The 144,179-nt window shown below is 36.9% G+C and overlaps 1 protein-coding gene across 1 annotated transcript; it reads right to left on the minus strand.

Moving 5' to 3' along the window:
- Positions 1 to 23,682: 23,682 nt before the first annotated feature.
- On the minus strand, positions 23,683 to 116,514 carry ENPP1 (ectonucleotide pyrophosphatase/phosphodiesterase 1). Its single transcript, XM_049785016.1, has 26 exons — positions 116,447 to 116,514; positions 115,405 to 116,146; positions 80,076 to 80,148; positions 78,554 to 78,670; positions 76,482 to 76,607; positions 75,605 to 75,665; positions 65,664 to 65,761; positions 64,502 to 64,581; positions 63,249 to 63,368; positions 62,026 to 62,135; positions 60,558 to 60,623; positions 60,190 to 60,262; positions 56,788 to 56,896; positions 55,294 to 55,425; positions 52,942 to 52,973; positions 52,458 to 52,585; positions 50,548 to 50,617; positions 46,487 to 46,574; positions 45,041 to 45,210; positions 43,856 to 43,907; positions 41,714 to 41,868; positions 34,025 to 34,154; positions 32,201 to 32,281; positions 31,297 to 31,429; positions 27,871 to 28,033; positions 23,683 to 24,232 (listed from the first exon to the last, which is right to left on the minus strand). Exons 1-26 carry the CDS (start codon positions 116,512 to 116,514, stop codon positions 24,062 to 24,064), a joined length of 3,348 nt encoding a protein of 1,115 aa, XP_049640973.1. The 3' UTR covers positions 23,683 to 24,061.
- Between the last annotated feature and the right edge of the window lie 27,665 nt (positions 116,515 to 144,179).

The following is a 144,179-nucleotide window of genomic DNA, read 5'->3' on the forward strand; positions in this document are numbered from 1 at the left end:
GTCATTGTGACTAGGATGTGTCTTGGGGTGGTTTTTCTGGGGTCTCTTTTGGTTGGTTCTCTTCGAGCATGCAGGATTTGATCACATATATTCTTTAGCTCTGGAAGTTTCTCTTTAATGATGTTCTTGACCATTGATTCTTCCTGGAAATTTTCTTCCTGGGTCTCTGGGACTCCAATGATTCTTAAGTTGTTTCTATTGATCTTATCATATACTTCTATTTTCATCTGTTCCCTTTCTTTGACTAATTTTTCCATTGTCTGTTCATTTTCTTTAAGTTTTTTTTCCAATCTCTCCTGCTGTATGGAGCACTATTTACAATAGTCAGACTCTGGAAACAACCAATATGCCCTTCAACAAATGAATGGCTAAAGAAACTGTGGAACATATACACAATGGAATATTATGCAGCCATCAGGAGAGATGAAGTCATGAAATTTTCCTATACATAGATATACGTGGAATCTATTATGCTGAGTAAAATAAGTCAGAAGGAGAGAGATAGATGCAGAATAGCCTCACTCTTTTATGAGTTTTAAAAAAATGAAAGACTTTTTTGCAATAATTCTCTGAGACAAAAGAGAGGAGGGCTGGAAGGTCCACTTCACAATATGAAGCTCACGACAAAGAGTGATGAGGGCTGTTAGAGAAATAACTACATTGAGAACTATCCTAACAATGTGAATGAATGAGGAAAGTAGAAAGCCTACCTCAAGTACAGGTGGGGGTGGGGTGGGGAGGAGGGAGATTTGGGACATTGGTGGTGGAAATGTTGCACTGGTGAAGGGGGGGTGCTCTTTACATGACTGAAACCCAACTACAATCATATTTTTAATCACGGTGTTTAAATAAAGATATTAAAAAGCAAATAATAATAATACTAATAATAATTTGGTTATATAAGGAGCCAGTAAAGGTTTAATGGAAGTCTACACAGTAAATTCAATTTCTATATTTGGGTACTTTTTTATTATCAAAAGTCAAATATATACATCGCCAAAGAATATTTTGCAATTCTTCTATTTTATACTTTTTAATTTACTTTATATAAAGAGTATGTATCACATAATTAACATAATTTATCTTAACATAATAATTTCCAGAACGGTGAGAGCAAATTATTATAAAATAATATCAAGAACCAAAAATAATATAACAAAATAAATAAGGAAAAAAAGAGAATACAAATGAAGTACAGTGGCAAACAAATTTGTGAGAATTATTGCATCTCCAATTAGGTCATTAAGTATTGTCAGGAGGTTCATTTAGTAAGCTCTTGTTGCTAGCTGACCATTCTGTTTTTTCATTTGTTTCTGAAAATTAAGTGACTTCAGCAACACATTCACATTTAATTGGTGTGTTTCTATGAGGATGAAAATAGTAAACAAAAATGAAGTTGTTGCAGCCATGTGGTGCTGTTATTGCAATTTTTGTGAGATATGATTTTTGGCTGCCAACTCATCCACAAGTAAAAGAAGATGGAAAAGGGTGCCTTACCTACTCCAAAAAAAGTTCTGGTAATATCAGCCCAAATACCAGCATATTTGAAGTTTGGTCAGATTAATGTCTTTGCAAAGAGTATAGAGAAGTAGTGAAATAGGGCTATAGGCAAAGCAGTAATTATAGGTGATGGGTGCAGCATCACCTTCAGCAGAGCAACCTCTTGGCTCACTTTCTGCCCTCTCCTCCTGAGTGCCAGCTTTCAGCTGCATGGCAAGTGTATGTAGATACAAAGCAAGGTCTATAAAATTCACAGTAGGTCTCCACTGTTTGACCTGAAGTACAGCAGCTGTTTTGGGTCTTCTCTTGGCTGTCATGTGGCAGAAATTTGATCCTCTTCTCCCATTGTTCCCTGAGGGCTCTTCTTCAGAAGTGAGCAGTCCCGCACACAAAGAGTGGAGCCAGAGGAGCATGGCAGCACCTCTTTGTGGCCATGCATATCTTCTAGTCTATAAACACCACCATAACATGTAGAAAAATCACACTATATACGTGTCTATGGGAAACAATTGGCACCAGGCCAACACCAGACATACAGCAAAAGAGATTGGAAAAGAGCATTAAAGCAAATGATCACACAATGGAAAAATTACTCAAATAATGTAAAAAGATAAAAATAGAAGTCTTTCAAAATCAGAAAACATGTCACCCTATGACCTGAGCAAAAGCCAAGATCGCTATATACAGATGACTTGTTGTTACAACCAGGAGTCAACAGTACACATCTCGGGACTACCACCACCAACAACAACAACACCAACAACAGCAACAAAAATCTGTAGCCTAGCTTTTAGTCTATGATATGTTCAACAAACAAGATCTCCAACTCCCGAGGTCTGACTGAGACAACCACAACTGAATGGGTCTTCCAGAAACATAACGAAAGACTTTATCCCAGGCTCCATCCTAGGAGCAACACAATGACCAAGACCACCAATTACAGAAGATGGATTAAAACGACACTGAAGAAGAACTCCTAGAACCACAAAGAAAGACTCCATCATAAGCTCCATTCCTTGAGCTGCACAGTCACCAGATCTCTAGATACAGAGGTCTAATTTTACCATCAAACAAAGCAGAAGTCTTCCATACACCACAAAAGCACCAAGGGGAGAGTAAATGATCATGCAAGGAGTCTACAGTTAATCCCATGACAGTATACTTCAGGGCTGGGAAAACCCTGTAACTCCTAGGCCAAAGGAACTCCCTCAATAATATCCCCAATACTTAATGTGCCTATGCAGGGGGGAAAAGATAAAACACACAAAATCATCATCTTTCCACACATTTATTTATTGATTGATCAATTTTTGACATCTTTATTTTGGTGTAGATATTGAAGTTGATATCTCCAATTTTATTTTATTTCATTTTATTTTATTTTATCTTTTCTTTCTCTTTCTTCTTGCACTCCAGCATGATTTGATTTCAGAACCGAGACTATTGTGTGGTGCTTGTCTTTATTACTGTAGTGCTCACTGGATATTTAATTTGATACTTCTTTCTGTATTGTTGTGGTGTTTCAGTTACCTTTTTTATGTCCTCTCTCAAACTGAGGATGAAAGCCTCTAGAAGGTCTCGCCCATTTTCAAAGTATTCAACTTCTTTTTTTATTTTTTACTTTTTCTTACTTTGTACCCCATTCTATTGCTTTTCTTTCCTTCAAACAAAACCACATAACTCGATTTATCTAGCTCTGCCTCTTAAATAGAGGGAGGGTACCAGGACCAAACAGATATATGACCACTAATAGTAAGCTAGACAAAGAGGGGTCCACCTACTCTAGCAGCCTGGGGGTTAATGGTGGGGTATATGGGTTGCAGAAAGGAAACTGGAATGGGGGAGGACAAACTTGGTGATGGGTATTCCCCTGATTCAATGTTAATATGTACCTAAAATACTACTGTGAAAGATATGTAAGCCATTATGATCACAATAAAAATTAAAAAAAAAAAAGAAAAGAAAATAGAAGTCTTTGATAAACTCGACAGAAACAACATAAGAATCATTGGAGTCCCAGAGACCCAGAAATAAAATCCCCAGAAAAAATCAACAGTCAAGGAAATCATTGCAGAGAAACTCCCAGAGCTAAAGACTGCAGGCAACCAAATCGGGCATGCCTGAAGAGTACCAGCTAAAAGAGACCCAAAGGAAAGCACCCCAAGAAACATCCTAGTCACAATGACGAGTCCCACAGATAGAGATAAAATACTGAAAGCAGCAAGATCAAAAGAGAAATTACATTCAAAGGAGCATTCTTTTTTTTTATAATTATTTTTATTTAAACACCGTGATTACAAACATGATTATAGTTGTATGGTTACAGTCATGTAAAGAACACCCCCCTTCACCAGTGCAACATTCCCACCACCAATTTCCCAGATCTCCCTTCTCCCCACCTCCCCACACCTGTACTCGAGACAGGCTTTCTACTTCCCTCATTCATTCACATTGTTATAATAGTTTTCAGTGTAGTCATCTCTCCAACTGCACTCATCACTCTATGTGATGAGCTTCATGTCATGAGCTGCACCTACCAGCCCTCATCTCTCTTGTCTCTGAGATGTCTTTCATTTTTCTTAAAGCCCATAGATGAGTGAAACCATTCTCCGTCTTTCTCTCTCCCCCCAAAGGAGCATTCTTGAGATTTAAAGCAGACCTGTCATAAGAAATTCTCAAGGTCGGAAGGCACAGTTGGGACATAGTGACAAAATTCAACAAAATGAATGTTTTGCCTAGAATATTGCATCCAGCAGTATTAACTTTCAGGTTTGAAGGAAGTATACATAGCTTTATGAATAAAGAACAGCTCAGAAATTTTACAGACTTAAAACCAGCCTTAAAAGAAAGACTAGAAGGTCTACTTTAAGAAAGACTGAGCAACAGAGACACCAAAATTCTACACAAAGATGGCACTAAATCCCATGACAATCATCTCTCTCGATGTCAATGGACTAAATGCACCAGTTAGAGACACAGAATGGCTAAATGGATCAAAAAGCTGAATCTGCTGGGGGCTGAACCATGCTTGTCTGACAGGTAGAGGGGAGGGGCAGTAGGCCCAGGCCGGCCCTCTGCAGCTCAGTCATTCCAAGTGAAACCACCAAATGCAAAGAAATATGGGAAAACTAAAGAAGACACTAACAACTGGAGATATGGAGAGAAATTCTACTAAGTTTCCAAGTCCACTAAAATGCATGGGCCCAATAGATGAACCTAAAAGCAGTAATGCAAGCCATGGCTAAAGAAATAAAGGAATCACTAGCCAGCGAGTTCAAGAAATCCACAGATAAACAAATCAACCAGCTCAAAGAAGAACTTTTACAAAAGATGAGAGAATCCATACAAATGGAATTCAAGGAAGTAAAATATGTCTGAGCAAGCCATAGTAGCAGAATTACACAGTTAGAGAATCATATAGAAGAACTTAGAAAAACTACAAATCAAAAATGACAAAGCCAATAAGGAAATAAAAGGTAAAGCATAGGTAGAACCAGTTAGATATTTAATGAACAAAGATGAAAGAAATAGTCTACGGATTGTAGGAATACCAGAAGAGAGAAAATAGGGAAATGGGGAGAACAAGTGGTCAGGGAAATAATAGAAAACTTTCCTACCCTCTGGAAAGAGGCTCCAATGCAAACCCACGAGGTGAAGAGTCCCTAATAAAATAGACACTAATAAACCAACACCAAGACATATAGCAATCCAAATGGTAAAACATTAAAGAGAAAAATGAACTCCTTAAAGCGATAAGGGAGAAAAAAATTTTCAAGTACAAAGGAAGGAACATAAGAATCAAACTAGATCTCCCATTTGAAACAATTCAAGCAAGAAGACAGAATAAAAGGATGGAAATCAATTATTCAAGCCAATGAAAAACAAAATAAAAAGCTGAGACAGCCATTCTTGTATCAGATCAAATAGCATTCAAACTCAAGAAAGTGATAAGAGACAAAGAGGGTCACTACTTACTGATCAGGGGAACATTAGACCAAGATACTAACTCTAGTCAATATTTATGCACCAAATGCAGAGCCAGCAAAATATTTAAGGCATTTGCTAGCAAATCTGGAGAAATATATGGAAGGTAATGTGATGGTAGTAGAAGATTTCAATACTCCACTATCACCACAGGACAGATCCACCAGACAGAAAACTAGCAAAGAAATAAGAGCCCTAAATGAGAAATTAGAAGAACTAGGGCTAATGGACTTATACAGGGCCTTCCACCCCCAGAAAGCAGAATATATATTCTTCTCAAGTGCACATAGAACCTTCTCCAGAATAGACCATGCCTTAGGATATAAATCTAACTTGCATAAAATCACAAATATAAAGATTATTATAAGTTCCCTATCAGATCACGATGCAACAGAGATCAAGATTGACTGTAAAAAGAAGCTATGGAGAAAATCCAACAACTGGAGATTAATTTCCCCAATATTTACTGTGCCTATGCAAAACAAAAGAAGCACAAATAAATTTTTTTTGTTTTGTTACTGTTGTTGTTTGTTCCCTCCCCACATTCTATTTTGTGTGTGTGCTTTGTTTTGTTTTTATTTCAGGACTGTGGTTACTGTGTGGTTGTTGTCTTTATTTAGTGGTGCTTTTGAGTTTTTGTTTGATTTTTTTTTTATTATTTTTCGTATTGTTGTTAGGTTTTTCTTCTCTTTTCCTTTCCTTTTCTTTTCTTAAATTGATATTTATAGACTCTAGAAGGACTCCTCCCATTTTTGCTTGCTTGATTTTTGTCGCATTTTCTTTTTCTCTTCTTTCTTTCAAACAGAACCATATAAATTGAAATATCTTGTTCCACCTAACAAATAGAGGGGGAAATAATGGAGGGTACCAAGACCAAGTAGTTGTATAGACATTAAGTAGAAATAAAAATAATGAACAGTCTTAAACACCAAATCCAAAACAAATAACACCAGAATTGATACCCAATCTACAACAAGCTAGACAGCCAGGACCACTTATACTAGCAGCCCAGTGAGTAAACAAGGGGCATATGAGAGGCATGCAGGGACAGAGGTGGAGTAAGGACAACATTGGTGGTGAGAATGCCCTGATTCAAAGCCACTTTATACCTAAAATATTACTGTGAAAGATTTGTAATCCACTTTGGTCAAAATAAAAATTTTTAAAAAGCTGAATCTAACCTTCTGCTGCCTACAAGAAACACACGTGATTAGTTTAGTCAGAGCAAACATAAACTAAAAATCAATGGCAGCAGGAATATCATCCAAGCAAACACCCCCCCCCCCCCAAGAGGTTCATAGATTGGAAAATTTACTCAGTGTGATGGGACTGAGGCCGGATTAGCCAAATTACTCTGAATAGGGCTTTGAGGCCTGAAATGTGGAGTAGGTGCTGGAATACAAGCATGTGATTCATTGTCTGAGTCAGCACTATTATGTGATCCAATTCTGTGAATAGAATCAGGATGCACTTGTGGATTTAGCATTGGAGGTTGGTCATTAGTGTTAAGATTTGGATTTGGATTGTGAGTTTCTAAATTATTTTCCCCAGTTGTAGTGGTTGTGGGAAAAACGCCTATATTTTTGAGATTGGGGCTGGATTCGTCAGCCTGCACCTTGGTCTGGATTTTCATCGGAAAGCTTTCCTTATTATCCATACAGGTTTTAGCCTCACTATTTCTACACTTTTGAATTTCCTAAACACCAGCCAATACCTATGCTCACCATAACAATATTAGCCAACACAAAAATTCCACAAACTATGACGGATGGAGACAATACAGGAGAGGCAAGTACTGGAGTATAAATTTTTGTTTGAAATATAGACCACAACCATCCAACGGCAATGATTTTCCCTAGCGTCAAACCAATTGGTTTAAAACAAGACGGAATAATCCACTTGACAAATGCAGAACCAATGTGTTTGAAACAAGGTGGCAAATCAATGTGACTAACCACAGAAGCCATCCAATGGTCTCCGGAGGAAATTTCCAATAATGCATTTCACTTACAGTTATTGAGGGCCCAGGTTCAGCTTGTTCGTGCGCTATTTGTGGGATCTGATTTACTCCTTTATATGTTATTTGTGCATCCTCAAAGAGCTCCCAGAATGAGTAATTGATTCCCGTCTCCTCCCCTTTTGTGGGGAGATGGTGGTAATATTTATCTGAAGCAAATAATGCATTCAGACAGGAGGTTTAAAGAGTAAAAGGTTGGGTGCAGAGAGTCCTTTGTCAGCTTGCTTCTAGATCCAAAAAACACCTGGAGCCACCCAGCAAACACTCCCAATAGACCCGGAACACCTCACTTCCAAACTATGTATTCCTCTTTCCACAGCGACCCCACCTGGAAGGTCCAGGTGAGACAACAGAGAATATTCTTATGGAAATGTTTTTGTATACAACACATATGATCATATCAATAGATGCAGAGAAAACATTCAATAAGGTTCAGCACCCATTCTTGATAAAAAAAAAAAAAACTCCCATCAAGATAGGAATGAAAGGAACTTTTCTCAATATAGTCAAGGCCATCTACAACAAGCCAATGGCAAATATTATTCTCAACAGAAAGAAACTAAAAGCCTTTCCTCTAAAATCTGGTACAAGAAAAGGTTGCCCTCTCTCAACACTAATATTCAACATAGTACTGGAAGTACTTGCCATAGTGATGAGAAAGAAAAAATATCAAGTGCAGATAGGCAAAGAAGAAGTTAATCTCTCACTGTTTGCAGATGACATGAGACCATATTTAGAAAACTAAAGACTCTACCAAAAAGCTTCTATAAACAATAGGTTCATACAGCAAAGTGGCAGGTTACAAAATTAACATGTAAAAATCACTAGCCTTTTTATAAACCAACAATGATAGATAAGAAATGGACATTAAAAAAAAAATCCCAGGGGCCGGAGCGGTTGTGCAAATGATAAGACATCTGCCTTGAGTGTGCTAGCCTAGGAAAGACTGCAGTTTGATCCCCGGCATCATATGGTCCCCCAAGCCAGAAGCGATTTCTGAGTGCATAGCCAGGAGTAACCCTGGAGTGTCATTAGATGTGGCCGAAGAAACAAACCAAAAACAAACCAAAACAAACAAAAAAAAACCCAATCCCATTCACTTTAGTGTCACACAAACTCAAATATCTTGGAGTCAACTAAAGAGGTGAAGGACCTATATAAAGAAAACTACTTATATAAAGAAAAGCCTTCATCAAGAAATAAGAGAGGACACAAGGAAATGGAGACACATACCCTGCTCATGGATTGGCAGGATTAATATAATTAAAATGACAATATTCCCCAAAGCATCATACAGATTTAATGCAATCTCTCTAAAGATACCCATGACATTCTTCAAAGAAGTAGATGAAACATGCCTGAAATTCATTTGGAACAATAAACACTCAGAAATAGCTAAAGCAAATTTTGGGAAAAGGAATATACTAAGCATTATTTTCCTTTCCCCAATTTTAAACTGTATTACAAAACATTGGTTATTAAAACAGCCTGTTATTGAAATAAAGACAGATTCTTAGATCAATAGAATAGACTTGAGAATTTAGAGAATGTTCCCCAGACATAGAATCAATTAATTTTTGATAAAGTGGCAACAAATCCAACATGGATCAAGGAAAGCCTCTTCAACAAGTGGTATTGGCACAATTGGTTAGCCACTTGCAAAAAAGCAAACTCAGACCCCATCTAACACCATGCACAAAAGTCAAATCCAAATGTATTAAAGACCTTGATATCAGACCTAAAACCATAAGGTATATAGAACAAAATTTAGGTAAATCACTCCATGACATTGAGACTAAAGGCATATTCGAGGAGGAAATAGTACTCTCCAAACAAGTGTAAACAGAGATAAAAAGATAGGATTATATTAAGCTGAAAAGTTCTACACCTCAAAGGAAATAGTGCCTAGGATACAAAAGCCACCCACAGAATGGAAGAAACTTTTCACCCAATACCCATCAGATAAGGGGCTAATATAAATATATATTATATATATTATATATATAAGGTACTGACAGAACTTAACAAGAAAAAAAATCTAACCCAATAAAAATGGGATGAAGAAATGAACAGACACTTCCTCAAAGAAGAAATACAAATGGCCAAAAGAGATGTGAAAAAGTGCTCCACATCACTAATCATCAGGGAGTTGCAAATCAAAACAACGGAAAGGTACCATCTCATGCCACAGAGACTGGTACACATCACAAGGAGCATGAACAACCAGTGCTGGTGGAGATGAAGAGAGAAAGAAACTTATTCCTTGCTGGTGGGAATGCCTTCCAGTCCAACTTTATGGAAAACGATATGGAGATTCCTCCAAAATCTGGAAATTGAGCTCTTATGTGATCTAGCTATACCACTCCTAGGGATATATCCTAGGAACACAAAAATACAATTCAATAATCCCATTCTTACATCTATATTCATTGCAGTGCTATTTACAAAAGCCAGACTCTGGAAACAACCAAGATGCCCTTCAACAAATGAATGGCTAAAGAAACTATGGTACATGTACCCAAATGGAATATTATGCAGTCGTCTGGAGAGATGAAGTCATGACCTTTTCCTATACATGGATGTACATGGAATCTATTATGCTGAGTGAAATAAGTCAAAGGGAGAGAGACAGACACAGAATAGTCTCACTCATGTATGGGTTTAAGAAAAATTAAGATATTATTGCAATATTTCCCAGAGATGATAGAGATCAGAGCCGAAAGGACTGGCTCATGAAGCTCACCACAAAGAGTGGTGAGTGCAGTTAAGGAAATAACTACACTACCAACTATCATGACAATGATAAGAGAATTAGAATGCCTGTCTTGAATATAGGCAAGGGTGGGGAAAAGGGAGGGGAGGCATTGGTGGTGGGAATTTTGCACTGGTAAAGGGGAGTTTTCTGCTTATATCTGAAACATGAGTACAATTATGCTTGTAATCATAGTGCTTAAATAAAGATTTTATAAAATAATAAATAATGAAAAGCAGGTAAAAAAAAAGATTCACAGCGGATCTATCAAATGAGACTCTGTAAGCAAGAAGAGAATGGTGGGGTGGGATACAGTAAAAATAACCCCAATGAAATGAACACCTCATCAAGAATTCAATTTTCCACTAGATTACCTGCCATATTTGAAGGAAAAATACAGAGCTTCATGAAAATCAGTTTCGCAAGAAGCATTAAAGGAGCTTCTTTAAAAGACAAGACAATCTTCTCAGTACTTTATCTTTGAGTATAGCAATCACTCTTGGCATGCACATAAGGTTGTCCTCTACTAGATTAGAAAGATTTGTTTATTCCTAGACTGCTAAGTGCTTTTTTTTGGGGGGGTGTTTACACACCTGGCTATGCTCAGAGCTTACTTTTGGCTCTGCACTTGGGAATTTTCCTGGGGGTTCTTAGGGAAATTCATTAGTTAATTAGGGCATTTCGGTATTTCCAGTTATTTACATTTTTCTATAGAATAGCTATAGAAATCCACATGTAAATTTTTGTTTGGAAATAAGTTTTGATTTTCTGAATTAAATGCTCAGAGGATAATTTTAAGTTGCATAGTATGTAGTATTTCTCTCTTTTTTCCCCAGAAATATTTTCCAAAATAATTTCCAGAATTGCAGTAAGATGTAAAAAAATATGAAAGATCCCTTTTTTCTTCATACTTTCTAGTATTTTAGGTTGTTACTCTGTGCAAATTTTTCTGTTTGGATAGATATGCTTTCTTCCCTTCAGACTACACTTAGACCTTCTCAGGGCTTATTCCTGTCTCTGCACTACTGACAGTATTCAAAGGACAATATGAGATACTGGGAATTGAACCCCACTAAGCCACCCCAGGTCACCCAAGTGCAAAGTAAACACCATACTTGCTGTATGAAAGCTTGGGACCCGGAAGGAAGAAATTAAATTTAGAAGAAATTAAGAGGAAAAGAAAAAATTGAGAGAGAAGAAAAAAATTTTTTTTTCTTTTCACATAACATATATCAAATTATATTAAAAATATCTATTAATTGCTGTTATTTTTAATTCTATATGATTTCCCACTTTAGTAAATTTAGATAAACCTCATATTTTACCAATCTTTTATACAAATATATTGCTGCCATTTCTATTCTGAGTTAACCATTTAGGTAAATATTACTTTGTGGGGCTTTTTTCCTGGGGCTGATTCTGGGACTTTTTGGCTTCAGCCTCTTCCTCGGAATAAAAGCTGTTTTCTTCTTTAAAAATTCAGAGAGGCATTCCTGTAATGTACATTTATCTGTAGATGTGACAGCCAGAGACAAACAAATGTCTCATAAAACTCAGACTCTTTTTATTTCTTTCTTTCTTTATTTTTTTATCTTTATTTAAACACCGTGATTACAAACATGATTATAGTTGTATGATTACAGTCATGTAAAGAGCACCCCCCTTCACCGGTGCAACATTCCCACCACCAATTTCCCAGATCTCCCTCCTCCCTTGGTGGCATGTGAAACACTGTAGTATAGATTTGAATTGTCCTTGAAAGAGATAATAAATAATAGATTTGTGAGCCTTTTGGGGTTCTGGACTAAATTGTCCATAATTTTCATTTTCCATAAGATGTATAGTTTTATCTGTCATTAGATTTACAGTAAGCAAATCCTGATGTAGTTCGTCTATTAGAAACATCAGTAGTTCGCGTGGATCCTGCTGATTGTGTCCAGCAAATTGGTCATTCAGTAAACCAGTCATTACTTTGAAGCTTTCAGGGTTAATATATCTATAATATACACTTCCCATGGTTTTGATGAGCCAACCAAATTCTTCAGCTAATTTACCTTCATACCCCATTGGATTTTTCCAGTTAATATTCATTTTATTATTGACTAGTTTTTCCTTTAATAACTGTAGACAATATTACTTACTTTTGTATATTATTAATGTTTGTTTACTAAAAACAAATGAGGGAATTTTTGTGTATGTAAACATAAAAAAGAATAAATATTACTTTGTATCTTCTGGTAACTAAAAATGGTTTCTTCAAAAAATATGTAGAACTAAAATATGTATCATTTATAAAAATTGTACTTTTGAAATACAATTATCAAACTCTCTTCATAAATATATAATTACTTTGTGCTGTATTTTCAACATATGATTGACCTTTCAATTGAATTTAAATTTTAATTAGCACTGCAGATTTTTTCCTTACCCCTATGTTATGCACAGAAATGTCCTTACACCTTTGATTTTATTAAAGATCTAAATAATTTTGTTATTGTTGTTTGGGGCCAGAACAGAAGCACTCAAATGTTTCTCTTGGATCTGCATTCAGAAATTACTCCTCACAGACTCAGGGGACCATTGGGGATCCCAGAGATCAATCAAGGGTTAGCCAAGTGCAAGGCAAATGATCTACCCCAAGTTAAGATATTTTTATGTCTGTGTTTGCTCCTTGTATTTCTTTCCAATGAATATATAAATCTAAACTTTCCGTACTTTCAATTAACCATTAGCATTTGGGGTTTTGTTTATGAATCGTTTTCTTGATGATACTTCATAATCTTTATACATCAGAATAACTATATTTCAGAACTGACTTGAATTCAAATACAAACAGAGCTGATAATTTGGTCATTTCAATAAGACACACACAGTGAAAACTGAATTTTGCCAAGACCTGCAATCAAATCCTTTCTTGGAAACTAAACTAGTCAGCTTAAGAGTTGTGTTTTTACATTACAGAATTATAAAGAAAAGTGTGTCAATCAGTTAACAATATTTGAAATAAAATAAGTACCCATTCAAAGGTAGCTATAATATTTGACATAGTTTCAGATTCAAGGATCTTTGCTATCACAAGAAGTCACTTTTATTGGCTATACATAAAACTGGAGTGTATTCATTGTCAACCTTCTACCAAGTATTTGATGGAGGGAATGGCTTCATTCACCTGCAATATGTCTATAGTTTACTACTATTTTAAGCAATGCTAGATTTTATTTTCTTCAGTTCCAAAGGGATGGGAAAGTCTCTTTGGATAAAACAAAGCAGCAGACAGAAACATATCTCTTCCAAATGTCCAGTGTGGTTGCTACCAAATACCTAAATATTCCTCCCAGGTTAATAATGTATTTTTCTGTTATCTGCAGTTAATGGATGTGAGAATTGAGAGATTGAGCATTGTTAGTAAGGATTTACAAACAGCTGATTGTTGCTAGAGAAACTTTTTGTGCACTATATAGGTTTTCATATGAGATGTAAAAACTAAACCAAGTTCATTCTTTCGTCTTCCATTCACTAGTTATGAATATACTGCAGGGTGCATGCAGCCAATAAAACAATAATGAATGGTCCTTCAAAGGCATTATTATTATTATTATTATTATTATTATGTTCGTTTTGGGGGCTATACCTGGTGATGCTTAGGGAGTACTCTTGGCTATGCGCTCAGAAATCTCTCCTGGCTTGGGGGACCATATGGGATGACGGGGACTCAAACTGCAGTCCTTCCTAGGTCAGTACATGCAAGGCAAATGCTCTACCACTTGTGTCACAGCTCCAGCCAAAAGGCATTATTTTTAACCTTTCTAAAAAAAATTCTACTCGTGTGCCTTGGGAAATTATCTATTAATTAATTATCTATTAATTATCATTTAAAATACTATTTGCTACTTAGATGAAACCAGAGATGCACAGAATAATTCTAGTGTTAATGGCCTCATTACATTTAAGTGACTGCTAGCTAAAATGATGCTTTGGAGATGGTGATAGTACGTGGGCAAGTGAACAGAGGGGCAAGAAGGTATGGTGGTAGGAAATAACGTCTAGAAAGTAATAATACCAAGATCGTCTCTGAAAAGGAGTTACTCTTTAATTAGTTCATTAAGAATGGAGGCTGGCCCCTCTTTGGAGATGTGTCAGGAGGAACAAAGGACCTGATATGACTGAATAAAAACCAACTCAAGTTCTTCCTTGACAAAGCCCTAGCAAGGAAGCCAGATGCACAGAATGTACCAAGCCAGGATAGCTTGGAAATAAAACATAAAAGCAGCTTTTTAAAGAAAACATGCATTCTCCATCTGTGAATCACCCATGCCTATACTCAGGGTATAAAACAGTTTTTCTTTAATGATCCACACTCTATCTGGAGATTACCCACACCCTGATATGTTGTGTATAATCCCATCCTTTTACTCTATAGAGTTCTCTTTTTGTTCAGTTTCCTCTTGCCTAATTAAAAAAATTTTTTGCTTCCCTAAAATTCTTTTCTGCAAGAACAGACAATGAACCTGGGAAATCTGGATGGAGTTCAGGATTTTAATGTCCACAGCTGCTAGGAAGTCATGCAGACTTATTAAATCCAGACTTCCTCAGGCACTTCACTTCCCTAGAGAGGTCAATGGTGGACAAACAAGAGAATAAGTAGCACATGGGTTGCCTATGCTCCCTACCATCAACTGTAGAATCATATTTTAGTTTTGGTACATTTGGATCTTTTAAGCTACTAAGCTTTAACAAATATAAATATGTGTATGTTCTCAATGGAAAATGTCTTTGGAGAAAGTAACTGGTGAAAAAGAAAATCTGTTTAAATAATATAAAATATATACTAAATAGAGCATGAGAACTGTAGTTTCAGGAGGGGTCACAATCACAATACCTTGTAATCCTTATGAAGTCATGATGCATACATTTTCATCAAAGCTAGTTTTCGGGGAATAGCGCAAAAAAAGTAAACAGAGTTTTTGTTTCTACTTGGAAATACAAATTTAAAAGTTTGGGAAAGGTTTAGATAGCTTAGCTTCTTCAGCTTTTGCGATTTTCTTATGAGGTTTATGGTAATGAGTTCTCTTAAGGATACATGTTGCCAGGATCCTGGAAGCTCCAAGTAGAAGGTAACAATCCAGAATGGGACCTAGAGCCACACTGACCTGACTTTCTTTTCTTGTAGTCTGCCTTGAGCAAGCCATGTTTTTGGAATGAGCACAGATTGTCTATTAGATAAGCACAGTGCCATCTAACAACACTGGTTCTGAAACAATGAGTTGCTTTATGCAGTTAATTGCAGCTACCTAACATTAAGGAATAGGTGAATAATACCACCTTGTCTAGCTTCAGGAAGGTGCTGATCGGTATCTTCAATGTATTTAAGGAAAGTATGACTATGACCAACGCCTTCAAAAAACAGAGGTCAGCAACTAGGTCTTAAAATGCTAATAATTTGGAACTGGAGTAATAGTGAGTTCTATTCCTGATAGTTCATATGGTCCCCCAAAACTTACAGTAATGACTGACTCCCTGAGTGCAGAACCTTCAATAGTCAGGTGTGACTCCAAAATAAAATAAAACAAAATAATTAGTAAGTAAACCTTCAAAGAAGGGCCAAGAATTTCATCTAGCATACCTCCCAAATCACCCCTAGAACCTAAAAATTATTTGATATGAGAAATAATTTAAAACCTTCCTCAAAGAAGAAATAAAAATGGTCAAAAGGCACATGAAAAAGTGCTCCACATCACTAATCATCAAGGAGATACAAATCAAAACAATGAGGTATCATCTCATGCCATAAAGAACAAGAACAATCAGTGCTGGCAGGAATGTGGGGAGAAAGGAACTCTCATTCACTGCTGGTGGGAATGCCATCTAGTCCAGCCTATATGGAAAACAATATGGAGATTCCTCCAAAAACTGGAAATTAAGCTCCCATATGATCCAGCTATACCACTGCTAGTATTATACCATAGGAACACAAAAACAACACAAAAAGGCCTTCTGCACACCTATATTCATTGCAGCACTATTCACAATAGTCAGAGTCAGAAAACAACCCAGATGCCTGACAACAGATGAGTGGCTAAAGAAACTGTGGTACATATACACAATGGAGCTGTATGCAGCTGTCAGGAAAAATGAAGTCATAAAATTTTCCTATACATGGATGGACATAGAAAATATGCTGAGTGAAATAAGTCAGAGGGAGAGAGATAGACACAGAATAGTGTCACTCATCTATGGCATTTAAGAAAAATAACAGCATTGTTATTGTTATAGAGATGAGGGCTGGAAGGACTGGACCACAATATAAAGCTTACCACAAAGAGTGGTGACTTCAATTAGAGAAATAACTACACTAACAATTATCATGATAATGGTAATGAGTGAGAAAAATAGAATGCCTGTCTTGAATACTGGCAGGGGTAGGGGAGGAGGGAGATGGGGCATTGGTAGTAGGAAGGTTGCACTGGTGAAGGCAGGTATGTGTTCTTTTCTATACCTGAAATCCAACTACAAATATGTTTCTAATCATGGTGCTTAAATAAAGATATTATTATGAAAAAATAAAAGATATAGCATGGAAAACAAAGAAATAATTTGAACAGTTTTCAACCTTGATCTGATGCCAATCTAATCCCTTTGTACTTGTTTCATTGTAATCAATAGTGATATCAAAGTCCTACCTGTTTAGCACCCACTTCTTATTTGAACATCAATACAAAAAACTTTTTCAAAGATAGTGAACTGTGTCAAAGTAAAAAACAGTTCATGAATTGGCATTAAGATTTTTTTCAGGGGTCAGAGCGGTGGCGCAATGGTAGGGCATTTGCTTTGCATGCAGCTGACCTGAGATGGACCGCAGTTCGATCCCCCGGTGTCCTATATGGTCCCCCAAGCCAGGAGCAATTTCTGAGCACAGAGCCAGGAGTAACCCCTGAGAGTCACCGGGTGTGGCCCAAAAACAACCCCCCCCCCAATATTTTTTTCAGGGCAAGCAGTATCAGCACAATGGGTAGGGCAGTTGCCTTGCATGTGGCCAACCTGATTTTGATCCCAGCAGCTAGGAGTGATTCCTAAGTGCAGACACTGTGTGGACCCAAAACTAACAAGCAAAATTTGAATTGTGAATATTTGAGCAATAAGATAAGAAGTTTGATATCATTTATTTAAAACATTTCAAAGAAATGGAGAAGGATGGGAAGATGATAAAGAAAAATATCAAGAGAATAGGAGCTGAATGTGTGTGTGCGTTTGTGTGTCTCAGCTAAAGCAAGGTCAACAAAACTGAAAACATGAGAACCAAGCAACAACCACCGAAGGTTAAAATGTAGATATCAAGGTAGAAAGCTGGCGGGGGGGGGGGGGGGGGGGCAAGCAGGTGGAAGAGAGGAATGATGGTTGGGAGGAAGGAACTTGAGAACACTGGTGGAGAAAAGTCAACATTGGTGGTGAAATTGGTGCTAGAATATAATAGCACCTAAACTCAACTATCAATAACCTCATAAGTCATGATTCTTTAAATTTTTAGAAATTAAAAAAATTAAGAAAAAAATTCAAGATTGTATTAACTTGAAAATTTTTAGTTTGAAGATACCTGTTTTGCATTACAATGCCACTTGAGTAAACACACACTTTTTCACAGAAAAAATATATTTGGATGTCATATTCTTACAGGAAAATATGAAAACTGATTTCATGGATATTTATTAAACTTTTTATCCATAAAATGTGAAGCTATTTTGAGTCAAATTCTTGATATATAATTGGATTGGAATTTTACTTTTAATTAAAATATTCAATTCATCTCTAAATTTGTGCAACAGTAAGTTAAATTTTATTATCAATGTTGTTTGTGGGACACACCTGGTGTTGCTTAGAGTTTACTTCTGGCTCTGTGCTCAGGAATCATTCCTATTGGGGCCAGAGGGACCATACTGTATACCAAAGACCTGGGTTGACCATATGCAAAACAAGAGCCATATTCACTTTATTATCTGACTGGCCCCTAAGTCAGATTTAAAGAATAGCTTATCAGATGGGTGGAATAAAAGAAACTTTTACACTGATTCCATTAAGTATAAGGGCATAATATATTTCAGAGATTCTATCATTTCCAGGTAGCTAAGAAGTGGATATAATTTCTAGTAAACATCTTTGTTTGTACTCCAGTCGCTAAATATACTTGAGAGAATACAAAAAAAATTCACATTGGAAAAAAAATCTATAAAAGTTACATGTTGGAGAATTTAGATCATTCTAAATACTGGCAGGATATTTATATATGCCTGTCACTTGCTTTTACCTGGAAGTATGATTAAATGTAGTTAAAATACCAAAACAAGAATAAAGGTCACTCATCAGAAATGGTTGTTTACTCTGTGAACCTGAAATGAACTTTGGATTCTTTTTCCTCTTTTTCCCACAATACAGTTGTCATTAATTGTCCACAACCCTTGCACTCAGTCTCTGAAGAAACAGCACGCCTGGCCAAACCCTTGCTCCCAGCCAGAGAGAAAAACAGCCAAATATCTGAATATGCGACTTTTATTTTTAAATTCACACCTCTAAACTTACAGACACTTACATGCTATAGATGCTTTTTTCCCCATATAATATTTAGATTGGCCCAAATCAAGAAGGTCCTTAGATGGTGGTAGTCATGAACACATTTCACTTTATGCTTACAAAACACCCACGCTGCTCTAGGCTTCAGCATGAAGTGTAATCAGCACATTTAGTTTCAAAGTTCAAGTACTAGTTCTATCACAGATGAGCACTGATCCAAAAGAGCAGGGTCAGACAGTCAATAATATAGCTAATGAGAGTGCAAAGTCAAGGACAAGGAACGGATTAGAGCTTTCCTTGGGGTAATGGGTATTCTCAACTCTATTTCTGAACTCCTTCACCAGATTTTGGGAATCAACACACTCTGCTGGAACTCAAATCTTCTTCCCTTAATGTCTGCTGTGTTTTATTGGGAGAACAGTGTTGGTTCCATCTGGTTCTTTTCTCCAAGATGAGTGAAATGATTAGGTATAAACTTTTGTAAGGAAGTGAAGCACCTCATTTAAGAGGTAGTGATCAGAGGCCTGAAATTATTGCTAAAAATAAAATCAATTAAAGTGTTTGCTTTGCATTTGAAAGGGGGGGGCCTTTAAGAATAAAAATAGGCTGGGGCCAGCACAGTGGCGCTAGAGGTAAGGTGTCTGCCTTGCCAGTGCTAGCCTAGGACCGCAGTTCTGTCCCCCAGGCGTCCCATATGGTCCCCAAGCCAGGAGCAATTTCTGAGCGCATAGCCAGAAGTAACCCCTGAGCGTCACCGGGTGTGGCCCAAAAACCAAAAAAAGAAAAGAAAAGAAAAGAAAAACAGGGGGCCTGATAGCACAGCGGTAGGGCATTTGCCTTGCAAGCAGCTGATTCAGGATGGACGGTGGTTCAAATCCCGGCATACCATTAGGTCCCCTGTGCCTGCAAGGAGCAATTTCTGAGCACAAAGCCAGGAGTAAACCCTGAGCGCTGCTGCCGAGTGTGACCCAAAAAACAAACAAACAAAAAGAATAAAAATAGGTTAAGGCAATCCCATATATGATTATATAAATGAACCATTCAAATTGGGGAATTAAAAAATTAGTCACATATTTTAACTTAATGCAATTGTACAAGAAAGTTTCTCTGTCGAGACAAAAACAAAAACCAGAATATTATAAGACAGCAAGGAGAAAAATTTTTAGTAGGAATAAATGTTGATGCCTTTTCCTTAAAGGGCCAGCGAAAGTTTAAATCATGACATTTCCCATAAGAATAGATTATTACATGGGGCCAGAGCAGTGGTGAAAGCAGTAGGGCATTTGCCTTATGAGCACTAGCCTAGGATAGATGTGGTTCGATTCCCGCTGTCCCATATAGTCCCCCAAGCCAGGAGCAATTTCTGAGCGCATAGCCAGGAGTAACCTCTGAGTGTCACTGGGTGTGGCCCCCTAAAAATACTAAAAACAAACAAAAAGGAACAGGTTGCTACACTAAGAAAATGTAAGTTTCAAATTATAAATTGTCACAGTAACACACAGAAAATATCAGAAGTGTAGTAAGTAAATGGGAAATTGCCAAAAACTGTATCTAAAGGATGTTTGACTGCCCTCTCTTTACCTATTCACCCAAAACTCCAATTCTTCCTTCAGAGTTCAAACATCTTTCTTGAGAAGTCCGTAGTGTCACTGTCTAGCACCATCCAGCTTCCTTTGTGCTTTCTGGCACCTCTCGATATTTCCAATGTCGTATCTGTTACCCTGTGGTATTCCTTTCCACTTCTGTTGCTGCTCTCCTTTACCACACTCTAAGGACTAGACCTATTTTCCTTTGTATTTCATGTGCCTGACAATAGAGAAGGGTACCTATTTATTTGCTTCAGGTCTGTCAACATGCTTTCTGTTGGGACAATCATGTGTGTGCATATGTTTTGAAGAACATAGAAAAATCAATGAAACACTTCTACATAGAAGTAGATATCCTTCTGCTAAATGCAGATTGAAAGCTGGAATATTATATATAAAAAATACAAAAAGATTGTGAAAGGTAGAGAAGAAAAAAAAAAAATACTAAAAAAAAAAAAAAAAAAAACAAAAAAAAACCCACAGGCTAGGGGCATGACAGTCCAGGAGCAACACTGGTAAATCTCTCAAATAATTTTTCTTAGCACATAAAAATTATTCCAGACTTGATGCTAACAAAGTCAGCAACCTGGGAAGTATTAGATTCAGACCAAAAGAAGTCTCAAGGAAAAATTGTGTTCTGTCAAGACAGACCAGAGGAAAAATACACAGCAAGAAAGAAAATATTCTGCTCTCACCAATGGCTACAGAAAGGACCAAACCCCATGACCTTGGCAAAGGCTGAGTGGGAGGAGTCTAGGTTTCTCCCCAACCAGGCTGTAAGAAAGTACTCCTGCTAGGGGTGTCAGAAGCACATCAGTAGGCGGATGCTCCTTTCAACATTTCAATCCCAGCTGGTGATGATAAAGTTTTTACTGTCACTTCAGACCACAAAGTGAACAGTGAAAATCACAGGGGAGCAATAATTAACAAGGTGACCATGTTCTTTACACTTGGAAATTATGCAGGTAACAGCAAAAACAGAGTGAGAGCTGAATTTCCACCACACTCAAGTCAACATGAGTCCCTAATCCAAGTGTGAATAGTCGGCTCTGGGGGAGTCTTAATTCTTCACCATTCCTAGCAATAACAAAGGTAGCACCCTCAGTTGCCTGGATAGGGTTTTGTCGAAAAAATCAGTTAAAGCATGTTTACATCTAATAATCTAAAATACATGGTTTTTATATAATTGATGACTTCAAGAACCAAGAAAATATTTTTGAATTATAAGGCAAAAATGACATCAAACTAGCATAGATGTTATAACAGTCAGCATAAAAATGCTTCAGTAATTATGAGTATGCTCAATACAAGTAAAAAAATAGAAATAGAAAGCCTATAAAAAAGAGATGCATATTCTCAGGAAAAAATACAAGGGATAAAAATGAAATTTTAGAAAAAATATCATTAACTGAAATATAAAAGCCACTAGATGTTCTCAATATAAAAGATGTATTTAAACAGAGGTCAAAATCAGTAAATACAGAAAAATGAAATCACTAGGTATGAATTTAAAATAGTATAAACTACCTAATTTAACTATAGAAGAATATAGGGGAAATAAAAACAAAAACTATGTGCAGTTTTAGGGGCCCATGGAAGTAAAATAAAAATAATGTTACTTCCGGGCCCGGAGAGATAGCATAGCGGTGTTTGCCTTGCAAGCAGCCGATCCAGGACCAAAGGTGGTTGGTTCGAATCCCGGTGTCCCATATGGTCCCCCGTGCCTGCCAGGAGCTATTTCTGAGCAGACAGCCAGGAGTAACCCCTGAGCACTGCCGGGGGTGACCCAAAAACTAAAAAAAAAAAAATAATGTTACTTCCTACATTATTAAATATTAAATAATTTCATATGCAAATTGTGTTACCAATAAGTCTTTTTGGCCCTTAGGCTATTACAACATGATTATAATATGAAAGAAAAATACAAATCTTTATTATCCCCATATATCTCTGAAATCGGACCCAGGCATTCTGAAATTGAAGGCAGCCTATAAATTGAAAGTTCCTAGACTGAGATTAAACAGAATAGTCTGAGTTATTCAACAAAGGAAAATAGACTGATTTAGGACCACAAAGAATATGTGAAGTGGTGATAACATTCCTTTCAAAATAAAAAATGCATCACAGTACAGCTCTGCTGATGTGACCATTTTTTTGTGTAGAGAAGAAAACATAACTTAAAACCATCTTAAACTGGGGCTGGAGAGATAGCACAGTGGTGGGGAGTTTGTCTGCATGCAGCAGACCAAGGATGAACCTGGGTTTGATTCCTGGCATCCCATATGGTCCCTTGAGCTTGCCAGGAGCAACTTCTGAGTACAGAGCCAGGAGTGCCTCCTAAGCAACACCAGGTGTGGCCCAAAAACCAAACAACAACAAGAACAAAATCTTAAACTGATTTCAGAGGCTTATAACAGCAAGCTACCCAAAAAGGATATTATTTTTTAAAAAAAATATAGTTTAAATTCTATAGCAGAAATACTCAATACATAAGCTTTCCCTCAAAACTTAAATCTTGTTAGAGTTATAAAATCTGAATACATTCAATCATAATTAAAGGTGCACAGTAATATACATTGTATCTTTTGAAAGAACATACAGAAAAAAAGGGACAAATATTTTTGCCTAAAACTCAAATAAAATTGCATGTTAAAAATAATACAGAATCACAAATTATTGTAAAGAAACAAATGTAACACAAGACATAATCCTATTCATTTAAATTTTATAATAGATTCACTCAGTACATAAATCCTCCCTCAAAGGTTAGCATGTAGAGTCATTAAATTTGGATACATTCTATTATAATTACAAGATGCATGAAATTATACATTTTGTTTATTTTGTCTTTTGAGGAAGTAGAACGTCAAAGAAAAAAATTTTTTTTGCTTAAAATTGGTCTTTTTCTTAAAAATGGCCCAAAGCAGTGGTGCAAGCAGTAGGGCATTTGCCTTACACATGCTGACCTAGGACAGACCACGGTTCAATCCCTGGCTTCCCATATGGTCCCCTAAGCCAGGAGCGATTTCTGAGCACATAGCCAAGAGTAACCCCTAAGCACCACTAGGTATGACCCAAAAACAAAACAAAAAAATTAAAAAATAAAATTTGCCTTTTTTTCCCTTATAATTAAAACAAAAATTAAATTGTATGTTAAAAGGAATCCAGAATCTCAAATTCTTTTAAAGAAACTACTATAACGTGGGGTCTTCTAATTCAATTCATTAGCCTAGTATTTACTAGGTTTATACCAATTAATTACATAATTTAAAATTTTTTAAATATCTGGTTTCCAGACAATATTCACAGCTACTTCTGCCCTTAAGAGAAGTAGAAGAGCAGTTTTAATTACAGTTTGTCTTTATTTCCTAAACGTGAATAATCCATGTATTATTAAAGCATATATATATACATATATATATACTATATGCTTGAATAAGCATTCAGTATTCATACATACAAACATGTGTAAGACTCACTAGAAACATTCTCCTACTCATATGTGGAGGCCACAAGTTTCCCTGAGATGGTAGTGATCACAGAAGATTCCCAACTCTGGTCGATGGTTTCCAAACAATGCAAGAGTATGAATAGAGGATTGTATAAAACAGAAAGTTTTTTCAAAAAGATTTATGGTATGTTGCTCTAATTCAAAAAGTATCAGTCTTCCTGGTTAAAGGTTGGCAAGTACGTTTTCAATTTTAAAATTTCTGAAGTTGTCTCTTCTCTTTCTTGATAGAAGCTGAGTCCAGTGATGAGCTCAATATCTGTGATCCGAGCTCTGTGTAACCTCAATAATTCTTCAACCCAGGAAGATTCATGCTTTCCATGCTATGGGAGGATGGGGATGGGGATGGGGATGGGGAAAGGGAATAAAGAAGAAAGGAAATAATTGGAACTAGTCAGTTCATTTCCCCTACAAGGGTCTATCTGTCCTACTTCATACTGTTTTGACATTTTGTTCTAAACGACATATGTCATAGGTTTATTAATTCCTTATCTTGTTTATTTCATTGTATCACACACACCATAGGTATTTAATTAGATATATAATTTTTAGAAAAAGGCTTGTGAAAGAAACTCATGTTTTGCACTGACACATGAATTTCAATAAAGACTAGAGCAATAGCACAGGGGAGTAGGGCATCTGCCTCACATGTTGTCAACCCAGGTTCAATCCTTAGCATCTCATATGGTCTCTGAGCACTGCCAGGAATAATTCCTGAATACAAAGCCAGGGATAACATATGAACACTGCAAGATATGAGGAAAAATAAATAAATAAATAAATAAATAAATAATTAAAAAGGAACTTCAATGGTGTTGGAATAAAAAGTGCGGTCAAACAGTACCAGATGCCATGGGAACTGTGAACAGAATATAGGGACTACTATGAAGAAACAAATTCATATTATGCAGAATCAGGACATGGGTTTACCTTACCCAGTAAACTAGGGCACATTATTAACATAGGATTCCTTTACCTGCAACTCCTTATTGATTTGTTAAGTTAGGAGAATCATATGTTATGATACATGCAGATGTACTGTATAAAAACTGGCTCTTATCAGAATTAATTCTCTTCAAAGTTGTACTGAAGAAAGAGTTAGGAAAAGTAGTAAAAACTAACTTTATTTTAGGTGATGTAGTAAAATATTGACTAACCTGAATTCTAAGTTATGAATATTTTTAAATGTATAGTATCTTTAAAGTTTCTATCACCATAAAAACATTATAGCCAAATGGCATTCAGATGTTAGATTTATTGTGACAATTTTATAATGAGTACAAATATAAAATTATCATGCTATGCATGTAATTAATGTTCTAGTATAAAGTAAATGTTCAAGTATAAAGTGAAAAAGAATGTGAAAAAAAGGTAAGAATTAAGTGCAGAAAACAGCAAATGGAGGCAGAAATGGTAGTTAAGACAGGCATAAAAATTGAAGCTATATCCTTCAATATCCCATAAGGTCCTCCAAGCTGGCCAGGAACGATTTCTAACTGCAAAGCCAGGAGTAGCCCCTGAGTGCAACTGGGTGTGGCTCAAAAACCAAAAGAAAGAAAAGAAAGGAAAGTATTCACTAGTTGGTGGGTCACAATTGTACTTTTGTACTTTTAAGACTATTTTAGACTTATTTCATACACACACAAAACAAAAAACAAAAACAAAAACAACAAAAAACGGACTACGAAAAGGGTTGTAAAGGAAGTGAGGAAAAGGAGCTGTGAATGAAAAACAAGTGTAAAAGAACACTGAAAGGAATTGAAGAATGCTTAACTAGTTCTAAAGGAAGTGAGAAAAGAAAATCAGTTCTAAAAAACAGTCAATCCATTTGACTCAGTGATCTAGTTACTCGACTAGAAAGAAAATTTCCACCTGTTCCAAAAGTTGCAAGAACAGATAAAAAATATATTTAAAGTGATTTTAAGCCCACATTCTTTTAGTTTTTAGATTCTACTTGAGATAAAACAAGACATCAGTAAGACTACCCAGTATGATTTCAAGCAATCTTCTTTCTGGTGATAACTTTACACTAAGTCTTCTAGATACACTGGTACTAAGAATTTGATAGCATGTTTACCTTTAAGTTATGGGTACACTAGCTTCAGGAATGGTACAGATGGAAAAGGAAATCAGCACTCAGTTCACGGAAATCAACACTATTTTTTGTCAATGTCATATGAACCCATGGCTAACTTTACGTGGGAGAAGAATAAACAAACTATCTAGATAAATAGCTTGCATGAGTTTAGCCTGCAAAGGCATGTACTAAGAACAGTGGTGCCAAATAACAGGATAAGACTAGTCCCTAGTGTTCTTGCTGACCAATGTACCATCATAACACTTGACCTTTGGATTTCTTTATACAAGAGGAATTTCTTACTTGCTTAAAGTCATTTGCTTCAGAGCATAATGCTAACTGATATGTTTAGGGTCAATGCAATCTTTAAAGGAGAAAAAAATAAAGGGTATTCATGGAATCTGTCCAACAGGAACCAGTTGGTAAAGTTCATACAAAACAGTCAACGAAAGAGTAAAAATCTTACTACTCTGTAAAAATACAGAAAACTTAGTTGAGATATATTCTATGAGAACTAGTCATTTAATTCTGACAGCTTATTGTAGAAACAATTAAGCAATTAAACAAAACACATCTTCATTAAGTTTAATGAGATATATTGGAAAACCTCTAGAAACAGGGGTGGCAAACAGGTCACTGTATTCTTGGCACCTAGCAAGACCACACTGCCTGCTTTGTTCAGTGATATGACCGTAGTATCAGACTATCTGTATTAAAGAAGTGAATTGAAAACAAGTACAGAGCAGAGTGACTAATCATAGCATTCTCTCCTGTCTAGTTCAGATTGGGATAAAGATCTTTTCTGCCTTAGGATTTTATATATCTACTATCTCTCCAATATCTTTTCACTGAGGCTGATAAAAAATGAAAGAAAGGAACTACTTGTTATAGCCATTAGGTAAGAAAAAGATATCAAGGGAATCCAGACAGGAAAGGAAGAAGTCAAGCTCTCACTGTTTGCAGAGGACATGATACTCTACTTAAAAATCCCTAAAGATTCTACCAAAAAGCTTCTAGAAAAATAGATTCATATAGCAAGGTGGCAGGCTACAAAATTAACACACAAAAAACAATGGTCTTTTATACACCATTAATGATAGGGAAGAAATGGACATTAAGAAAACAACTGCATTCACATTAGTGTCACACAAACTCAAATATCTTGGAGTCAACTTGACCAAAGATGTGAAGGACCTATACAAGGAAAACTATAAAACCTTGCTCCAAGAAATAAGAGGACACACGGAAAAGGAAACACATACCCTGCTCATGGATTGGCAGGATTAACATTATTAAAATGCTAATATTCCTCAAAGCATTGTACAGATTCAATGCAATCCCTCTAAAGATACCCATGACATTCTTCAAATAAGTGGATCAAACACTTGTGAAATTTATTTGGAACAATAAACACCCTCGAATAGCTAAAGCAATCCCTCAGAAAAGGAATATGGGAGGCATTACTCTCCCCAACTTTAAACAGTATTACAAAGCAATAGTTCTCAAAACAGCATGGTATTGGAATAAAGACAGGCCCTCATCAGTGGAATAGGCTTGAGTACTCAGAGACTGTTCCCCAGACATACAATCACCTAATCTTTGATAAAGGAGCAAGATATCCTAAATGGAGGAGGGAAAGCCTCTTCAACAAGTGGTGAGCAAATGCCTTATATGGTAGGAGTACTGGGTTCAATCCTCAACCACAAAGTACCTTGAGCTCTGCCAGAAGTGGTCTCCCAGGCAGTTAACTAGGCATAGACTCTGAACATCACTGGGTCAATCAATTGATTATCTCTCTCTCTGTAACACACACACTAACACATACACACATAAATGTACTTATATTCATATTTTTAATATTTTAGGTAAAACAAGTCTACCTACCACACAGCTCTCAATGTTATCAGTCCTGTGAGGCAAAATGAAAGATAAGGTATCCAAATTCCTACACTCTGAGGGAATCTGGGTTGTATTTTTACAACTTGTGAGCACAATGAAGAAGTGAGTTGGAATCAGAATTTCTTGACTACGGATAAGTCTTCTGTTTCTGTAAAATAAGACAATAGGCATGTTGGGGAAGAATAAACTATCTTGGAATGAAGTATTTCATAAGAGCATTTGTTTAATGCAATATAGCTAAACACAAAAGTAAAATAATGAAATGTATTGTAAAAGTTAGCAATCATCGTATGTCAACACAGTCTGCTAGATTGAAACATTTAGAAGACAACAATTGAGAACAGAGTCACAGTACAATGGGTAGGGCATTTGCCTGCCATGCAGCTGACAGGGGTACAATCCATTATACTCCATATAATCCCCCCCGAATGAACCAGGAGTGACCTCTGAGTGAGTGCAGATCCCTGAATACAAAGTCAGGAAGAAGTAAGCCCTGAATAGTGCTGGGTGCAGCCCTTTGTTTTACAAACAACATAAATAAGATGCTAAAATTAAGATGGCATTTTATGATCTATAGTAATAAACTGAATATAGGATTTCCTAAATTTATCTTCACACATTGGAATGGAGACACTAAATAGAAGTAAAAATCTCTTGTGAATGCCTACAACAAATATTGTAGCCAATTGTTATTAAAAGTCTTATGAACTGTGCATTTATGGGAACAAATGGACAACAAAACTGGTTGGGGGCTTTTTGTTTGTGGGTCCTTACCCCACTGTGCTCGGAGATGACTTCTGGCTTTATACACAGGGATAACTCTAGGCAGTACTTGTGGCACTGGAGTCAGTAGACTGTAAAGCAAGTGCTCTGATCTTTTTCTCCAGCCACTGGTTCAAGGTTTTATAAACCAGTTCCTACAGAGAAACTATGCTGCTATCATTTTTTGTTTTCATGAAATTTTCTTTCCTCTCCCAGTTAACTTTATCCTTTCCAGTTGCACTATATTCTTAAGATGGCCCAAGTGGTATTTTGCGGAATATATTGGGAAGTAAAAAACAGATGATAAGGACTTATGAGCATCAAAGAGAGGAAAAAGGGTGGTGAAGATTTGTAGACACTAGAAGTGAAAACAGGTAGAAAAGACTTACCAGTATGGAAATAACCAAATCACCAGAGCATAGAAATGGAATCAAAACAGCTAATTGGCTTAGTACAAAATCTTTTATTCTTCAAGGATTCAAATCAAGGATTCAAGCCTTATCTGCAGTTCTGCTTTGTAAACTCTTACTTGCTTCCACTTTTGAAGACACAGAAAAGGAGTGGACCAAGAGTTTTAAGACCAAGAGTTTCCAGGGCTACTTGAACTCTCTGTCTGTACTCTCTTCCACCCACTTTGGCTGCAAGCTTTATTTTTTGACTTTCTCTAACAGTCATCCTAATTTCTTTATTTTTTTGGTCTCAAAAACTAGACTTATTTTTAGAACTTTCAATTTTTAAATAGTGGAATCACCGTTTTCAAATGATTCTGTCATATTCTGTAACATATAAGCTGATGGAAACAGAAGGATCTGATTGAATATGTATATGGGAAAGTTATAAAGTTGTTGGAAGGGAAGGAGTGGAGGGAGAAAAGAGTTGTATCTGGAATCGAACCCAGGGTCATTCATACATGCAAGACAAGCACTCTACCACCGAGCCCTAAAATTGTCTTTCTGTTCTAATGTGTGATTTATCCAGAGTTGTGTGGGATCTTATGTTTTAAGACATAAACAAAATAAAATGACTGATGACGTGGGGAGGGGCATTGGCAGAGTTAAATGGACACTAGTGAAGGGATTGGTTTTGAAACATTCTATGCTTCAACTTCAATCAAAAATAACTTTCGATTGTAATATCATGGTTACTAAGTAATTTTTAATAAAAAAGAAACATGTTATATTGACAAATTAATTTGGTTGTAAGTACACATGTATACTTATACATGTAAGTTGTAAGTATACATGTATACGAAGGAATACCCAAATCAGTCCATAAGAGAATTCTCAGAAAAGGACTAAATCTCAGCAGAAACTTTGGTCTCCTTTTTCTTGCTGACATAATAATAAAAGCTGCTTCCAAAACTTTTAATCACCATTTTAATAAAGAGTAACCAGTTTGTGGGGGGTAGCACAGCACACTTGGAGCACATGCTTTGCATGAGACAGTCCTAGATTCAACTCCCGGCACCACTTAGTCCCTCCAAACTTTGAGCCAAATGGACTTGTGCACTGTCAATTGTAACCACAAAAAAAAAAAAAAAAAAGAACCAACAGTTTATATACAGTGTTCTCTATCTTTCCTTTATAAAAACAGTCCGAGTCTATCATTCTCCTCTAGCTAGAGCTGGTCAAAACCGTAAAATGTGCCCAGTATCAATACTTGGGCATTACTGCTTTACAACCAGGTTAAAACTTAACCCCAGGTGCTTCTAGTCATACCATATACCAATCTTTTAACTAAAAATATAATAAGAAAATATTTTAACTAATGACACAGAGAAATTTTAAACACTGATGTTACTTTCTTAACATCTGTCTTGTCCTGGCCTGCAAGACTCAGTTATTCATGGGTGCAGAGAGGATCCAGCCTGAAAGAGAATGGGGGGAAAGGGAACCAAGCAAATGGAGGCTTGTCAAGGTTCCTTTATTTGAACTGCACAGGCTCCTTTTAAGCACGATTTTACAGGGGTGGAGAGAAGGCAGGATGGAACAGCCTGCATTACAGAGGTCATCTCGTGGGTAACCTTTACATGCTATGTTTACATCAGAAACACAGGAACAGTTTTACTCTAAACTAGTGAAGCTTCAAAGATGTCACAAGCTTCCTGGAATGTTTGACTGATAGGACACTGTGGCATTTCTTTGGGCTCTGGGGCTAGCCAATGCCTTAGGTTAAGTACTCAGGCCACACAAGACTGGTTTGTCCTACTGGATTTCCTATTAGGGTCTGGTCTCTGGCACTGGCAGAGTTCAGCATTGAAATTGGGGCATAGAATTACTCACTGAAGGGGATAAGAAATACCAATTTTATTTCTGATTTTGTTTTCATTTATAATTTTTTATTGAGGTAGTGTTACTTACTCTTGATTGAGTTTCAGGCATACAATGAATGTTCCAACACCAATCCCTTCAACTAGTGTTCACTTCCTTCCACTAATGTCCCCCTGGAAACTATTTTCATCTAAAAAATTTACTGAACACAAAGCAAAACTTAAACATTAATCAGTTATATCAAGGTGCTCTCAGAGTAAAAAGAAATGTTATGTACATAAAAATGACTCGTGCGAGATAGAGAAGATTTTGTCAAATCAACTTGACAAGTAATCACATTTGACAACTATGTTTAAAAGCCAATGAAATATGTTCTTACTGTTTCAGGGTCTCTGCAGCATCATAACGTCCATCAAAATCAAAATCAAACACAGGACCACTAACAACATTGATGCCATTTCTTTCCTGAGCGTACCTTTGCAGTAGGGTGCCATGGAAGTATTGCCATATTACTGAAACAAAAAGACAGTGAGGTCTTAAAAGGACAAGATTTCAAGAGGCAAGCGAAATATGAGTACCATGATAAAACTTCTGTAAAAATTAGTCATTTTCTCTACTTAGTGTGAGGCCAAAGATCTATTATCCAGCTTTGTCTTTTGGAAGGACTGGTAGGCAAATATTGATTTCAATTGTTTCAGGGATCATCTTCATGAATTTGTCATCATATGTAATTATAAATGGTAACTGTCACAAAAACCAGAAAAGGTATGTGAATCAGTTTTACTGCTAAAATCAGAGTATTCCCACTAAAATTATTCCAGATATTCCAGATATCATGATCTCTTACATGTTCTCCTTACATGTTCCACATTTTGAAGTTCTATGTCACAATAATATAAAATTCATAATTATTCCTATAAGTAAAAGGCTCAGAATTAATAAAGAAGTAGAATTTATTTAGTCTAAACACGTAAAAATATGATCAAGAACTTCCATATGGTAAAATCAGTAAAACAGACAGCAGTCAACAGAGGTTTAAGTAGAGTGCATTAGCTTGATAACCTAGGAAATAGCATTGATCCTTTTTTATACTTCTAAACTTTATAAACATTTAAATTGAAGGTAGAGTAGCAGATATTGGTATATATACATATATATTTCACAATTTTATCACATAAAATTTCTCAAAGTAAAACAAATATTTAAAGTATTTGAAATTCTGTCACAAACTTCAGAAAAATTATATAAATATTATTACAAACATAATATTAATCTTTGTTTACCTTGAAAATTCTGGTACATTGGTACTATATTAGTAGTAAGCAATGCTTCATAATGTATTTGATGTGATACTTTATTTAGTTCTACAAAGGAAAAAAGAGAAAAAAATGTTTTTCTCTCCATAAGTAACTCAGAAATTATAGTTTCTCTATACTTTCCTTAGGAGCAAATTAAAACTAGCCAAGGGGCATCAGAGTGATAGCACAGCAGATATGGCATTTGCTTTGCACCTGGCTGAACCAGGTTCAATCCCTGGCATCCCATACGGTTCCCTGAGCCTGCCAGGAGTGATTTCTGAGTGCAGAGGCAAGAATAGCCCCTGAGCACTGCAGGTGTGGCCCACCAAACAAACAAACAAAAATAGCCAAGGGCCAAAGTGATAATAGAGGAATAGAATGTCTGCCTTGCATATGGCTGACCTGGGTTTGATACCTGGAACCACATGTTTCCCTAAACCCCACCAGGAATAATTATTGAGTGCAAAGCTAGAAAACTTGAACACCAATGGGTATGGGTTAAACTAAAAAAAAAAACGTTTGAATGTTTTGTTATTTATGGTAAATTAAAAATGTTTATATAATTTCTTCTTTAAGATATTTTTCTGTTAGTTTTGGGGCCACATCCAGCAGGTTTCTGGGCTTTGTTCTGAGGGGTCACTTTGTTGGTGCTCAGGGGAGCATATGGGATTGAAACAGAGTTGGCCATGTGCAGGGCAAGTGGTATACCCACTCTACTATCTCTACAGAACCTCAAATAATAAAACCTCCAAATAATAAAATCTTATGGATCTGGTGCTATAGGAATAGAAGTTGCCTAGCATGAGACTGACCCTAGTTCTATTGCCAGTAATGCATATTGTTCCACAAGTATCACCCCTAAGCACAGAGCCAATAGTTTAATCCCTGAGCATAGCCAGATGTGACTCAAATACCTAAATAAATAAATAAATAAATAAATAAATAAATAAATAAATAAAAGACTTTAATAAGACCCTCAAATGAAATTCATTCAAACTACTTCATTTGCCATTTCAACTGAAGTGTATTGTGTTGCCAATCTTCTTTCCTTAAACTCACAGTAAAACAAGGAAAAAAAATAATGTCTGGTTTCAAAACGATGCCTGATAGCCAGAAAAAACATCACAGAATGTCTGCCGTGAAATACTGCACAAGGCTTCTTTGTATGAGTTCTTGGTTTGGATCTGATTTATTTTTATAATGCAGGCCAACCTCTGACTTCACACACTTACTCTGGGGATTGGATTGGATCTAGATGATATATCAACACCTAAAATCTCCTGATTTTTTTCCCCATTTTTAAGGCTGGCCTCAAAGTTTCTACATTTTAATACTCTACATTTTATCACTTTAACAAATAGAATCTTAACTCCCCCAAAAAGACACTCATGGAATCAGTGAAATAACAAATCCTGTAAAACTCTACCCTTAATACTTTTTTGATTTATTGTATTTTAATTTTAATTCAATAACAAAATTTACTTAAATAATAAATATTTTGATTATTTTAATTTTAAATCAAGGAATATATCTTCCTAACCTCACTGATTTTCCTCAAATTCTGCTCCCAAAAATGCAGAAATAATGCTGAATACCCTATTCTACAGGGGCTACATTGAAAACTATCCCTCCAGATAGCAGAAGTTTTCTAATATGAAAGATTTACGGGCTTTAAATATGTCCCCAATTACTTCTCATCCTGGATTTTCACCAATAAATACACAAGGTGGTTTTACATGGCCCCCATATATATGTCAGAAAAAAAGAGAAAGGGAGAGGGAAATAGATAAGAGAATGGAAGAAACTTACGTGGTGGAGTGAGGAACCCATAACTCAGCTTAGTGTTGCTTTTATAAAATGAACACTTATGGACAGGAATAAGAGAAATACGAGGGTCATGGTAAAAACAGTTGGAAAAATGTTCTGTAGAGAAACTGTCCTGAAGAATAAAATGAAAAAAAAAATCAGGCATATAAAAGAAAAGCAGATTGTTTTATAAATAATTAAAGGTAAACTACTACACAAAGTTATGGTGTCTTTGTAACTTATTGATGTTCTTTATGTCTCCATTTTTCTACTGGCACTTTTAACTACTTTTCTAATTAACATGCAGCTGACCAAGGACGGTCTGTGGTTTGATCCCCCAGCATCCCATATGGTCCCTCAAGCCAGGAGTGATTTTGGAGCGCATAGCTAGGAGTAACCCCCAAGCATCACCGAGTGTGACCAAAATTACAACAAAGGAGTACAAAAATATATTATTAAAGATGTTAATTATTAATCACAATGTACAATATATTTTTACTATACAATGCTAATTTTGTTAATGTTTTTATTTACTCAATTTTAAACTCCTATAAAGTAAAATGTTGATCCTCATTTTTGGGGGGCCACAACTGGTGATGTTCAGGGGTTATTCCTGATTCTGAGCTTAGAAATTATTCCTGGCAATTTTCAGGAGGACCATTTCAGATGACAGGGATTAATTTCAAGTTAGCCACATGCAAAGCAAGCACCCCACCCAAGATACTATCTCTCCAACCCCTTAAATGCTCATATTAAGTGTTCTGAATTTTATTACAAGTACAACTACACAAACTACATTTGGAAAGGTAAAAATAGAAAATGTCCCCTAAATAGAAAATGGGGACACTGGTGGTGGGAAAAGCACACTGGTGAAGGTTGTTGTACATTGTATGACTGTAACTTAATCATGAACTACTTTATCTGTGGAGGGGTTGGGGGAACTATATTATGAAAAACGTTGTAACCATGGTATTTAAATAAAAAAAATTAAAATGCAAAAAGCCAAAAAAGTACCCTAAATAGCAATATTAATAAATAGAAAATACAAACTTCAGAAGTGATATAGCCCACAATTTGTATAGCTCTGCTTTATAAGGAAACTTAAAATTCAAACATAATTATATAATAAAATCATACAATAACATAAGATACAAAGTAATGTTTAAAAATATAACACTAGGGGCCAGAGCAGTAGTGCAGCAGTAAGGTGTCTGCCTTGCCTGCAATAGCCGAGGATGGACCGTGGTTCAATCCCTTGGCGTTCCATATGGTCCCCCAAGCCAGGAGTGATTTCTGAGTGCAGAGCCAGGAGTGGCCCTTGGGCGTCACCGGTGTGGCCCAAAAAAACAAACAAAAAATATAACACTAAAAAGATAGATAAACTATAAAAACAAATACAAAATTTTAAACTGAAATAGTCTTCATAAATTTTTAAGTAAAACTTGTAAATGTACACATGTAAATGTGGTAAATAATTCCCCCTTTTACCATTTTCTGACTCTATTTCTGTTTTTCCTCCTGAACACCATTCTAATCTCATAAAAAGTTTTTTTTTCTTCCTAAGGTTTGTCTAACCTTCGATTGTCCAACTCTGTATGGACCTGCATATATTATCATCACTCTGAGAGTCTATATATATCCATCACCAATCAAAAATTTTAGTTTTGGAATCCAGTGACTGAACTCAAACAAGCCCTTTCAATTCTCCTTTCCATCCCTTGCAGTGATGGCTAGCCTTTTTGAGCTGAATGCCCAAATTGCTGCACAAAACCAAAGAATGCCCGGTCCTTCCAATGGCCAGTCCGGCCCTGTTGCCAGGTGAACTGAAAAGCAGACATCGGCACACTTGCCTCCCACCTCACTGCATATCTTAACTGCAGACCTTCCCACGTGCCAGCTGCAAGGCCTTCGCATGCCACAGCTGGCACGCATGCCATAGGTTTGGCATCGCTGCCTTAGGGCATTCTCCAACTTGTCAGATGCTTTGTTTCTGAAAAATCTGGTCAGTTTAGTTTAAGCATCCATTCAGTTCCATGTCTAATCTTAATTGTGTCTCTAACTACCTTTCTTTTTGAAATGCCTATCTATTTTATCTTTTTTTTTCCTCAGAGCATCCGGGGGTGGGCTTAAGGAAGGTGCGCTTCATTCTGTGATATTTGGACCCACATCTGTGCAGATCCAAAGATCCAAACTTTTCTTGGCTTGGTCTTGGGAGTGGGTCATTAAGCTTGAAAGTGAATGCAGTGATATTACTAAGCTTAATGACCTTCTTTGTCAGTAAGACCCTCGAGAATTTGAGAACTGAAGGAAAACAACCACATATTTAGATTGGAATATTTAGGCCTGGTTTAAATTTCTTTCAAGAAATTATAAATTAGAGTCAGAAGGGCGCAGAAGCCATCTTGGGCCATGCGGTTTCCAGCTGCCTGAGACTAGATTCCATCAGCATTCCTGTCAGTGATCCTGCCTGCTTCAGAGGTGGGTCGGGACATACACACACTGATTCCTGCTGGTTTCTGCTGGGTGGCAGAAGGGCGCAGAAGCCATCTTGGGCCATAGTGCTTCCAGTCACCTGAGACTGGATTTCATCAGCATTCCTGGGGGTGATCCTGCCTACTACAGAGAGTTCTTAGCTGGCTCCGTCCTCCTGCTGTGCCTTGGATGACCATAGGGACTTAAAGGGAACTTTTTGCTTTGCTTATCTCTCTTCCCTGAATACTTGCTCTACTCATAGGCCTAGGAAGTGCACCCCCCAAAAAAACTGTCATCTAGAGGCCACAGAAGAGCGCGACCACTCTGCTTTGCAGTCACGCACTCTTTCTAACCCATAAACCCCACCACAACACGCAGGAAAAATCACACTACAAGCGTGACAATGGGGAAACCACACAGGCAACCACCATGCACAGGGAATGAAGATGATAGCTCGGACGACCTAAAAAATTCCAACCATCTCATTAACCTCTCGAATAAGGAACTTAAAATAGCAATATGGAAGATGTTTGTAGAACTCAAAGAAAGCATAGATCGATCTGAACAGAACACAAAGACAGAAATCAGAAAACTCCAAACTGAAATAACAGATCTGAAAAACATGGTAGCTCAACTGAAAACCTCAACGGATGGCCTCGCCAGCAGGGTAACAGCAGCTGAGGAGAGAATCAAAGTACTGGAAGATGAGATGCAGAAAAACTCAACACAGCAGAAGAAATTAGAAAAGAACGTTAAGACAAACGATCAGGCAATGGAAAAAGTACTCAAGGCATGTGAAGAGATGAAAATAGAAGTCTCAACAGAAACAACAAAAGAATCGCTGGAGTCCCAGAGACCCAGGTAGGAGATCTCCAGGAAGAATCAACTGTCAAAGACATCATCAATCAAATCCTACATGCCCAAAGAGTACCAGCTAAAAGAGACCCAAAGTAAAACACCTCAAGACACATCCTCGTTACAATGACAAATCCCACAGATAGAGATAGAATACTGAAAGCAGCAAGATCAAAAAGGGAAATTACATTCAAAGGAGCATCCCTAAGACTTACAGCAGACATGTAACAAGAAACTCTCAAGGCCAGAGGACAGTGGTGGGATATTGTGACTAGACTGAATGAAATGAATGCCTCACCAAGAATACTATACACAGCCCGACTCACGTTCAGGTTTGAAGGAAGAATTCATAGCTTTATAGATAAACAACAGCTCAGAAACATCATAGATAAAAACCAGCCTTAAAAGAAAAACTGACAGATCTACTTTAAGACAAGAGAGACCAACAAACACAGCAAACTTATCTACAATCTGAAAGATCAACGAAAGCAGAAGTTGGTTCTTTGAAAAAATAAACAAAATTGATAGACCACTGGCAAAACTCACAAAGAAAGAAAGAGAGAGAGAGAAATCTGATAACCCGTATAAGAAATGAAAAGGGGGAGATCACGACAGATATTGCAGAGATCCAAAGGGTAATCAGAGACTACTTTGAGAAACCTTATGCTACTAAACATGAGAACCTAGAAGAAATGGAAAAATTCTTGGACACTTATAACCTTCCACAGTTAAGTAAGGAGGATGTAGCATATCTAAACACTCACATCACTACTGAGGAAATTGAAACTGTAATCAAACATCTGCCCAAAAAGAAAAGCCCAGGCCCAGATGGATTTCCTAATGAATTATTTCAAATATTTCAAGAGAAGCTACTACCAATCCTAGCCAGGCTCTTCCATGAAATTGAAAAAATGGGAACACTCCCAAACAGCTTGTATGAATCCAAAATCACCTTGATACCAAAACCAGACAGAGATACTGCCAAAAAAGAAAATTACAAACCAATATCCCTGATGAATGCTGATGCAAAGATCTTTAACAAAATCCTGGCAAATAGGATCCAATGTGTCATCAAGAAGATCATACACTACGACCAAGTAGGTTTCATCCCAGGAATGCAAGGACGGTTTAACATCTGTAAATCTATCAACATCATATACAACATCAACAACAAGAAAAATAAAAATCACATGATCATATCAACAGATGCAGAGAAAGCATTTGATAAGGTCCAACACCCATTCTTGATCAAAACTCTCAGCAAGATGGGAATGAAAAGAACCTTTCTTAATCTACTTGAAGCCATCTACCACAAGACAGTTGCAAATATTATCCTCAATGGATAAAAACTAAAATTCTTCCCTCTAAATTCTGGTACAATACAAGACTGTCCTTTCTCACCACTCCTCTTCAACATAATACTGGAAGTGCTTGCTATAGTGATCAGGCAAGAAAAAAGATATCAAGGGAATCCAGATAGGAAAGGAAGAAGTCAAGCTCTCACTGTTTGCAGATGACATGATTTTCTACTTAGAAAACCCTAAAGAATCTACCAAAGAAACTTCTAGAAACAATAAACTCATATAGCAAGGTGGCAGGCTACAAAATTAACACACAGAAATCAATGGCCTTTTTATATACCAATAATGATAGGGAAGAGAAGGACATCAAGAAGGCAATCCCATTCACATTAGTGCCACACAAAATCAAATACATTGGAATCAACTTGACCAAAGACATGAAGAACCTACACAAAGAAAACTATAAAGCTCTGCTTCAAGAAATAAGAGAGGACACATGGGAATGGAAACACATATTCTGCTCATGGATTGGCATAATTAACATCATTAAAATGGAAATACTCCCCAAAGCTTTATATAGATTTAATGCAATCCCCTTAAAAATACCCATGATATTCTTCAAAGAAGTGGATCAAACACTTATGAAGTTCATCTGGAACAATAAGCAACCTAGAATAGCTAAAGCACTCCTAGGGAAAAGGAAAATGGGAGGCATTACTTTCCCCAACTTTAAACTGTACTAAAAAACAATAGTTATCAAAACAGCATGGTATTGGAATAAAGACAGACACTCAGATCAGTGGAATAGGCTTGAGTTCTCAGACAATGTTCCACAGACATACAATCACCTAATTTTTGACAAAGGAGCAAGAAATCCTAAGTGGAGCAGGGAAAACCTCTTCAACAAGTGGTGCTGGTAGAACTGGTTAGCCACTTGCAAAAGAGCGAACATAGACCCCCAGTTAACATCATGTACAAAGCTAAAATCCAAATGGATTAAAGACCTTGATATCAGACCTGATACCATATGGTATATAGAACAACACGTCAGTAAAACACTCCATGACAAAGAGTCTAAAGGCAAAGGCATCTTCAAGGAGGAAACTGCACTTTCCAAACAAGTGGAAGCAAAGATCAAGAGATGGGAATACATTAAGCTGAGAAGCTTCTGCACCTCAAAAGAAATAGTGCCCAGGATACCAGAGCCACCCACTGAGTGGGAGAAACTATTCACCCAACACCCATCAGATAAGGGGCTAATATCCAAAATATACAGGGCACTGACAGAACTTTATAAGAAAAAAAAAAACATCTAATCCCATCAAAAAATGTGGAGAAGAAATGAAGACACTTCGATAAAAAAGAAATACAAATGGCCAAAAAGCACATGAAAAAAATGCTCCTCATCACTAATCATCAGGGAGATGCAAATCAAAACAATGATGAGATGCCATCTCACACCACAGAGATTGGCGCACATCACAAAGAATGAGAATAATCAGTGCTGGCGGGGATGCGGAGAGAAAGGAACTCTTATCCACTGCTAGTGGGAATGCCATCTAGTCCAACCTCTGTGGAAAGCGATATGGAGATTCCTCCAAAATCTGGAAATTGAGCTCCCATTTGACCCAGCTATTCCACTCCTAGAGATATACCCTAAGAACACAAAAACACAATACAAAAATCCCTTCCTCACACCTATATTTATTGCAGCTCTATTCACATTAGCCAGGCTCTGGAAACAACCAAGATGCCCTTCACCAGACGAATGGCTAAAGAAACTGGTAGAATTACACAATGGAATATTATACAGCCGTCAGGAGAGATGAAGTCATGACATTTTCCTATACACGGATGTACATGGAGTCTATTATGCTGAGTGAAATAAGTCATAGGGAGAGAGAGATGCAGAGTAGTCTCACTCATCTATGGGTTTTAAGAAAAGTAAAAGTCATTTTTGCAACAATCTTCAGATACAATGAGAGGAGGACTGGAACTTCCAGCTCAATTCAAGAAGCTTACCACAAAGAGTGGTGAGTACAGTTATAGAAATAACTACACAGAGAACTACCATAATCATGTGAATGAATGAGGGAACTGGAAAGCCTGTCTGGAGTACAGGGGGGGGGGGATGGAAGGAGATTTGGGACATTGGTGGTTGGAATGTTGCACTGGTGAAGGGGGTTCTTTACATGACTGAAACCTAATCATGGGGCCGGGCGGTGGCGCTGGAGGTAAGGTGCCTGCCTTGCCTGTGCTAACCTAGGACGGACCGCGGTTCGATCCCCCGGCGTCCCATATGGTCCCCCAAGAAGCCAGGAGCAACTTCTGAGCGCATAGCCAGGAGTAACCCCTGAGCCTCACAGGGTGTGGCCCAAAAACCAAAAAAAAAAAAAAAAAAACCTAATCATAATCATATTTGTTATTAAAATGTTAAAATAAAGAAAAAATTTTAAAAAAAGAAATTGAGGGCTAGAACTAAAGGTTGTAATCCTCTAGGGCTCCCACAAGAACATGCTTTCTGAGAGAATTTGGCTCTCATCTTTCTGTTCTGAGGCAGTTTCCGGCACTGGTAATCCATTATAACCCAAAGACTCCCATAGCTTGGATAAGTCAAGAAATAATATGGGCTCTGAAACACATGATCTCTGAAATGCATCTGCTACAGTAGCAAAGATAATATGTGGCTCCTCAGGAGAGAAGCTATGGAGCAAGAGCGAGGCAGAGAGCATTGCTGGAACCATAGCACAGTATGGAGGACATTTGCTTGCATGCAGCCAACAAGGGTTTAATCCCTATATCAATTAGGGTCCCTTGTGCAACTCCAGGTAAAAAAAAATTATAAATTAGAACTGATTTGCAGCAAACCCTCACTACACAGAAGAATAAATCTGCCCAGAGTACAGAGAAACACTAAATTTTTTTTTAACACTTGCACTCAGCCATCTTTTATTTAGGGAATTGATTTCAGAGCCAAGATGAACAGTGAGAAACTATACTTCAATGGTTTTCATAATGACAACATGAAACACTACATATAGCTAAAGAGATGACAAATACTTGCATTTCTGTCAACAGTGTAGGATGTCCAAAGTGGCATTAAGATGTCATGGCTGTAGGCACTCACAAATTGGTGCTGGTATAGAAGACAGATGTTGATATTCTTCTGGAGAACTCTAGGCCTTCCATAGGGTAAAACATCATGCTTGAGGGTCTTCTCTTAGGTTATATGGGGAAAAGTAAACAATCATTTACATATACTGAATATTTATTAAATGATGATACATATGATAAAATCAAAACTCTTTAACATAATACTGCTGAAGAATCATTAAGATATTTTGGAATGGCATTCCTAACTGTACTCAGAGGCCTGAAGCCACTCCTGGCAATTCTCAACCTGACATTGCATGCCAAATGGTTCACTGTTAGGGACAAATATGCAGTGTTGCTTGGAGCCAGCAGTTCTGGGAGCCCTAGGGCCATACCAGATTGTGCTGTGGGCCAATGGATTATACCCAGTAATGCTTGAGAACCAGTTGGTATCAAAGATCAAAATCAGGCCCTTTGAATGTAAAGTAGATGCTTTTGTACTTTATATATTTTCAGATTCTGAAAAATTATTTTAACTGTGAAAAATACTAATTACATATCATAGATCCATACGTAATTAAAAACAAAAAGGCACACTGTAGGTTTTTTTAAAACATTCTGAAATACTAATGTACTACAAATATACCACAAGAGAATGTATTTTTAACATAAAATAGTTAAAAATGTCAGCAACTAGGACAAAAAAGAGCATAATCAAAATTCAATAACAGCTGAGGTCAGGCACATTTGCAATCATGGTATGGTATATTGTATACTCCAATTTCTGTAACACTATTTTAATTACTCATCTTCAAGACACTGACTAAATTTTTTTCTTTATATATAATTGGAAGAAACAAATTTCCAAACTAAAATTATAAAATTTGTCTGAATGAAAATAGTATGTACCACTTACTGTTTTTACAAATGTCATGTGTTTTATAGAATTCCTTGCTTATAGTGCCTTATTTTATATCATTTAACTTTATATGATTTAAGATTATCTACCAATTTGTAGATTAGAAAACAGAAGTTTATAGGAACTAAACATTCTTTTTCAAGAGCTGATGGTCCCTAAGCTCATTTTTTACCAAGATCTACTCAATTATTTTTTTTCCTTTTATTCAAACACTGTGATTACAAAGTTGTTCTTCCTTGAGTTTCATTTTTATAGTTTCAGTTCAATGGCAACATTCTTCACCCACAAACATTTTCCGCCACCAATGACTCCAGTTTCCCTGCTAACCTTCTCACTGCCTGCAGGCATTCTCTCTCTCTCTCTCTCTCTCTCTCTCTCTCTCTCTCTCTCTCTCTCTTCTCTCTCTCTCTCTCTCCCCTCTCTCTCTCTCTCCCTTCCTTACTCCCTTCCTTTGTTTTCTTTTAGATATTGTAGTCTGCACTATTAATGAAGGGGTACCATGTATATCACTTTATCTCCAGGAAATTGTCCAGAGTAATTAGTTCTAATTATCAATGGTTTTTATAATATCCAGAGACAATAAAGATCTACTCCATTTTAAATTTTCTGTTCACCACAAGATTGCTAATTTTGGACCATCAAAGATATCTCTAATCCAAATATTTATAGAAAATTTTATGTACAAATTGGTAATGGTGACAAATTGACCTTTTTATTCAAGCAAAAATGCTAATGAACTTAAGTATTGGAGACTGTGTCAATGTGATAGTAAACACTAAAGTTACAACTAAAAAATTCCATGAGGTTTTTATCACATATATTTTGTTCAACAGTTTGTAAGAAATATCCTTGATATATTTATTCTTTCTTAAATTTAAAAACCAACCAAGAAAGATGTTTGTAACAGATAATTAAATGAAACCTATAATAGGACTTGCCTATTAAGAAAAGTTTCAGATAGTCTTAAATTTCCAAAAGACCTCTATAATTTTCATAAGTAATGATTCAGCTTCTATTAACTATATCATATGCAGTTTCCACAATACATCCACTTTCTTCTCTTTGACTTTTCTTATGTGTATACTAGTAAGCAAAGAAGTGTACTGGCTATTCTTAAATAATACAATAACCAAGTCTGTGTTTTACACTACTGAGAAAAACCTACTTCTACATTCTAAGCTTGAAAAACCTTACCTTCTGTCACAGACAGATTCAACTGGTTCTGAAAATCCATACTCGGCAGAATCTAAAAAGTTAATCATATTAATTTTAAGCATGGAAAGACTTGTTTTAATTCTGTAACATAAAACATCTATAGCTTAATTATTCTACTATATAAAAGGAGACCATCTAAATATCTAATGTGAGTTCTTAAAACTATAAAAAGTTGGAGGCCGGAGTGATAGTACAGTAGTAGGGCATTTGCCTTGCATACTGCCAACTGGGGATGGACTCAGATTTGATTCCCAGATTCCCATATGGTCCCCTCAACCTGCCAGGAGCAATTTCTGAATTACAGAGCCAGGAGTAACTCCTGAGTGCCACCAGGTGTGGCCCCAAAACCAATATTTATATTTATATAAAGTATAGGATGACAAAGTTGCTAATAGATGCACACTACTAATAAAAACTTAAGAATATAAATGTTTTTGTTTTGGTTTTGGTTTTGTTTTTTGGGTCATACCCAGCAGTGCTCAGGGGCTACTCCTGGCTCTATATTCAGAAATTGCCCAGCAGGTTCGGGAGACCATATGGGATGCCGGGATTCGAACCACCGTCCTTCTGCATGCAAGGCAAATGCCTTACTGCTGTGCTATCTCTCCGGGCCCAAGAATATAAATGTTCTTCTGTAACTTGTTTACAGCCCTACTTCACAGTATTTTTAAAAGTGTAAAATAAAAATTAAAAAAAATCAACAGATTTTGGCATCATGACATATGGATTCTATCAATTTTATTTATAATTTATCAGCTACTTTCACCTTCTTACAATTGTATATTACCAATGGAATATATAGCCTTTCCTCATATTAAAATTGTTATTTTCTCCTTAAATTTAAATAGGCTGAGTGGTGCCCAATAGAAACAATCTTGTAACTTGTCTGTAACTATGACCTCACTTCTAAAATTAATAGCACAGGTTACTCCCGACCTGCCATAAATTAAGTCAGAATAGCAAAGGATACAAACAAAAATGAAGATATAAAAACTAGGAAGAAAAAATAGAGCAGAAAGGTTTGCATATGATGCTAGATATAAGCATCACTTTTTTTTATTCCTACTTTAATATAAACTATGATATAGCCATTATTTTCACAGCACAGGAAATGCTATGTAGAGAGAGGTATTTTATGTGGCAAAACTTCTATGTGTAACTTACTGAGGGATTGCATGAGCAGCCAAGGTTATCTCGGGAAGTTCCTGTGATGGGGCACTGAATCAAGGGCTGAGCTTCACTCGGAAGCTCTGGGATGTGAACAGGAGTCTTCAGGAGGTGATTAAGACTTCCGTGACTTCCATTATTAGCAGCTGGTATCAAATTTAGTAGATCTGCGCAATTTCAAGCATGGTAATAAGGTAATTAGAATTTTTAAATCAAATAAATGGTAGGCTTATAATTTCTATTTTTGTTAGAAATTAAATCTATGGGCTAGAGAGATAATAAAGGGGTTAAGGAGCTTGCCTTGTAAGCAGCTGAGCCTAATTTAATCCAAGCACCCTTTGATGGTCCCCAAGCACCATCAGAAGTTCTGAGCATAGACTATGCTCATATTCCTGAGCATAGACGAAGGGTTAAGTATGAGAATTTCTGGGTCTATTATTTACCAAGAAACAAATAAAGCCAGATTTATTGAAATATTTTCCTTTTAAACTGAAACAAAACTATAAAACTGTGTTGAATTTTAGAGGTAATAAATGTTACACTTTCTTTCTTTAAGGGGCCATACCCAGCAGTGCTCAGGGAATCCCCTTGGCTCTGCACTGAGGAATCACTACTGTTGGGTCAGGAGCTCAGATGTGATACTGAGGAACAAACTGGACCAAGGGTCAGTGGTGAGAAAGGCAAACACCGTACATGCAGCTTCCATTGTTCAATGGAAACGCTTAAAGAAATTTTCTATTTTTTGTGTCTGTAGTTACTAGAGTACATCTCATGTGCTCATTATACCAAATCATGTATTTTGCTCAATTAATTGTCAACCCAATTTAATAAGCTATTGTCAGTTTTTAGTTTTTAGTAAATAAATAACATGTCTTAGAAGGTCTCAAAGTTGACATAGACCTAGGATTCAAAAATCAGCCTTTTCTGTGTCTACAACTCATACTACTATTAACAATCAGAAATTTCAATAGTAAACCACTTACTATCTGCTAGGCATTATCTCAAGTGCATTAGTACATATCAGCTCATTTAAAGAGGCATTCATTAAAAATTTTCCTTAGTACACGTTTATGGTTCTAAAAGTATTAACAAGGAAGATAAAGAGTAAACTAAAAATTTGGAAGAGTTCTCTTCCATATCTACATCCATGATATCACCATCTCTTCAATTATTACTATGATCCACTTTCCACTAATTCTGACTGCATTTTACAAACCAAACTTCTTTTATTGACAAATCTGTCAGTGATCAGATTTTTTCCTAAATATTCTATATTAAATATTTATCCTTAATATTCTGTAATGACTTAGGGCCAGAACGTAGAGATAAAATTGGAGATTCTATTGCTTCACCTTCATGTCTAAATAGGAGTTTCATGAACCATTTTACATAACCTATTCTTGCTCATTTCAGATGAACTAAAAGCTGCCTGGCTGTACTTACCACACATTAAATTATAAACTTCAATATTCTCAAAGGTATCGACTTCGAAGCCATGCTTGAATCCAGGTCCATAGCCAATAAAGAGGGCCTAGGTTGACCAGCAAAGAATATTGATTAACTCATTTTTCATTAAATATGCAGCTGACAAAGAAAATGATTTTGTATTCTTCACATTGTATTAAACTATATTAAGGGGCCGGAGAGATAGCATGGAGGTAAGGCATTTGCCTTTCATGCAGAAGGTCATTGGTTCGAATCCCGGCGTCCCATATGGTCCCCCGTGCCTGCCAGGAGCAATTTATGAGCGTGGAGCCAGGAGTAACCCCTGAGCACTGCCGGGTGTGACCCAAAAACCACAAAAAAAAAAAAAAAAAACTATATTAAACTGTATGTCAAGAAGGGGAATATTTTGTTTTGCTTTGGGCCATACCTGCTGGTACACAAGATTTATTTCTGGTTCAGGGATTGCCCTTGTGGGCTTGGGGGACCACATGGGATGATACGGTTCAAAACTGGGTTAGCAAGAGTAAGAGAAGCACTACTCACTATACTATATGTATTGTCCATGGGAAAAATTATTGCCATTGTACACCATAAGATTTTTTACAGTCCTATTAGATTTCATTTACATTTACTCTATTAAATATCGTAAAGTAGTAGAGGTATAGTTCCCCTAACTTTGATACTATTTCTGGTCTGACAATCAGAATGTAAATGATAAAAAATTAATCTTTGAGAGGGGATATCAATATAACCCAACCCACCTCACTCAGGAGATCAAATTAAAAAAAGTGTATGCTTTCTATTTCCCTCATACATTCTCATTATTAGGATAGTTCAAAGTGTAGTTATTTCTCTATCTAAACTCATCCCTATTTGTGGAGAGCTTCATGAGGTGAGCTGTAACTTCCAGCCCTTCTCTCTTTTGTGTCTGAAAATTATTATTGCAAGAATGTCTTTTATTTTTCTTAAAACCCATAGATGAGTGAGACCATTCTGCATCTTTCTCTCTCTCTGACTTATTTCACTCAGCATAATAGATTCCATGTACATCCATGTATAGAAAGAGTTTTGAGGTTAACACCTGACAATGCTCAGTGATTGCTCTGGCTCTGTGCTCAGGAATCACTCGTGGCAATGTTCAAGGGAGTATCTGGCATTAGTGCATTAGTACAGAAATTGAACCTGAGTCGAATGCACAAAAGGCAAGCAACCTACGCACTGTGCTGTCTCTCGAGCCTTAGAACAGACCATCTTAAGACCTAAAGGATCTTAAGGGACAGATAATCTAAAAGATGATCCAAACAAATTAAAAACTTGCTATTAGACCTGAATACAATAAGCTACATCATGGTGAATAGGGTAGAAATCTACAAAATCTGCCTTACAAGCGCTAGCCAAGGAACGGACCTCGGTTCGATCCCCCGGCGTCCCATATGGTCCCCCCAAGCCAGGGGCGATTTCTGAGCACATAGCCAGGAGTAACCCCTGAGCGTCAAATGGGTGTGGCCCAAAACCCCCCCCAAAAAAAAAACCAAAAAAAAAAAAGCAATCTACAAAATATTGCTGTTGAGGCATCTTCAATGACTTAGAAGCAAACTAAGCAAGAATGAACAAAAGGTCACATATCAAACTAGGAAACTTCTGCACCTCAAAAGAAATGATAGCTCGATTAAAAGAAAGATATTCCACAGATTGAGAGAAAATATTTCCTCATACACATGACAAAGGAAAATTTATCTAGATTTTTTTTACAAGCATCCACAAAATTTTACAAGTTTTTCTAAAATTTAACAGAAAAATCATCCCATTAAAAATGGGGTGAAGACCTGGACACTTCTTCACTGAAGACATACAAATCGCCAACAGGTATAATAAAAAGTATTCTGTCATCACTTATCATCATAAAAATATAAATCAAAATAACAATGAGCTATATTATCTCACACAGGTGATATTAGCAAACATCAAAAAGGATAAAAGCAACTGGTAGGGATATGGGGAAAAAATCCTCAAGCACCATTGTGAGAAATTTATTTGATGCAGCCACCATGGAAAATCTCTTCAAAAAGTAAGAACTGGGACAGAGAGATAGTATAGTTAGGTAGAGTGTTTGCTTTGCATGTGGCTAACCTGGGTTAGATCCCAGGCATCCCATTTGGTCTCCTGAGCCTCAGGAGTAATTTCAGAGCACAAAGCATGGGTAACTCTAAGTACCACCTGTGTGGCCCAAAAACACGCACACAAAAAATTTAAGAAACTGGCTTCCATATGTCTCAGAAATTTCGCTTTATTTTTATTGTTGTTTGTTTATGAGCTACAAATGAAGGTACTCAACTCCTACTCTGTAATTAGGATCCCTCCTGGAAGGCTCACTGTGCCTATGCAAGAAAAAAAAAAAAGAGAAGCACAAATCAATGTTTTTTAGTTTTGTTATTGTCGTTGTTTATTGTCTTTGTGCCTGTGTGTGTGCTTTGTTTTGTTTTTATTTCAGGACCATGGTTATTGTGTGGCTACTGTCTATATTGCTCTGGAGCTTTTCAAGTTTTTTGTTTGATATTTTTATCTTTTGTTTCTTTGTAATGTTGTTCTGTTTTTCTTCCTTTTCCCTTTCTGCTCTTAAATTGATAGATATAGCCTCTAGAAGGACTCCTCCCATTTTTTGCTTGTTTGATTTTTGTCCCATTTTATTTTATTATTATTATTTTTTCTCTTTCCTTCAAACAGAACCACACAACTTGAACCATCTTGTTCTGCCTCACAAATGGAGAGGGAAATAATGGAGGGTACCAAGACCAGTCATATGAACATTAAGTAGAAATAAAAAAATGATCAAACCTAAGTACCAAATCCAAAGCCAATGACAACAGAATTGATACCCAATTTACAACATACTAGACACAGAGAGGACCACTTATAATAGCAGCCTGGGGGTAAAAAAGGGGATATGGGATGCATGCTGGGAACAAGGGTAAAGGGAGGACAACATTGGTGGTGGGAACGCCCTGATTCAATATCACTATGTATCTAAAATATTACTGTGAAAGATTTGTAAATAGCAGCCTGGGGGTAAAAAAGGGGATATGAGTTGCATGCTGGGAACAAGGGTATAGGGAGGACAACACTGGTGGTGGGAACGCTCCTGATTCAATATCACTATGTATCTAAAATATTACTGTGAAAGATTTGTAATCCACTTTGATTAAAATAAAAAGAAAGATCAAATTGAATGCTTGGGGATTGAACTTGAGTCAGACACATACAAGGCAAATGCACTATCTGTTATATTATCTCTCTGGCCCCATAGTTCCACTTCTTGGCATCTACTCTCAGATAGTATTTCATAAAGACATTTTCACTCTCATGTTATTGTAGTACTTTCCACAATAGCTAAGATTGGCAAACAAACCAAGTGCCTAAGAAAAGACAAGTGGATAGAGAAATTGTACTATATGTTCAATTATACCTAATGATAAAAGGAAATCCTGCAATTTTTCTCCCTGTAGATAAAATCAGAGGATATCATGCTCAGTGAAGTCAGTCAGAGAGATCACAAATTGATCTCTCTCATATGTGGAATATAAAAAAATCCCAAGAAATTAAAAATGGCTTGTGTTGTTAACTTCTAAAAGATGACCAGCAGAACTGAATGTGCACAGAGGGTAGATGGGGGAATAGGACCTGGATACATTGCTAGAGAGATGCTGGCTAGCACTCTGGTGGGTGTGGCATTACAGTGCATGCTGTATTATTATTTTTATCATTATTCTTAACAGTACTGGAAATCACAGTGCCTAAATTTAAAATAATGCAACTCCCTACAAATGCTTCAATTCATACATGTATTACATACAAGTCAAGACATATAGTCAATCTATTGTTTTTTAATAGGGCTCAATCCTTTCAGTACAATTTTTCTCCATCAATAGAGTAGTAATAAATCTACACTTGAGTTATTACTCTGGCTCAACTACTGATTGAATTTTTTAAGTCTCCACTTCAAATAAGTCTTTCTCCAAATATAACTTCATACTGATTTACAGAATAATAGATTTACTCACTTGCATATTTGAAAATCCATTGTCAGAGCCATGAAATCCTCCTCCACAATATTTTCTTTCTGAAGGGTTCCTAATTTTGACATGATACATACAATTTTATGTAACCCATTCATAAAGCAAAATTGATAACCATAATAGTTAAACAAGGAATAAGTGTCTATTTTAATAAATAAGCAAAAAAATAGATAAATAAAAACACGGGTCTGTATAACATCCTAAAATGCTACCTTTTGTTTTGCAAACCAGTCAGCTCCACAGTAAAGGAGAAGAAAACCATAACCTGGTTTTGAACCTTAACTGTGCTATTTACCATAACTCTGGCAATATATTTTTCTCTTAGTTTCAATTGTGTAATGCTGGGTCACTCATAAAAAATAAATGTTTTTGAAACCAGGGGTCTCAAACTCGCTGCCCATGGGTCGCAAACGGCCCTCCGTACAACATTTTGTGGCCCTGCCCTAGAGGAATCTTTTTTTGATTTGTTTTGTTTTAGTTGTTTGGGTCACACCCCCCAATGTTCAAGGCTTACTACTGACTTTGCACTCAAGGATCACCCCGACTTTGCCTCCTGCAGCTCGCAGGTAAATTGAGTTTGAGACCCCTGGTAACCTAAAGAAATTTTGGGCAATAAATGCTATTCACTATATATTAATTTTCCAATAAGGCAAAATATTGGAACCTTTCATTCACATTCTCTTTTATTTAAGAGCAAACATAGTACTCTTGAGTGTTGCGCACTGCTATGTTTGGAGGGGCCAGGTTCCTGAACTGTGCTTGGGAAGATCATATAGAGCAAGTCTGCATATGCTTAGCCTATTGACCTATGTCTCTGCCCCCACATTTTTCTTCAAAGCCAGTCTTTTGCAGAGCAGGTAATACAGTACACTGGAAGGTGAGGAACCACCAGGGAGAGAATTGGTAGCTCAGGTGCAATGTAAAGGAACTTTCTGGCTTGTTAGTTTAAAGATGGAAAATTTTTCAAAGGGATACTAATTGATTTTTTCTTTCTGGAAAGAGGGAAGTACACAAATAATTTTGAGAACTTCTGTAATCTAAGTACTAAAAGCACAACTCTTAATCACTATGAAGATGATGCAGTTTTGTGATTTCTGCACAGGCTTTGTTTGGCAGGATATTATCACTTTTTGGCACAGATGTAAAGGTTTATGCCTTGACTGCATGGCTGCAGCATGTGTATATCACCTGACGCAGCCCTTGAAAGCCCCCAGGACTTTCAGATATAGCTCTGGAAGCTTGTGCTACATAGATAATTGTCATCATCACAGAGAAGCACCACGTCCTTGTCTACTGAGCTGGTAGCTAATCCATGTCCCTCAAAAAAAAGTGGGAGTGATAAAAGTCTAATATGCTGAAAATATTCATAACACAAATAATTTGTTTAATACTCCTACAATGATTTTTATTGACAGTTGATATAATGAGAGTGTAGAGAGAACTCAGTTTTATAATGAAGGATTTTTGCTAATCATTTGCTGAAATCTGATGGTATTACTAGGTATAACCGGACTGTCCAGAAGAGGACCATGGCAAGTGGTGACACTAACATGTAACATAAGAAAGGTAAAAAATGTGGACAGAGTACTGGTCCCTTTTTACAAGGATACTCCCTCCTATAGACTTTACAGTGTCCAGAGACATTTTCTTGGTTGTCACATCTATAAAAGAGTTTTTCATCTAGTTGGTTGAAGTGTTTTCAAATATCTTACAATGCAAAAGAAAAGGCTCCCACAGCAAAAAATTATTTGATCCAAATGTCACTAAGCCAAGTTTGAGAAATCCTAAAAGAGGGTCAAGAAATCATATTTATGCAGTTTGTATGGAACAACATTATTGGAAAGGGCTTAGCAGTTATCTTGAATTACTTTATCTATGAGTATATCAGAACTTACAATGCAAGTTGCCACTGAGGGTCCATGTAGAATGTTAAAGGTTCAATTCTATCACTTTTGGCAAAGTGCAAACGTTTAGGTAAGAAATACTTCAAGTAAGGTTTGAAATGCTGGTTTGGTTCCCGGCACTGAAATAGTAGGAGAAAAAAACTGTATTACCCTATTTCTTTAAAAATAAGCTGTTCTTAAAATTTCTTTGAATCCCTTATTAAATATCACTCATATTTCATCAGCTTGTTTAATAAGCCATATGTGCAAAATAGGAAAGTTCTTTTTAATTTACTGTCAACAAATAAATTCTTTAAACCTTTCAATTTTAGGTTAGGTTATTAGACTTATACTTAAAGAACTTTAAAGAACAGAATGTTCAAAAGTTGGCTTAGATACTCACAAATTCTAATTCTACAATTGCAAGAATAAATATTGAAACTTTTCAAAATATCTATAGTATGTTAATAATATATATTATTATAAAGATACTCACAGAAAGATTTCTGGCAATGCTTTCATAATTAACTAAAGGAGAACAATAATAAAAATTAATATCTGTTTGTATGCTATAATTATAAATAAAATAAATGTGAAATATAGAATATTATACTTAATCTATATTTAAATTCAATAGTAGAATTCAATATTTTATTTATGAATTATTAGTCATTGACAGAAATAAGAAATATTTAGGAAATTCCCATGACCATGAGTTATGTTACCTATTAAATAAAAAGATAGGTTATAGAACATCTATCTTCCCTTGTTTATTTATACTTACCAATTTTAACATATGATGACCTATTCATTATTAGCCTTTTAATACAATTCCCCATCGTTTCATTCATCTACTTAACTTCACTATATTAAGAACAAAAATGTGTTTTTATACATAGAAAAAATCTGAGATAAAATTTCAACCTTAACAATATTCAGTCCCCAAAGAGAGAGGAATTCAGTTGTGAACTTAGAAAGCATTTGGTAGAAAAATACTACTTTTTTTTTACTTTATATAATTTGGAATTATAAATCCAGCATGACCAAATTATAAGAAGATGGAGAACTTAGAAAAAGATAAGAGTGACAGTACTAAAAGTGAATTTGGATACCAAGTCTAGCATGCACTTACTTGATATACTTTTGGCTGATGATCTGTCTAGTTTTATAAAATGATTTTCTTTTTAAAAGAGGGACAGCACCTATCAGTACTACTCTAGTCAAAGCTACACCAAGCATGGACTGATGATTCTCCGGGGTCATAAGGGCCATACTTGGTTGTACTATTGATGCTCACGACCAAGTGTTGATTTGTCCCGGTTCAGGGCCATGCACATACTAGACATATACTTTATCACTGTGGAGTTCTCTCTAGACCCCTCTAAAATTCTTTTCATAATATTCATCACAAATTTAAGATTATACAGATAAAAGAATATCTAGCTGGAGAGTCTGAGTGATAGCACAGTAGGGCATATAGGATCTTGCTTTTGCAAGTGGCCAACCCTGGTTTGTTCTTGGACATCCCATATAGTCTTCGGAGCCTACCAGGAGTGATTCCTGAGCACAGAGCAAGAAAAAAATCTGTGAAACCACCAGATGTGGTAAAAAAAAGTTTTATAATAATGTTATGATGTTATACATATTTTATATGTGTATAAATAAACACATAAGCTATTGCTCACTTTGGAATACTTGGGAACCTAATTTACATAAGTGTGTGGCTAAAATTTAACTATTTGATCTTAAACATCTCTATCAAGACCACTGCTTATAGTTTTTATAAAAATTTAAGATATATTTTAATAATTTATAATAAACCATTATTATTTAAAAAATCAAATACTAATTAAAATTTGATGTATATAGATTATACGTTTAGAGTCACTGAGTTATTATAATTGCAAATTCTTTTTGTTTTGTTTTGGTTTGGTTTGGTTTTAGGGCCATACTTAGCAGTGCTCAGGGATTACTCCTGGCTCTGCACTCAGAAATCACTCCTTGGCACTCAGCAATTACTCCTTTTAGACTCAGGTGACAATATGGAACGCCAGGTATTGAAAACAGGCAGGCCACATGCAAGGCAAGTGCACTGAACAACCAAAACCTAAAGAAAATCTGGTAATTGTTTGAAATTATTTTTTCTCTATACATTTCAAAGTTAATAACAACAAAAATATAAGCAAAAATTTCCTTAGACATATGAAAATTACCAAGAATAGTGATCAAAAAAGAGGAATATATCATATGTAAAGTTTTATCATCAAACATGATTTGAAAAATATTTTGTATTTTAAAAATTTGCCAATGTGGGTTCTATATGATGTTGAAAAAATTTTTTTCTTCTCTTTACAAAAGGCACACTTACTTTGGGAGGGGAAGGATGTTTTAGAAAAGTTTTTTTTTTTGAGGCTAGAAATCATCATTTAAATGTTGTCAGCATGCCCCTCTGCATAATGGATTACTTCCAAAATAACTATGATTTATTTTAAAGGAGTGTCCTGATCATTGAAACTTTTAAGTAAATAAGTGAACTTCACTATCTTTTTTTCCTAGCACTAGTAATCTTAAAATTAATATAAACAAAACACATATTGCAACATAATATTATACTAAGTTCATCAAATAAAAAACTTAGTCGTGAGATAAGTGGTTAGGTTTTTTTCTCCTCACATGCCATTCCTAAGAATCCCTCTGGCTGTGGAAGTACTGCTTTGGAGCTTTACTCATGGAAAGTAAATTAAATTTAGCCATTTTACTTTATTTTAGAAATAGGTGGATTTCAAGGAATGAATTTTCCATAATGAATAAATATAATGACTTTCAAAATTTGCAGAGAGATACTCACATGAATAGTATTTATCTGGGACATCAGATGGTCGCAAACGAGCTGCAGGTCCATAGACAACTTTAATATTTTTAACATCTCCCAAATATTTATTCAGATATATATATTTTTTACAACTGCCTTGTTCCATGCCTAAGAGAAAACAAAAGTTCTATATTTTTCATGCTGCAACATTAATAAAAAGTATTATGTCTTAACACAATTTCATTCACTTCTAGAATTCAATTCATTAGACATATATTTAGATCTCATTTAACTAAATATCTAATAGGTTAGACAGAGAATTTCAGTATTAAATTTACTATCTTAACATTCAAAATTTCATTTTCTTTCTTGCCAAAAAAGTTAAAAATTTCCTATTATTTATGTTCTATTATTCTTTATGTTCTATTATTATGTTCTAATATTTATGTGAATAAAAAAGAATGCCTTCGTGATATGAAATTAGACATCAAAGTAAGAATATTTTCCCAACATCAAATTGGACATTAACTTAGAATGCAAGTGTCTGTCTATTCCAGGACTGGAGCTTTTTAGGATAAAATTTCCTAGCACTGTTTTTGAATAAGATTTTAAAAATTGGGGCCGGGAAGGTGGCGCTAGAGGTAAGGTGTCTGCCTTACAAGCGCTAGCCAAGGAACGGACCGCGGTTCGATCCCCCGGCGTCCCATATGGTCCCCCCAAGCCAGGGGCGATTTCTGAGCACATAGCCAGGAGTAACCCCTGAGCGTCAAACGGGTGTGGCCCAAAAAAAAAAAAAAAAAAGATTTTAAAAATTATTTCTGAAGCAAACAATATGAAAAACTCACAAAAATAATTATTTTATTCTATGACTGCATACTGCATGTTTTTAAAGTAAATGTGAAAATAAAAGTAAATGTAAAAATATTACCAAAATTAGAATATACTGCTTCAAAAGATATCGATCTATCTCCTACCAAAAATATGTATGTATGTATGTATATATGTATGTATGTATGTATGTATCGATCTATATATATATACATATATATATCTGTGTATATATATACTGCCAAGGAAAAATAAACATTATAATGTATTCAAATTAAACCTAAATGTTAGGTTTACCTAGTCTTAATATTGGAAAAATGTTTTAACTACTCAAATTCATGATATAAGCCTTTTCCAAATTCAAACATGGCTGTATTATAGTTGACAGGCTTTTTATATTTCTCTAAGTTCTGTGTTTGACTCTTTTTCATTTGCTTCTAATGCCTTTACAATATACTTTAAAGATTAAGCCTGAGCAGAGATATAGGATTGTGTTTTGATCGCTGCATTGCATACAATTCCCTAAGCAGTAACAGGATTATCTCTGAGTGCAGTCAACCTAAGCACAGTCAGCTGCTGCCCAACCCCCACCCCCCCATCCAAATAAAAGAAAATAAAGTTAAGCTTGTGAGGGAAAAAGTACTAATTGAACTGAGGGAGCGAGGTTTAAAATAAAGGGTAAAAGACACAAATCCAAATTACCATGATCTGAAATAAGGATGAGGTTCAGGCATTTATGCAAGTTCAGCTCTTTTAGACCATCCATCAACATACCAACCATGTTGTCAACTCTCTGCAATGCTCTGATGACCTAAGAAAGGAACACAAGCCTCTGTAATGCATTCCTTACTAAAGGCCATTTCTCTGCAACACTGTCCTTTTGTTAAAGTATTTTAAAGCAGTGAAAGAACTGCTGGAATGAATTGATTGACACAGGCTAAGACAAGTCAAGTAAGAGAAAGGACACAATCTAACTGCTGACAATAACACTAAGGACTACGTTTCACTTATTCTCAATCAAATCCTGTGAATAGCATTAACTGGCTAACTCTCTGAGGTTCAGAATGCTACTCCTGATTTCATTCAAATTAGCACTAGTTCAAAATCAGTGTTTGGCTAGAAACTAATATACTCTGAAGGCCCATTTTCTACAGTCAATTCCTTCTAATAATTTCTAATCACTTAAATGTTTACTGTGTAAATACTTCCTATTTTCAAGTTGTTTAAAATTAGTCATGAGGGGTTTAGAGAGATAGGACATTAAGCGTGGGTAGGGTGTTTGCCTTGCAAGCTGACCTGACTTCAATCCCCAGCATCCCATATAGACCAAGCACCACCAGGAGAAATTCATGAATGTAGCGCCAGTAGTAACCGCTGAGCATTGCCAGGTATGGCTCAACAACAAATAATAAATACTCATGAGATTTATTTTTTATCATTTTATGTACTTAGTTTTTTTAAACTAGAATACTTAGGAATACAATTCATTATTTCCTAATAAAATACAGATATTATATGCATTGATATAATAAGGACACAGACTGGCATATGGTTTAGGCAAAGTACTTTTTTTTGGCATTTATCTTTTCCTCTCTGCTTGAAAATCCATCTGAGGAAAATGCAGTTTGGTGTATATTTTGTATTTTATCAGATAACTCTAACCAGCATAACTTATCTAATATTATTTCTAATATCACTAATATTATTTCAACATAATATGCAACAAGGTTGAGTTTTAAGTACTGAGATACAATGGGTTTTGATGAGCGAGTAATACAATTTAATGAAGTTTATAAGAATAGTGAATATCATTTGAAAAGCAATGAACTTAGCTTTTAATGAATATAAACAGAAATAGAGAAACAAGGGACCAGAGAGAGAGCACAGCCATAAGGCTTTTGCCTTGCATGTATCCAACCCAGGATGGTCCTGGGTTGGATTCCTGGCATCACATATGGTGTCCCGAGCCTGCCAGGAGGGAATTCTGAGCACAGAGCCAAGAGTAATCCCTAAGTATTGCTGGATATGACTCAAAAACAAACAAAAAAAGAAAGAAATTAGAAAGAATTTAGTGAATTAGAAAAGGTAGAACTCATTTTAAAATGTTTATAATCTAATAATCAAGCAACTGCAAAATGAGTAACTTTTGCCCAAACTGACCAAGATATGGGTCTTACATGTCAATGACTTTAGTAAAGAATGAAGTATATAAATGGCCATCTGTCCAAATTAAGTTAACAATTACTAGAAACTTTTCCTTTCACCAATCATGACATGGCCACATTTATTGCCAAGATGAAGATCTTCCTTACCTCATGGCTAAGAAGGAACATTTATATGCAGTTGAAGGTCAGAATAAAAGCAAGAGCATATGGTGTGACTAACTACATTTGAGCATCAGAGATGGATTAGGAGTGGGGGCACCCAGTGGTTGTGGGTGACTATTTCTTTCTTGGTGCCTGGGGAGTCACTCCCAGCACTTTGGGGGGGGGGGAGTCAAGTGATGGCTATAATTGAACCACCACTTATACTCTTGGACCTATGGTCCTTGATATTCCCAAATATCTGGGCAGGACCATCCAGAATTTTAATTACTGGATTTCCTTGAGACACCAGACAAGAGTTCTGAGATCAGGGATCCTGGCAATGTTCTTTCTCCCTTTGATTGAGGGCAACAACATTTGCAAATCATTTTTTAGTGTTTCTTTTCATATCTAAGACCTCAGAAAAGGACCTAAGAATAGCAGAATATAAGAATGTAACAGATTGTCTTGTGTGAGCACATTAATAACCCAAGAAAGAGGTTCAAGTCATTATTCTATTCTGATGCTTCCTGACAGAAAAAAAAATAATGAGGCAGTACAAAAACTGAAAATAGTATTAAATTTTTATTTTACTTTATTGGTTTTGTTTTTATTTGAAATGTCAAATGACTACAGCAGTTGAAATGTGGCTGAGTCACAGTGTGTCCTGAAAACAATATATCAAATAATATGCAGCATTAAAAGTTTATAAATTGCTCCCTACTCCAAGTTCCCCAGAACCCACTCAAAAATACAAACTCTTTCAACGTATCTATATGCTTTTGTAAAAGTTTTCTATCTTTTTTTGGGGGGAGGGGCACACCCGGTGACACTCAGGAGTTACACCTGGTTATGTGCTCAGAAATCGCTCCTGGCTTGGGGGACTATATGGGATGCTGGGGATCAAACCTCGGTCTGTGCTGGGTCAGCTGCGTGAAAGGCAAATGCCCTGCCGCTGCACCATTATTCCGGCCCAGTTTCCTACTTTTTTATGACCAAGCTTTGTCACAAGCAATCTCAGAATATATATATATTTACTAAAGGGGAACAGAGCAGAGATTCTGCTGCTATTTCTCTTTTCATAAAAAATTGAAATCTGGGGCTGGCGAGGTGGCACTAGAGGTAAGGTGTCTGCCTTGCAAGCGCTAGCCAACGAAGGACCGTGGTTCTATCCCCAGGTGTCCCATATGGTCCTCCCAAGCCAGGGGCAATTTCTGAGCACTTAGCCAGGAGTAACCCCTGAGCATCAAACGAGTGTGGCCCGAAAAACCAAAAAAAAAATTGAAATCTTTCTCATTTAAAATATTTTCAGAGCACTTTTATCAGTTAATAGAATGAATACAGAATTGAAAAAAGCTTCAGGAATAAAAACTGAAAAGAAATATACAATTGTTTTAATTTACTTTAATTACTATTCAGAGTATAAATACAATCCAACTGTAGATTTAAATCAAGTGTGTCATTTACTTTGATAAATCTATTCTGCATACACATTCTTTTACCAAAAAATAATCAAATCTTTTTTTTTTTTTGGGCCACACCCGTTTGACGCTCAGGGGTTACTCCTGGCTATGTGCTCAGAAATCGCCCCTGGCTTAGGGGGGACCATATGGGACGCCGGGGGATCGAACCGCGGTCCTTCCTTGGCTAGCGCTTGCAAGGCAGACACCTTACCTCCAGCGCCACCTACCCGGCCCCAAAAATAATCAAATCTTATAGAATGTTCTCTAAGCCTGCTTCAAAGCAAGGTTTGGTTAGATGTTAGCAGGATGCAATAATTACAGATAAAAAATGTACTTACTTCACTGCTGACTGGTCCATACATATGCCCTGAAGAATCTGGTTCTTCTAAATACAGAGTGTAAAAGTGTGGTCTAAATCAAACAGTACCAAAATGTAATATTTTACGAACATATTGGAAACAAAGTGGAAAGAACAATTTAATAGTAGTTATTAAAATATTTACAACATTGGTAACATTTATACATTTCTGAAACATAATTTTGAGAATCTTCAAAATGTATCTATAATAGTTCACTAAAGATGTTGTTGGCATATAAAATACCACAAACATTGTAAGGTCTGTTTACAGTCTATTTTAAAATAATTGTGCATCAATTTCTATAAAACTCTGAGATATGGACAAAAAAGAATTAGTCATCTGCATACCTTTCATCTTTGGGAAGCTGCAGCCATTTAAGAACTGTTAATATTCTTTCTTCAAATGGTATTGAACTAAAATGAATAAATAAAATGAAACATCTGTAACTGTTTGGATTAAACCTGAATTTTTATGCTAAACTTCATGAAATGTAATCTCAACCTGCCTATTGTGTTTGAACAGTGCAAATTTGTTTTTTTGACTAAAGAGCAAAAAACTAATCTTATTCATTAAAAAATTAAGTTGTGATGAAGTTTAAAATGTTATTTTTATACTCTTTTTAAGTATACTTTCCCTCTACCAAAGGATAGCAGTGGCTACCAAATAACTTGTGTCAATATTTTCCAGATGGGAAGCTCATGAAGGACAATGGATTTGTATATACTAGGGAAAAGAGCAAGGGGAGCAGAAAGTTGCCAACAACATTCTATCAGTAGAAATTGTGATTTCCTCTGGGAATATGATTGAATTTACACAATTTGATCGTGAATACAGCTAGCTATATTCTCCTTATATCTCAAGAAGTTAAAAAAATGCCTAGTAAAATGCAAGGCATGGAAAATCACAATTACCATGAAATGAAAATAATAGTAAGTAGTAAGGACAGCACACTGATATCAAACACAAAGATTAAATAACAACACAAGTTGTCAAAGAAAAGTTATTTCTGAGGTTTTGAGTTTGTGGACTACATCTGAAGGTGCATAAAAGGGACATATGCTGCTGGGGATTAAACCCAATTCTCCCACATGTGGATTAAGTGCTATAGTAAAGTCCTTCAAGCTTTCTCCCTATCCCTAGTTTATCATCTTTTTTTGAAATTTATGATCTTTTCTATTAGTTCTTCCAGTGTATTTTTATACTGATGTTGTAATTTTTTAACTTTGTTATTTCCTAAGTATAAGTTTTTGATTTTGAAATTTCTTAAGTATAAAGTAATCTCATTGAAATTAACCTGAGTAAGTCTCCCAGAACAAAATTTTTTCAATGCCATGAACTTTTTAACATCCTAGAGATCGATAGTTTTTTAACTTTACTTTTATACATATTAAACTACTACGAAAATGCAAATCCAGAAATGCCCTTGATTACTGCCTTTAAATATTATTTCCAGACCAGAGACTCTTTCCAACCTGCACCTACTTTTAATATTTCTGTCATCTCTGGCTCCTAATTTCCATGCTTTCTAGGAGATTGATCCACACAGAGACCTCTTCTTTCACATGATTTCATTATTCACTATTACCCAACACACTGTGCATAAACCACAAACAGCACTTTCTAAAACCTTGTTAAAGCTGTTCAATTTTACTGCCTTTTTATATTCCATCTAACAATTTATATATTCCATCTATGTTATCTTTCAAATGCCAGGTACCTTCCTAAGGTGTGATTAAAAAAAAAAAGAAGTTGAGTTGGGGTTAAAAAAAAATGTTATACCCTATAGGTCTAAGGAAAAAGTACATATGTACTTACCCATTATATATTTTATAGTAATCTGGGAGAATTCCATTAATTTTCACATCTGATCCTGGCCAAAAGAATGTTCCACTCCTTAGGCCTTGATATTTTGCAGTAAGCCAAATCTGAGGAAAATAATGAAGGAAAGTTAGAAAGTTAGGTAAAAATAAAATCTCAGAAGTGTTCGAGTGTGTTCATGCAACACTAGAGCATTCTTCTTAAATGGCAAAATGTTTTTAAATTTAATATAAACTCCAGAATCTAAACTACAAAATAAGCACGTAGCATGATTAAATAGCCATCAGCAAGATGATGAACTTCAAATATTAATATGGAAAATTGGTAATTTTGCAATGTTAATGCAATATTCATAACTTAATAGGTTCCCCTTAAAAGAAAAATCAATAAATGCCTTTAATGTGTTTATATTTTATCTAAATAACTAAAATTTATTAAATACTTATTACTGGCCATTGTAATTCTAAATAGTATTCTATAAGCAAACTAGATTATTAATTCAAATGATTCTAATAATTATTGGAGGTAGTTAATATTACCTATAATATAGAGAGAAGAAATCAAAGTACAGGGCATTGTTCTAATTTCCCCAAAATATAGCTAAACTTGATTTTGTAACAATTAACTGTCATGTTCTTGTCTTTCTAAGAGGAATATCAAATAATCCAATAATTCTCATGGAAATAATGTGTCAATTAAAAAATTTCAGAAAATCTAAATGACAGAAACCTCTATTAGCATATTCAAATAATGCCAAGAAATGCTGGGCTTTTTCAAAATCCTTGAGCATTTTTATGTAAAGTATTATTATGTACTATTAGTTCAGAACATAAAATCCAGCAGGAAAAAAAAAAACAAATTCAGCTGTGAAATAAATAATTTTCATTAAACTATGAATCAAAATATATGTATAAGATGATCATTCACATTCATATTCATTTGTGAAAGAATGGCTCTGATATGGTAAAGTTAGTTATTAAAAACTGCAATGGGAAAAAACCCTCCAAGGATATGATGCCAGGTTGAGGCTCAAGTGTAGAGCATTTTCCTTACATGTGGACCAAGTTGAGTTCAATCCTTGGCACCACAAAAAATTATTTTATAAAAGAAAGGTAGGAAAATAAAAGAAAAAGTTCCAAGAAATCTAGTATTTTACTCTTACTGAAGTGTACAAGAATAATTAACTATTTTAGCAGTAGTTAAAATAAAAAACAACTTACTGGTTCTCCTTTGTACCACTCAGGATTAAATTTCTCTTTACTTCTAAGTGCAAAAGAAGCATTCATTTGGGGATCATACATTTTATTGTCAATTATGCCATGGGATTCTGGATAAAGTCCCTAAAAATAAAAATGCAGATTTCATGCATGTTTTTCAATATTAGTAAAGCCACAGAACAAAACTTTCAAACAGAAACGGATAACTATAAACTATAAAACCCTAATAGTTATGTAGGAAATTATAAAAATTGATCATAAAAATATGATCAAAATAACCAGTCATAAAAGGCATTAGAAGGTGCATAATTTTATATTTAAAACAGTAAAAACAAGTGAAGCATGCAATGGATGAAGCTCTCAAATTTTAAATGAATAAATAGCATAGCTAAGTGAAACTTTTCTGCATAACAAATTCCTTTTTGGTTGAATCTAAGTATAATATGTAACCTTGCAGGATAAAGTATTATTTTCAGACTTCAGTTCTAAGATCTAATACATTTTAATGGCTTTAAATGAAATCTGAGGCTGATGGGACTCAAAAAATAACACCACAGGTAGGGTGTATGCCTTGAATGCAGCTAACCTGGGTCAATCCAGACATCTCATATACCCCTTTTACCCCCATCCCAAATCTGTCAGGAGTGATTCCTGAGTGTAGAACCAGGAGTACTGCTGGGTGTGACCCCAAAACATAAAAGGCTGGGAATATGTTGAGTGTGGGCAGTATGGGCACAAAAGAAGTGAGCTCTATAATTTGTAAGGAAAAAAAAAGAAACAAACAGAGCATCTTGACCCTCAAATATCACCTCTTCATAAAATGAAAATTCAAGATAGAAGCAGAGGGACCTCTTAAGGCACAGAGAGGGAGGGTCAGAAAAAATCAAAAACTACTTTTTTTCCTAAATATATACAATGGAAAAAAATGATGTTTTTCTGATATGACATCTAGTTATTTCTTTGAAAATATTAACATTCCCATGTCACTTCTATGAGACTGTAAAAACAGAAATAAACCTATGTGTGTTCCCAGCCCATGCACATGGTGTGTCCACATGGATATGGCACCCATACCTCCAACCCAAGATGTGGACTTTGAATATTTTAACTTTGGGATATGTACTGGATCTTTCTCCTTTTGGAGAGGACTGGACTCTCTCTTGAGATTGTTTCTCTCTATCTTATCCTCTCCCTCCCCTTGGAACTCCAAATAAAACCTGTTTATATCTACAAAAACAATGAAATGAGTCTCTTACTGTGACAATGCTGTAGTGATTAGGGAAAGTTTTTGTTGGATACACTGGTCTCATATTTTTAGTATATGTTCCACAGGTTTCTACAAGAGAAAAAAATATTATTAAATACAATGGACAATCTGTAAATTTTCTAAAAACTTTTCAAGTGAAATAATTTACAAAACTGTTTTCTTCTAGAAGTTAAAATTCATAATTTAAAAGTCTTTCCAGATATAGTTTTTTTTTCTGCAAACATAATATCATACTATGCATTTACTATGGTAATTTTAATGTCCATTAAAAATTATATATTCAAGTTATGGTAAAAATACTTTAGAATTCCAAGAACACTAAAATAGTTATATTTACTTCTATTAAAGTTCAATGGTATGCTAAAGCTAAATAATAACAAAAAAACCATGTATAGTTTTATATAAACTATCTTTTTTTTAACTTGAATGATAAATGGGCCAGAGCAATAACACAATGGGGATGGCACTTGCTTTATATGTGAATGACACAGGTTCAGTGTCCAGCCTTGAGTCCTACTAGGAGTGACCTCTAATTGCAGAGCCAACAGTGAGCCCTGCGCACCAACCCCCACCACTGCCAAAAACTCAGAAAAATAACAATGATGCAAGTGACATACATTTAAGAGAGGAAGGGATGAGAAACGACTTAATGTATTTAAAACTAGTAAGTCTGGGTCAGAGAGATAGTACATAGGTTAAGACACCTGCCTTGCATGCAGGCAATCCGGTTTTAATCCCTAGCAACCTGTTTAGTCTTGCAAGCACTGCTGGGAGTGAGCATACACAAAAGTAAGCTTGGCAATGTTGGATATGGTCCAAAATCAAAAACAACCAAAAGATTATTTTACCACAAATAATTTTAAAAATCTAATAAATTATATTTATGAAAATAATAAAATGTATTTAACATATACATGACATATTAGCTAAGGAATAAAAATCCTAACATAATTATATTATCTTAGAAGTATAAGGGTATGATTCAATATAATTAAAGTATTAAAGACTATTCTTTAGCAGGGAAACTATTTTATGATAAAAGAAATTAGTAAAGTGGCCACGTTCTACCAGTATTTTTCCAAAAACTATCTGACTCCTTGTTAAATCACTCCAAGCATGATACTTCAACAGTAAATTCTGAAGTTACTCACTTAATTTGCTAATAACAGGAAGAAGTCCACCCCAAGTGTGTAAATATTCTGCCCTGAAGCCATCCAAGGAAAATAAGAGGGTAGGAGGTTTTTCATACCTGGGTAAAGGGAGGAAAATAAAAAGGGATGTTTAAAGTGCAGAAAAACAACACATCCCAATGAAAGTTTTCTGGATGCTAGCACATATCCAATGAATATATTCCACTGAGACAGTCAATGATCAAAAGTAAACTAACATAAAAGACACTTCATAAGAATTTATATTCAGGCCATTACTTTTACATTTATATAATATATGTACATATAATCAAAAAGTATGAATTAGTATCCATACCACTCTTAGTTATTAGACAGAAAAAAAATTTTCACTATTCCAAAAAAATAAAAAATAAACGCTACTCAGATGGAGGAATATTTTCTGCACACAAGCAGGATCCTGGAAACAATCCTCATAAATAATGAGGAACAAATATAACTATATTTTGGAAAGGTGAAACACATTTCTGAATACAAAAAATCAAATCATGTGTGAAGAGACATTAGAACAGAGATAAGCATATCAAACTCTTCCTTAAAATTTCTGATTTTTGAATTTCAAGCAAAGTTTAAACCTGAAAGCGTATAGAAGGTAGAGTTCTTGCCTTACACGCAACTGACCTGGGTTCAATCGCAAAGCACCACCAGGATCAATTCCTCAGTACAGAGGCAGGAAGAACACCTGAACAACAATGTGTGGCCCCCAAACATAGAAAACTAATCATTTTGGGTGACCCTCTCACGTAGTGTTTATGGTGCTCAGTCACCAATTGGTCAACAATCCCACCTCAGTATCCCAATAAAATTCAGCAAATCACAGTATAGAAATCCACATTCAGCCCAATTATATGGTGCTTATCAGTCCAATAATGTAAAGAGTAACCAAGATAAAAATTCAGTGGTACTCAGGAACCTAAATAACCTAAATATCCCTTACAGTATTCAGGTAGTCATGCAGTGCTAGAGATTTGAACTTCATACTTCAGTATGAAAGGCATGAGCCCCTAAGTTCTGAGCCATCTTCCTGGTCCAATATACGAACTTTATTTTTGGTTTTGATGCCTTAACTTACATAAGGGACTTGAGGGGGAAAATGTGATTTATCAAAATTATGCAGGACTCTCTTGTAAATAAGTTGTGTTATTACCAGAGTTTACAAAGAAACCCCAAGAAACTGAGGCAGACAGATAAAAAGGCAGGGAGGTTACTCTTTGTGACTCAGAAATACCAGTTTTGCATCTCTTTCAAAGCCTAAGAGTAGTATGACTACTCCATGCCACACATTTCTTTCAGTCTCTTAGCCACATAGAAACACACAATAAATACAACTAGACTGTTACAAAGGGAAAACAAAGCAGAAGCCCACCATGCTTAGAAAGCAAAAATGATAGCACAGAAGACTCAGCCAGTTTCAGCCAGCTAGCTATAAAACATCTGATAAACACATTAGAGATGAAATGCTGAGAATGTTCAAGGAACTCAAAGAATTCATGCAATGAAAAACTCAAGAGAATATAAAATAAACTTGATAAAAATCAAGAAAATATGAAAGAAGAAACGAGAAAACTTCAAAAACAGAAATGACAGACTAAAAAACTTGGTAGGTGAAATGAAAAACTCACTGGAATAAAAAAAAAACTCACTGGAATGTTACACCAACAGAGTAACAACTGCTGAGGACAGAATCAGCTCCAGATAACATGAGAAGATAGAAAAGTCTTAAAATAAACAAAAAGCTGATAAGGGAACTTCATGATGAATTCAAAAGAAACAATATAGGAATCACTGACATCCCAAAGAGCCAAGAAGACAACCCTATGAAGAAGTACCCATCAAAGATAACCCTGTGGGCCAGAGTGATAGCATACCTTTCATGCAGCTGACCTGGGACAGAACCAGATTTGATCCCTGGCATCCCAGATGGTACCCTGAGCTTGCCAGGAATGATTTCTGAGTGCAGAGTCAGAAGTAACCCCTGAGTGCTACTAGGTGTGACCCAAAAAACAGACAAAAAATATCGCTGAGAAGTTCCCAGACTAGGGAGCACATGTACCCGCATCCTACAGGCATGAAGAATACCAACTAAAAGTCCAAATAAGGGGCCGGGCGGTGGCGCTGGAGGTAAGGTGCCTGCCTTGCCTGCGCTAGCCTAGGACGGACCGCGGTTCGATCCCCCGGCGTCCCATATGGTCCCCCAAGAAGCCAGGAGCAACTTCTGAGCGCATAGCCAGGAGTAACCCCTGAGCGTCACAGGGTGTGGCCCAAAAAAAAAAAAAAAAAAAAAAAGTCCAAATAAAAACATTCCAAGAAACATCATAATTAGAATTATGAAAATCACAGATAATGAATAATGAAAGCAGCAATATTAAATTAGGAAATAACATACAAGGGAGCATCCTTAAGATTTACAAGAGGCAACTAACTCTCCAGGCCCAAATTGAAAAAAATCAACAAAATGACTGCCTCACCAAGAATACTTTACCCAGCTAGATTTTCATTCAGACTGGAAAGGAGACACAATTTCAAGGATAAAGAACAGCTCAGAAACTTCACAGACTCAAAACCCATTTCAAAAGAATTGAAGGGAATACTCTGACAAGACAAACACCACAAACATGCCAATTTCTACACAAAGAAGGCCCGATGTTCCATTACAATAATTCTCTCAATGTCAATAAACTAAATACATCAATTAAGAGACAAAAAGTAACACAATGGATTTTCTTTCTTTTTCTTTTTTCTTTTTCACAATGGATTTTCAAAAAAGAATTCAATATTCTGCAAACTACAAGGAACACATTCAAATAATCAGAGCAAACACAGATTCAAATTAAAGGGCTGGAAGACAAATTCTTCAGGAGTGGCCATGCTAATTAATATTAGACATAGATTTCAGGCTCAAAATGGTTATAAGAGACTAAGAGGGTCATTTCTTATTAATCAAGGATTATATATAACAGGAAGAATCCCATTCCTGAATATATATGTACCCAATAAAGCTTATCAAAATATTTAAAATTGCTAATAGACTTAAAAAAAGAAATAAGGGGCCGGCGAGGTGGCGCTAGAGGTAAGGTGTCTGCCTTGCAAGCGCTAGCCAAGGAAGGACTGCGGTTCGATCCCCTGGCATCCCTAAGGTCTCCCCAAGCCTGGGGCAATTTCTCAGCGCTTAGCCAGAAGTAACCCCTGACCACCAAATGGGTGTGGCCCAAAACAAACAAACAAACAAAAATCAATAGCAATCTAACTGTAATTGGAGACTTTCACACGACTTAATAGATCAACCAGCAAAAAGTCAAGAAAAAATTACCTTCTTTCAAGAAAGATCTGGAAGAGAGGGGTTTAGTATATATATTTATATATTATATAATAATCATTTAAATTATTATATATGTTATAATTATAATTAATATATTATTATAACACATTAATTAATATGTAATGGTTTATGATTGTGATAATTATATAATATTATATAATTATATGTAAGTATATTTATACATATATATAGTATATATATGGTTTTTCACATCCCAAAAGCTGAATACACATTCTTCTCTCATGCACATAGGAATTCTCAAATACAGACTACATGCTGTAACACAAAATCCATAAAATCAAGAGGATAGAACTTGTGTCAACTATCATCTCAGACAATGATGCACTGAAAATAGATGTGAACTAAAATAGAAATTGAGAAATAACTATAATGCCTGAAAATAAAAGAGCCAATACTGAACAACCAGTGGGTCAGAGACAAAAATCAAAAGATATTTGGAAACAAATTAGAATGAAAACATGTGCTATTAGTATTTGTGGTTTACAGCAAAAGTGGTTTTAAGAGAAATGTTTATATCTTTAGAAGCACTCATCAGGAAGGAAGAAAGGGACCACATAAATAACTTAACTGACAGTTTAAGAAAATGAAAAGTCAGCAACAAAATGAGCCAAAAGCAGGCAGGAACAAATAAATAATAATAAAACTTAGAGTAGAGATCTATCCAAAACATCCATGAAAGTAAGAGCTGGTTCTTTGAAAAAAATTAAAGAAGATGGATAGACAATGAACAAGTCTCATAAACAGAGAGAACCTGATAAACCACAAAAGAAACAAGGGGGGGGGGCATCACAGGCAGACACTACAATTCAAATGACAACTGAAGATTCCTTTGAGAATCTTTGTAACGCGAAATGAGAATCTAGAAGAAATAAATAAATTCTTGGACTCCTATAACCTCCAAAGATACAACCAAGATGAGTTAAAATATCCAAACAGACCTATCTCAATCAAGGAAATTCAAATGATAAATTAAAGTCTTCCCCAAAACAAAAGCCCAGGCCCAAATGGATTCACTTGTGAATTCTTTCAAACCGTTAAAGAGGACCTACTGACAATACTTTTTGAGCTCTCCTAGGAAATTGAAAAGAAAACAAAACAAAAACACTCCCAAACAGTTTCTATGAAGTTAACATCACCCTGACACCAAAAGCATACAGACACCACAAAAAAAGACAATTACAGACCAGTATCCTTGGTGAATACAAATGCAAAGATCCTCAACAAAATACTAGCAAATAGAATCAAACAATTCATCATAAAAGTCATACAATATAACCAAGTAGGAACCATCTAAGCATGTAATAAAAATAATATGATAATATAAAAATAGATGTAGAAAAAGCATTTGACAAAATCTAACACACATTCCCAATAAAAACTCTGAACAAGATGGAAATTGAAGGAACTTTCCAAAATATAGCCAAAGCCATTTACCACAAGCCCACAACATTATACTTAAAAAGGAAAAACTAAAAACTTTTCTTCTAAGATCTGGCTGTATAAGACAAGATTGGCCACTCTTACCATGTCTATTCAATATAGTACTAAAACTATTAGAAAATGAGATCAAAGTCATCCAGATAGAAAAAGAAGTCAAACTTTATTTTCAGATGACGTAATGCTATATTTAGAAAATCCTAAGAACTCAACAAAAAAATCTTCTAGAAACAAATTTTTATAGTAAAGTGGCATACTACAAAATTAATATACAAAAATACATGACTTTCTTATATACAAATAACGAAAGTGAAGAAAGAGGCATTTTAAAAAATCCCATTCACAAGTGTGCCTCAGAAAGTCAAGTATTTCAGCATGAACTTAAACTAAAGATGTGAAAGTCCTATACAAAGAAAAGTACAAAACACTACTTTAAGAAATAGAACAGGGAGAAAATGGAAACATATCTCCTCTCATGATTGGGAAGACTAACATAAAAAAATGGCTATACTTCCGCCAAACAAACTCCTGAAATTCATATGAACAATAAACCTCTATGAATAACTAATGCAATCCCGGAAAAAAAGAAGATGGGGGCATCACTTTGCCCCACTTTAAACTACTACAAAGTGGTAGTAATTAAAATAACATGATTCAACTCTCAAAAGAGAGGCACAAATAACAGCAAAAACTCATAGACATAAAAGTCTCTCAGCAGATCTCATTGTAGCCTTAGGGAGAGAGGAGTACAAGTCTCCCACCCTGCTGAGGGCCTGTTGGATACACATACAGATCTCCCCTACAATTGCTACCACAGGAATGGCCCAGCTTCATCACTTTTCCACTAACCTCTGCAGAGATTCCTAGCTGCCCAAAAGCTCCAAGTATGCCAGGTTTTGTGGTTGACACCTTCAGACTCTGGAGCCAGGCAGGTCTCTTTCCTCCACAACTCTTATTCCAGTAGTCCAGGCAGCCATAACTATGTATAACTGCTATTGCCATATAAGCTCTTTATCCCAGCTCCACAGATCCTCAAAATCATGGACCACATAGCTACTTTTGCAATCTCACAACACCCTCATAATGTTAATACTGCCTGTATAACAGGTATACACAATGTGAAATTATAGGATCCACATAAAACAAAACCAACAACAGAATGATTAACTAGCAATATACAGCTTAGTAGACCTTCAGAATGACATAACAGCCCCATTGAGAAATATGACAATTTTCAAAAATTTTCCCTTAATAAAGGCTTTTTCCCCCCAGTGATTCCATTACCATTTAACTGTACTAAGTGATATTAATTAAATTATCCCTGCCTACCAAGGGAGTTTGGGAAACTGGTAACAAGGGTCGAATGAATGCTACAATGGCAGTGGAACTGGTATTGGAATACTCAATGTGGGCAATAACTGTTATTATTTTTTTGATAGTTCAGAGATCTTTTATTTTTAAAAATGCCTCTCATGCCATGAATTCATAAGGAATGGGTTCCAGCAGCTCAGGCTCCTTTCCATTGGTTCTCACAAAGTGTGCTTCTCTGGGTGGAGCAGGCTGGCAATTCAACTGAACCCAAGTTCCTTTCTCTTTGGCTTCTTTCTTTTTCTGATCATTTTCCTTCAGGAAGCTGTCTCAACTTTTAGAGTGATTAATATGCTCAATACGAACATTAATTCTCTTGGCAAGAAACTTGCCTTTGACTTGTTTATTTACAACAATGCCAACAGCATGCTGGTTAACATTGTACACTCTTCCAGTTTTTCCATGGTAACATTTGTGGGGCATTCCTTTTCTAACAGTGTCCATTCCCTTTATGTCTACAATATCACCTTTCTTATAAATCCGCATGTACATGGCCAAAGGAACAACTCCATGTTTTCTTTCTTTTTATTAAATATATTTTTTATTTAAGTAACATGATCATATTTGGGTTACAGTCATAACCAGAACACCCCCCTTCACCAGTGCAACATTACCCCCTTCCCCCTTTCCATCCCCTGCCTGTTTTCGAGACAGGCATTCTACTACAGTAGTTTTTTTTTAAGTTCAGTAAGTTGTATTTTTTTTTCCTTAAAGGATAAGAGTAAAAAAATATAGTAAAGTGTGATAGTGGCAATCGCCAATGTTTGCATAGGTCCAGAATAATGGAGAAAATGGGAGAAAAAATCCTTGACCTGATTACAAAAAGGCCTCACCCCAGAAGTTTATTGGCATAAGACAGACTCTGGTTTCCAGGCATATCAGTCTATCCAACTCCAGTCATTCTCAAGGTCCCGGTGAAACTTTTTCACACTTTAGCTATAGTTGGTATCAGACTTTTATATTTAAAGACTCTGGATTCTGTGCATTTCTTTCGTTGATGTCAGGCTGATGTGGAGCATCCTCTAGTTTCCGCATATCATTAAATCGAGAGCAATCTGCTCTGCATGACTCCAAAGAGTACTCCCAACAACTCCATGTTTTCTAAAGGGTCTAGAAAGCATGTAGCGGGTGCCCCTCCTCTTTCCCTTTGTGTTGGTCATGACTGTGACTTACTGGAAAAACTGGAAGATAGCGGTCCCCAATAACTGTTATTATTAAAAACTCTAAACTACAGTGTCTAAAATAAAGAAACTTAATTTAAAAAAACAGCGTAATATCAAAATAAAGACAGACCCTCAGGGGCCGGCGAGGTGGCGCTAGAGGTAAAGTGTCTGCCTTGCCAATGTTAGCCAAGGAAGGACCGAAGTTCGATCCCCCAGTGTCCCACATGGTCCCCCCAAGCCAGGGGCAATTTCTGAGCTTTTAGCCAGGAGTAACCCCTGAGCATCAAACGGGTGTGGCTCGAAAAACCAAAAAAAAAAAAAAAGGCAGACCCTAAGATCAATGGAATAGACTTGAATATCCTGAGCTAGACCCTTAGCTATATAATCAATTAATATTTGATAAAAAAAATACAAGATAGAGCAATGAAAGATCTTAAACAAGTGGTTGTAGAAAAACTGGTCAGCTACCTGACATGCAAAAAAATGAACTCAAAGTCTTTTAATGATGTGCAAATCAAAATGTATTAAAAAGACCTTGATATCAGGCCTGAAACCATAAGGTACACAGAGAAAAATGTAGGCAGAACACTCTGTGACCTGAAGCTAAAGTAGCATCTTCATGGATAAGACAATGCTGGTCAAGCAATTGGAAGCAAAAATAAATAAGTGGGACTATATTAAAATAAGAAGTTTCTGTACCTCAAAGAAAATGGTGAGTAGCATACAAAGATTGCCCACAATTGTTAGAAATTATTTGTCTAATATACATCTGATAAGGGATTAATATCTAAGATATATATGACACTAGAAGAGGTTAACAAAAAATATATAACCCCATCAAAAATGGGATAAAGAGATAAACAGAAACATCCTCAACAGATGGATGGCCACACAGAGGAATCAATGCTCCATAATATTTATCATTAAGGAGTACTAATCCAAACAATGAAATATCATCTCATACAACAGAGACTACCATAAAAAAAGGAACAAGAATAACAAGTGCTGGCACATATAAATTCAGGGAAAAGGAGTTCTCAGTGCTGGTGGGAATGTAGTCTGGACCAACCTTTTTGGAAAACAACATGGATATTCCTCAAAAAAAACTAGAAATTGAGTTCCCATCTGACTCAGCAATACTGCTCCTGGGAATATGTCCCTGAGTCCAAACTCATAATGCAGAAAAAGGATTTGCATGACTATATTCGTTGCAACATTTTTCACAATATCCAGAATCTGGAAACAACTCAAGTAGCTGACAACAGGTGAACAGATAACAAAGTTACGGTTTACACTTATGGAATAAAATACTATGCAGCTATAAAAAAAGATGAATAAAATTTTCTTATATGTTCATGGATATCAATTGCCTCTTTCTAGGTAAGATAGTATGACCCCAACAGCTGTTTAAATTGCAAGATTAAAGAAGAAGCAGGAACCTCCCTTTTCTTTGTGATGGAGTTGTGGCCTGAATGGAAGGACCCCTGGAGATCTAGCTGACCCAGCTCAGGGAACCAGAACAGAATACAGATATTCCTGATATTTCTGCTGACTGTGACTAATTCTGCAGCAACTGCTGGACAACCAGCAAGAATGAACACCCTTTCACTGAGATGTGGACCCCTAGACACAGGAGAGTGACACCACTCCAAAAAATGAGGGAATGTGGGATCCTGAGATTTCTGCTTTCCCCATGAAAGTTTCTGCTTTTTGCTAATCTGATTAAACTGCTTGGTAATTTCTATATACTCCTTTTGTTAGCTTGTATGTCTATAGGAATGTGACCTTCAGATAAGAGTTGGAAATTAAGGGGACCAATGGTCGGGACCAGATGGCCAGGACGTCCCGGGTGGGTGTAGGTTAGGAGACATAGCTTAGGCAGTGTCTGTCACCATGGAATCAGGCTGTGTGAATTTTAACATTAAGTGGGACCCAAAAGATGTGTTCTTTGAAATGTGGGAGATGCCAATAGGAAAGTAACTGGTGAGTCTAGAATGATGCTGAACATCTATATAACCTGAGTGGAATAGTGACTCAGGGTCCTTGACTGGAAGCCTGCTCTTAGGTGGAAGTCTTGGACCCTAAGCAAATAAACCGCCTCTGCATTTTGCATTCTCGTGTCTTTGTCTGAGCTGGGAACAGTGGTGGCAGGAAATATACACTGGTGAAGGAATGGGTGTTGGAGCATTTTATGACTGAAATTCAATCATGAACAATCTTTTAACTGTGGATATCATGGCAATTCAATGAAAAAATTAACTTAAAATAAATGTTTTTAAAAACCATGTAAAGTAATTCGCTATTAGTTCAAATTTCAAAACTCAAAATAAATGTAAAGATCCTTTAAGTAAGTCATAAGTACTTCTGTTTTATATCAATACTACAGTTAAATATTTATAACCTCCCATTCCGAATGGTGTCCAGTTGGGGTCATGTAACAATCATTTGTTCTATCATGTGTGACAAATGTAAAGCATAACTACAAATAACATTAATTAATTATTAATGGTATTGTTTTTAATTTTCAATTTTGGAATTAAAAAACTTAAAAAAGTACTTCTCAAAAAGAAAATTTTAATATCTCAATATATTCTTACCCTGCTGGACATTGTGGCTCATTAATGATCTCACATTTTTCTTCTACCCAACTTTTCTCACCTAAAATATTTTTAAGAAATAAAGCAAGTTGAACATATTTCATTGTCAACAACAATTTGGGGTATTGTGAGACACAACATGAAATTTGAGATATCCAAGACAGAAACAAAACTTTCAAACTAGAAACAAAATTTAAGATACAAAGGTAGCATGAGACGTGATTCTAGATATACGTAACAGATAAAGTATTCAATCTTAACAATGAGTGTACAGTTGCGAAACAAAAAAGAATGATGTCTTTATGAAAACTTAAGGAATTTTTTTTATTATTGGAGCATTAATAGTTTTCAACAAAAAATTATAACCTTACATCTATTCACTTTGAAACTTATTAAATATCTCTTGTCCTATTAAGCTCCTTTATCATAGTCAAATTTTGTGAAAGAATTTCAAGGAAATCTGAGCATCACAATAAATTAAACTTACATATTAACCCCATAAAAATTCATGTCTATCCTCTCAAAATCAGGTGCACATTAACTTCATTTACAAGAAAAACTATTACTGTCTCACAAATGCAACACTAACTACCAAATACTCTCAAATGATCAAAATACTAGGAGGACAGAAGCAGGAAAGTAAGTAAATATGTATAAAACTGGCAATGTGTAGTAGACAAAATTTCTATTCTACTAGTATCAGGTTTATCACATTTGTTCTCCTGGGGAACATCTGAAACTTGCCTTACTAAAACTTTTCTACTCTAGACTACCTATAAATTCTAATGTTAGAAGAAAAAGAAACCTTTGCAAATCCTAGCTAAGCCCACGGAAGCCATCAGGATACTCTGCATAAAGCAGTGTACAGAAAACAGACCTTGACACACAGAGCTGTAATTAACACAGCAGTCGCCCTTCTCCTTGCAGTCATCCGAACAGGAGCAGAGGCTTTTAGTCAATCTTTTCTCACCACACCTGAATTTGCTGCAAGTCCATATGTGCTCTAGAAACAATCAAGAAAAACATATTTTTAAGGTCCGAGTTCAATATCTGACACATGAATAGAGAATTGTGCTCTGGATCCTGAAAAGGCAATGAATTATTTTGTAATTCTTCATCACTCCTAGAATCTGCTATGACTTTGCTCACTCTAAACTTACAGAATACATGCAGACACTCACTGTTACACACTCGGGATCACATCATTGTGAAATATGGGGAAACATAACTATTATTGTATAACTTAGATGTAGGTCTTGGGATTCTCCCATCAGACATTTTTCCGGGTTATCGGGTTCTATCTAAATCTGACTCACTAACCACCAGAGATATTATTTTATGTCATACTCAATTTTTTGTGAAATATATACATAGAAAAGCCCAAGATAAATTGACACAATTTTGGTATTTCATTCATTATTTTATTTGGCTTGAGGGCCACACTAGGTGTGGTTCCTCAGGGGTCTTCCCAGGCATTGCAGATGGGGATCAAAGTTGGGCCTCCACATGTGAAGAATGTACTCTGTTTTTTTAGCTAGTGTTGTGTGTTTTGTTTGTTTGTTTTATCCTTTTATCTAAGCACCATGGTTTCAAAGTTATTCATGACAAAGTTTCAGTCTTACAAAGTACATCATTCTTCACGAATGAACATTTACCACCACTAACGTCCCCAGTTTCCGTCTCATCCACACACCCCTACTTGCCTTTGGAGCAGGCATTTTACAGCATGTTCTCTCTCTCTTTTTCTCTCTCATTTTTGACACCGTGGTTTTCACTACTGCTAATAAAGGGGTCCCATGCTTATCACTTTATCCCCTTTCAGCACCAAGTTCTTGTCCAGATCCGACTGATCAGTTCCAACTATCATTGTCACAGTGGACATTTCCTACTTAATTGCATTCACCCTTTGTGGCAGTCTTCCTACCATGGAATGGTCCTCATGATCCTCAACACTACTGTCTCTAGGTTTTATTACCATTCTACCTTTTTTTTTTATATCCTACAAATGAGTGGGATTATTCTATGTTTATCCCTTGCCCTCTGACTCATTTCACTCAGCATAATACTTCCCATATCATGCCTTCATTTTTTCCTAACAGCTGCATAATATTCCATTATATATGTACCAGTTTCTTTAGCCACTCATCCGTTCTCGGACACTTGAGTTGTTTCCAGTTTCTGGCTATTGTAAATAGTGCTGTGATAAACATAGGATTGCTGTGGGCTTTTCTGTGTTGTATTTTTGGGTTCCTAGACACAAAATTTTTGTGCATATCTCCTCAGCCCTTATGGCTTTATTTCAAAGTTTGGACGGGCATCTAAGCAATTTCACACACATAAATAAGCCTATTTTAAAACTTTAAATGTTCATATATTTCACATATAGAAATTATTCTAAAGGCATATTAAAATATGCATACTAAAATACATAAAATATTTAATGAAAGCAATACATGAAATTTTGTTTTTAAGCCTATTTCAAAACTTCAAATGTTCATATATTTCACATATAGAAATTATTCTAAAGCATATTAAAATATGCATACTAAAATACATAAATATTAAGAAAGCAATACATGAAATTTTGTTTTTTAAGAATTTTAAACAAAGGTTTAAATGTGTATGTCAAAGGTCGAAGTTTAAATGTGTACGTGATACCTTTTCTTTTTTTTTCTTTTTCTTTTTTTTTTGTTTGTTTTTGGGCCACATTCAGTGACACTCAGGTTATACCCCTGGCTCTGTGCTCAGAAATCACTCCTGGCTTGATGATCATATGGGATGCCAGGAATCAAACCCAGGCCTATCCTGGGTCAGCCACGTGCAAGGCAAATACCCTACTGCTGTGCTATCACTCCAGCCCATTTTTTTTCTAACTCTTAAATGGGTTAAGTAAAATGCACTTTAAAGATGCAAGACTTAAGGACAACCCTTTCCCCTAAAATATTTTACCTGGTTCTATGCATGTTTCCTGGTAATCTAGACAGCAATTTCCAAGGGTGACACAGGCAACATCACAGCGGCAGTTCCCAAATGTTCTCTCAAAACAGCGGCCTTTGCAACTTTTAACTGAAAATATGGAATAATGATTTAAATGCTTCTAACCATCATATAAGAAAAAAAACATAAATTAATAAACCTAAATCAGTCACATAGATTCAAACAGTTCTAGAAAGTATAGATGAGTAACAAAGCTACCCAAAAATCTTTTCACAAATCTAGGATATAACATAAACATGTAAATTTTGTGTATACAGTGTGTGATGGTAGAAGAAATAAGAGAAAAAAATCTTACTGCAAATCTTGAGGCATCTAAGACTTTATTTTTCTATATTAAATTGCCTTAGGCAAAAACTGTTACTTTGTGTCTTAAATTACATAAAAGAAAGGTTGTTGTTTGCTTGTTTGGGTTTTGGGGCCACACCCAGCAGCATTGAGGAGTTACTCCTGTCTGCATTCAGAAATCTCTCCTGGCTCGGGGAACCATATAGGATGCCGGGGTAGAACCCACATCTGTCTTGGTTCAGCTGCATGCAAGGCAAACACCTTACCATTGTGCTACCTCAGCCCCATAAAGGAAAGTTTTCAACTCCCAATTTTGTTTAACTACATTTGCTTTGAATAGATTGTTTTCTGTATAAAATTTGTAAATTTTATTTGGGCAATAAAATAGCTTCATAATCATAAAAAGCATTTTACTATTATCACAATTACATGGTAGTTGAATAGAAAAATTTATTTCACAAAAGTGAACTTAGTAAGAGAAGCAATGATTTCAGAATACCAAAAAAAAGGAAAATAAAAAATAAAAAATATTGATATTACAATGTACTGTAATTCACTGTAATATTTATTTTATAAAATACTTAATATAGTAAAACTTAAGTATTGGATAGATTTCTGTACTTTGTGCTAATAAAAAATATGTAGGTAATTAAGATTTTAACTACTGGCATAAAACCACTAATGTTTGCAATTTAAAAATCCTTAGGAACACAATTATAATAACTTTCTAGTTGCTAAGGGATGCTAACTCTATCCTTAGCAATCTCTGGCTGCTTCAGCAACTACTCCCTTGAGGAAAAAAACAATGTCCTCAGCTCCCTGAAGGAAGCAAAGGTAAGAACACTCCAGGAGCTTGCTGCTTGCTGTTTATTTCCCTTAATTTATAGTTTTCGTTTGAGGAAATGTATGCGTTATATTAATTTTATAGGCTTTTGCCTTATGGACCTACTCTCTGGAAGGATTAACATTATGCAAGGAAATGTTTTATGACTAACTTAGTGAAAATGCTTCAAACAAAAGGCCTTTGTAACAGCATCAACATTCAGTAGCATGGAGTACCAATGGGATGAGAAGATATGATTTATCTGGATCACCTTATAGGTAACTGAAATGGTGATTTCACAACACACACACACACACACACACACACACACACCCTACCACCACCACCATCACTTCTGTTTATTACCTTCTTTAGCACAGCTTGGTTTTAATCCAAATATACAACCAAGAATTGTTGTTAATACGCAGACTGACAATACCTAGTGGAAATGGGGGGAGAGAAAAGAAAACCATATAGTGTTAATCTCTTCATTTCTTCATACATTGTATTTCTTTACATTTTTCTAAATGTAGAAATGTTCCTCTATTTCCTAATCTGGGTTTTGATGACACTTATTGTGAAAAAAATCATATAAAATATCTGCCTACTTACAGCTTCAGACATGTCTATGAAATATATACTTCAGAAAAACCTATTAAATGTTGGTAGACATTAAACTTAATGTCATCGAAACAAGCCAGATGAACAACAACATATGAGTGGCTAAAGAATCTGTAGTACATGTAAACAATGTAAACTCAGCAGCTGTCAGGAAAAATAAAGCCATGAAATTTTCTTATACATGGGTAGACATGGAAACTATTATACTGAGTGAAATGAGTCAGAGGGAGAGAGAAAGATATAGAATAGTCTCACTCATCTGTGGGATTTAAGAAAAGTAAAAGACATGGTAAAAAAGACAGAGACAATAGAGATGAGTGCTGGAAGGACCAACCTGTGATATGAATAGTACCACAAAGAGTGGTGAATTTAGTTAGAAAAATAAGTACACCAACAACTATCATGATAATGGTAGTGAATGAGAGAAATATAATTCCTGTCTCAAATACAGGCAGAAGGTGAGAGAAAAGAGAACTGAGAGGCATTGGTGATGGGATGGCTGCAATGATGAAGGGGGTATACTTTTTATGACTGAAACCCAACTACAGAAATGTTTATAATCATGTTTTTTAAATAAATATATTAATTTTAAAATAAAAGAAAGGTAACAAAAGGTTGAAAAGTAAAGTTAATGTCAGAAAAGTTTAAATTGCTATAACAATCTAGAAATTAAGTAACTAAAAAGTAAAAAAATTATATCAGTGACTCCTATAACAGTTTAATTATACAAACCTAACCATCTCTTCTTGGGCACTGTAGTGTGGCATTTAGAGGTAAACACTAGCAAGGACTAAGTAACTACATCACAGACCAAAATGTTAACATAAAACTTACTATAAATTAGAGCAGGTCACTTAAAATTTCTGAATTGCATATTATCCCATACAACTAAAAGCTGGGACAAAAAGATTTCTAAATCTTTCTGACTCCATATTTCACCACTTTCTGATCCTCAACTCTTCTCACCTTGGGGAATTAAACATAAGCAGACACTGTTTAATTTCTACAAACTATAGCATATCCTTTATTTGAAATTTAAAAAACCCCAAAACAAGAAAAACTCACAAAACAATCCTCAATAGTTTTGGAGTGAAGTGAGAATTACCCAGATGGTTTTCTAGAATGTCAAAACATGCACTGAGTCCCAACTATGAATTAAGTATATATTATGTTGTTGAAGAAAAGGATACAAGGTCACTAGGGAGCTTCTGGGCTGCTGCGGGAGAGAAGGTAAAACAATACCATAACTGGCTTACTATCTGCAGTCTATGAAGCAGCTGCAGAGTTTTACAGTTCTTTAAAAGACAAAGTGGTGTTGCTAAGGAAAAACTTCTTAAAGGAGAGCCTTTGGGTAGTCTATAGAGGAAATAATGGTACAATATTGCCAATCAGAGCTTGAGTGAAGGTAGAAGACAAAACCAGGCAAACTTCTAGAACAGATGCCAGCATAAGAAAAGACCAGGAAGTGGGGCTGGAGCAATAGTCCAGTGGATATAGAGCTTGTCTTGCGCAAGCTGAACGAGGGTCAATGCCTGGCATCTTATATCCCCAGCACTGCCAAGACTGAACACTGACACTGGGAGGGTAGAGTTATCGGTTCATACTCTCATCGGATACTTCTTTGCATGTGCTTATCCTACCTGGGTGGGAAGAACCTCTAGATCAGGCCCCTACTCCTACCTGTTCTCCACCCTCAGGGGTGGTCCTACTCTTCCCAAATAAAGGCTTCGAGTCAAAGAGTCTTCTGGTTTCGTTCCACAACTAGTCTGTCTGCTTGCCAGTACCGTTTGCAGACAGCTTGTGGTAGAAGTTCTTCAACCTGTTTTATCGCCCTAACCTATGTGGATTATTTCCTGTGTCAGAGTTGTTTCCAACCATCGTTCCCCAATCCTCCTGGGCCTGGGGTATGAGGCTTCTATTATACTGGGCCAAGAGTAACCCTTGATTATTGCCCGGCGTGGACCAAATAACAATAACAACGAAGAGCCAAAAGTGCACTTAGGAGGCAATGAATAAATACTGAAGAACTTGTTTTGACTTGAACAAAGAGTAGGCAAAGGTTTGTGATGTACAGAGCTACAGTAATGGGAGAGTGAAGAGGTATCTTTCAGATAGCTAAGAAGTTAATTGAGGTGGTAATAATATGTGAAAGGAGCAGGGTAGATAGTGAGTTTTGGCTTAAATAAACTCAATTTTCCAAATAAAATTTTAATGACCAAATGCGTGTCTAGACTAGGTATTGAAAAATCAGTAATAAAAACTGACAAGATGTCTTTCCTTCAGTGACCAGTATTAGGAGATTCAGAAATAAAAGAAAAGTGAATAATAAAGAAGTGAGGTATCAGGTCTAACTTATTTCAAAAGAAAATGGAAGTACAGAAAGAAGAGCCTGAGTACAGGGTGTCTGAGATGATGTCTAGGATAGATACTTACGAAGGAAATCAAAATTAAGGATATATATAGTTCCATTAAAATAAAGAGCAATCAAAGCAAGACTTTAAACAATTATAGACAGAAGGTATCGGAAGAGTAAGATCAGCTCCTAAGCCTCTATGGAATAGGAATGAAGACATGACTCCACGGTACACAGCATATTCCTCATGCAAGAGACCTGGTGCTAATTCTGAACAACACCTAGCCTCCTCCCCCATACCCAACAATAGCAATAACAGAAGAATCTTCCTAAATTTTTGAAGGTACTTTAACACAATGCACTGAAGAAGTAATTTAAAGGTATTGATAAAAAAAACATTGCTATGGAAGAAAGAAAAGGGATAATAGTAATTTGCAAAAACCAACTCACTGAGTGGGACCTGTAACATAAGTCTATGGTGTGCAGTTGCCTACTTTAGTGGTCTTGGTGGTCGTAAGCTTTAGGTCATAGTAAAAGTCATAATCAAAAGGAAATGGGCAAATTGAAGTATTTAAATAAATATAAGTAAATAAATAGAAAATAAAAATGTGCCTCCTTTTAATGCGCATGTTTAACCCTATGTTAATTTGGTAAGAACTGCGATACAAATATTTATAATACATTTACATTTAATTCCTTTAAAGCAAATTTGGTTCTTACAAGTGCTTTCTAAACAAAAAACTTTATTTCCTATGTGTTTTCATTATTAATCTTTGGAAGAACTGCAAATGTTCAAAACCAAACCCTTGTAATATAGTTTTTAATCACAAGTAAAAGAGTTCTTAAGAGCTACAATACTTCATTTTATGTCTCTGCTAATCAGTAGAATAGCAACTCATATGAAGTGCTAAGCATCTGAGTAGTACCAAGCATAACACAGACACTCAATTCCTATTGATTCTACTTAATTTAATTTTTAATTTAGACAACCTTATATGGAACTTAAAATCTAGAAGTACAGAATTTGAAAACAGTCTAGAAAATAAAGGGGGACATTGTCATAATGAGCACCATATATGGAGTCCAATATGTTAGTGCTCTGAATTGCAAAGCTAGGGTGTCCAAACTATATCTCCAAGAACCTCTCTGGACAAAAAAAATTTTTTGACAGATTCAAAGTATGTATTTGTGAAACTATAGGATAGATATTTTTCCTAATATTCTCCAGCGTGAGTTTCCCTGCAAAGTTGGTATCACGCCCATTTAAAAATAGATTCACTTGGACCATGATTGAAGCTACAGTTCATGTGGTCTCCGGAGGGGCACAGCGCCAGGCAGGCTCTGTCATGCGGCCACAACTGAAGCATCATCCGTGAGCCAGCCCTGTGGCTTCACGAAAATCCAGGTGGGTAGGAAGCGCCGGAGCAGCTGGCTGGAGCAGGTTGATGTTGACGAAGAGCAGCTGCTGGTACCTGGCCATGAGAGGGTAGAAGCTGAAGAGCATCTCCTGCTCAGTGTCAGGCAGGATAGGAAGCCAGATCTGTTTCAGTCCTGAGAACATGTATTATTTATTATTTATTATGTATTATTATACATAATAAAATTAAGGCACTAAAGCACACTGATAGTGAGCACTGCAGTGGGAGTCCCTGGCTTCCAATCACTTTCTGCACTTGATTGTGTGGATAAATACATTAGAACATTTTATTGGCCTTTGTAGTGAGAGGCTGATTGAACACCTGTTCGATCTAAACAGCTCTTTCCATTGTGGCAGGTGTCTTTGTGGTATAAAAGAAAGTAAAGGCTATGTGTTTCTCCTCTTCTGCTTGTTTTGATCGCTTCTCCTCACTCTACCCTGGCATCTACCATTCAGACTATTGAGTTTCTTCATGGAATATTATATGCATATATGATATATATTCTAAATACCACATAAGTGATTTCATTATTTATATATCCTTCTTCTCTGGCTTCATTTAACATAATATTTTCAGTTCCATCCATGTTGCTGCTAATTGCATGATTGTATCATTTCTTACTGTTCTGTAGGATTCCATTGTGTACATGTACCATATCTTCATGATCCAACCATCTGTTGTTGGACATCTAGGCTAGTCTTTCGTCAGTGATTCCTTGAATTTTATTGCTAAGACATTAAATACTGATTTTAGGTCCACATCTGTAGGGTTTGTGCACTTTGTAGGAATTTGAAATTTGCTAGGAAAAATCCTAGCATATCCCATATCCCCAGTTTCTGGTGTCTTCCTGAGTTTTCTCATAGTTCTTTACATTAGGTAGATTGGAGTACCGGAGTTTCAGGGTGTTTTAAAAAAGTGCTCTGTTTAATTGTGAAAGAAGTGGTTGGAGGTATATCATCACTATCTGTTCCCAGCGGGCATGGAGGTCTGTTTTGTGCATGCCAAATTTATGGGGTGACTCAGGGTCCCTGTCAACCACTGGCGCCAAGGTAGGGTCCCAAGGTTAGGAATTTGGAGGGGGTTGGGGCTGTTCTCACAGCCTTCTCTCTGAGCTAGCTTAGGGCTTTTGTGATGGTGGCTGAGAGGTCCAGAGGCAATTGTCCCTTGAGTAATTTTTAAAACAATGAGATTTTCACTCAATTTGGTTTCTCCATGTGATTAACACAGCAATGGCAAAAAATAAAAAAAAATAGTCCTCAAGTTAAGTACTTTTTATATTTTGCTATTTTTTAATTATAGAAAAATAATTTATCTTGGAAACATGGAACTAGGAGATATATAAGAAAAATGTGGAGGGACCAGAGGATAAAACAGCAGGTAGAAAGTTTGCCTTGTACGCATCTACTAGGATTCAATCTCAGACACTATCCCTGAGCACTAGCAGAACTGATCCCTGAGTAAAGAACCAGGAGTAAACCCTGAGCACTGGCAGAACTAGAAAATATGTTAATGAAGTAAGCCAGAAGAAGAAGGATAAATACAGAATGATATCACTTATATGTGGTATTTAGTATAACATATATACATATAATACTCCATGAAGTATGCCAAATGTCCCCAAATAAATAAAAATAAAAGGAAAGAAAATGTAAAGTTGCCAGCAATTTTTTTTTGGGGGGGGGTTGGGTTTTTCAGTCACACCGCAGCAATCAGGGGTTACTCCTGAATCTATGCTCAGAAATCGCTCCTGGCAAGCTCGGGGGATATGGGATCCTGGGATCGAACCACCATCCTTCTGCATGAAAGGCAAATGCCTTACCTCCATGCTATCTCTTAGACCCCACCAGCATATTATTTAACCTATTTTAGAAAAATACATAACTGGACTTTCTGTTTTAGTAAGATCCCTAAGTCATTAAGTCTTTCTTGTACATTTGGTAAATCAAAAGAAATATACATGAAAGCATCTAATTATTTTCTCACTAATTCTATCAAATACATAATGTTTTTATAATGAATGTTATTTAGAATAAGCATTTATTCAAACATGGGCATTCACTGTGCATAGATACTAGACAAAAGAGAAAAAAGAAAGAAAAGAAAAGATAAAAATAAAAACAACACAGGACCAGGTTCAATCCTGAAATTGCATACAGTCCCCCCAAGTATACCAGGAATAATTCCTGAGTTCAAAGCTGGGAGTAACCCCTAAGCACTGCTGAAGGTAGACCACACAAACAAACAAACAAAAATCAAAATAAGAGCAACTCCTAATCTAACAAAGAAATAAAGAGTAGAAGGCTGTCATTAACATAAATAATTAAAATGAATCAGTTACAGTAGAAATATGCAAAATTTTAACAAATTAAGGAAATCACTGGGCTATGTTAACCTCAATTCTCTGACCTCTGGATAAAGATATATGTTTTCTAAAAACAACTCTGTGAGAACAAATGTCTGGGCTATGTTAACCTCAATTCTCTGACCTCTGTATAAAGATATATGTTTTCTAAAAACAACTCTGTGAGAACAAATGTCATACACTGCCTTGCGTCTTTGGGGAATTTGTCTTCTTAGGAAATATGAAATTAACATTAATGAATTAAGTCCATTACCAAAATCTCTCATGAGTAAGTCAATGGGAGACTCAAAAATAATGCCTAAATAATTTTAAGCACTTTAAAGTTCAAAGTAAAGACAACTACAAAAGTGAGTTTATGATTTTTTTAAGAAAATTTAACTCTTTTTTTTTTTTTTTAGGTTTTAGACCCTAAACTATTTGGGTAATGCACTCAAAACATCTCACAACTGCAGTCAATGTGCCTGTACCTGGCCAATTCCATAGATCAATGGCCCTGCCTCATCATGCCTCTACAGCTCTCTGCAGAGATACCAATCTGACAAAAACTCCAAATAGTTGGACTAACATCACCAGGCCTATTTTTGGGGGGAATGAGTGTCCCCCGCTTCTTCTATTTCCAGAAGCTGTGGAAGCCTAAAACATACCCCACAAAAGTGGCAGTATCAGAAATAGTGCTTGGAATTCACATGCAACTGAGAATGACAACACCATTTTTTTCTAAAACTGTAATCCCATTGGGAACACACCAATTTAGCCACCAATGTGTATGTTAAACCACCAAAAATAGTAAAGGGTAGTATATTTATATAGTAGTTTTTAAATGTCCAACAATAGGAAGGTAGACAAAATATATAATATTTAGAATTGAATATCAGTCACTAACTATGATCTTACACAGTTTTATAAGCTTTGATATAAAAGAGACAGGCAATATTGTCATAATTCTATAATATATGATGTTGTTATAAAGAGATTTACTCCTGACTTATAAGTCACTGTAAAACTTACTTTAATTTTCTGAGGTTTCCAAAATGAACCTATATACTTTTGCAATTAGTATACAGAATAAAGAGAGGCTGATATGTTTAATAGTGACATAGAAAGAATTAGAGTGATAATACAGTTGGTAGAGTGCCTTATACACAACTGGCCCAGGCTCAACCACTAGCACCCCAAAAGTCCCCAACTCCACCAGCAGTGATACCTGGGACAAAGCCAGGAGTAAGCCCTGAACACAGCCAGGTATGGCCCCAAACCTAACAAACAAACCCTTGCTATTGGGCAAGAGAGAGAGAACTCAATATATTGTCATTTGCAAAAGAAAGACTATAGAGCACTTACAGTTTCTACCTAAGTGAGCAAATCTCTTCTCCTAATTCTCAGTGTGCTTTCACAATTTCTCTTCAAAGCTAAAGATCAAAGTAGCAAATAAACATTTAGTAACATAGTTCTAGGAGAGACCTAAGCTTTGAAGTCAACTTTCACTCCACTATACCTCTCAATGCATCGTAAGATACAAAAAACTAAGCATAAGATGAGTACAGCAAACATTTGCACACCAAGCCTAACTTCAGAAAAAATCAGAGGGTTATTCTTCAGTCTCCAGCCAATAAAACTATTTATCCATACTAACAGGTTTGCCTATGAGTAATCACAGAACTATTACATACTAATACTCTTCCCCTCATTTGATAACTTATTTCACTGTGTTCTGTCTTCAACAGTGCTGTTAGTACAGCAAAGGACATGTGTGAGTCCATTCCTTATACAAGCTCTGATCCTAAGAAAAGCATCTAATGGTTTGAATTTATACTTTTACTTTTAACAAAATGGCAGACTAAGTATTTTTTTTAGGTTTTATAAGTACTATATTGAGGTAATATATAAATGTAATATATAAATGTAAAATACTGTACATTTTTATGAGTACAGCTTTACACTTTTTTTTGTTTTGAGGTCACACCCAGCAGTGCTCAGGGGTTACTCCTGGTTCTATGCTCAGAAATCGCCCCTAGCAGGCACAGGAGACCATACGGGATGCTGGGATTCGAACCACCATCCTTCAACATGAAAGGCAAACACCTTACATCCATGCATCTCTCCGGCCCCTTGTTTTTTTATTTATATTTTTATTGTGGTAAAAGTGAATTAAAAGTCTTTCACAGTAATATTTAAGGCACATAGTGACAATGAGTGAGGGGCATTCCCACAACCAGTGTTATCCACCCTCCGTCCCTGTTCTCAGCATGCTTCTCATATCTCCCTTCTTTTTTTTTTTTTTTATTTTGGGCCACACCCAGTAACGCTCAGGGGTTACTCCTGGCTTGGGGGACCATATGGGACACCGGGGGATCGAACCGCGGTCCGTCCAAGGATAGCGCAGGCAAGGCAGGCACCTTACCTTTAGCGCCACCGCCCGGCCCCTCCCTTCTTTACCCCTCATAATGCTAGTGGAAATGTTCCCCACTTGTACAGCTTGTTGTAGATTGGGTATTGATTCTGTTGTCATTGACTTTGTATTTGGTATTCAACTCTGATCATTTTTTATTTCTACCAAATGAACATGACTTTCTGGTCCCAGTACCATGGTGGTGGGGGGAGGCAAATGAAAATGAGAAAAACTAGGAGGAGTCCGTCAAGGTGTTATAAATCTCCATTTAGAAGAAGGAAGGGGGAAAAAAAGAAAAAGGTAACAAAATGACACAAAAACAAAAAAACAATAAGGGAGTAACAATTAAAGTACAAAAAGAATAAAAAAGAATAAAACAAAAAACAAAAACCATCAGCTACAGCAAAAACAACAACACAACAACAACAAAAACTAAAATAAAACAGACCAGCAACTTCTTGAAAAAAAAAGGTTATTTCTCCCCCCTCCTTTTTTTTTTTTTTTTTTTTTTTTTTGCATAGGCATGGTAAATATTGGGGAAATTAGAACAGGAATTCCCTTGACATAAGTGATACAAGGTTTCTCCGCATAATGCCATGGGAACAACTATAGGCTCCTTACTCTCTCATTTACAACACCCCAAGGTCTTTTTTATCCTGCTGGGAAACTTTCCACTCAGATGTGGGTTATGACATCCTGCCTCTGTAGCTGGAGCTCTTGTTATTTGCATAGGTCATAGGGTAAAGGCTAGGAGAGATTTTTTCTTTATGGTTCTAGAGGTTCTGTTCCATCACTGTTGTTGTGATCAGTCTTCTGTAATTAGTGGTCTCGGTTTTTGTTCAGATACTAGGAAAGAGCCTTTCAGCATGGTTCCAGAATTTCTGCTTGGTCACAGTTCAGACTAAGTATTTTAAGACATATCATGAAACCACTAGAATAAAATGCAGACTAAATGCAGGAAATGGGAGGTAACTACCTGTGCTGATCTCTAGTGCTCCATCTCAATCTGTTACAAATACAATTATTATGTATGCTTGGATAAAAAACCCTAAATTGCATGAGAACACCAAGCCCTATCCAAATTCCTGACCCACTGAAAATAGAGAAAGGTATTTGAGATTGCAGATTGTATAGACAGACATTGAACTAATCAAAGAGTGATACTAATCAATATAGTTCTATGACCACATCAGACAACATGTTTATTCATTTCTTTTCCAGATTTTAAACCCACACATTTTGAGGCTTCCCCTGGCTTGCTCCAGCCTGGGAACATTGATCATCTCTGGCATTCATCCCCTAGGGCTTGTATCTGCTGAGGCGAGTCTTCCCAGGCCAGAAACTGGATAAAGCTGACTCTGTGGAGCCACTTAAACCTACCTCTTAAGGGGTCAAAGGGGTCCACCTAGCCAATGAAGACCACGACAACATGTAGAAAAATCCACAATACAAGTGTGACAATGGGGAAACTATGCACCAACATCAGGCATAGAGAATGAAGATGGCAACTGTGATGACCCAATAATGGCGAACCACCTAGTCTTTCAGATATGGAGTTTAGAGAAGAAATATGGAGGATGTTCACAGAACTCAAAGAAAGTATAAATAGAACACTAATAAGAATCAAGAGAATATGAAGATAGAAATAAGAAAACTCCAAACTGAAATATCAGGTCAACTAACAGGTCTGAAAAACTCAGTAGACGAATTGAAAGACTCAATGGATAAGCTCTCCTACAGGGTAACAGCAGCTGAGGATAGAATTAGTGTGCTGGAAGACAAGGAGCATAACAACTCCATACAGCAGAAGAGATTGGGAAAAAGCCTTAAAGTAAATGATCAGACAATGGAAAAATTACTCAAAGAATATGAACAGATAAAAATATGTCTTTGATAAGCTCAACAGAAACAACTTAAGAATCATTGGAGTTCCAGAGACCCAAGAAGAAAATCTCCAAGTGAAAATCAACAGTCAACATCATCAAAGAAAAACTACCAGAGCTAAAGAATACATGTGAACAAATCCTGCATGCCTGAAGATTTCCAGCTAAAAGAGACCGCAGGGAAAACAGCCCAAGACATTCCTAGTCACTATGATGAATCCCACAGACAGAGACAGAATACTGAAAGCAGAAAGATCAAAAAGGCAAATTACATGCAAGGGAGCATCCTTGAAATTTACAGCAGACCTGTCACCAGAAACACTCAAGGCCAGAAGGTAGTGGTGGGACTAGTGACAAAACTCAATGTAATACATGCTTCACCTAGAATACTGTGCCCAGCAAAACTCACTTTCAGGTTTGAAGGAAGTATACATAGCTTCACAGAAAAACAACAGCTAAGAAACTTTACAGACTCAAAACCAGCCTTAAAAGAAAAAGTGAAAGGTCTAATTTAAGACAAGACATACCAACAAACACACCAAACTTCTACTCAATGATGGCACTAAATCCCATGAAAATTATCTCTCTTAATGTCAATGGACTAAATGCACCCGTTAAGAAACACAGAGTGGCGAAATGGATCAAAAAAACTGAACCTAACCTTCTGCTGCCTACAAGAAACACACCTGAATAGTCAGAACAAACATAGACTCAAAATAAAAGGCTTTCCTCCAAAAGCTGAAAATTGAGTTCCCATATGATCCAGCTATACCACTCCTAGGGATATACCCGAGGAACACAAAAATACAATACAAAAATCCCTTCCTCACATCTATATTCATTGCAGCTAATGAGGGGCTAAAGAAACTGTGGTATATACACACAACGGAATACTATGCAGCTGTCAGGAGAGATGAAGTCATGAAATTTTCCTATGCATGGATGTACATGGAATCTATTATGCTGAGTGAAATAAGTCAGAGGGAGAGAGAGATGCAGACTAGTCTCACTCATCTATGAGTTTTAGAAAAATGAAGACATTTTTGCCATAATTCTCAAAGACAAAAGAGATGAGGGCTGGAAGGTTCAGCTTATGATATGAAGTTCACCACAAAGAGTGGTGAGTGCAGTCAGACATAACTACATTGAGAACTATCCTAACAATGTGAATTAATGAGGGAAGTAGAAAGCCTGTCTTGAGTACAGGTGTGGGGGGATGGGGAGGAGGAAGATTTGGGACATTGGTGGTGGGAATGTTGTACTGGTGAAGGGGGTGCTCTTTATATGACTGAAATCATACAACTACAATCACATTTGTCATCACGGTGTTTAAATAATTAAAAAAAATCCATGAAAGAATCGAAGAGCTGACTGCTAAAAACAAACACTGACCAGCTTCTCATGGTAATGACCTAACTGGCTCTTCATCAATAAAAGAAAGTGCCTAAACAGTAAAGTCTTTCATAAGTATATGAGCAATTGAATGGAATATGCACACTCTTATTCCTTTGGCAAATGCTGCATTTAAATACAAAGATTTTACACAAGCCTACTTCTAAAAGAAGTACAAAAAGAGAGGTGGACTTGTGATTATATGTGTAATAGTAGATAAAGTAGTAGTAAATTATATGCATAGTTTTACCGTAATAATAATATTAGCACCAGGGACCGGAGCGGTGGCGCTAGAGGTAAGATGTACCTTGCCTAGGACGGACTGCAGTTTGATCCCCCAGTGTCCCATATGGTCCATCCAAGCCAGGAGCGATTTCTGAATGAATAGCCAGGAGTAAACCCTGAGCATCAAATGGGTGTGACCCCCCCAAAAAATATTATTAGCACTAGAGCCAGAATAATAGTTCTGCCTTGTATGTTGATCTGGGTTTGATTATATATATATATATAGATACGTACATATCCCTTATATAGCACTTCAACCACTGCTAGGAGTGATCCTTGAATGAAGACCCAAGAGCAATTCCTTAGTATTGTTAGGTGTGATCCAAAACAACCAAAAAGACTTACTAGAGCTACTAGTAATATGTCCGGGATGGAGTGTAAACAGGGAAAAAGAGACTAGCAGTCTAAAATCTTATAATAACAGAATGTAAGGCAGTGCTAATCATATTCACATACACACAGGCACAATATGTCAAAGGCAAATAGGAGCCAACTCTAATAACCAAATTTGAAACAGGAGAAAAAAAATACAATATCACTTCAAAATTCAAAGAACAAAATAAACACCAATGACCTCATTATTCTAAGTGTTATAAATGATTGCATAAATAAATAGCAAAGAGGCCTGGAAGATAGCATAAAAATCAAGTGTAATCTTGCAAGCATATGCCCAATCTCAGTTTGATTTCTAACATCAAATGACCTCCCAAGCACCAGAGGGGTGATCCTAATGACTCCTTCCAGATACTGCTGGGCCCAAGCATCATAACACTTTTGGGTCCTAGCACTGCACTGCTGATTCAGTTGTTCAAGTACTGCCAGTAGCTTCTCAGGCACCCTGAACTTTTTACATAAGCCCTCCCTACCACCAAAGTTGAATTTTAAAAAATAATAAATGAAGAACAAACATCCCCAGTATAGAAGAATCACTAATAATTTATGCAGATACTCCACCCTTAAATTAAAATATACTCCTTATTCTTAAGTGTATGCTGGTAAAATGATTTCCTTCTAAGGAGTAAAGGATAGCAGGTGGATTTAAAAAACAATCTTCCTTTGCAGTGAACAACTCTGATAAATACTTCATAAACTAGGTAATACATTTTTCTTAAAACCCATAGATGAGTGAGACCATTCTGCGTTTTTCTCTCTCTCTCTGACTTATTTCACTCAGCATAATAGATTCCGTGTATATCCATGTATAGGAAAATTTCATGACTTCATCTCTTCTGACAGCTGCATAATATTCCATTGTGTATATGTACCACAGTTTCTTTAGCCATTCGTCTGTTGAAGGGCATCTTGGTTGTTTCCAGAGTCTTGCTATGGTAAATAGTGCTGCAATGAATATAGGTGTAAGGAAGGGATTTTTGTATTGTATTTTTGTGTTCTTAGGGTATATTCCTAGGAGTGGTATAGCTGGATCGTATGGGAGCTCGATTTCCAGTTTTTGGAGGAATCTCCATATCGCTTTCCATAAAGGTTGAACTAGACGGCATTCCCACCAGCAGTGGATAAGAGTTCCTTTATCTCCACATCCCCGCCAACACTGTTTATTCTTTACATGACTGAAACCCAAACACAATCATGTATGTAATCAAGGTGTTTAAATAAAAAAAAATTAAAAAAAATAATTTAAATCCCTAAAAAAAAAAAAAAAGAAGAAGTTAAGAAATCACCAGGGTACTTGATAAAAAATAAATAAATAAATAAATAAATAAATAAATAAATAAATCTCTAAATAATAACCACAAGAGTGAAAAAGAAAGAGAAAAGTGGAAGAAAAAAGAGAAGAAAAATAAAGTCAAAAACTAACAAATCAAAACAAAAGAAAAAGTATGGTTGCTGGAGTGGCAGGGTTTGGCGTTCCCCCCATTTTTTTTTTTTTTTTTTTTTTTTTTTGCATAGGCACAGTAAGCATTGGGGAAGAAAGGGAATTCCCGTGGCCTAAGAGATTCAGGGTTTCTCCATCCTTGAAGCATACCACCATGGGTTCCATCACTGAATTTTTCTATAATTGCCTAAACCAAGCCCAGATATCCATATCACAACTGCTTCCATACCAAACAGATACAACTCAGATACAGGACTAGAGGAGCCAGGCCTCCTAACTCATGGAGATACCTTTTGTTTTATAGGTATCCTAATTGACTTAAATCACAGGTCAATGAGGTTTGACATTTTTTCCTGCCTTTTACTTTTTCATTTCCCTGTTTTAGATTCCTACTGTTAAGGTAAGTAAGCCTAGAAAATCCTCGTCTGCTTCCCAACTCTGGAACTACCTACTTCCCTCTCCTCCTCTCCTCTCCTCTCCTCCCCTCCCCTCCCCTCCCCTCTCCTCCCCTCCCCTATTAGGTATCCTAATTGACTTAAATCACAGGTCAATGAGGTTTGACATTTTTTCCTGCCTTTTACTTTTTCATTTCCCTGTTTTAGATTCCTACTGTTAAGGTAAGTAACAGAAAATCCTCGTCTGCTTCCCAACTCTCGAACTACCTACTTCCCTCTCCTCCTCTCCTCTCCTCTCCTCCCCTCTCCTCCCCTCCCCTCTCCTCTCCTCTCCTCTCCTCCCCTCCCCTCTCCTCCCCTCCCCTCCCCTCCCCTCTCTCTCCTTTAAAAACCTCCCTACCCCCCAAGTTATCCTTGATACAGCTGAAGCATATCCTGCAACCTGAAAAACGTTAAGGCCTCATCAAGTCCTGAGATCGTTAGACTGAGACAAAAACTACCACACAAATATAAGATATTGCTGATAAGGAATCAGGCATGGAGTACATGAAAACACTACTAGTTGGCGATTGTCTGTAAATTTGTAACTGCAGTCAGATCATAGAAATGAGGAGTTGAATTCAGTATCAGAAACCAGAAAAGCTGGAGCTGGAGAGATAGTACAGCAGGTAGTATTTCTCTGGCATGCAGCTGGTCCAGGTTTGATTCCAGGCATTTCACATGGTCCCCAGAACACCACCAACCAGAGGAACACCTGAGAATTGCCAGGTGTGCCCCCAAAAAGGGAAAAAATACTGAGAATGTTAAGAATGTTCCCACCCTTATCTTTCCAAACAGATAGGGAGACTGAAATAGTAAACAAAAATCTTTGTTTGCAGTCACAACAGAAACCTTGTTGAATTACTGACACTCTTGTCCCCACCAACCTGTAACCCACCCTTCCTTAAAATGTGCTTAGCTCTTCTTGCTCTGTAAAACCCCTTCTTGTGACCATACAAACAAGATAGTTATTTTGAGGACATGAATCCACCATATTCCAAGCTGGGCTATGTTCCCAAAAGAGCTTTTACTTCTTTTCTTTTCTTTTCTTTTTTTTGGGAGGGGGGGTCACACCCAGCAGCTCTCAGGCTCTATGCTCAGAAATTGCTCCGGGCAGGCTCAGGGATGCCTATGGGATGTCAGCATTTGAACCACTGTCCTTCTGCATGCAAGGCAAACGCTCTACCTCCATGCTATCTTCTCCAGCCCCAGAAGAGCTTTTTCTTGACCAGACACTATATCTAACTCATCTGGCTCCCAAACGCTAGTAGAATATTACAAAATTCTTCTATAAATTAAAAGTTTCTTTTGTAAAATAATTTTTATTGTGATCAAAGGGGATTACAAATCTTTTAAAGTAAAATTTTAGGTACATAACGGCACTGAACACAGGACATTCCCACCACCAGTGTTGTTCTTCCTCCAACCCTGTTCCCAGCATGCATCCCATATCCCCCTCCTTTACCCCCCAGGTTGCTAGTATAAGTGGTTCCCTCTGTGTCTAGTTTGTTGTGGAATGGGTTTCAATTCTATTATCGGTGGTTTGGGATTTGGTATTTAAGATTGATCATTTTTTTCTACTCAATGTTCATACAACTGTTTGGTCTTGGTACCATCCATTTTTTTCCCTCAGTTTATGAGGCAGAACAAGATGATTCAAGTTATGTGGTTCTGTTTGAAGGGCAATAAAATAAAAAAAAAAAAGCGAACAAACAAGAAAAACCCAAAAAAGGAAAAAACAAACAAAAAATTCTGGGAGGGGTCCATCTAGACACAGGGGTCTCAAACTCAATTTACCTGGGGGCCACAGGAGGCAAAGTCGGGGTGATCCTTGAGTGCAAAGTCAGTAGTAAGCCTTGAACATTGGGGTGGGGGGTTTTGACCCAAACAACTAAAACAAAACAAAACAAAAAAAAAAAGATTCCTCTAGGGCAGGGCCACAAAATGTTGTACGGAGGGCCGTTTGCGACCCATGGGCAGCAAGTTTGAGACCCCTGATCTCGAAGTTTGTAATTTTATAGATTAAAAGTTTCTGTTCAAAAAGTTGTAGACATGAAACCATATTCCTCCAAAGTTTTTCTATTGCTATATATACTCCTGAAAAACAAAACAGCAACAAAAATGTGTATGTAACATAACTATTCATATATAATATTTTCAGTGAAAACCATGATATAAAATGTTTTTTCTTTTTCTTTACACTATTTTATAGCCTTTTCTTGTTCTTTTCTTGTTCTAAAATACATTTTAATAAAATTTAAAGTGATGCTATTAAATTAAAATATCAAGGAGATCTTTCACTACATACTTATCTAAAACATACCATTTTTAAAAATAACAGTGTGGAGACATTCCTTTCCTATTCATACCCAGTATATGCTAAGGCAGAGGGAAGCTTGAGTGAAGAAATGGCTCCCTTGGCTGCTGGTAGTGAAGCCTACAAGAACAGTCAAAGCTAAACATTACACTTTGCCCAAGGTCACACAGCTTCTCCAGACATCTGTTCCCTTCTAAAAAATCTCTGACACAGGAAAGTAAGAAGAACTCACAAAATGGGGCCGGGCGGTGGCGCTAGAGGTAAGGTGCCTGCCTTGCCTGCGCTAGCCTAGGACGGACCATGGTTCGATCCCCCGGTGTCCCATATGGTCCCCCAAGCCAGGAGCGACTTCTGAGAAGAACTGCAAATGTTCAAAACCAAAGCCTTGTAATATCATAGTCTTTAATCACACGTAAAAATGTTCTTAAGGGCCCGGAGAGATAGCACAGTGGCATTTGCCTTGCAAGCAGCCGATCCAGGACCAAAGGTGGTTGGTTCAAATCTCGGTGTCCCATATGGCCCCACCCCACCCCCGTGCCTGCCAGGAGCTATTTCTGAGCTGACAGCCAGGAGTAACCCCTGAGCACCGCCGGGTGTGGCCCAAAAACCAAAAAAAAAAAAAAAAAAAAAGATTATTGGGGCCGGGCGGTGGCGCTAAAGGTAAGGTGCCTGCCTTGCCTGCGCTAACCTTGGACGGACCGCGGTTCGATCCCCCGGTGTCCCATATGGTCCCCCAAGCCAGGAGCAACTTCTGAGCACATAGCCAGGAGTAACCCCTGAGCGTTACTGGGTGTGGCCCAAAAACCAAAAAAAAAAAAAAAAAAAAAATGTTCTTAAGAGCTAAAACTCTTCATTTTATGCCTCTGCTGACCAGTAGAGTAGCAGCTCATATGGAAGTGCTAAACACCTGAGTGCATAACAGAGAAACTAAATTCCTATTGATTGTACTTAATTTAATATAAATGTAATATAAATTTTAATTTAGACAGCCCTATATGGACCTTAAAATCTAGAAGAAGCACAGAATTTGAAAGCAGTCTAGAAAATAAAGGGAGGACCTTGCTCTTCTAATACCGCTTTAAATTTCTCTTTAATTTGTTTTTACAACTACAGCTGGACTGACTTTTCAAAATATGAAACAGGATATTATCTCTGAAAACATGGAATCAAAATGAGTAAGAGACTCTTGTGATTGCAATTCCTAGTCCAAAGAAAATCCAAATCTCTATCCTGGTAGGCAGGGCCTATATGGACCTGGCCCCATTGTGGTGGAGTGTCATTAGCTATGACACATCTGCTGCTTCTCTGCATGCCAGCCACTCTGCCAGCTTAGCTCCCTGCCAGCCTAGGACCACAAATGTCTCCTCCACACCCATCACTCTGCTTACAAGTCACTTCCTCTGGGGTGCCTTCCCAGATCTTTATGACTAAGTCAGTTTCCCTAGACCTCTCTCTCTCTCTCTCTCTCTCTCTCTCTCTCTCTCTCTCTCTCTCTCTCTCTCTCTCTCTCTCTCCCCTCTCTCTCTCTCTCCTCTCTCCTCTCTCTCTCTCTCTCTCTTTCTCTCTCTCTCTCTCTCTCACTATTCTGGATTCAGCTTCCCAGAAGCACTTAGCACCATTAATAAGGTAAGACAGTTTGGTAGAACACTCTGCTGAGGGGCTAATCGTGTGGGGACATACCATAGAATGGCCTGGCCTTTGGCCTCGCCTACATTTAACTCCCAGTCAGCCTCTTGGAGGGAACTTCTCACATCATAGGATTATTTGCTTAAGGAATTACCTACAGCAATAGCAATATATTCAAATTTCATAATCTGCCCGACCTCTCTCTTATTCTCTCCTCTCTCTGTCTGTCTCTCTACCATCAACTCATTTAATATCCAAAATAAATCAAAAGTAGCTACTGTTTTTATAAGCATCTTACAAGCTAGGAAATTAAGATACATAAAAACTCAAGAATTTAATCCAATGAGGCATATTCATTATCAGTGACACAATAGAGCTGAGTCTATCAGCTAACCACAAAGCTCTATGGTTATATACAATTAAGAGGCTACTGAGTAGTTCTTGGACAGGGGCTACTAGCCTCAGGAAATCAAAGGAATGTTTCTACAGGAAGAATGGGTGAATAGGATCCAAAGAGCTTCCTGATACTGTGTGAAAAGGGGAGGTGACAAGATCTATTCATAGTATGCATGGTACAAACCCAAGCTGACTGTTAGGGAAGATGTTTAAGCAGAGCTAAAGGATTTCAGTGAAGGAAAGCATCTTGAAGTCCTTTCTGACTGTCCAAATTAACCAAGTACCATTTGAACAGGAGGGGACAGAAAACTATGTGAGCCTTGAATCAGAGCTATAGTAGAGTGGTAGGGTGTTTGCCTGTACTATGATTGACTGGTGATTAATTCCTGGCATTCCATAGGGTGCCCTGAGCCCATCACGAATAATTCCTGAGTGAAGAACTAGGAATAGCCCAGGAGCAGTACTGCAAGTGGCAAAAACAAACGAAATCACACACACATTAAAAAAAAAAAGGCAAACAAACAAAAACTACTACCTGAGCCTTTCTAAGTCCTATTCAAAGTATATATATATATATATATAATATATGACTGTTGCAAATAATACATGGCACCCAAAGTCACACTGAAGTATAGATCCTTCCTACTTCAAAGGAGATAAAGTGCTTAACATAGATTTGGTAAACAGTAAACTCAATAAAAGCAAGTAAGCTCTCAACTAATGTAGCATTTACTAAATGTAGGTGTCTACCAAGAGCTTTACAGATACTGACTAATGGCTACACATTAGTTTGTTGCTACAAGACTGCAATGAGTGGATGAACTGTTCAAGCTAAGACACTGAGCGGTAGTACTACTACTGGAGTCATGACACACAAGACTAAAGATTGAGCAAATGAATCTGAATTTTCTCCTGTGCCGGCTTGCGGCCTCAGTTTATTCACGGCCGTGGAAAGGGTCTTCACCTGCAAAAAGAACAGGAGGGAGAAAAGAGAAATGCCAGGACAAGGTTTCTGATCAAGGCGTTCATTTTATTTTCAGGTAGCCAAAGCTTATATAGGCTTTACACAATGGGGGGAGGTCACAGCACAAACCATTAGCTTAGCAGACATTCCAGACAAGGAGGTTTTGCATGAGCTCATAAAACTGTTACAATCTTTATCTAGCAGAACATCCTGCTACCACATACCACGGTCTATCTATCGATCTTAGCTTCCTGTATCAGAAGAATGTGGTCTAGTGGTCTGCATCATTTCAGGCCCAACTGGTACGTACTCAAGGTACAGTTCAGACAGGGGGCAGGCTTGAAGCAAGATGGCCAAAAGATCTAAAATGGCTGTGCTAATGTCAAAGGTTCCAAAGGGAGGCAACCGGCTCCCAACAGTTCCCCCCTCTCTAGTCTAAAAAGGGGCAGGAAGGCAAAGCATAAAATTTTTGGGCGATGCGCCTGTCTTAGGCTACCTAAGACACCACAAGGGGCATCTGAGAGAGGGGCAGATGTAGCCTCCCCCTGTGGACTCAGGCTATTCCCATCGTGGGCAACATTGCAGCCGAGACCACCAAGGCAATGCCTCTTCCATCAGATGCTGAAATTCAGCAAAATCCAAGGATTCAGGGGGCTGAGTTGCAAGCTGTTGATAATGCACAGCAACATGTTTCCTAGTAGCACTGTCCAACTGGGCTTTAACAAAATCAGTTAATTTTCTAAATGAAATGAAATTTTGCCAAATGAAATGAGGCAGAGCAGACCTAACAAGAGACGCACTATGGTGGGCACCAGGGTGGTGAATCAGGGTGAGGTGGAAAACCAATTTTTATACCAAGATTCACTTTGTTCAGTGGCTCTATTTCATTCCTCAAATCTTCTTTCTAGCTCTTTAACACTGTTCCTAACAATTCCTATCTTATCTTTATAAAAGCATAACTAACATAATCTCTGAGCAGAGTCAGGCATAAGCTATGAGTGAGCACAGCCAGTGTGGCCCCCAAATCAAAGTTTAATCATTAAAAAATCAAAAACTGGGGCCGGAAAGGTGGCGCTAGAGATAAGGTGTCTGCCTTGTAAGCGCTAGCCAAGGAACGGACCGCGGTTCGATCCCCCGGCGTCCCATATGGTCCCCCCAAGCCAGGGGCAATTTCTGAGCACTTAGCCAGGAATAACCCCTGAGTGTCAAACGGGTGTGGCCCAAAAACCAAAAAAAAAAAAAAAAATCAAAAACTAAAAATAGTAGGTAGGATTCATTATGTCAATGATACAAGGAGAGATGCTTTTAAAGTTGAGGACTGAAGAAATAATACAGAAGGTGAGGCACACACAGAAGGTTAGGCACAGGCCTAACCCTGGTTGGTTCTCCAGCATCCCAAATAGTCTGTAAAGCACTACCAGGACTAATTCCTTTAGTGCAGATACAAGAATAACACATGAACATCAACTAAGTGTGATCACAAAACAAAAACAACTCAAATTCATGTTCATGAAAGACACACAAAAAAGTTGTTTAGCAACACAAATGAAAAATAAAAAGAAATGATAGCTTTATATGCGTTCTGGTTCCATTAAAAAAAGATGAGAAAGAAGCAAGAGGAAGGAACAGGAAGGACAGGAAAAGAGAGGTGATAAAGGAGAGGGAGCCAAGATGGTGGACTGAGGCAAAGTGGCCCTGGTGACCTGGCCTGTGATCCAGGGGGCAGCGTGGGTCCCTGGTGCTTGAGCGCTTCTGCCAGCCCTATGAGGATGGATATTTTCACTAACTTTAGGGTTCTTTTATATTCATCTCAAAAAGAAAACAGAATTCTGAACTCAGGAACTGGCACGTGTTTGTATTTTGTTTTCCAGAACAAATAATCCTTTTATCTACTTTTCTTTTCACTACTGAAACATGAATAATTCTCCTTGATACATACCTTCACCCAGTTTGGAAAAAGGGAAGGCATACTTCTCTTTGTTCAGATGCAACCAGGACAGTCATCTGCCAGCTTCTATAGAGCAACTGACAAATGTTTTCAGCTCCTATTTGCTTAATTGGAAAGAAGTTTTACAAAAGTTTCAGCCACTCTCATATTAAGACTGCAGAAATGAATTCTGAACATGGGTTATACTTTGAAGTAAAAAACAGATGCTAACAGTTTACATCTATACCAAATTGTGGCTCATTCTGTGGTACAGATTTACTGGAACAAAGTTTCAAATCAAAAACTTGGATGTGATAAAGAAGCATGAAATAAGTAGCATATGATTCATTTCATGTGAAAAAAAAGTCAGCCTGTACATGGAAGTCCACATTTTGGAAGGAAAGAGGGATTTTACTCCTGGAGAAAGAAGAACATTTGGTACTTTTTAATGCTTTCTCATTCTTTTAAGTAAGGATCCTGTTGTGTAGATGTGAATTCTATGAATATAGAAATGTTGATTTAAAAAAAGGTTTTGAATGTAGTAATGGAACTTATTCATCACCCTCAGATGAGAGGCTACTATAGTACAAGTTACTTCATTTCAAAAAAAAAAGAGAGAGAGGAGATAAAGAAAAGAAGACAATAAAGACATATACAAAAATCAAAAATAGTAATGTAGATGATCAATGCAGAGAATAAAAGTGATCCTTATTTCTAAAATAAAATACACAAGTTGTGAAATCACCCCACACACCATATTCTACCCCAGACAGAAGGGTCTGAAGCACATAGAATAGCTACAAAGAATTAATAAGCCAACCCAGTCAGGAGAATCATAAAGTCAGTCCTTTTCTCCTTGTGGTATGTCTAAACACTCCAAGCCAAAAACTGACATTTCTTTATTAAACCAATACCAATTCACCATAAAAGGGAGGCAAAGAGAGAGAGACAGAGAGAGAGAGAGAAAGAGAAAGAGAGAGAGAGAGAGAGAGAGAGAGAGAGAGAGAGAGAGAGAGAAAAGTAGCTATCCAGATGAGCCTTTATATATCAAAGGAAGAGGTTTAAGAAAAAAAGAAGTTGGAAGAACACCTTGGTTTTGGGTTAATAGCTAGGTGTCATCTTATACTTATTCTTTATTAATTTTTCAAGTTTGAACTCTTCACAGAATATACAATTTTACACAGTTGGGGAAATATAAGCGCTATTAATAGATTTTAGATACAACAGAAATCTACTTAATCATGCATGCCTTGCAGGGGTCCTCAAACTTTTTAAACAGGGGCCAGTTCACTGTCCTTCAGACTTTTGGAGGGCCAGATTATAGTAAAAACAAAAATTATGAACACATTTCTATGCACACTGCATATATCTTATTTTGAAGTGAAGAAACAAAATGGGAATAAATACAAAATGTGGCCCGCAGGCCATAGTTTGAAGACCCCTGCTTAAGGGAACTGAAAGTTGGTGAAGCAGAGCAACTTTTCAAAATTCACATGGTAGGGACCCAAGTGATGGCACAGTGGTAGGGTGTTTGCCTTGCATGTGGCTGACCCAGGATGAACCGTGATTCAACCCCCCATCATCCCAAATAGTCCCCAAATCCAGGAGTGATTTCTGAGTGCATAGCCAGGAGTAACCTCTGAGCATCACCAGGTGTAGTCCAAAAAAATAAAATTAAAATCAAAATTTACATGGTAAATAACTTCTAACTCATTGTGTAGACCCCTGACCCTTTCTCTCAAGACTCTGCCTCAAGTATCCGCCCCCAAAAAATAGTGTTATTTTTCTCTGAATGTTGCCAAGGTAACAAATGTACAAAATTTTTTGTCAGCATGCTTCACACTGACTACCTTTGATCTATCATAAATTTAAATAAATAGCATAATAGTTTAATTATTTTTACTGATTTCCCTCTGCTACTTAATATAGTAAGAACCCCAAAAATTCTATATTCATAATTCTGCTAACCCACACCCAATTATATTTAATTCATCTATTTCCTAATCTCTGGAATATTCTGATTTAAATGATGCTGAGTGGTACTTTATAGGAAGCCAATGTATTTGGATGATGAAGTATTATGGAACAAGCTTTGTGCCAAGGATATTTAACTTGACTCACCATCATCTAGAAGAAAGTTCTTGTATAAGATTCCTTTGTTTGATTTTGTGTATATTGTTGACTATTGAGAACACTACAGTGGAAACTTTAAAGACTTCAATTGATGGCATAAAAGAAATCTAGCTGAGATTCTTATAGATGGAGAAGGTTGACTTGGAAAGAACATCTGAATATTATCAGATGTATAGCTGAGAGAAATGAAGGCCAATTAAAACAAGTCAAGGCAGAGTTGAAAAGGTAATTAAAATAAAGTACAACAAATACAGGAGAGTATAGGTAGGCTTCTAAGAAATAGAGACTGCACATGCGAAGTTGTGATCTCTTGAGTGGTCTGTATACCAGAGCAATGAGCTATCTGAATCAATGGACTCCTAAGGTACAAGGAAAAATAGGGGCCAAACAGATGAAACCAACAGTAATGCCATTAAATCCAGTGCAATACAGGCAAGGTCATAAGGAACCTTTAGTCTTTTTTTTTAAACCATAGCATGGTGTATAAATCAATAGCAAATCAAATTTGAATAGAACTTCCAAATAAAGAAATATTCAAAGTCTCTATTATACCAACTCATTCTCCCCTGAAATGCTGCTTTTCAACCTTTAACAGAGACCCCTGGAAATCAGACCTGGTTCAACAGGTCTAGGAAAAGGGCCAAGAAGGTGATGCTATATGCTAGTCTACACACAAGTTGGGTGCCATAAATGTAGCATCTTTGAAGTAAATGAAAAATGCAATCACATTGAAGCTTATCAGTAATAAGAAAAGTGACAAGTCATTAAGGGTATTCTCCTCATAACACCTAGTGTGGTTTTGCCTTTTGTATTTGGTGGTCATAGAAGTAGAGTTCAGGAAGCAAATCATAGGCCTGTATTCAAATACCTACCACAGGGAACTAAATTCAATTCTCTGATATCAAAATTATTTATCAATGAGCTGCACAGATGAGCTTAATACAATTATTAATTTGGTGATTTTGCAAAAGTACTTCAATTTTTCTGAGCCATAGATTATTTGAGCACAGAGTTAGCAGCAGAATTGTGACTTAGATTCCACAAGGTAACAGATATAAAGGTATTTTGAATCTACAAAGGATATTAAATAAAAATAGAACTGCTTCACCATCTACAGTACTATAGGAGTAAAGCACCACCTCACTATAAGTATATGTCTATGCACACCAGTTTGCTGCCTTCACCATACAGTTTCAGTGACATCTAATAACCCTCCAAATTTTCAATCTTAATATGCTTTGCTGTCTTTTGTTAGTCTGCGTTGTTATTTTATTGCATGTGAGAATCAAATAAGCAAACAAACAAAAAAAGGGGCCAGAGTGATAGTACAGTGGTAGGACATTTGCCTTGCACACTGCCAACCTGGGATGAAACCCGGCAACCCATATCATCCATCCCCTGAGCCTGCCAGGCATGATTTCTGAGCACAGAGGCAGGTGTAACTTCTGAGCACTGCCAGGTGTGACCCAAAAACAAAACAAACAAACAAACAAAAAAGAAACAACCTCATAATAGTATTTTACTTTCTGATTTATTTCACTAAGCTTATAATAAGCCCTCAAATTCCATCCATGTTGCTGCAAAATTTAATCTTGTTATTTAAAGAATTTCTACATTGCTGTACCCATTTCTATTCCTACCAGTATTTCCCTACAAATTTACAAAACATTGCTTCCAATCTTTCTGATACAGCACATTCTCACAGATATGAACTGCTCTCACTGAAGCTTGGCTGCACTTATTTAAATGGTAAAATAAGTTAAACATATTTGCTGAAGCATTTGTATGGCTCTGTGAAGATGTACCTAGTCAAATCTTCTGTTCATTTTTCATTTGATAAAATAATTTTTGTCATTGGATTGTATAGATTCCTCGTAACATTTTGGTGTGTTTATGAGGTACAAATATTTTCTATGGTCATAATTGCCTTTTAGTTTTTGCAGTGGTTTCTTTCACCGTACAAAATCCTTGAGGTCAGCCAGATTATACACAGGGTCAGGTGCATAAAGCTGACCTTTGTTTTGATTCCTAGCACCCCATGATCCCTCCAGCACTGCCAGGAATCAACCTTGAGCAGAGCAAGGAATAAGCCCTGAGAACTAGAGCCACCCATGTGGCTTCGAAGCTATAACAAAACAAAACAAAGCTTTAAGTCTTACATAACCCAATTTATTTACTTCTGCTTTTTTTCTTTACTATTTCAGTTAAATACTCAAAGGCATCCCTGCAGTGACTATTCATGAAATGTGCATAATTTATTTAGTTAATTATGGTTTCAGGTTTTATATAAGTCTTTAACTTATTTCTAGTTAATTAATCTAGTTTCTTTTTTTTTTTTTGGTTAATATATTTAATCTGTGACTATACAGGTTTTTCATCATCATTTATCAATCAAAAGGGTTTTCCTTTCTCCACTTTTTGCCCTTTCTTTATTTTCAAGGGAGTCTTGGCCTTTATTTTAAATTGACTATAGATGTATTTTGCACTTTGAATAAAACTTATATTATATATAATTTTGGAAATCATGTTGGTTCTTTATAAAATGAGTCATATAGTTCAAATCTTAAAATCCCAAACATTATACCATAGATATATTTTTCTGTAAATCACATTTCTTGCTATGGCCATCAATTTGACCAGAAGCCTTTAAGAACTGAAAAGTTGTCATGCTAACAAGGACTGCTATAAACTTTCCAAATTTCTAATTTTTATTTGAAAGCTTAGATTTTATCATGGTAACAGTTACCTTCATTTCTCTTCCTTGATGTAATAAGTTAGTTAACACCATTTATTTCTTAAAATGTTACATCTACTACACCAATCTGAATAATCACTTTGTCTCCTCCCTATTCTTTCAAATAAAAAGCATTCCAGGAGGTGGGAGAAGGGAGCGGTTTAGTTCACAACTCCAATCCACAATTGCTTTTCCTCCAGAAAACAGAAGTACTTGAGTATATACCAAAAGTATTATATGTGTACTGCTGATTTTGTTAAGATGGAGTGTTAATAAGACAAGTAATTTAAGATTGAAACTTAATGTTCTTCCATTGTTATTTTACAATGACATTATCATGTACTTTACCTAGTACATTCTTTTACTTAGAGGAAGCACATCCAGCAGCACTTAGGGCTGACTTGAGATTCTATACTCACAGATAATTCCTGGTGGTGCTTCTTAGACCTTATGGGATGATGAGTATCGAACCTAGGTGAGCTGTGTTCAACACATGCTTCTGACATGCTATGCGATGGCTCTGGCTCCTTTCTAGTACATTCTTTTAAGTAAAATTTATTTTTATTTAATTTCTGCTAAGGTTCCAGCAGCTTTTTCTTTAATACTATCAGAATAAGGGGGGCACAGTGGGAGGGCATTTGCCTCAAAGATAGCTAACCTGGGATGGACCTGGGTTCAGTTCCCAGCATCCCATATGGTCCTAGTGCCTGTCAGGAGCGATTTCTTGAGCACAGAGCTAGGAGTAACCCCTGAGTGCTGCTGGGTGTGGCCCAAAAACAAAAACATAACAACCAGCATAAATCATAATCAGCATAAATGTCAGAATAATGAAAAGGAGAAAATGGCTTCTCCTCTTGTTTTAAGAGTCTGGAATTCACATTTCCTCTGGCTCCCAGAGGAGCCCACAAACCACAATGAGAACAAATGTTTTAGTTGAAATTTTGTTGCATCTTTGTTGCCTTTTGTTCAAAAACATATTTCCCCAATACAATATAAAGATATTCTGGAGAAATATGATAACTTTAGAAAAATCCCATATGATACCTGAATTTATTCTGCTGCCTAACAGCATCATTAAAACAACAACAACATTTGAATGTCTGACACAGTGACAGGCTTGGAAGGGAGGTGAACTGGAGGCCTGGATAGACCAAAGTGGTGGTGGAACAGTACACCTGTAACTCAATCTGGAATAATTTTGTAACGTTGTAATTCCTGGCAATTCAATACATTTTTTAAAAATAAATAAAAATTTAAAGAAATTAAAGACTACTCAAGTTTCTTTTCAATTCTCTCTTTTCCTGAAAGATAATAAGTTCCAGATGCTTCTAAATGTCAAGGGAAATAAAGTAGCTCTAAAAGCAAGCACTTTCCAGGAATAGGCTTCTGAAACTAAAGAGATTTGTGCTCATCGTAGTCCTTAAATATAAATTCTGCCAGTGCTAGAGTGTTTGTCACTTAAATATATGTAAAATTACTCAAGCACAATGAGAAAATATCAATCCATAAACAAGCTATGTACACAAAAATTAACTCTCCAAATATTAGTTTCTACTTTTCTATTTTATAGTACATTTTAAAGTCTATTAAGATAAAAACTCAGGGCCGGGCGGTGGCGCTAAAGGTAAGGTGCCTGCCTTACCTGCGCTAGCCTAGGACGGACCGCGGTTCGATCCCCCGGCGTCCCATATGGTCCCCCAAGCCAGGAGCAACTTCTGAGCGCATAGCCAGGAGTAACCCCTGAGCGTCACCGGGTGTGGCCCAAAAACCAAAAAAAAAAAAAAAAAAAAAAAAAAAAAAAAAAAAAAAAGATAAAAACTCAGATTAAGAAGTCCGTGCAAATAGTGCCACACAAACTCAAATTCTTGGAATCAACTTGACTAAATATGTGAAGGACCTATACAAAGAAAACTATAAAACTCTGCTCCAAGAAATAAGAGAGGACACAAGGAAATGGAAACGCATACCCTGCTCATGGATTGGCAGGATTAACATCATCAAAATGGCAATACTCCCCAAGGAATTATACAGATTTAATGCCATCCCTCTAAAGATACCCATGACATTCTTCAAAGAAGTGGATCAGACACTTTTGAAATTCATTTGGAACAATAAACACCCTCGAATAGCTAAAGCAATCATTGGGAAAAAGAATATGGGAGGAATTACTTTCCCCAACTTTAAACTGTACTACAAAGCAATAGTTATCAAAACAGCATGGTATTGGAATAAGGACAGGTCCTCAGATCAGTGGAATAGGCTTGAATACTCAGAAAATGTTCCCCAGACATACAATCACCTAATTTTTGATAAAGGAGCAGGAAATCCTAAATGGAGCAGGGAAAGCCTCTTCAACAAGTGGTGTTGGCACAATTGGATAGCCACGGAAAAAAAAAAAAAAAAAAAAAAAAAAAGAAGTCCGTGCAGGGGCCAGAGCAGTGGTGAGGAGCAGCAGGCCTCTACCATGCCGGCGCTAGCCTATTACGGACCGCGGTTTGATCCCTCCAGTGTCCCATATGGTCCCCAAGCCAGGAGTGATTTCTGATTGTGTAGCCAGGAGTAACCAGATGTGCCCAAAACAAACAAACCAAAAGAAGTCCTTGCAGAAGGCTTCACACACTATCAATTCACAATAACACAAAATTAATGCCTTCACACACTACAAATGGCTATTGGATAGGAAGACACTCATATTAGTACAAAATTAAAATCCTCATTAAAAGTCTTGTCACGGGCCCGGAGAGATAGCACAGCGGCGTTTGCCTTGCAAACAGCCGATCCAGGACCAAAGGTGGTTGGTTCGAATCCCGGTGTCCCATATGGTCCCCGTGCCTGCCAGGAGCTATTTCTGAGCAGACAGCCAGGAGTAACCCCTGAGCACAGCCGGGTGTGGCCCAAAAATAAAAAAAAAAATTAAAAAAAAAAAAAAAAGTCTTGTCACTAACCTAGTATTTACTTATTGTGGGGCTTTTAAATAAAAATTAATTCAACCCATTGTTGGGACCAGAGAGATAGCACAGCGGTGGGGCTTTGCTTTGTATGCAGCCAACCCAAGGGGGGCCCGGTTTGATTCTCAGCATCCCATATGTTCCCCTAGCCTGGCCAGGGGCGATTTCTGAGAACAGAGTCAGAAGTAATCCTGGTGGGTGTGGCCCCAAAAGCAATCAATCAATAAAGTTTAAAAAAAATTAACCCATTGCTTTTGAAAATAAGAGTAAATGAACCATGGATTTATAATTAACTTTGAAATTATTACTTAAAAGCAAGGACCTTCTGACTCCCTTTCTATCTTAGCCTATGCTGTTATAACAAAATACCTCGTGATAAAAACAAAAATTTGTTTTCTTCCAGATCCAGATATTCAAGAATTTAAGAAAGCAAGGGGATGATATTTGCTTCCTGGTAAATTCTCTTTGCTCCCTTACTTACTTTTGGTTGTTTATTTATATTAAATAAAATAATATTTGAATGATTTTAAATAAAGGCAAATCCCAAATTACAAGTTGTTTCTAAAGGCTTACTTATTCCTAAATTGTTTGGAACTTGAAATCTCTCTCTCTTCAAACAGAAAAGAAATGGTTATGAATCACCATTAAGTTACATTAGCTAAATCATACATGCCTTTAGCTTATCTTCATCAAACACAACACAAAATTGAACAAAAAACTATATTCAGTTTGCTTTAATATTGAGCTGGTAAGAAAAAAAAATAGACCAAAATATAAGAGTTAATAGATAAAATGTTCTGTAGATACTCTAAAAAGCGTAAGTGTCTCTAGTACTTTTGTTGTTTCAGAGGTCATTGCTGGTCATGCAGAGGGACCTTGAGACACTGAGCAACGATTCTGGGACACCCACAAGTGAAGCAAGTACTCCCAGTGTTTGGAACCATCTCCCTAGTCCTTCTAAATATTTATTTTATGTTTTATATGAGGCCTGAAATCCTTCAATATGGTATTCTCTTCAGAATCATGAGTACAGTATGATAGAAGGAGAACAAAACTATTAATTGTCTCCAACATTAAGCAAAGAAACGGAATTGGGGATGGGGGGAACACAGGTGCTGAAACGATGGCTGTGTCTCTATGAGGAGTAGTAGTAAATGGAAAATATAAATGACGCGGGGTAGGGGAGTCATCAATAAAAGAGGTTCTGTTTGGTCTCAGAAATAGTGAGTTCAAAATGAACTCAGGGTTCAAAAATGTCTGGAACATTCATAAATTCTTTTTATTTTACCCCCAAAGCCTGTTCTTACCCCAACAAAAGTCACTTGATAGGGGGCAGAGAAATAGCACAGCAGGTAGGGCACTTGCCTTGCACAGGGTCTATCAGGATTTATAATACTCATATGGTCCCATGAGCCCACCTAGAGTGATTTATGAGTGCAGAGTCAGGAGTAAGCCCTGAGCACCAAAGGGTGTGGCCAGAAACAAAAAAGGAGGGAAGGAGAAATGGAGGGAAGGAAGGAAGGAAGGAAGGAAGGAAGGAAGGAAGGAAGGAAGGAAGGAAGGAAGGAAGGAAGGAAGGAAGGAAGGAAGGAAGGAAGGAAGGAAGGAAGGAAGGAAGGAAGGAAGGAAGGAAGAGTCCTTTGTTCTAAACAGAAATGCAGTGTGTTCATTATTCAACCAAAATGAACACTGAGTTTAGCATACCTTATTTCCATTAGCAAACAATAATTTTACTGGGTACTTAGAAAACGTTTGCCCTAGAACATGGGAAAAATACCATAAGGAGTCAAAAGGAGACTTTAGCCTCTAAGATGCTCTGGTTGTTTTTATGGATTTGTTTTCATTTTCGTTTTGGGACCACATTTGGTAATTCTTGAGAGATTATTATTGGGTTCTGCAAATTGCACCTGACTGGGCTGCATTCAAAACAAGTATTCTACCTACTGTGCTATCTCTCCATTCTCATGTTCTGATAATTTTGAGGTCAAGCTAAACTATGATTAGAATTTAAAAACAAAATAACATGTAAATCCAAAATCTGATTAAGAACTAGCTTGACTATACCATGCCAGATTCTGAAAACAAGAAGGTATGTCATAGGAGGAAAGCTAACAATAACTTTCACACCCAAATATCTATCTCATTGGGGGGAAAAAAGCCACTTTCTGTTACTTACATCGAACCTTCTTATCAAATAAAGGAAGTCTTGACTCAGCATCACACACAAATCCCTTTACAAGATTTCAGGTAATTGTACTCACAGATACAGCAGGAGTTCACCAACAGACACCATTCTACCAAAGAGCTCAGAGAATGGAGAAAATGATTAGAAGGTGATTGACTATTTTATGCCATTTGTTTTTCAGATTTTCTAATTTTTTTGGTAATATATTCATTTAAGCACCATGTTTGTAGTTGGGTTTCGATCATAAAAAGAACACCCCCTTTCACCAGTGCCACCTTCCCACCACCAATGCCCCCCTCTCCCTCAACCCCTACCCCCAGGCTGTGTTAGAGGCAGGCATTCTATTTCTCTCTTTCACTACCATTATCATGACAGTTATTGGTGTAGTTATTTCTCTAACTGCACTCACCACTCTTTGTGGTAAGCTTCATATTATGGGCTTGTCTTTCCAGCCCTCATCTCTGTGAGATTTAAGAAAAATAAAAGACAGTATAGTAATACCAAGAGACAATCAATGTCACTTTAAAGCAAACGTCAGGGACATTTTAGGATGAACAAATGACTTCAAGTTCAATCAATACAAAGTTTACATTTCAGATCAAATCCTAATCTAGAAGGATTAGGAAAGGCATCCAATATGTTACATACATGTGACACACAGAGTCTAATACTTGTTTGATGTTTTCTGCTTTCTGGTTCAAAGCATTAGCATGAGCATCTAGAAACTTTGGCAACAGCCACAAAACAGAGTAGGGTCGTCTTCCCTGGGCTTAAACAGCACATGGGAGAACGGGCAAGGGAGACTCTTCCCTTCTCCTCATGCTCCCACAGACCTACATCAGTTGTCTACAATATTTTCAGAAAATCCAAAATCATGCCATCAATCATCTCTCTGCAAGACAACTCTTTCTTTACATGCTAAATAATATGTATTATTTATATATAATATAAATATACAGTATATGAAGTCTATGTAATAGTGGACCTAATCTCAGCTGAGATTAATTCCCCAATTCTGCTTTCTGAAAAGAATTATTTTAATCTGAAAAAATTGAAAAAAATGAGATTTTTTTTTCTAGAAAACCTATCCCAAGGCTCTTTGATGGTAACTGTCAACTTCCTTTTGGTTTCCTTTGACAGTGCTAATTAATATGAAGAAGTTTGGGGGCATCGAGAAAAGGTATGAGGAAAAGGAAAGACGTCTAGGTGTACGTCAGTGTAGTCGGTTAAGAGTTTCAAAAACACAGCAAGGGTCTTGGTGTAGTTCATGTGCCACCTTATGTCATCAAGCGATGAAGTTAAGTATCCATCCCGACTTCATTTGTGTTAGTTAGCAGTATTCAAAAATGTGCTAAATCTGTCCAAGGACACCCATGAAAAAAGACCAGAGCTGCCTCATCAGTGCTTAATGAACTTCCAATAAAACCTCTGACAGCAAAGACTGCAGAATAGATATTGGTGATACTTAGAGACCCGTAAGTAAATGAGTAGCACAGATTTAAAAATAAAATTTAGCAACTGTAAATCGGCAACTTCTTAAGAGTAGGCCAGACTACCATACATATTTCCTAGACAATGATGGGATACTCTGCACTGTGGTAAGCTTTACCTAAAAGAAAACGGACCCTTCTTTAAGTCATGATCTTGTCAGGGCTAAATAGTCAAGTTTTCTCACGATCGCGTGTTCTAAATTCAAACAGTGATACAAGTTGCAAAAGCATGCCTTTAAGATACATTCTACAGCTTGGAAAATATACTCTTCAAACCTTAAGCTTATTTTTAAGTACCAAGAGTTAATAATGTCTCTTTAGGAATACTGGCTTCTCGGAGAACTACTGTAATATCTCCTGATAGGCAAATTACAGTTAAAATAAAAGTACTTATCAATCAGAAAGGACATTCGCTACGCAGCTTGCTCAATCGCCACACATTAGAGAATTTTGTTGGAAGATGCACCAGACCACAATCTGTTAACTTACAGATAATCTAGTCAAAAATGACTCAGTCTCCTAGTCATTTTCCGCGTATTTCAGCACATTGGATCCTTACAATAAATCTACTTGACGTTCGGTGCAGATGTCGTCCTCGTAAGAACATGAACTGTGACAGAGATTCGGAGTGACAGCAGGCCTCTGCCATTGCTGTTACTGCGGGTGTCAAACCCGAGCCCCTGGGACTCTCACTCCAGGCCGACTATGGTCTCTGGGAGGAAGACAGAAGTTGGCTGAGGCTCGGCCACGGTCAGGCAGGGCAGCCGAGGAACGGTGCTTTCTGAGGGGAAGGTAACCGAGTAACCTACGGTTGAGAGACCGGACAACTCATCTTAAACGTTCATAAATATCAGAAACAAACAGCACATGTCAGTGTCAAAAACGGTCATAAAGAACCCTGCTGCGAATCGTCCTAAACGTGGGCGTGATACGCAGACCGGTGAGCAGCTCCTGGCAGAGCGTCAAGGGCTCGTTCTCAAGCAGAGCCCGAGACAGTCGGGGATCCGGAGGCTCCTGAGCCAGCGGCAGGCTGCGGCTCCGCCTCCGGGAAGCCCGCGGACTCCGAGTCCAGCGGGTCCCTGAGCAGGGGTCCCCGACCCGACGCCGCAGCCCGTCGCCCCCGGGAGCCGCTCTGCAGAGAAGCGCGCCGCCCGGCTCCAGGCCCGCCGGACGCCCGCGAGCTGGCCGAGGTGGCGGCGGGGCAAAGGTCGCGAGCGCGTCGGAGCCCCTTTGCGGGCGGCTGCGGAGGCCGGCGATGTCCGCGTCGGCCGGCAAAGACGCGCTCTGTCTCTCTGTCGCGCTCTGTCTCTCTGTGTCTCTCTGTCTCTCTCTCTCTCTCTTTCTCTCGCTCTCGCTCTCGCTCTCTCTCGCTCTGTTTCTCTCTCTCCTCTCCTCTCTCTCCCTGTCTCTGTCTCTTAGTCTCTGTCTCTCTTTCCCCGTGTCTCTGCCTCTCTCTGTTTCTCTCTTCTCTCTTCTTTCTCCTCTCTCTGTCTCTCTGTTTCTCCTCTCTCCTCTCGTCTCTCTCTCCTCTCTGTCTCTCTGCTTCTCTCTCTCCTCTCTCCTCTGTCTCCTCACTGTCTCCTCTCTTCTCAATCCTCTCTCCTCTCTGTCTCCTCTCTTCTCTCCTCTTTCTGTCTCTCTCTCCTGTGTCTGTTCTTTCTCTGTCTCTCTGTGTCTCTGTCTCTCTCTCCTGTCTCCTCTCTCTCCTCTCCTCTTTTCTCTTTCTCCTCTCTCTGTCTCTGTTTCTCTGTCTCTCTCTGTCTGTCTCTGTTTCTCTGTCTCTCTCTGTCTCCCTGTGTCTCTGTCTCTCTCTGTCTCTGTCTCTGTCTCTCTGTCTCTGTCTCTCTCTGTCTCTGTCTCTCTCTCTGTCTCTGTCTCTCTCTGTCTCTCTCTCTGTCTCTCTCTCTCTCTGTGTCTCTCTCTCTCTCTGTCTCTCTCTCTCTCCCTCCCTCCCTCCCTCCCTCCCTCTCTCGCTCGCTCGCTCCCGGGGCGCGAGGCACCTACCAGCGAGAGCACCTTGTAGGTGTCGGGGTCCTTGGCCGCGCGGGTCCGCGCCGCCTTCTCGGCGGGCGCGTCCCCGAAGTCCAGCGGGGCCAGCAGGGACGCGGCCGCCGGCGGCTCCGCGAGCGCCTCGCCGGCCGCCGGGCCCGGGCTCGCGTCGCGCCCGTTCGCCGCCCGGCCCTCCCGCCGCCCGCCGCCGTGGCCGCCGCGCTCCATCGCCGCCGGCTCGGCCCGGCCCGCCGCCCGCGCGCCTTTAAGCGCCCCGCGCCGCCCCGCGCGCCGCCCCTGCGCCCGCCCGCCCCTGGCCGAGCGCCCGCCCGCCGCCCGCCCGGCTCGGCCTTCCTGTCTCCCGGGGCGCCCCGCGGCGGGTATTTCGAGCCCTGCGTGGGCGCGTCCGCACCCCGCTCCCCGCGGCCGGGCGGGAGCGGCGAGTGTGTCTGGGGCGCGTGACCTCAGGGCCCCGAAATAGAGCGCCGCCCACCGCCCGGACGGGCAGACCTGGGCGCTCCGCACTCGGGCGAACGGGGACGCCCGTCCCGCTCGCGGCCACCGGCTCTCCCCGCCGAGCCCCGCGCCCGCCACCCCCCGCTCGGAGGCGCCCGGCCCGGCCCGGCGGGAAACGTCCGCTCTTACAGACGCGCGCAAAGGAGTAAACGTTTTCTGGCAGAGCTGACACCGCCTCCCTTCTCGGCCTCGGCCCTGGTTACTTCGTGCTTCGTTGAGACTCTCCGTGTCCCCCAAACCGCTTGCATGACCCCGAGATTAATGCAGATAGTCTTCATGAAGGCCGCACCCAGAGTCCCTGTAAGGGGGCCGTAAGCACAGCTGATAGCACAGGGCCCGCGCGCGATGGCCCAGGCGTGTGCACTGTCACCTGAGCCATCTCCTCAGTTCCAGTAAATAGACATACACATTTTTTACAAAAACAATAATTCATCGTTAAACTAGAACACCAGTAGTACTTATTAGTGATATTTGATTCACCGTTTCTGCATGTCTTGTCTCAGTTCAAAGAATGAAAAGTGTGTAGTAAAGTGAACCTTACCTGTCCGGGTAAGAAACCAGGAAATTCCAACTGTTCGGTTTCTGGGTTTTGGGTTTTTCAATATCCATTAACGTCAGTCATACGATCTTCAAGTAATTCAACTTCCATGTGCTTTGAAAACTTAGTCATATACAAGTATTTTAAGAAATTACAGGTTTAAACAATAGAAAGTTTTGTCCCCTTTATAAAGGTTGACTTGAGGTGCTTTTTAGTTATTATGTGCTCGTTCACTCACTGATTAATGAAGCTTCTATTTCACTTCTTTGGTTCCCAAGTAAACCTGTCATACCGAAGACAAATGTAAAAATGTCTTTTTTTAGGTGGTTCTCTGTATCTTCAAGGAGGGTGAAGAGTTATAACAAAACCTATAAACTACTCCCTATACACGTAATAAAGAAACCCAGACAATTATGGGACTTTGGTGGGAAGAGTAACCAACATCTGGAAGTAGTTAAGAGCATCCCTCAAAATAAGTATTAGTGGACTCTTTTTTTGTTGTTTACTTATTTCATCCTATAGTTAGCTTAAACGCCACCCAAGAGAAATACACTTTTGCTGTTTCATAGTCAAACATAATTTTATGACTACAATTTGACTCCAAATGTTCCCTTGTTTCAAAAAGCAGATTCAAGGACAAAGATATGTTTCACAGATATTGGTCAAATTGTAGCAAAACCTCTAAGAATAATTCAACAGATATATTCCAGAGCAATTTTAAACCTAACTAATCAAACAGGATGCTTATTGTTTATATCCCAAAATAGTAAAGAATTCTCAAGTAAATAATTTTCACCTTTGGAAAGTCAGTGTACCATCGGGTCAAAATAATCACAGGGACAAGACCAGAGAGATAGTATAGCAGGTAAGGCACTTGCTATGTATGTCGCTGACCTGAGTTTGATCCCCAACATCCTATATGGTCCCACAACCCCTCCTACAGTGAATCCCGAGAGCAGAGCCAATGGTAACCCCTGAATACTGTTGATAGTGGCTAAAATCCAAAAAAAAAAAAAAAAAATGTTTTTAAGTCACTCTGATGCCAGCAGAAACCAATCAGTAAGCAAAGTACTCCCTTTACAAGAACTTGTGCATGCTCTGTTCAAGACAAAACCATTAATTTGGCAGGATTCTAGGGCTAGGTAGTCTACAATACCAAGTAGATTTTTTAACAGAAACAGGAAATCCAGATGTTTATGGACTTCACAAGATTGCAAAATTTTATCTAAAAATTTCAGGAAAACAATTTTCTTCGACACTTTAAATGTCAAATCAAATCTAACACATCTGCCACGTGGGTCTGGCACAAGGGCAACACAACATGTCTTTATTTTGCTTATGCCAACTGGGTGTTTTCCTGGTCACTCTAAACATTCAACTGATACTCTGAAGAGGCATGAAGTTATTGTAGCAGCAAAATACAATATAAACTACAGTATAAGTTACTGTTATTTCAAATGGTATGCATGATATTGCAAACCAGTGTCTAAAAGAAAATAAATGAATAAAAGTGAAGAGAGAGAGAGATAGAGAGAGAGAGAGAGAGAGAGAGAGAGAGAGAGAGAGAGGAAAAATCTCTATCTCAGAGGAATGCAAAGGATAGGATAAGGGGAAGGATGGGAGGGAAACTGAGGATACTGGTGGCAGAAAATGTGCACCGGTGAAGGTGTTATACACTCTATGATTGAAACTCAATCATGAATAACTTTGTAACTGTGAGAAAAAAAACTGAATTATGAACAAGCTTGTAAATACCAGTGATTAAATAAAGTAATCAAATTAATTTCTGTCACCTCAAGAAAAGATTTTAAGTAAATAACAAAACAAACTATTTATCGCAGCACTCAGTATAATAGCCAAATCTTGGAACCAACCTCGATGTCCAACAACAGATGAATGGATCATTAAGATGTGGTACATATACACAATGGAATATTACATGGCAGTCAGAAATGATACAATCACAGACTTTGCAGCAACGTGGATGGACCTAGATCATGTTATGTTAAACGAAGTAAGTCAGAAGACAAAAGATAAACACAGAATGGTAGCACTATTCTGAAACACCTAGAACATATATTTTATACACAACTAATACCTAACAATCATATAACAGGGTTTAACAGGGTAGAAACTCCGAACACTGTAATAGTCAACATATACGTGGGAGCAGAGTCCAAAATACATGAAAAAGGAACAACGCAAACTCTTGACTACACATTATACCACAAAGAAAACAGCAACAACAGAAACAGCAACATAGAGAGAACAGGTATGTAATCAGACTCCTACAACAGAGGCCCACAATAATCCCTTAGAGATCGTAAACAGGAACACAAGTATAGAACACCACGGGAAAACACAGACTGCAATGGCAACATACCATAACACTATGTTTTAATCCCTTTATCTTACTATAATTTAAATAACCTCTCAGCTTTTCTGTCCACAGGCGCCCTTGGATACAAAGGGCGGACAAACTAAGGTGGCAACTCGGGATACCACACGGGATACCATACCTTGCTTGCACTACGAGATGGCCACAAGAAAACTCTTTAACATACACTTTATCTCTAGGTAATACCTTCTTTTAGGAATTGAAGCACGTGACCAGTCAGACCACCGAAGCAGTACCTGTGACATACAGACTTAAACTACAGGCTCTATTCTTCGAACACATTCAACCAAACCAGCATTCCCTTGCTATTCTCTCCTCTCTTCTCACTACTTTTTTTTTTTTCTATTCTTCTCATTACTTTTTTCCCTTGCTCTTCCCCTTTTCTTTCTAAGGTATTTTCTCTTTTCTCTCCCTTCATACCCCTCCCATATACCTTCCCCTTTCTCCCCCCCCCGGAAATCCAACTATCCCTTCACCCCTCAATCCCATCCAGATCTCCCACCATATTAAAACTCTCCACCCTCAGTCCTTAATCTATTAGGCATCAAGATCGACCTCCTACCCAACGAACCAGTACCCAGCACCCAGGCGAGGGGACACCCAGTCAAACCCACACCTCGTCTCCTGCAAGAAAAGACAGCCAACTCCCCTGCCGACTCATGCTGCGAGACCCTCCCTACCAACTCCCCCTAACGTGGACTGTTTCTTGAAACCGGACTTAGGTCCAATAGTATCCCCAATGCAAGAACTCTTCCAAGACCTCCCTGCCGCAAATTTTTACCAATCTGAAGAAGGTCACGGGGTGTGATTGGAAGATGCCTGGGAACCCACACACCACAAGAAAAACCCAAAAGACAATGGGAAAAACTGTACTTCCAACATAGGCATAAGACCTGTAATCCACCACCTCTTTACCTGTTCTCCCCCAAATGTAAGGTAGTCTTTTGCACCACTTTGGTCCTTTAAAAACTTCGCTAACTCATTTTATTTCTTTTTTTTTATTTATTTATTTTTTTAAATGTTTGCCCTACATATACATTTGCGAACACATACACTTTTATTTCCTTTTTTTTTTTTTAATCGTTTTTGGGTATGTGACCTATTTCTGTTATCCATTCTGTCCACCCCCAAATACACCGGCAATATAATGTAGCACCACTTCCCCCTGCAAAGGCACACCAAATAAAGGGGAAATCTTACATATAAAAAAAAAGAGCTCTTATCTACTAGAGATAGGAACTCATAGTTGTTTACAATACAGGGATATCTCCTACCTTGAAAATATGTCATGTGGAATCAACTCAGACCTCAGGTGATTAGATACCATTCATCCAGCCTTGAACCCTTGATCCCCGACATAGAAACGGCACAGCTCTTCACAACAGCTGCAGGAAACAAACTCCATCTGGGACAGTCTTAATACTGCGGGGTCAACAACAAGGGCCAGCTCTAACATGATATCCTGACAATGAGGAAAATGTGAACAACTTGACCTTAGAGCAGTTTAGCCTACTTTACCAGCTAACGACAAGACAAAACCAGAAGACGTGGCACTTTTCGATAGGTCCAAAAGCCAAGATCGTGATTTACAGATGACTGGCTGCTAGAACCACGACCAGACTGTATTCATCTTGGGACCAATAAAAAAGCCCTAGTTTAGGGTTTGAACTAAGACCTGCACAATAAGCATGATCCCCAGTTCCAAAGGTCCGGCAGAGACAATTGTAACGGAAAGGGGCTTCTGGAAGCACAAAGAAAGACGCTATCCTAGATGCCATCCTAGGTTCAGTGCAAAGACCAAGATCACCAACCACAGAAGATGGATTAAAATGACACTGAGGTAACAGAACCTCTAGATTCACAAAGACTGACTTCACCATAAGTCCCACCTCAGGATCTGTACAGATACTGAGACCTCTAAACACAGAGCTCTGATTGTATCACCCTGGACAGAGCAGAAGTCTTCCACACACCAAAAAAAAATAAATAAAAACATCACCGGGAGAGTAAATGATCCTGAGCAAAGTCTAGAGCTGATCCCATGACAGTACACTCCAAGGACGGAGAAACCCCATATCTCATAGACCAAGTGAATTCCTTTTCGAATGACCCCAATATTTACTGTGCCAGGGCAGGAGGGAAAAAAAAATACAAAAAACACAAAACCTTGGTTATTTATATATATATATATATATATATATATATATATATATATATATATATATATATATATATATATATATACCTTCATTTATTATTGTTATTATTTTTATTTACCTAGCTATTTTGGTCGATTTCTCTGTTTGGATGTGATTATTGAAATTGTTGTCCCGAATTATTCTTATTTTTTTTCTCTTCCTTTCTTTTCTTTCGTTATGTGCTATGCCATGTTTCTTATTTCAAGACCACGGCGTGTTTTTTGTTTGTTTGTTTTTGTTTGTTTGTTTTTTGTTTGTTTTGTTTTTTATCTGTTTTTTTTTGTGGTGCTTATCGATATAGCTGGAGTCCTCACTGGATATTTGACACGTCTTTTGGTACTGGTGGAGTGTTTCACCTTCTTTTTCTCCTTCATTTCCCAAATCGATGATGAGAGCCTCTAGAAAGATTCTGCCCATTTTCGGGGTATTAGACTCTTACCCCAGTTTATTTATTTTCTCTTTTTCAGGCAAAACCACGCAACTTGAACTAGCTAGCCCTGCCTCCACTTAGAGGGGGAAATAAGGGAGGCAGCAAGACCAAACAGATGCAAGACTACTAAGTAGTAGGTTAGATACAGAGGGGACCACATATTCTAGCCGCCCTGGGGGTGAGGGAAGAGGAAATGGGAGGTAGGACAAAAACGGAGGTGTAGGGAGGACAATTTGGGGATGGGAATCCCCCCTGATTTTTTGTAAATATGTACCTAAAATATTATTGTCAACAATATGTAAGCCACTATGATCAAAATAAAAATTATATTAAAAAATTTGTGTTCTAATAGGGATGTCAGCATCAAGCAAATTACGTTGTCCATAAATTCAAAGATTTATTACTGATACTGAAGCTTTTAGGGGAATGTTCTCAGCTGCTAGGCTTCCTGGAAGAAGGAGTATGCCTGACCTCACTACAAAAAGCCCTAGTGATATCAGCACAAAAACTGACACGCCTGAAGTTTGCTGTCCCCAAAGAGAATCGGTATAAAGGTGATGAGATGGGGCTACAGGCAAAACAATGATTCTGGATGATGGATTCAACAGGCATAGTTTTGACATAGCAGGGTGTTGTCCTGCCTTCTCCGCCCAAGATTGTCAATTTTCTGCTGAGTGGCCAGTTTACCCACGATTTTTTATTGCTTGGTTTACATCTCATTTGAAAAGAGACTGAGTCTATGAAGCTTGCCCAGTGCAAACAAGCTATTTTTAAAAACATAAATATAAACAAAACACTATTTTAAGGCATAAATAGACTAGGGCAAAAATTAGAAAAATGAATTATTATAATAACACATTAGGTGAAGAAAACTGAAAAATTCCCTTATAATAAAGAAAAAATTTAACCTTAAACTTGAAATGAAGTGAGTTAAGTTACAACCAGATTTAAGAGTAAAATGTTCAGCCACCAAGTGTACTTTTGTTATAAGAAATGAATGTAAGACTGAAAGACAGGAAAACTGATGAAAATTTAAGACTCACTTAGGAACCAAATACTCTCCCTAATTCCATGTCAATTCTTTTCACTTAATCAAAGATTATTCTATGGAAATAAATAAACAAAGCCTTTGGACTTTTACTCCATCTAAACTGAGACAATAAATTAGTACATTTATGTACTTAGTAAGTTACTATATAATGACCAAATAATATAGTTAGTCTGACAAATAGATTTGAATATTAATGCATAATGCTAAATACTACTTTTCTTGCAATATGTTGTTTGCTTATTATACATCAAAGACTGTTCTAGAAACACCTGGGATAAAGGCATGTAACGGGAATAACATTCTCACAAGAAATTCTTAGTCCAGTAGAGAAGATGGAAATGTTAATAGATAGTGGAAATACTATATTTTGAGAACTATGAGGGAGAAACTCTTCAATAAATTGAAAGTCCATAAAAAGTTACCAAATTCAATTGAGAAGGCCAGAGTTCTCATGACTAACATTATTTACACCTCCTGTGGTCTATTTCAGAAAACCTATTTCTCTGAGAATCAGTAGAAGGGGGAACCCCATATATTCTGAGAAAAGTTCATACCCATGTAGTCAGATTCATCACAAAAGTTTCTCATTTTCTTATGTGCTTTGATCTGTGAGATTTTATGTCTTTTAAGAGTTTCACACCAGACATAGTTGTAATATTATTATGTAGTAAAGGCAGTTGAGGCAACCACAATATAAGCTAGCATTATTATAGACTGAGAATAATAGAAAAGTATCTTTTGACTGTTCTAGAGAAGGGAGCCAGTCAAATGAATCCTGTCAATTATGCTCTAAAATTATAATTAACACCATAATTTAAAATAAATATTACAATATGTAACCAGAGAATCTAAATCAATCTGTTGAAGACATAGTATGTGGTCAGAAATGGGTTCATTGAAGAATTAGTGCAAGAACCAAGATTTGGCATGATTTAGCTACAAAAAGTTGCATTAACAAACTCAAACAATTTTGAAATTGAATTTTGTTAGTTTTAAGATCCATATTTAGATAAACAATGAAATATATTGACCTTGAGTCATAAAATGAGCACTAGTTACACATCTATTTTTAATCTCTCACATTAATGAGCTTCTGTTTACACATTATGATAACTCTAAATTCTTGTTCACTATCCAACATTGCTGGAAATTGTTTTAAGACTAGAGATCATGGGGCCGGGCGGTGGCGCTGGAGGTAAGGTGCCTGCCTTACCTGCGCTAGCCTTGAACGGACCGCGGTTCGATCCCCGGCGTCCCATATGGTCCTCCAAGCCAGGAGCAACTTCTGAGCTCATAGCCAGGAGTAACCCCTGAGCGTTACCAGGTGTGGCCCAAAAAAAAAAAAAAAAAGACTAGAGATCATGGATTATCTTAATTTACAAGTCAAAAAATAATTTAAAATCTTGAAAGTAATGGTAATTCACATATTAGAAATATGATTCAGATTATTGCATTTTGAAGGCAGGAAACAATGTTTTTTAAAATACATATTTGAAAATGGGTCCAAACATGTCTTTTGAAAACTCAGTAAATTTCATAACTGAAGACTTCTAAACAAAAGCAAGTCTCAATGATGTTGAGCAAGAAAATCAACATCAAGATATTTTGCAAATACACCGTTTAGATTTAATTTGAGATCTGAAATACTAGAAATAAAAACTTCCCATATTATAGACAAAAACAAGCAAAACTGAATGCCATGAGCTTTTACTCACATAACTTAAAATTAAACTTTTACAAAAACATTTTCATAAGAAGAAATATTTAAAATATAGAAAAAATATAAGTTCTTTGGATTGCTTTTGTATTTACTTCAGTATAGAAAAATTAAACTTTGTAAACAATAGATTTTAAATAACATGAAAGTTTTTTTATAATAAGGGATCATGCATTGCTAGCTCCTAGGAGTATATGTACTCTTGGCATCACATTAGAAAATTGTGTCCAGGGGCCGGGTAGGTGGCGCTGGAGGTAAGGTGTCTGCCTTGCAAGCGCTAGCCAAGGAAGGACCGCGGTTCGATCCCCCGGCGTCCCATATGGTCCCTCCAAGCCAGGGGCGATTTCTGAGCACATAGCCAGGAGTAACCCCTGAGCGTCAAACGGGTGTGGCCCAAAAACCAAAAAAAAAAAAAAAAAAGAAAATTGTGTCCACTAGAAACTATTGAATCCTCAGATTAGAGTAAGACAGCCAAATGAGCAGACTCTGCTGGTCTGCTCCCCCACAGTTGTTATAATAAAAACACAGCGTAATTATCCCAAGCACAAACAAAAAACATCTTTAAAGATTTACTCAACATACTTTCCTGCTATGCTCGTAAATCTTGATTGGGACTGCCTGAGAAACAACAGCTGATAACAGAACAGGCTACCATGCAGTTGAGAAATGAAGTTGCTTTCTTTTGAGAATAAAATAAAGTGAAGAATATATCTAATAAGCATTGATACAACTAATTATAGATGCTTCATATTCTATTGAGAAAATAACAATGATCAATTGTTGCAAGTCAGCAGCCCCTGAAGAGGTTGACTGATGGAAGGATGGAGGATGAGGCCTTTCTCTTCCAGCTCGGAGCACGCGTCTGCCACTCTGTCTAGCCGACGGTTCTGAGGTGAAACGGCGGGTAAACAGCTCGCAGACAGTCAGGCTCGTGGAAATATTAGCTTTATTCGGTGGACAAGACTGAAGTCCAAAGACTCAGCTTCAGTTCCAGCCAAAAAGCCCTGGCCTTCCACAGACCCTTGTTTTCATCCCCCAGAATCAGGTACCACCCAATGGTGGGATCAGATACCAACCAATGGTGGAAGCAGAATCAGGTACTACCCTAGGGTGGGGGCAGAATGCCAGGTCACACCCTAGGGTAGGGCACAATCATCAATCAGTTTAGGGTGAGTAACATAGTAATCCCCTAAAATATTTACATACACAACAATCAATAATAAAAACTACTATTTACCACTTATTTACAAGTAAGCACTAGGATTTAGAGACTGTTGTGTTCACTTCACTTGGGTTATTCAGTTATTCAGCAATTTTAATTAAAATAAATAAAATTTCTGAACATGTTTCAAAAAAAGAAAACAAAAATTAGTTCCAGGGGGCCAGGGAGTACAGTGGGTAAGGTGCTTGCTTTGCATGAGTTAAATTTGGGTTTAATCCCTGACACTCCATGTGATTCCCTGAGCACCGCAGGGAGTGATTTCTGAGCACAGAGCCAGGAGTAACTCCTGAGCATCATTGTATGTGGCCCAAACACAACAACAACATAGCAAAACCACCTATTTTTACACTTTATTTAAAAATAAAGGGGATTGATATGTCTTATCCTCTTTATTTTCTTTTCTTTTCTTTTTTTTTTTTTTTTTTTTTTTTTTTTGGTTTTTGGGCCACACCCTGTGACGCTCAGGGGTTACTCCTGGCTATGCCCTCAGAAGTTGCTCCTGGCTTGGGGGACCATATGGGACACCGGGGGATCGAACCGCGGTCCGTCCAAGGCTAGCGCAGGCAAGGCAGGCACGTTACCTTTAGCGCCACTGCCCGGCCCCAACTTATTTTATTTTCATAAAAAGACTAGGAAACATATTTTCATGTCAATTAATGCAATTAATATCAAGTAAAGTGTGTTTCTCAACCTTTCTTCAAGTACAGTCCTTTTGATCTTGTATATGACCCTTCTATCCTACAGTTGACCCCCTAAGTTTTATGCCATAGTCTCCCACTTATATGATTTTCACTTTTTTGGGGGGAATCACACCCCGCAGCTTTCAGGGGTTACTCATGCCTCTATGCTCAGAAATCACTCCTGGCAGGCTCGGGGATCATATGGGATCAAACCATATGGGATTCAAACCAATGACTTCCTGCATGAAAAGCAAATGCCTTACCTGCACGCTATCTCTCCGGCCCCAATTTTCACTTTTTATCTCCTTTAAATATCTGAGTTTGATCCCAAGAACTACATATGGTCCCCTTGAACCTGCTGGAAGTTATCTCTGAATGCAGATCAATGAGTTACCCCAAATATTACCAGATGTGATCCCCAAAATATAGTAATAATATAAGTAATCACATATTGGTGTCTACTCTAATGAACTATTATAGTAGTTTAAATAATTAGTCATTTAATCATCATAAACACTATTACATATGCTAACACATACATATGCTATTATCATTCTTACTATTTTAGAGATAATAAAAGTGACACAGAGACATTTGTTCAAGAAAATGTAAGATTCAGCTAAACAAAATGATTTAAGAGTCCCTGTTTTTTTTTTCTATATACTTTTTTGCAATTTTCTTGATAAATGTGGTGCCTCTTGAAAGAGGTACAAGGTACACAAATATAAGGATTTGTAATTCTTAAATAAGATTTGAATATTTAAGATTGGCATATTTTCATTATGACGCTATTTTCTCTTGTTCTTTTTTCTACTGAATATTTTTAATTCAACCCTTTTCTTTTAATTTGTATATTTTGTCTTTATGATTATTGCTTATGATCTTTCCTTATTTTATGGGCAATTTTAAATTAATACTAATACCATTTTTGTTTGTAAACTCATCACATAATATAAGTAATTTAGGGCTCTAGAGACAGTACAGAAGGTAGGGCATTTGACTCTTACATAACAAAACACTATTCTATCTCTAGCATTCCAAGTAGTCCCTTGAACCCTGCCAGAAATAATTCTTAAGTCAAGATCCAAGAATAATTCCTCGGGGCCGGGCGGTGGTGCTGGAGGTAAGGTGCCTGCCTTGCCTGCGCTAGCCTAGGACGGACCGCGGTTCGATCCCCCGGTGTCCCATATGGTCCCCCAAGAAGCCAGGAGCAACTTCTGAGGGCATAGCCAGGAGTAACCCCTGAGCGTCACAGGGTGTGGCCCAAAAACCAAAAAAAAAAAAAAAAAAAGAATAATTCCTCAACATCACCTATATGACCCCAAAACAAAACAAAAATTATTTAAGTAATTTCCCTCATGTTAGCCCTAACTTTATGCAAGTTTTACATATCACTCTGATTATATGTAATGTTTTTGGTCTGAGATAGAAAATTACAACCTTTTTATTTCTTTTTTATATATATTTTATTTAAATAACTTGATTACATACATGATTGTGTTTAGGTTTCAGCAATGTAAAGAACACATCACCAGTTCAACATTCCCACCTCCAATGTCCCAAATTTCCCTCCTCCCCACCCTACCCTTACCTGTACTCTAGACTGGCTTTCTATTTCCCTCATACATTCTCATTGTTAGGATAATTCACAATGTAGTTATTTCTCTAACTAAAATCATCCCTGTTTGTGGTAAGCAGTTATTTCTCTAACTAAAATCATCCCTGTTTGTGGTAAGCTTCAGGAGGTGGGCTGTAACTTCTAGCCCTATTTTCTTTTGTGTCTGAAAATTATTATTGTAACAATGTCTTTCATTTTTCTTAAAACCCATAAATGAGTGAGACCATTCTGCGTCTTTCTTTCTCTCTCTGACTTATTTCACTCAGAACAATAGATTACATGTACATACATGTATAGAAAAATTTCATGACTTCATTTCTCCTGAAAGCTGCATAATATTCCATTGCGTTTATGTACCACAGTTTCTTTAGCCATTCACCTGTTGAAGGGCATCTTGGTTGTTTCCAGAGTCTTGCTATGGTAAATAGTGCTGCAATGAATATAGGTGTAAGGAAAGGGTTTTTGTATTGTATTTTTGTGTTCCTGGTGTATATTTCTAGGAGTGGTATAGCTGGGTCATATGGGAGCTCAATTTCCAGTTTTTGGAGGAATCTCCATATTGCTTTCCATAAAGGTTGAACTAGACGGCATTCCCACCAGCAGTGGATAAGAGTTCCTTTCTCTCCACAGCCCCACCAACACTGCTTTTTCTCATTCTTTGTGATGTGTGCTAATCTCTGTGGTGTGACCTGGTACCTCTTAGTTGTTTTGATTTGCATCTCCCTGATGATTAGTGATGTGGAGCATTTTTTCATGTGTCTTTTGGCTATTTGTATTTCTTCTTTGTCAAAGTGTCTGTCCATTTCTTCTCCCCATTTTTTGATGGGATTAGATTTTTTTTTTCTTGTAAAGTTCTGTCAGTGCCTTGTATAATTTGGAGATTAGCCCCTTACCTGATGGGTATTGGGTGAATACTTTCTCCCACTCAGTAGTGATCTTGTATCCTGGGCACTATTTCCTTTGAGGTGCAGAAGCATCTCAGCTTAATATATTCCCATCTGTTAATCTCTGCTTTCACTTGCTTGGAGTGTGCAGTTTACTCCTTGAAGATGCCTGTAGTCTCAATGTCCTGGAGTGTTTTGCCTATGTGTTGTTCAATATAACTTATGATTTCAGATCTGATATTGAGGTCTTTAATCCATTTAGATTTTAGCTTTGTACATGATATTAACTGGGGATCTAAATTCAATTTTTTTGCAAGTGGCTAGCCAATTATGACAACAATATTTGTTGAAGAGGCTTTCTTTGCTCCATTTAGGATTTATTGCTCCTTTATCAAAAATTAGGTGATTGTATGTCTGGAGAATATTCTCTGAGTATTCAAGCCTATTCCACTGATCTGAGGTCCTGTCTTTGTTCCAAAACCATGCTGTTTTGATTACTACTGCTTTGTAGTAAAGTATAAAGTTGGGAAAAGTAATTCCTCTCATATTCCTTTTCCCGATGATTGCTTTAGCTATTTTAGGGTGTTTATTGTTCCAAATGAATTTCAATAGTGCCTGCTGATCCACTTCTTTGAAGAATGTCATGGGTATCTTTAGAGGGATGGCATTAAATCTGTACAATGCCTTGGGGAGTATTGCCATTTTGATGATGTTAATTCTGAGAATCCATGAGCAGGGTATGTATTTTTGTTTCCGCGTGTCCTCTCTTATTTTTGGAGCAGTTTTATAGTTTTCTTTGTATAGGTCCTTTACATTTTTAGTCAAGTTGATTCCAAGATATTTGAGTTGGTGTGGCACTATTGTGAATGGGGTTGTTTTCTTAATGTCCATTTATTCCCTATTATTATTGGTATATATAAAGGTCATTGATTTTTGTGTGTTAATTTTGTAGCCTGCCACATTGCTATATGAGTTTATTATTTCTAGAAGCTTTTTGGTAGACTCTTTAGGGTTTACTAAGTAGAGTATAATGTCATCTGCAAACAGCGAGAACTTGACTTCTTCCTTTCCTATCTGAATTCCCTTGATATCTTTTCCTTGCCTAATCACTATAGCATGGACTTCCAGTGCTATGTTGATTAGGAGTGGTGAGAGAGGACAGCCTTGTCTTGTGCCAGAATTTAGAGGGAAGGCTTTTAGTTTTTCTCCATTGAGGACAATATTTGCCTCTGGCTTGTGGTAGATGGCCTTAATTATATTGAGCAAGGTTCCTTCCACTCCCATCTTGCTGAGAGTTTTGATCAAGAATGGATGTTGGGTCTTATCAAATCCTTTCTCTGCATCTATTTATATGATCATGTGATTTTTATTTTTCTTGCTGTTGATGTTGTGTATTATGTTGATAGATTTACGAATGTTAAACCAGCCTTGCATTCCTGGGATGAAACCTACTTGATCATAGTGGATGATCTTCTTAATAAGGCATTGAATCCTCTTTGCCAGGATTTTATTGAGGATCTTTGCATCTGTGTTCATCAGCGATATTGGTCTGTAATTTTCTTTTTTTGTAGCATCTCTGTCTGGTTTAGATATCAAGGTGATGTTGGCTTTATAAAAGCTATTTGGAAGTGTTCCTGTTTTTTCGATTTCGTGAGTCTTGCCAGGATTGGTAGTAGTTCCTCTTGAAAGGTTTGAAAGAATTCATTAGTGAATCCATCTGGGCCTGGGCTTTTGTTTTGGGGCAGACATTTGATTACTGTCTTAATTTCCTCAATAGTGATGGGAGTGTTTAGATATGCTCCATCCTCTTCCTTCAACCGTGGAAGATTATAAGAGTCCAAGAATTTATCCATTTCTTCCATGTTCTCATTTTTAGTGATATAGAGTTTCTCAAAGTAGTTTCTGATTACTCTTTGAATCTCTGCCATATCAGTAGTGATCTCTCCTTTTACATTCCTAATATTAGTTATCAAGTTTCTCTCTCTCTCTTTCTTTGTTAGTTTTGCCAGTAGTCTATCAATCTTATTTATTTTTTTAAAGAACCAACTTTTGCTTTCGTTGATCTTTCAGATTGTTTTTCAGGTTTCCACTCATTGATTTCTGCTCTCAGCTTTGTTATTTCCTTTGTCTCCCTATTTTTGTTTCCTTTTGTTGAGCAGTTTCTAATTCTTTTTTTTTTTTTTTTTTTTTTTTTTGGTGTTTGGTTTTTGGTTTTTGCACCACACCCGGCGTTGCTCAGGGGTTACTCCTGGCTGTCTGCTCAGAAATAGCTCCTGGCAGGCACAGGGGACCATATGGGACACCGGGATTTGAACCAACCACCTTTGGTCCTGGATCGGCTGCTTGCAAGGCAAACACCGCTGTGCTATCTCTCTGGGCCCGAGCAGTTTCTAATTCTATGAGCTGTGTCATTAAGCTGTTCAGGTATGCACCTTCTTCATTCCTGATGTGTGCTTGCAAAGCTATAAATTTTCCTCTCAGTACCACTTTTGCTGTGTCCCATAGGTTCTGATAGTTTGTGTCTCCATTGTCATTTGTTTTAGGAAGGTTTTGATTTCCTCTCTGATTTCATCTCGGACTCACTGGTTATTCAGTATTAGGCTGTTTAACTTCCAGGTATTAAAGTTTTTCTTCTGTGTCCCTTTGTAGTTCACATATAATTTCAGGGCCCTGTGGTCAGCGAAGGTAGCCTGCAAATTTTCTATCCTCTTGATATTATGGAGGTATGTTTTATGTGTTAGCATGTAGTCTATCCTAGAGAATGTCCCATGTACATTAGAGAAGAATGTGTATCCAGGTTTTTTGGGGGTGGAATGTCTTATATATATCTACTAGGCCTCTTTCTTCCATTTCTCTTTTCTGGTCTAGTATATTCTTGTTGGATTTTGGTCTGGTTGACCTGTCAAGTGTTGACAATGCCGTGTTGAGGTCTCCCACAATTATTGTGTTGTTATTGATATTATTTTTCAGATTCGTCAACAATTGTATTAAATATTTTGCTGGCCCCTCATTCGGTGCATATATGTTTAGGAGAGTGATTTCTTCCTGCTGTACATATCCCTTGATTAATATAAAATGTCCATTTTGTCCCTACAACTTTCCTGAGTATAAAGTGTGCATCACCTGATATTAGTATGGCCACTCCAGCTTTTTTAATGGGTGTTGTTTGCTTGGATGATTTTCCTCCAGCCTTTGATTTTGAGTCTGTTTTTTCTGACTATTCAGGTGCATTTTTTGTAGGCAGCAGAAGGTTGGATTGAGTTTTTTGATCCATTTAGCCACCCTGTGTCTCTTAACTGGTGCATTTAGTCCATTGACATTGAGAGAAAGAATTGTCCTGGGAGTTGGTGCCATTTGTATATCAAAGTTTGGTGTGTCTGTTGGTCAGTCTTGTCTTAAATTAGGTCTTTCAGTTTATCTTTTAAGACTGGTTTTGAGTCTGTGAAGTTTCTGAGCTGTTGTTTGTCTGTGAAACCATGTATTGTTCCTTCAAACCTGAAAGTGAGTCTTTCTGGGTGCAGTATTCTAGGTGAAGCATTTATTTCATTGAGTTTTGTCACTATGTCCCACCAGTGCCTTCTGGCCTTGAGTGTTTCTGGTGACAGGTCTGCAGTAAATCTCAAGGATGTTCCCTTGAATGTAATTTCTCTTTTTGATCTTGCTGCTTTCAGAATTCTGTCTCTATCTGTGGGATTCGTCATTGTGACTAGGATGTATCTCGGGGTGTTTTTTCTGGAATCTCTTTTAGTTGGTACTCTTTGGGCATGCAGGATTTGATTGCATGTACTCTTTAGCTCTGGTAGTTTCTCTTTAATGATGTTTTTGACCATTGATTCTTCCTGGAGATTTTCTTCCTGGGTCTCTGGGAATTCCAATGATTCTTAAGTTGTTTCTGTTGAGCTTATCATAGACTTCTATTGTCATCTGTTCCCATTCTTTGAGTAATTTTTTAATTGTTTGATAATTTGCTTTAAGGCTTTTTTCCAATTTCTTCTGCTGTATGGAATTTTATTCATCTCATCTTCCAGTGTACTAATTCTATCCTCAGCTGCTGTTAACCAGTGGGAAAGCTCATCCATGTTTTTCTTCAATTCATATACTGAGTTTTTCAAACCTGTTATTTGACCTGAAATTTCAGTTTGGAGTTTTCTCATTTCTATCTTAATATTCTCTTGATTTTTATTAGTGTTCTATACTTTCTTTGAGTTCTTTGAACATTTTCCATATTTTGACTCTGAACTCCTTACCTGAGAGACTGACTAGTCGATTGGCATGTTCTGGTCATCTGAGTTGCCATCTTCATTCTCTTTGTCTGGCGCTGACCTGCGTTTTTTCCCCCATTGTCACACTTGTATTGTGATATTTTCTACGTTTTGTGGTTGTATTCATTGGCTAAATCCTCTGGCTCCTTCCTCTCTGGGAGTATCAACTCGCCTCCCGGCAAGGATACTTGTGCTCAGATGAAGCCACACACAGGAAGAAATCAGGCCAAGAATGCAGCACAGCACAGGAGACAGACAGAGATAGGTGCTGGCATCTGAGTTCTAGCAGAGTTCAGGGACTTCCTCCTTTCAGAGCATATCCACTCACCTCCTACCTTTTTATTTCTAATACAGTTTTATTTAATGGTTTAATGTCCTCTATTTGTTTAAGTTAATCATAGACCAATCCAAAATTACTGGCATGATTTAAAACGCACCACAGTGGGCTGGGTTGTAGGAATTTAGGAATTGTGCTTATAGAATTTTAGGAATTTAGAAATATCACAGAAGGAAAGCCTTGTCTATGTCCCACAATTATATGGACTCATATGGGAAGACCCAAGTGCTGTGACTAGACTTCTGAGTAATGGAATCATATGAAGATAACTACCATGTTTACTATTTCTTGATAGTAATTATGCCTAATCTGGGGCTCTCAGACAAAACACCTATAGGTAGTCTTTACATGTGTCTGGGTTTCCTCAGGATATGTTTAATTTTCTGGAAGAACAGTTTCAATAAAATCAGGTGGTTGCATTTTATGATCTGGATTTTATATTTATGTCCAATATAGTCACAAGCTCTTGATTGATGTAAGAATAGAAAAAATACCTCTATCATCTTGGCAGGCCCACAACCACAACCCACAAATTTTACTTGCTTACTTAGTTTCCAGATATGCTTATCTATTCCAAAGAAAGTACTTTACAATACCGTAGTGGTTATAAGAAATAGAAGAACAAAAAAAAAAAAAAAAAAAAAAAAAAAACAGAAAATAAAATTCAGGGTCAAAATGACATTGAAAGAAGCCTTAAAACTCACAGGGCCTCAAAATGACAAACCAAAAACATCAAAGAATTTACTGGGAACAGACCATCAGGGATGAAAATGAACTAATACTTTACAGAACTCCCACCAGAGTTGAAAAACAAAGATTCAGACTCACAGAAGAGCAGACATAATGAAGAATCACTGTAAAAGTCCACCAATTTCATGAGTGATAATAATAGCCTCTGGGATCACTACTAGTATTAGCCAGCTATACTTTTTCAGATAATTACTTTAAAGACACTACTGTGAGTATATTTAATTGTCTCAAAGAATAATGGTACAAGTAATCAACAAAGCATGAGAGTAGAAATGAGAAAACTACATTCAGAAATGACAAAACTGAAGTTAGTAGATGAAATAAAAATTTAGTGGAAGAATTTAGCAGTAGAGTTTATGTCTCTGTATGTCTCTGGAGTTGAGAGTTGCTGTGTCCTGCTTCAAACCCCACTTCAAAAAGCTATGCATTGCAAAACATGCCCATTGTAGCCATTAATCCAGACATCACCTCAGATTAAAAATCAGCTCAAATTATTATATATATTTTTGTTTTGCAAGTTAAAGTTTTTTTTAATAAAGATACTATTTACAGTTGCATCGGGGGCATGGAAAATGTTTTATTCTTCCTACGGGGGCATGACAGAAAATAATTGAGAAGCACCGCTATAGCTCAATGTCATTCATGTGTAAGATTCCGTTATGTTTACAGTAGCCACTTGATAGATGATATTCTGATAGCATGTTCTAATGAAAGGGAGTTTCAAAGATAATATGAAGATGTAATGACATGATTACTGGCATCTGTATAACAAGTTGCAACAGAAAAATTCAGATGTTGCCCCTATGAATATTTGGTTTATGTTCTCTAAAGCAGTACATTTTGTCCTCAGAAAATTTCCATATACTGGAAAGACTTAAAACACTCAATGATTTTCAGAAACTATTGAGAAACATTAATTGGGTCTGACCTCTCAATATTTCTAACTACGAGCTTAGCAACTTGTTATCACTCTAGAAAGAGACTCTTTCCTGTATAGTTTAAGACAATTATCTCCAGAGGCTGAGAGAAATTGGACTTTTTTTTATGAATTACCTCTCAGTTTACCCCTGGTGAAAAAAGTATGGTCATTACTCAATGCTATACCTCAGTCATCAACCATTGTGATTGTTCAAAAATCAGTCCACTAGAATATATCTACTTATGCAATAAACATCTCACTATTGTACTATATTTGGAATTAATAACTGCTCTAATAATTAAAGGGTGACTGCAATTGTATGCTTTACTGGGATATAACCCCATATCATTGTGTTACCCATTCCTAAAAGAAAATTGATTAAACATTACCTATCAGTGATGTTCTTTGAAGACTTGTGGCTGATTTCTCAGGAGAACTTTCCTCGCACTATCCAATAGGAAAAATACTGGGACTTTTTTTTTTTAGAACGAATTCCTTGAAATCTTTTTTATCATTCACGCTTCTCCTATTCACAATGTCTCAAAATTTTATATTAATGCTTTATCCGCTGGAAAAGGTGGGATCGTTGGCCCATATACAATAGTTTGTACTAATTAAAATTCAGCTTATCAAGTGGAACTTTGCCACTTCAAATTTATTTACCTTCCCACATATCAGGACCATGTAATACATTAAGTGACTCAGCCTGTGTAGTTGGCCTTTTTCCTGGAATTGTTACTCACTGCTTCCATAAATGCCCATAGCCCCATGGCTCAAGATTTGCTTCAACAACTGCAAACTATTTCACAAATGCACTTTAAGCCTATTTTAATCACTGATGTAAGATCTCATTCTGGTCTCCCTGGTCTAATGGCTTTAGGAAATGAATCAGCTGATCACTTAGCAATGTCGATATTTAAGTCACCGGTGGAATAGCCTAATGCTCTACACACAAATATCTGTCACCTTCATGTACATTATTGTATACCACTAAGACAAACCAAACAAATTGTTTGTACTTGCAAATTATTTGTACTTTCATCTTCTTTTTATTGCACTCCATGTGACCAGAGCTAACCTTTAAGGTCTTCAGATAAATGAATTATATCAAATGGATTTCACGCATGTTAACTTCTTCCCAAATAAACCATTTCTATATATTTATACATAATCTCATTTTATATAAACTGTCCCTGTGACTTCAGAAAGAGCTCAGCCTTTTGTTTCTATATTATAAAGATGATTTTTATGTTTTAGATGTTGCCAGTATCATCAAAACTGATAATAGTGATCTAGCCTATACTAGTAAAAATAAAATTTTTTATAATTTTGTAAAGAATAGCAAATCAAACATATCTCTGGTGTCCCATATAATCCTAGGGACAATCCATTGTTGAAAGTTCTCATAGGACTATTAAAGCTCAACTATTAAAAACAGAAAGGGGAAAATGCCTCCACTTGATTTCCGATCCTTAATATTTTTTTTAATTTACCTCAAAGAGAACCCCATACAGCTACTAAAAGATACTTTCAATAATTTGTACAAATTCATAAAACAATTAATTCACCTATTGGATGAAAATCGACAGAGATTGGATATCAAGTAACATCATTAGAAGAAAAGGCTATGGTTATGTTTACACAGACAGTCCCAAAAAGAATTTCTAGGTTCCGTTATGTCTCATATCATAGAATTTGACATCTCTGAGAGTCAGAAAGGATTTTAGTCTTTCATCACTTTAAGAAATCATGTGAAGGATACTCTTATTTTCAAGCAGTTAAGCTGCATTTAACTTTAATGCAGAAATCATAATGTAATTGTGTATCTTTTTCATCTAATGAAAATACAAGTTTGTCTTTTATTCCCATCCTCTTTTAAGTAGATAACCAATGGTGAGACTCTGGCAACCACACAATGCCCAACGTCAGTAGGAAATAGTCAGATGATTTCCTTGCTCAGTTCCTAAAAGACCAGATTTAACTTCTTGAAACAAGATAATCATAGGTTTAGCTTTTTTGTAAAGGTCTTAACAGCCTCCTGAACTATTTCCTGCCAATATATAATTACATTATAATTCCTGATTAGAGTATAAATGATACTTTCTTTTTTTTTGGTTTTTAGATCACAATAGGCAGAACATATCTACATAAAATCATGAAGATATAAATAATATTAACTGTCTTCCCATATTATGATGCCTTGAAAATAAAATTAATCACAAACAGATGAGGAAAAACTCAAATACTTAAACATTAGAAATTTAAAAATTAATTAATAAAATTTCAAAATAAAGGGGCCAGAGTAGTAGTGCAGTGATAGGGTGTTTGCCTTGCACAGTGCTGAACTAGGACATACCGCGATTAATTCCCATGGCAACCCATATGGTCCCAAGCCAGGAGCGATCTGAGCGCATAGCCACAAGCTATAGCGTCACAAGGTGTGGCTTCAAAACTAAAACCAAAAAAAAATATCAAAATAAAGGAAACCGAGGGTAAAAAGACAGTAAAACAAGCAGGTGCTTGCCTTGCAAATGATAGAGCTGGGTTTGATCCTCAGGACCCCATATCATTTCCTAAGCCCTACAATGAATGCTCTCTGACTTAAGTAAAGAGCACAAGTAAATAAATAAAAAGATAAAGGAAGCAGGCACCATGTCTAGAAGTGTCAAAATCATTATTTAAGAAAAGAATCTAGGACATTTTTTATAAAAAAACAGTCTGCACTAGCGTATATATTATATTTACAGTTTAGTACAGCATCATGCAAAATAGTCATACCATTCTTATAGTTCTTACTGATCCACCTAGTTATCTTCCTTTCCCTTTGACTCCTAGCAACCATACTCCTAGCAGTAACTTATATTTTTCAGATTGTCATTAGTTGGAATATTATTTATTTAAATGCACTTCTTGGTGCAGTAATCTTGTAAAATATAATCATAAAAGTTATCATTACTGTATTCATTTAATTTAAAATATGATATTCTTTTAAAGTGTTGTTTGGCCCAGAGACAATAGAGATGAGGGCCTGAAGGGCAACCTCATGATATGAAGCTCACCATAAAGAGTGGTGAGTGCAGTTAAATAAATAACAGTGATAATGAGCGAGAGAAGTAGAATGCCTTTCTCGAATACAGGCAGGGGGTAGGGGAGGAGAAAGGTGGAGGGCATTGGTGATGGGAATGTTGCATGCGTGAAGGGGGGGGGGGTGTTCTTTTTAACTAAAATTTAACTACAGACATGTTTGTCATTATGGTGCTTAAATAAAGATATTATTTAAAAAGAAAACATTATTCTTGATCTCAGAGAGAAAAATGAAACCTGAAAGGTTTTACTTAGCTAAGTCGACTAAGCCTGGTATTTAAAGGCAGAGTCTTTAAATACTTGGTGAAGTACCAAGAAGCTCCACCACAGAAAAAAATAAAGTGTTGTTTGGCCCACGGATGTGGTTCAGTAATAAATTACTTGCTTTGCATTTGTGAGGCCCTGGTTTTGAACCCTAGAAATACAAAAATTCAAATAAATGTAATATTTTCCTAAAATAAATTAGTTAAGTTGGTGATAAGTTAATTCTTTAATTCTGTCAATATGATCTGATTTAGAAAGTGAGTATTTGCAGTATAATTAGTTAATGAGGCCAGACTGAAAGACAGGGGCTAGCTTGGTGACTAATGTTAAAATAAGGAACTGTAGAGACTAGAGAAAGTATAGTACATAATAGCTCATAAGTTACTAAGGTTTGATCCTCATTATCCCATATAGTTCCCTGAGTACCACCAGAAGTGATACTTGAACAGAAGTAAGCAATGAGCACATCTGGATATGACACTAAACTGCTACTACCACCTCCATCAACAGCACCACCACCACTACCACTGGTGGTACTAATAGTACTAATAGTAGTAGTGGTTTTGGTGGTGGTAGTGGTAGTAGTAGAGATGGTGGTGGTGATGAGCAATAAAGTGAGTAATAAAGTGGTAAGTAATAAAGGAATTAGGAGTATCTCTGGTTCTAACAGTGATTTATCTTAAATTCTTAACCAAAAGATCTGAGAATATCTCAGTGTAAATAGTGTCCTAATTAAGTTTAATTAGAAATAACTAGCTGATATGTAGAATTTCTTTATGAGGAAAAACACACACTTATTTAGTGTTATAAGTTGTATAGAATGACAAAAAAGCCATAATAAACAAGAGTAAATGATGAGCCAATGATGGATGACAAGGACACTGTGGGGAAACTGCCCAGTTTCCGTTAATTTGTTATAACCTTCCTAAGAAAATGAATGTGCAGAAGTTTAGATTTTAACATACTGAACATTAAAACCCAGAGAGTGAAAGAATAGATGCTATTATTAATTATTGGCCTTTAACTATAGCTGGGTCTTTAATACAACTTAACTATAATTATAACTTAGATATTACTGTTCTTTTGCGTTTCTATTTTCTTTTTTTATTGAGTTTCTATTTTCAACAGTATCTGTGTTGATATTTATCAACTGTCTTCAAATGATGTAAGAAAACCATCACTGATTTTTACCATATACAAACAGCAGCTGGCATTGAACTTACTATTTTATTTTACAATTTTAGTAATCCAATGCCATATGCCACATAAACCAAGAGTTATCTGCTTTATATAAAGACAATCCATTAATTTTCTTGTGATTTATATGTAAACATAAAATGGAATACCATGTAGGAATCCTTTAAGTCTTTATGGGTGGAACAAAGTTCTGTCATTTCTCTTATGATAAAAATTGTTTTAGTTTAATATATATACATACATAAATACATGCATAAATACATATTTTTCTTTTTGGGAGACACACAGTGATGCTCAGGGGTAACTCTTGGCTATGCACTCAAAAATCACTCCTGACTTGGGGAACCATATGGGATGCCAGGGAATAGAAATGTGGTCTGTCCTAGGTTAGCAAGTGCAAAAAAAACACCCTACTGCTTGTGCCACCACTATGGCCTCTTTAGATTACTATACAGTATTAATAAACACTGATTGTTTCTTTTACTTTGTCTTCTTTTTCTTTTTTTTTTTGTTTTATTTGTTTGTTTGTTTTTGCCACACCTGGGGATGTTCAGGGGTTACTCCTTGATATGCGCTCATAAATTGCTCCTGGGTTGGGGGACCATATGGGACACCAGGGGATCAAACTGCGGTCCATCCTAGGCTAGTGCACACAAGGCAGACAGACGCCTTTCCTCTTGTGCCACCACTCCCGCCCCTACTTTGTGTTCTTTTTGTTGTTGGTGGTGGTGATTTTTAGGTCACACCTGGTGGTGCTTGGGAGTTACTCCTGGCTCTGCACTCAGAAATCGCCTCCTGGCAGAGAATGGGGGACCATATGGGATGCCAGGATTACAAACCACCATCCATCCTGGATCAGCTGCTTGCAAGGCAAGAGCTCTACCGTTGTGCTATCTCTCCGGCCCCTACTTTGTCTTCTTACTAAAATTATAGTTTTTATTGTGCAGGACCAAAACATATTCAACTCTCATGATGCTTTCTAGAACTAGGAAAATTCAAATTTAATTAAGCCAAGGTTTCTGAATGAGCTTTATATGTGTTAGGAGTTAATTCTTGTTTAACCATTGTCTAACCTTACTGTACTAGAGAAGAAACTAAGATGATTTTTCAGATATCTGACTATCAAGAGCAAGCCAAATCTTAGTTTCAACATTTATGAAATGTTTGAGTATTTCCTTTACTGTAGTAAAGTTACTTGGGTAAATGACTAAAGATTTTAGTGATATTTGTGAAATAACTGAAAATAATCAATAATATTTTTACTTTCTGTGTGCTGGTAATTCATTCTCATAGAAACCTGTAGTCTCTTTCAGTAAATATTTATGGGATTGAAAATATCTCAGTTATGGAAAATTAGGCTAAGTGTTGGAGATAATTATTGGCTTGTCTGTCCTATTCTTCTAATAATACATTCCTTGATTTCTTTTGTAGTTAGATGAACACTTACCCAAATTCCATAACTATCTTCATAGTCTTCAGTCTTCAGTGACTCAACTTTTTAAGTTGCCTTTTATACAATATCATCATAAGATAACCTCTACCACTTTATTTTTGAAACCATTATCTCACCTCCATTACACTGTAAAAGAAACTAGAATTGTATTTTAATTCTGCCCAGTTGCTTCTACCTTCAGCTCTAGCCCCAGCAAAGAGCACCAGTGAACTCTGTAATAAACATGGTGTTTCCTTTCCACAAGAATGTATTTAGTAGATTGCATTCTTCTGAGACTTTCCACAGAATACAGTCATCTTATTGGATTTTTGTCTGGATAACATTCTAACCTGACTACTGTGGTTTCCCTCAACTTTACTTCACTCTTTTTCACAATCCTGAAATTTTTACACTCTACAACATGCATCATCATTTCCAAAAATTTCTGAAATCAATCTAGCAATGCATTTGCTCATATTTAACGAACCCTGCCAGTGTTAATCCTTTGTCAAGGTGGATAAACTTATAGATAAAATCTTATTTTATTATAATCATATTATGTACAATATTCCATCATATTCACACATTTTTTCCTAAAGACTGATGACATATATTAGATATATTAACATGTATTAGCTACACTAGCATATGGTACCTATATTAGCATAATATATTAGCTATGTTATGCTTCTCAGATGCTTAATTTATCTTTCTTCCTTAGTTGGTCTAACATTTATAACTCAGTAGATTTATGCTGAGACTTGACCCTCTTTTTAGATAGTTATACCCTAAAGAAAGCATGTGCCTCAAGCATGTCTCCCAGGACCTCAGACTCATGTTCCAAATGTAAGCATTTGCCTTTAAAAATGAAAGTTGGACCTATTTTTTAGTAGATAACTAGCATCATTAGAAGAAAGGTAAGATAAATTCTTCTAAGATGAAGGATATGGGCAAGTAATATCCTATATATTATGTGTGCTACATCATAGCTAAACTTTTTGGTCACTTTTTTTGGAAGCATATGAGATGTGTGTGTGTGTGTGTGTGTTGCACGCATACCAACAACTGAAATTAGAATCACACACACACAAGGCAAGTGCTCTGTCACTGAAACTACATTCCCATCCTATAAGTTGTAATTTTTGACCATTGGAAGCAACTTTTTGGAATATATTATTGAGTTAGGATGTTTATATTGTTTTCAAGTATTTTCATTATACTTTTTCATGTTGTCACATCCTAAGAACTTTTGTATCTTATTTAATGTGAATGCTAAGTTGCTCCAAGTCTCTAAAATTATATTTCGATAAACAAGAGGAATATTATAGGAAATAGAGCACTTTCCTTAGTGTGGTAGACCTGGGTTTCATCCCTAGCATCATGTTTTCTGACCCTGCCAGGAGTGATCCCTGGTTGCAGAGACAGTAGTAAGTCCTGAGTACATCTGGATGTGCCTCCAACACACAAGATTTTTTTTTTGTTTCTAAGGTTCTAAATATTTGGAAAGTCTTTTTTACTATATTTATCCCACACAGCTTCTTTCTCTCTGCAAAACAATAATTTTATTAGGGATATTTTTTATTGGAAGAGTGGGTGAACAAGAGAGTTCCTAGCAGGAAGGAAGGGAAGTGAATGAATAGCTTGTTCCCAATCTTTATGAAACACAACTGAGCTTTCCCCCAAATATTTATAGTAGGGAGGGAGCCTGCAGCTATTTGAAAATAAAAGTAGTGAAATAAGCACCTTTAGGGTGAAGAAGAAAAAAGGTTTGGACACAGCATGTCTTTGTTGAAGTACCAGTTTCTTATATTTGACAGTTGGGTGACCTTAGCCATGTCACTGGAATTATTTCTGGTCTTGATTCCACATTTTAAGTATGAGGATAATATTACTCATTACTTTATTCAACTTCTCAGAGGATTTATTAAAATGTTGATTCTGGAATTAAAAATCATTTGGTTAATCTTAAAGCTGTGGTAGAGTTGGTGATAATATATTTTGCCTGTAATCATTGTGCAAATATTTGTAAACTAAGGGAGACTGTTCCGAATGGAACACTTAGGTATAGTGACCTTCATCACAATGTTCTAGCATTTTAATAAACAAATTCAGTTTTAATTTCAAAACTAGACATTGGAAAATATGACTTATATAATATTATACTTTAAATTAACACTCATTTCTAATATAGTATGATATATATTATATACTGAAAAAACTTTTTAAAATGTTTTACTTATTTTTTTCTAATAAAAAAGGTTTTATTAAACAAACAAGAAAAACTTCATTTTCTTAATTGTTACAAGAAACATTCTGTCTGGCACAGATAATTTTATAAATTTGTAGATATGACCTAAGAATCTAAAGTCAATTTCTAAATATATGTAACCCTATGAAAGAAAATGACTATTTAAGTACATGTTGAGTTTAAAAATAAGTTAATGTGGGTGGTTTTTTATAATCTCTATACTACTTAAACAGGACCTGCCTTTCCTTATCCTCTGCCAACTATAGTGGCTCTCATTTCTAAAAATAAGTAGAGGTAAGATTTATTTTCTGGGGGCCGGAGAGATAGCATGGAGGTAAGGCGTTTGCCTTTCATGCAGGAGGTCATCAGTTCGAATCCCGGTGCCCCATATGGTCCCCCGTGCCTGCCAGGAGCAATTTCTGAGCCTGGAGCCAGGAATAACCCCTGAGCACTGCCAGGTGTGACCCAAAGACCAAAAAAAAAAAAAAAAGATTTATTTTCTAATGTTACTTCTTTCTAATTATTGTCTGTTTAAAGATGACATTAACTCTCAGGTAGTTAGCAACTTTCAAATATCCTTTTATGAAGAAATTTTTAAGTATTCCTTGATCCTATTTCCTCACAGACAATATGTCATTAATCTCTTTTTACTTTATTTTTGTTTCTAGGGCCACTCCTAGCTAGACCCAGGGCTTTGCCTGGCTCTGTGCTCACAGATCACTCCTTGCAGGCTTCAGGAAATTGTATGTGAATCCAGGGATTGAACCAGAGTAGGCTGCATGCAAGATAACAAACTATACTCTCTCTGGTCTCCTCATTTTTTAAATTATTTGTTTACTTTGTCTTTTGGAGGCCACACTCAGTGATGATCAGGTGTTATTCTTAGCTATATGTACTCAAAAACACTTCCAGGGATAAAATCTGGGTCTACGCATGCAAGGCAAGAGCCCTGCCAAATGTATTATCACTCTAGTTTTTATTTTTAAAATATCTTTAGTTATATAATTTACATAGTATAATTATGAAATGAAAGCAATGTATAATA

Source organism: Suncus etruscus, chromosome 12 (genome assembly GCF_024139225.1).
Source record: "Suncus etruscus isolate mSunEtr1 chromosome 12, mSunEtr1.pri.cur, whole genome shotgun sequence".
NCBI lineage: Eukaryota > Metazoa > Chordata > Mammalia > Eulipotyphla > Soricidae > Suncus > Suncus etruscus.

Excerpts from the sequence above, each read along its gene's own strand:
- ENPP1 (XM_049785016.1), bottom strand. The coding sequence starts at position 116,514 with ATGGATATTGAAAAACCCAAAACCCAGAAACCGAACAGTTGGAATTTC. Across the intron at positions 56,897-60,189 it reads ATGGACCAGTCAGCAGTGAA|GTCATCAGAGCATTGCAGAG; the intron begins GTAAGTACATTT and ends TTCCTTTCTTAG. Across the intron at positions 31,430-32,200 it reads AATGTACCAGAATTTTCAAG|TAATATGGCAATACTTCCAT; the intron begins GTAAACAAAGAT and ends TTTTTGTTTCAG.